The sequence below is a fragment of the Achroia grisella genome, unplaced genomic scaffold (assembly GCF_030625045.1).
Source record: "Achroia grisella isolate CSIRO2021 unplaced genomic scaffold, CSIRO_AGI_Agris_v1 utg660, whole genome shotgun sequence".
NCBI lineage: Eukaryota > Metazoa > Arthropoda > Insecta > Lepidoptera > Pyralidae > Achroia > Achroia grisella.
The window spans coordinates 7,216,922-7,361,100 of NW_026712984.1; the positions used below are offsets into that span (position 1 = coordinate 7,216,922).

Here is a 144,179-nt window from a genome sequence, read left to right on the forward strand (position 1 = left end):
AAACCTTTAACCGTATACTACGTGTCCTTAACATTTCTTAAAAGAATATTATAGAAGCCAACCTTTTTATATTCATTGTTTTACAGTTCACGTGTGTATCGATAGTTTTGATTGAAAGAAACCGTTAGGCCTTTTCGTTTCTCTTCATAATTAACTCGAATTATTTCATGTACATAATTGAAAGGTAAACGTTTAACGAGGGACACGCACACGTATATAATTTTCACCCACACATGCACAGCACCATTGGGAAGTAAATAAATGTGACCGTTACAAGTTATGGTTTAATTGTGTACAGAAAGAGGTAGTGTAGTGGAATAGTCCCTTAAGAATTCTTGATTTTAATAATAATATCATAATAGTCCAGGACACATCACACAGCGCCACTTGGTCCTAACCTAAGCAGAGCTTGTGTTATGTGTACTAGACACCGAAAAATATATTTATTTTGTAAATATATACATAATAGTTGTTCTATTTATTGTTGTTGACTGATTATCATTTACAAATCTTTATGAAGTCGCGGGCTACACTAATACAAATAAATAACAATATAATTACATAACTACCACACTACCTCTCTCTAACATTTCTTACACAATTCTCGTATTTTTCTATTTGCTACTTTAATCACCTCCACCTTTAATATCAAAATTAATTAACATTGTGTCATATCCAATATTTATATGCCAATCGTTTGCGCAGTATTTAATTGACACAAAATGGATTGATAAAGAAAAAAATAACATTATTTTTTAATATAATCTCATTAAAAATACTTTTGGAGAAACTTTAAAGTGTACGATTTTAACCCTTTCAGACCTTGAATAATATGGGCAAAGTTACAACTTAACAACATTTTTAAACCGCGTGCAATCCGTTTTTAAGCACTGAACATAAACAAACGGATACGATATTGAAACCTTCAAGAAAAGAGCTTATCGCTTCTTAAAAGGCTGGAAATGTACTTTCATGTTGTGTTGCGGGTGCGGCGGCGGTAACTTATTATCAGGTGCGCCGCAAGCTTGTCCGTCCCCTATGCATTCAATACAGATGCTACTCTAGCGGTTAGAGCTATAAGAAATTGCCATATGATAATGAGTTCCTAAAACGCTCAATAAACATGCTGCTCTAGTGATTAGACGATAAACTGATAAAGTACCCACGCATAGGCTTGAGTATAAAGAATGAAAAGGTAATTAATATAAAATCAATCTCCGGTCTGAAAGGGGAACACGTTAATTTCATGTCGGGTATCAAACTCGCAACCGTTGGAAGATGAGACAGTATTATTCAGAACCCCGACCTGTCTCATTTGGCTGCCTACGTACGTAGAAATACCACGCGCGAAGTTGATGCCATTTGCAAATTGACAGGACATCAAAAATACTTACATTGAACTAAAAATAATGGCACCAATTGTCTTTTATTTTTAACAAACTTCAGTTATAAATTACAATTACAGTTGCGGAACATTTAAAAAGAATGTGTATCTATTGTATGTGCATTTTAATGTATTCAGAAGGTATCTTATTAAACACTAGCGACCCGCACAGATGCATTACAAACCTATGGATTTCTCGGCTTGTTCTATATTGTAGCACGCATATATTATATATATAAACCTTCCTCTTGGATCACTCTATATATTGCTGAACATTACATTAAAATCCGTTGCGTAATTTAAAAGATATAAGCTAACAGAAAGCATTGATGACTTTGTTTTATATTATTATGAAACATTCTGAATACATTGACATACGCGAGAATTAAGAAATTTAACTGTGGATTAATTTGCAGCATCAAAACATTTAATTACACTATCTGTACTTAAACAAAATTATAAGTATTTTAACAAAATATAAAGTATTTTTTGTTAAAATTTTAAATTATGCAATATCACTGTTATTAAAAATTTAGCGTGCATTGTACATATTTCTTTACAGGACTTCAAAGACAATTTATTAATTAAAACTCTGCGTTTAGAGCATTATATACTGCTTAGGCTGGCTATAAATTTATGTGACTGGCAAGAAGAAAATCAGAACTATTAATGTCAATAAACAAAGTATTTTACACTATTCTTTCATTAATGGAAACATTTCACAGCCAAAATACTCTATAACCCTTAAATTTATACATATTTTAGTAACAAAACGAAAAAAATATATAACGTTTACTTAGTACTAGGTTAATTTTATAATTCTTTGCTCTATACAATGACATAATTGAACTGAAATTAGCGGCCATCCAAAAATTACCGTCACACTTTATCACACTTGTCACATATCAATGTCACACTAGGTCAATCCGCTTACTTTAGGTGTGACACAATTTATCCATGGCCGCTTATGGAATTATCGAAATATTCCAATATATTCTATAAATTATATTTACTATCTTAATGTATAGAATACCAACACCGATTGTAGCTATATATTAATAACATAAACAAGATCCTATTTACCAACAGATATTTATAAAGGAGTGGGAGTTGTATAGACTCTTTAATTGATATCGATTAATTTTTGCTAAACATGCTACAATGAAATGACAACCTTATACCGTTATCATAAGCTTGACAATCGATGCTGGTATCCTAACAGTGTCAAATAAGATTCATATATTGTTCATTCGTTTGCAATAAGTTTGAGAGAGAGCAAAGACAAGGCATTTCGCTTTATGTAAGTAGTGTGAAATTAATAATTAAGTGATAAGTAATATTTTTTGTTAAACATTTTTTTTAAATACAATCCGATTGTTTTAATTGTTAATACATTTTGTATTAGTGTGCATTTATTATTTTATTATAAGCCCAGTATAATTACTAGTATATATACATATATTTTGTACATTCGGTACGTATGTGTCGTACGCTCGTGTATGACTTGTATATACTATGGGGCTATCCATAAATAAGGTCACACTAATTTGTGACTCCACATCCCATTGTTACATCCCATATTTTGTAATTTTATTGAAATTTCATGTTTTATATGAGTTTTTGAAAAAAAAATTATGTTATATTTGTGACCCGTCCCACATCTTGTCACACTACGTCACATTTTGTCAAACCCTCACCGATACAAATATTTTTAAATTTTGCTACTAATTCAAATCTCGTGTTTGACATTAGGTTTTGAAATGTGACGTCAAATTTGTGACCCTTCCCACATCCTGTCACACTATGTCACACTTTGTCAAACCCCCAACGCCCAAGTGTGACGTTATTATGGAAGGCCCCCATTAGCTACGTACACATACACCTAGTACTATTATGTTTATCATTGTAAATTACATATCATAACATGACGAGCAAATTCATGAAATTACTAAAAAAAATCTATTTATAATTATCACATGATTGTTAAAGTAGAAATACAAATTGACAATCCGATTTATATTTTATATACCTAGTACATTTTGTACAACATAAATTATATATTAAACACACAAAATAACAAATCATTTATTATAACGGTAACAAATTCAATAAAAATTTGGGGATTTCTCTCAAATCTCATCACTTATTCTATATGGAATCCATATTTATAGGGTAACTGTACCAATTATCGGTAGCGACTCTGAATGAATTTGTACGAATTACATTATTTATTATTTAGAATCGGCTAACGAACCTTTATTACTAACTCTTATACCTTTACTAGTATATCTGAAGCTAAATTTCTCTTTTTTTTTATTTTATAACACAGGGGACAAACGAGCATGCGGCTCACCTGATGGTAAGTGATTACCGCCGCCCATGAGCACCCGCAACACCAGGGGAATTGCAAGTACGTTGTCGGCCTTTTAAAAAGGAATAAGCTCTTTTCTTGAAGGTTTCAATATCGTATCGGTTCGGAAATACCATTGCTGGAATGTGATTCCACAATGTGGTTGTGCGTGGCAAAAAGTTTCTAGAAAACCGCACTGTGGAAGACCGCCATTCATCTAGATGATCAGGATGGTATTTCAGTTTCTGGCGGGTGGTACGGTGGTGAAACTCAGCAGCTGGTATTAATCCGAACAATTCCTCAGAACACTCTCCATGATATATTTCGAGCTGACATTACAAGAATAGCCTTTAAAGGCCTAAATATAAAGTTACAATTCCTATAAATTGAATAAAGACTCACTTTTTTTTGTACCTATATTGTAAAATATCCAAACCATTGTAGTTGTGTATTTATTTATTTTTTTCTTTACATTATTGTGCAGTACATTTGGCACAGGACAGAGACGTCTGCAGAATTTTAGATGGAAGAAGAATTCCTGGTGGTCACGACCTAATGCCTAAGGCCTTGAGAAATCGACAAAGAAGAGAAAACATACCATGTGTGCCCTTTAACACAAATAAAACATTTTTTTCGAACTATTTTAATGTGGTTAGCCGAGCTGGTCTTTACAACTTCACCGGACGATAGGCGAGTACAAATGGTACTCCAAACTCGAGGAAAGGCTTATGGAGCGGCTGAAGGCCAACTCCCACCTGACGGATACGACTTTAATCTGAGGGCACTTCTAGGGGTCCGAACCTCGCCCAGGCTGTCGTAATTACGATCCCCGTTTGAATTGGACGGGGATCGATCGGTGGGGTACATATAAGTTTTATCTATTAAATATTGATGGTGTCGCGAATTGGTACAATTACCCTACTGTTTAATAAGTAATCTAATGCGGTAATTATATATAAAAGGCTATGGTGTAAACTTCTAGAAGCGGGAAGCGATGATACACAACCTCTAGCACAGCACCTCGCATTGCGGAATACGCTGCAAGGAAAAAAAACTTAATGACGTCACGGAATAACATATTCTTAAAAAAATAACCCTGGACTGTGTTAAATACACTCGCCATCTAGTCCCACGGTAAACAGAGCTTGTGTTATGGGTACTAGACAACTGATGTAAATACATAGATTTTTTTTCTAAATACATACATAATATAACATAGAAAACACCCAGACCGAAACAAACATACTCATGAATACAAATGTTTGCACCGTGCGAGGAACTAAACCCTAAAAATAAATAAAATATAACCATATCCAACAAAATTAGTGATTCAAGTTTAATTTAATACATATATTTTTTTCTTAAAAAAATATATCAATGTATTAAATAATAAAAATATATTTATGTATTGTCTTCTTATCGGTCTGGGTGTTTTCTATATATACTATGTATGTACATTTGTTATGCGAGGAATCGAACCCGCGGCCATTGGAAGTAAGGCGGTGTCCAAAACCAAAATTATAAGTAAGTAACCAAATAGTAAGAAAATTATCGGACCAAGAAATCATCGTTTATCATATCATCATTATCGTACCAAGAATTATATATCGATACTAACTTTATAAGAAAATTATCGGACCGCTGGTACCAAGAATTATATATCGATACTAACTTAAGAAAATTATCGGACCGCTGGTACCAAGAATTATATATCGATACTAACTTAAGAAAATTATCGGACCGCTGGTACCAAGAATTATATATCGATACTAACTTAAGAAAATTATCGGACCGCTGGTATCAAGAATTATATATCGATACTAACTTAAGAAAATTATCGGACCGCTGGTACCAAGAATTATATATCGATACTAACTTAAGAAAATTGTCGGACCGTTGGTACCAAGAGCTACAGATCGAATTGTAAGTATGGAATAGCAACGTACGTGAATTATCAGACATGGTCACCACAACTTGGGCGCGGTGTTGTTCACGAAGCCCGCCTCGCGCGCCTTCCAGTACTCGCCGGTGAATATCCACACCTCTTCACCATCTTCCGTCGCTTTACTGTAAATTGACATAAACATAGTATAAAACAAAGTAGCTGTCGCTGTCTGTCCCTACTCCCTATGTATGATTAAATCTTTAAAACTACGCAACGAATTTTATTTCTTTTTTTTTTATAGATAGATATCTATATATATATAAATGAATTGCTGTTCGTATATCTCGGTACATGTAAACTCGAGAACGGCTGAACCGATTAGGCTAATTTTAGTCTTAAAATATTCGTAGAAGTCCGGGAAGGTTTAAACGGTGATAAAATATCAAGAAATAGCATGTATAATAGTAAAATGCGTGCGTTCAGAAATGTTTATACTAAACTAGAGATAAAAAAAAAATTGACATTTTTATTTTTGGGTGTGACGATGTTCGCTGGGTCAGCTAGTAATAGATAAAAATAGAGTAAGGTAGTATATACAATACATGTACACCCGTACGAAGCCGGGGCGAGTAGCTAGTATAATTATAGACACGAATGTTTGCTACTCTCCCACGCAAAAACTACTGTATGGATTTCGATGATCACTGCGCTCGACCATATTTAGTTTTATACTATGTAGAGATAAAAAGATAAACTTACCGGAACCACGCGGGCGTGTGTTCGTGTTCGTCCCGGCGTCGGTCTCGCTGCGCCTGCTCTAGTTCCAACTTGAATCGCTCGGCCGCCTCCACGTCGCCGTCTTCCAGCGCGCGTTGATCCGGCCTGAACATTATATACATAATAATAATAACTTTATTACAACTAGAAATAATTTTATATACTGTTTTAAATTTGACAAATGTATAAATATATATTTATATAATTAGTAAAGATCATAAATTTGGATCTTTTTTAATTTTTAATTTAATTAATTTAATTTAATTTATTTATATAACAAACCGTCACGTATGAAGGTAGACCAATTGTTACCAGCAGATCCTCGTCACATCACACTTACACCCAGTAACTTTAGCTGAATTTACGTAATATCTTTTTAAATTATAGCTTATGTTATTTTGATGTATAAGCTATATTACTGTAAAGTTTCATTAAAATTTCTCACAAACTTTCGCGTTTATAATATTAGTTATATAGAAATAATCTTTCCTCGAATATTTAAATCAATTTTTAAATTGACTATAATATCTTAGAATGTGACAAACTAATTTATAGACAATTATTTTTGATTTATTTTAACACTAAATATATGTTCGACGTGGACGATGTCGCGGGTAAAAGTTAGTTTAAATAAAACTGTATATCAACAGACCTGAGCCTGGTGTCCGTGTGAGGTAGAATCTCCTTCATGCCCGGCTCCAACTCGTTCAGTTCCATGGCGAACCGGGTGAATCCATAGTATTGCTCTTGGTCGGGCGGCATTGGCCCTGGTAGAGATAACAAGATGTATAGTGACTATAATAAATAGATAAGTAATGCTGGACAATTAACGTAGCGCCATCTAGTCCCATGGTAAGCAGAGCTTGTATCATAAGTAGTGGAACAACTGATAGTTACATTTTTTTGTATTACATTACACTATTAGTAATGTGTATTGATTATCTTATTGCTAGCAATGTACTATGTCAGGTTGACCTCCACGCGGTTCCCCCTTGAAACCATTGTGATAATTTCTGGTATATATGCCACAATAGGCTAACTGACCTGACTTCATGTTCATCTGATCATCCTCCACTGGTACCCCGCCAGCGTAAACCGTTAGCGCAGGCGGGTGCACCATTCCATTATCAATACTAAAAAAAAAAAACCCGGCCACGCGGAGGGGGAGGGGATTGTTAGTAATGTGTATTGATTATCTTATTGCTAGCAATGTACTATGTCAGGTTGACCTCCACGCAGTTCCCCCTGGAAACTATCGTGATAATTTCTGGTATATATGTCACGATAGGCTAACTGACCTGACCTCATGTTCATCTGATCATCCTCCACTGGTACCCCGCCAGCGTATACAATACCATTATCATCACTAAAAAAAAACCCGGCCACGCGTTGCTGTGGCTAAGGTTCTTGAATAAGATAATATTGTGACTATAAATTGAGATGTAATGCACACAATGCAAATCAAATTTGCAATCGGTACTGTAGTTTAGGAGTCCAACGCGGATAAACAACGCGACACGTAATTTTTATATATAAAGATTTATTATTATATTACATACGTATGTTAAATAGAAAACACCCAGACCGATATAAACAATCATACTCGTGAATACAAAATGTTTGCACCCGTGGAATCGATTCCAATCTCTCTAAAAATCATAATTGCTGTGCATGACGCCCCTTTACATATATCTGTTTCCCAATCATTTTGGTGTCTCTCCCTAAAATTTTTATGCCCCTATTTTTTTGAGAAGGTCTGGGGTGGTGTATCGGCTACTGTGGCAGATTGCCAGATACAGACAATTTATATTATCTTTTCATATGTATGTCTATAAGGTATTGCAATATGGGTCATGTAGGCTGAATAACACGTTAATCGCCAGTCATATATGTGTGACATAAAAAGTTGTGTATGTCTAGGTAATTTGGCAAAAAAAAAATCTATGATACATTTTTAACTAAATTATCTAATAAAGTTACATAGCCCGTGTGAAAATATTTCTTATATTATTGTGGCGATTAACGTGTTAAATAATAATAATAATAATCTCAGGACTATTCACACATCTAGACCCAAGTTAAGCTAGCTAAAGCTTGTTTATGGGTACTAACAACAATACATAGATATATTTTTTCGTACACATATACATATTATACATAGAAAACACCCCGACCGATACAATCATACTCATGAATAATCATACAAATGTTTGTGCCGTGATCGCATTGAACTCGCGACCATTGGATGTAAGGTGGAGTGTTAAACCGCTAGACCACCGTGGCCGTCAAAATAAATAATAATAAATACCAGGTCTCCATAAACAGCGTGAGGTGGGTCTCTCCCCTGCATATAATGCTTCTGACCAGCGTCCTTGCAGACGAAGAGAGGGCCCGCCGCCGCTGACTGCGCCTCGTACCTCGTGACGAGTGTTCGTCCACGAACTCGCCTGTAACAACATATAAATTCATCACAATCGATCGATCCCCCGTCTAATTCGAACGGGGATCGAAATTACGACGGCCTGAGCCGAGGATCGAACTCTATACCTACGTATTTTGTAATTTCTTCCCGTATGCCAGCCTTCAAGCAAAACAAATCTTACACAGCTGTTTACCGGCATTTACAAATTGTTTGACGTCTAAAATTATTTCACCTAGGATCGATTCCCCGTTCAATTCAAACGGGGTTCGAAATTACAACGGCTTGAGTCGAGATTAAAACCCCTAGCGGTGCCCTCAGACTAAAGTCGTATCCGTCAGGCGGGAGTTGGCCTTCAGCCGATTCATAAGTCTTCTGCGGGTTTGGAGTGCCATCTGCACTCGCCCCCTATCGTCCGGTGAAGCTGTAACGGCCCGCCAGCGTCCGGAGTTGGCCTTCAATAGGTTTGGAGTGCCATCTGCACTCGCCCCCTATCGTCCGGTGAAGGCCAGCTGCGGCCTATACAGCTTCACCAAACTGGTGAGTTTTCATTACAGTAGTCCGAAAAAAAAAATCAGAATATCACAACTATGGCTTATATGGCACTAGCTACCCGCCCCGGTTTCGCATGGGTGTACTTTTATTTATTTAACTTTAATGCACACAATACAATTATAGTACAGTACATTTGGCGGACTTAACACCATGCGGCATTTTCTACCAGTCAATCAGAGAATGGAGCAGAGAATATATGTTGGCGGTGCAAATATATTTAATGATAAAAAATATATAATTAGATCTATAAATACAATATATACCTAATTACATAAATCAGGGATGTTATGGATATGAAATTTCGGATCATTCGTTAATTTCGGATAAGATTTATTTAAGGAATTTCAAAAGTAAAATACAAATAGCTAATAAAATGGTTACATGACGTATCTCAATTAGGCTCCGCCCCTATCCGATGTTATCCGAAACTTTTATTTCGGATTCGGTTACGGCTACGAATATTTTTTTATATCGGATATCGGATATCCGTCACCCATCACCCGCACCATGCTACAGCGCACATGATATAAAACCATATTTAAAATACATGTTTTAACAATAAAGAAAATGCAGGTGTGCATGTTAGAAATAAAATGTTTCAATGCAATCTTCCACGTGTTAAATGCCAGTCCCTAGAGAAAGAAATTCCGTGGTTATGATGTGTTACCTTGATAAAGTTGAGTTTGCACGATATATTGGTGCCTTTGCAGGCTATATGCATGTCGCCGTATTGATCCACCCATCGCTGTCCACCGAATAGATTGTGCACGCACGTTGTCACCTGATAGACATAATAGGAAATAGAAATAATCTTTATTAAAAAAAAATCCTAGACAATTAATACAGCTCCATCTAGTCCCACGTTAAGTAGAGCTTGTGTTATGGGTACTAGAAAATTGATATAAATACATAAATTTATTATATACTAGCTGTCCCGGCAAACGTTGTTTTGCCTTAAAATAAAAAAAAAATTAGGAGTGGACTACCCCTAACATTTAGGGGGATGAAAAATAGATGTTGGCCGATTCTCAGACCTACTCAATACGATTACAAAATTTCATGAGAATCGGTCAAGCTGTTTCGGAGGAGTATGGGAACGAAAACTGTGACACGAGAATTTTATATATATAAGAAGATGATATAGAAAACACATAGGGACCGTATCTTATGTTATGGGTACTAGACAACTAATATAAATACATAGATTTTTTACATAATATATAGAGAAAACACCCAGGGACCGTACAAGGAATCGAACCCGCAACCATAGAAAAGTGGTGAGCTAAGCCGCTAGATCACCTAGGTTATAAATAATGATTAGTATTTTTGAATAGTCATTCGTTACTCTTTCTTTAAACTACTAAAAGGATTTTCATGAATAATGAAAGCAAAAATTCTTTTTAACATGTGTCTGACGCTAAGAAGTTCTACATGAGGCATGTCAGACATATGTGTGACGTACGCGATTTGGATACAATATTAACAATACAGTGACTTAATAAGCTTAGCAATGCATGTGTCAGGTCAATGAAACTTTACAGGACATCAGAATAAACACGAAGGCTATAACTCGAAAATATATTATGTAAATTGGTCGAAATCTAAGTATATATAACTCTAAGGTGACTGACTGACATAGTGATATATCAACGCACAGCCCAAACCACTGGACGGATCGGGCTGAAAATTGGCATGCAGTTAGATGTTATGACGTAGGCATCCGCTAAGAAAGGATTTTGATTAATTCTATCCTCAAGGGTATAAAATAGGGGATGAAAGTTTGTATGAAACTTTGTCAATTTTAAACCGATCGGGCTGAAACTTTGCTTGCATAAAGCTACTATGACATAGGCATCCTCTAAGAAAGGATTTTGATGAATTCCACCCCTAAGAGGATAAATTAACGCGAGTGAAGCCGCGGGTAAAAGCAAGTAAAATAATAAATGACAAGTAAGTGTGATGCAGACAAAGTTACGCGGGTCATCTAGTATTATATAAACAAGAAAAGATGTTTGAATCATTATCTGACCTTATTCCAATAGTAGTGGTCTCCGGTGGCCGTGAGTCGCACGTGCACGCGACCGGTGGGCTGGAACTCCATCGACTTGCCCCAGAACTTGGTCTTGATCCTCGCCTCCTGCCAGAACGTCCAGCGGGAGGACTCCGCGTGGCAAGCCGAGATCGGCGGGTGATGCGACACCTGGAGGTAATTTTTTTTATGTTCATTTAAATGTTGTAAGTTTGGGCTGAAGCGTTCAGCGCGAAGGTCAACCTGATGTGGTATACCCGCCTATGCTAACGATTTACGCTGGCGGGGCACCAGTGGAGGATGATAAGATGAATATAAGGTCAGATCAATTACACATCGTGGTAAATTTACCAGGAATTTATCACGTTTTGTCTGTTATTTACTCCTTTTCTTAATATCAACTTTGGGACCTCTCAATTATTACATAAGCAGATTTATTACAATTATTTACTCCCCCCCCCCTCTCCATGCCCCTTGTCAGCAAAAGTAAGCAATGCTCTTACCCCCTCCCCCCATGCTTACGTAAATATTATTCAATTAATGTATTGTTTTTTAGAAAAGACAATGTGAGGGTTGCCATTCGTGTAAAAAATAAATAACTGCTGATGACGTAATCATCATCTAGACTCCCCCACCCCTCATGTCATCCTGACTAATATTATAAATGCGAAAGTAACTCTGTCTGTCTGTCTCGCTTTCACGCCAAAACTACTACACCGATTTAAATAAAATTTGGTACATATACCGATAGTCTAGACCCTGAGAAAGGATATAGGCCACTTTTTAATGCGAAAGTAAGCAATGCTCTTACCCCCTCCCCTCATGCTTACGTAAATATTATTCAATTAATGTATTGTTTTTTAGCAAAGACAATGTGAGGGTTGCCATTCGTGTAAAAAATAAATAACTGCTGATGACGTAATCATCATCTAGACTCCCCCACCCCTCATGTCATCCTGACTAATATTATAAATGCGAAAGTAACTCTGTCTGTCTGTCTCGCTGCCACGCCTAAACTACTACACCGATTTAAATAAAATTTGGTATACCGATAGTCTAGACCCTGCGAAAGGACTGCTACTTTTTAATGCGAAGAAAGGGTTGTAAGGGGTTGAAAGAGAAGATGAAACTTTCTATGGAAGTATCGTCATTTTTAAAGCTAGAAGCTTGACTCTTATTTTATGCTGTTGACTATCAAATTTGTACGAACTTTACCCTTAGGGGGGTACAATAAAATAGGGGATGAAATAGAAATTCCTCATTCGTCCTCTATCCCTTGCGTCGCGGGCACAGCTAGTCCAAAATAAGCAAAGCAAAGACCCCCCGTCCCCCCGTAGTGATTACGTAATACTTGAACGGCCCCTTTCACACAGTGCATCCATCTCTCAGCCGCTGAAGACGGATTGCTGCCCGGCACCGAAGCTGTGCAAGTTTCGTCCGCTGCCCCAGAAGGGGGAGAAAGCGACAGAGAGGACAGGAGTAGAAATAATTTGTAGGGGTCAAGAGAATGCGTGCTTTTCAGCGCGCATTCCCGGCAGACTCGGCCAATATAACCGAGAGGTTGGAATGGCCATGGGTTGGTGGAGTCCATCCATCTCTTTCTCGGCCTTTCTTTGCTCTTATAACCATCCACTCACATGTATCACCTTCCTTAAAATATTACATTCCATTATGTGCCATAAACAAAAAAATCCTTAAGACTAGTCTAACCTGCTCAGCAATGAACCGGAAGCCCTTATCATCTCGTATGCACTCGTACGTCTCTGCCAAGAGTGGGTTGAAGGGTTTGGAGGCTGCTCGGTGGGCTGATGAGGAGTAGGAGCTGACGGCGAACGCGGCTACCAACGACATCCGCTCAGAAGCCACCGTGCAATCCGCCGCGGCGTCCAGCAGCTCAGAATACTCCAACTCTTCGCATAGTTTCTGGATGGGATATCATGAGGATGTAGTATGTGAAGATTATATATAAGACTATATTATGCTTCAAAGATTCTAAATAATTATATATATAAATACGTGAAGCAAAAACTCTGTACCTCCTTTTACGAAAAAAGCACGGACTGAGGTATATGAAATTACACACACTTATAATTTATAGAATAGAATAGAATAGAAAATAATTTATTCAAATAAACTTAATTTAAGCACTTTTGAATAGTCATCATTCTTTTAATCTACCACTCGTTCGGAAAGCTGTCTCATCACAAGACGAACGAGCAAGAAACTTGTGTGTTGCTCCTATATAGTCTTATATAGTGCAGCATGCTAACATTTTTTTTTTTATTTCTAACTTAAATTTGCTGCGGAGGCACCAACCTGCAGCATGTTGAGTGGCTCGTTGATGGTGACGGGCATGGAGATCTGACTGAGGTCCTTGCCGATGTTCTTGTAGAGGAGGTTCCAGAGACTGGGCCCGCCGGGCGTAGGCCGCGGGCACGGCAGGCGCGAGCGGCGCGTCACCTGACTGGCCGCCGGGGGGCCCGGGGCCCGCGGGGCCCCTCCTGCGCCGGGCCCCGCCCCCGCCCCCGCCCGGGCCCCCACGCTGGGGCGCGGGGCCGCCGCCGGGGTGGCCCCCGACGTGGGCCCGTTCTGGTTCAGTCGTAGCGTCACCTGCTCCGCTGACATCACTGCTGACAAATCATTAATTATACATTACATTTTGTAATGAACTATTACTCAACACATTGATCGCTTGTGAGTACTTACTTTAACTTGCCATTTCCCACAAAAATGCATCAAAGTAAATTAAATAATCATATCTCTACATAATTTATTAAATATAACGATTAATATAAGATTTTTTTACATTTTATGAAAAAACTGGTAATGAATGTGTTAAGTCACAAACATTATTTGTTAATGTAGATAGATTTTATACAAAGCAAAGTACAGCTTTCTAATCAAAATCAGTGATTAAAAAGTCTTGACATTTAAGCATTTTTTTCATCAATTGATTATGACTCTACTACGGAACCCAAAAGCAGGTGCGATAGAAAATAATTCCGTTAAATTTCGAAGACAAATTGAGAATTTTAGACTATGGTTATGAATATGTAATTTATACTATGACTTTTATTATTTCTATTGCAGAGTAACGTGTTGACACTTACCATCGGAATTGTCAGAACTAGCGGACCCCTCCTCACTACTCAGCGAGCCAGCTTCTGATGATGAGTCACCACCTTCCAACTCAATTACACCACCCTGTAGACAAATTAAAGATATCAACATTTTTACACACACCCCGTTCAATTCAAAAGGGGGTATAAGTTACTACGGCCTGAGCCGAGGTTCGAACCCCTAGAAGTGTCCTCAGACTAAAATCGTATCCATCGGGCGGGAGTTGCCTTCAGCCGCTCCATAAGTCCTTCTGCGGGTTTGAAGTGCCATCTGCAGACCAACTGCAGCCAACAGCATTAGAATAATTCTAGAATTAAGTATATTTCACTAGCAATAAAATCAAATAAAAAGGTTGTACTAATTAACGAAACCTCCCCATTATCAAGAATTATTAATCATCAATCACTCAACCCAAGCTGTTTTATTTAACAAAACCCTCCATATTCAAGCATTATCCATCTATTTTATTTAACGTACTCCCCCTCCCCCCTTCCTTTATCAAGGATTAACAATCAATCATTCAACCCAACCTGTTTTATTTAACGAAACCCCCTCATCATCCAGTATACAAGTCAATCGATCACTCAACTCAAGCTGTTTTATTAAATAAAACCACCTATCATCAAGCTGTTTTATTTAATGAAACCCTCACATCCTCATGGTCAATCAACCACTATAATGGAACTGTGAGCTCACCTCATTGGCGGCTATAATCTCCGAGGACTTCAAACCGCTGTTGTCATGTTCTTCAGCGTCGAAGAACTCCGAAGCGGATACACACGAGGAGCTGTAGCTCAAGGATGTTGCGTGCCGCTTTATCTGGAGAATAAACGTGTTCATATTAGTGTTGGAATTATATATACAGCCATTTAGTTAGAAAAAGGTTATATATAACGAATGTTGTTACTTTATATATATTGTTAACCTACCAGGTTAACAATATAAATAAAGTAAAAATATGAATTATTTTATGGTAAATAAAGGTATTTATTTCTTCGATGTTAGTTTGTGACCACGGCTAGTGCAATCTAGTCGAAATGTTGAGAGAGGTAAACAATTTTATTTACCAAAATCATGTTAAGACCTGGTTAACAATATAAATGATATATATTAAAAATGAAAGTTCATTCATGTGAATGAATGAATAAATAAACTATTATTTGCAGTACAGCAGTATGAAATGAATACTTACAGCATACGAGTTGGGCCCCAATAATTCAAATGAATGAATGATGATTCATTTATTAATTCATTCACGTGAATGAATGAATAAATAAACATTTTCTGTCATTTGCAGTACAGTAGTATGAAATAAATACTTACAGCATCTGAGTTGGGTCCCATCGAGGATATTTCTGCGAGGTCAGACGCGTCGTGTATCCGGGAGAGGCGCGATCGTAACTCTGTGTATAAAACTTTACCAGTCATTATTTACATAAAAAGCCGACAAACGATTGTGAAACGAACTACTTGCCGAGGTTTTCGAAAGACTACAGCATGGGGTTTTCAAGGGTATATTAAAGGTTCTAAAGGGTTGGAAACGCGCACTTGACGCAGATGTATCAGGGGTCCATGGGCTATGGTAACCATTTAACATTGAATTGGGCCGTAAGCTTGTTTGTCAACATCGTAGTATAAAAAACGTTCATTAAAGATGGCCATCGACAGGGAATTCGTTCGTTCGTCGTTAAAATCCTTTCTTAGAGGACGCCTACGTCATAGCTTTATGTATGTAAAGTCTCAGCCCGATCGGTTTAAAATTGACAAAGTTTCATCCCCTTCGTGTTTATATTTTATTATTTTGTTGTATGGAAGATATCTATTTCTTTATTAATCAAAATTAATTCTTATTGGGATGCCTACGTCATAACATCTACCTGCATGCCAAATTTCAGCCCGATCCGTCCAGTGGTTTGGGCTGTGCGTTGATAGATCACTATGTCAGTCACCTTTGAGTTATATATATTTAGATTATTTGAGTAAACCTAGAGATAAAGTGTTTTAATTACGGTTATATGATCTAAATCTCGTGTTAAAGTTTAACAAAGAAAGAAGAGTGATGGAGTCTAACTGATGATGATTGAAGATTTGAAGGTGTCCTACCAGAGTTCTGATGCAGGGCAGAGGTGAGGTTGGTCCTGAGAGCCGCCAGCACGGCCCCGCCTGGGGCAGCCTCCGCGCCCTCCAGGGTCTCTACTGCCGCCCGCAGCCGCCCACGCTCGCATACCTGCAGAGCACGACTTATCTTAATAATAATCTATATATCTATACATATAAATAAAATTGGAGTGTCTGTTTGTAATATTGAAATAATCGTTTTCACTACATACATATGAATATAAATACGGTACATACACCAAAATAACATTTTTTATCATTTTTGTGTGTCTGTTTGTTCCGGCTAATCGCTGAAATGGCTGGACCGGTTTTGAAGGGACTTTTATTGGCAGGTAGCTAATGTAATAAGGAGTAACTTAGGCTACTTTAACTTTAGAAAAATTCGCTAATTTTTTTTTTTTAATTCCACGCGGACGAAGTCGCAGATACAGTCAGTTATTATTATTACATCTCAGGACAATTCTCACAGCGCTATCTAGTGCCAAGATAAGGGGGAAGGGGATTGTTAGTAATGTGGACTAATAACCTATTGGTAGACATATACCACGTCAGGATGACTTCTACGTGGCTTCCCCTGGAAACCATCGTGATAAATTTATGGTGAATTTACCACGGCCTGACCTGACCTCATGCTCATCTTATCATCCGCCACCGGTGCCCCAGCGTACTGACTACTGACCCTTTGCTAGTTATGTACCATGTCAGGTTGACCACCATGCAGTTCCCCTTGGAAGCCATCATGATAAATTGCCATTTGCCAAGATATACTGACTGACCTGACTACATGTTCATCTTATTCTCCACTGGTGCCCCTGATGGAGATATTCAGTGGATTAAACATATATAGCAGTAAATATAATTTGTTCTCGTTCCGATCAGTTGCACGTTACATATCAACTGTTACTTAGCAACATGATTACTTATTTGAAATGTAATGGAATAGACTTTTCTTCTAAAATCAAAGTGCCTAATGGCCAGTGTATACCGTAAGCGCAATCGGGTGCACCATTCCATTATCATCCACAAAAACAACTTACTAAAGTGGACAATATTGTCTTCAAGTTAGTCACCAAATCCTTAGCCAGCACCGAGAAGTCTTCCCTCAATTGGTGGTCTGGTGTTAAGCTGGTCAGCGAGGCGGGACCAGCCACTGTGCCTGTAGCTAGAGACTCCGCTCCGGGTAGAGACTGCGGTCTCGCCGCAGCACATGCTGTAATTCAAATACTGGTTAAAGCCAAAAACTGTATTGATATTAAATAATTAAATGATATAATTACGGAAATGTATCTATTTGTTTTAATATTTTTTTACGGATGTTTACTATTGTATATTTTATTTACTGAGACCACCAACGTTTAGGCATATAAATTGATACGGCTATTAAAAATAGGGGTTGGAGGTAGAAGGGTGAAAAATTAGGGTTGCATGTACTTTTTAATGCCATAACAAAAAACATTGTGTATAAAATGTATACCTAAAATGTTTTGGTATGGTCACCCTTATCATTTAGGGATATAAAAATAACAAAGGTATAAAAACGCCTACTTCCCAGATAGATAATAGATAACAACCTCATTCTCATTCTCAGACCTACAGAGTATACATATAAAATTCTATCAAAATCGGTCAAGCCATTTTGGAGAAGTATGACAACTAACATTGTGACGCGAGAATTTTATATATTAAAAGACGTGAAAATACTACACGTGTTCCCTTAAAAATACACAATCCTAAATTATCACCAACCCCTATTTTTTAATAGCGATATTAATTCATATGACAAAACAACGTTTGCTGGGTCAGCTAGTATTTTTATACAATATATTTGCGGCATCTATCTGTCTCTTTCTGTAGTTTGCTCAGACGCGAGACAGTTGCAAGTGTACTATTTTACACTTGAAAATAAGTGCATTTTCTTCACATAGTATAAAATGAAATCACTTCCGTTGTCTGTACGATTAAGTCTTTCAAATTACTCAACGGATTTTTATACAGTTTTGCCAATAGATAGTGATTCAAGAGGAAGGTTTAAAGTTATATTTAACACTAGCTGTGCCCACGCTTTGACTCGCATGAAATTTATAGCCTACTAGCTACTCGCCCTGGCTTCGCACGCGTGTACATGTATTATATACATAAATCTTCCACTTGAATCACTCTCTATTAAAAAAAACCGCTTCAAAATCCGTTGTGTAGTTTTAAAGATTTAAACATAGGGACGGACAGACAGCGACAGCGACTTTGTTTTATACTATGTAATGATTTAATTTAATTACTGTGAAGTTTGATCATCCGTTCAGTAGTTTTTGCGTTAAAGAGTAACAAACATCCATCCATACTCACAAATATGCGCATTTATAATATTAATAAGATTTTATATTACTTTTGTATTATTATATCGTTCTTTTTTATTGTTATCAATACATCTAAACATATAAATAAAATTGGAGTGTCTGTTTGTATATTAAAATAACCGTCTTTTACTACATTCATATGAATATAAATGCGGTACATACACCAAAATAACATTTTTTACAATTTTTGTCTGTCCGTCTGTTTGTTCCGGCTAATCTCTGAAATGGCTGGGCCGATTTTGACGGGACTTTTATTGGCAGGTAGCTGATGTAATAAGGAGTACCTTTTATTTTAGAAAAATAAAGTTAAATTCCACGCGGACGAATTCGCGGGGCCAGCTAGTTCAATATATATTTAATAATTTTTGTAATATTAAAGTATTTTGTATGCTACTTAGAATCCTTTCTGTCTGTACAACATATCTTTATGTGATCACGCATGTTTAACAAAGAATCTTGGATCTTTCTCAGAAATACAGCACGACAAGTTCATCAACAAATGTCTCACGTCTGCTCCCATCTACAATCACTGGTCAACACAAGTTTTGTTTCCTTCATTTTTTTCCTATTTTTACGGTTCCGAGTATGAAGAAAATACTGGGTGATTGCTAACAACTTAAATTTTTTATATGCAGTTTTTTATATATATATTATATATACATACATATATTATATGCACATTTTGACGTAAAAATATCGACTTCAATATTTCAATTCTTATTGACGAAGCCATATCGAAAACAACAGCAAAATATATTTCAGTGTCCAATAAAAAACGTAATTTGAACTTAGTAAAGTTAGCTGGAACTCAAACACAAAAACAAAAGAAAAAAAATATTGTTATATTTAAGGAATACGCGTTGATTCGAGGTAGAAACGGATAAAAATAGAAGGAAACAATTTTTATATTTTTGCTGGCCAGTGTAATGTATTTAAATATATTTCGCAATTGACATGAAACGCATATAAACATATAAATGACTTACAAGATAATAAAACACGAATAATCATTTGCAAATTTTGATGTTTCTAAATGAATGCTTTATAAATAAAGTAACCAAGAAGGATCAGCTTGCAAATATATACAGTTAATTATGAATACATACAAAACTCATATATACAATATCTGTATGTGATAATAATATATAATATATACAGGAGAATATGAAGATATATGTTGTAAAAATAAATGAAAATGGGCTGGAGAAAGAGCACGTTTGAAATATTATGACGGCCTCGGTGATTTAGTGGTTTAGCGCACCGCTATACTTGCTATGGTCGCGGGTTGGATTCCTCGCATGGTACACACATTTGTATTCATGAGTATGATTGTTTGTATCGATCTGGGTGTTTTCTATGTATATTATGTATATAGACAAGCCGTACAATTTCGAAAGAAAGAAAGAAAGAAAGAAAGAAAGAAAGAAAACTTGCACTCCGTACATATAGTCCTTATACAATAATGACGTCTAAGCTGTACTTTGATTAATTTAATTAATATCTACCAACCAGGGCCGCACTGCCCCTGTGTGCGAAGGCAATAGAGGCGCCGCGCGCCCCCATCAAATTTTATTTTAATTGAAACCAACAAAAGTAGCAAAAACTATTTCATACCTTATGCCATCTATCTAAATATATATAACTCAAAGGTGACTGACATAGGATCGGACTGAAATTTGGCATGCAGGTAGATGTTATGACGTAGGCATCCGCTAAGAAAGGATTTTGATTAATTCTAGCCCCAATGCCATAAAATACGGGATAAAAGTTTGTATGAAACTTGTCTCAGCCCGATCGGTTTAATATTGACAAAGTTTCATACAAACTTACATCTCCTACTTTATCCCCTTGGGGATAGAATTAATCAAAATCCTTTCTTAGCAGATGCCTATATCATAACATCTACCTGCATGCCAAATTTCAGCCCGATCCGTTCAGTGGTTTGGGCTGTGCGTTGATAGATCACTATGTCAGTCACCTTTGAGTTATATATATTTAGATTGTGGAATGAACTACCTGCCGAGGTTTTCTCACGAGACTACAGCATGGGGTTTTCAAGAAGGGTATATTAAGGTTTCTTAAGGGTCGGCAACGCGCACGTGACACCAGGTGTTCCAGGCGTCCATAGGCTATGGTAATCATTTACCATTAGACAGGCCGTATCTTTGTTTGCCACCATAGTATTATAAAAAAAATCTGATATTTGTATGTTTTGTGTAATGATTTTATATGATTTACTATTTTACACTATTATGGGAATGTATTAATAAAATGTAACTTAGAACCAACTCACTTTTGGAATATCTGTCACATTCTCTCAACGTCGTGGAAATGTACTGACACACTATTTTTGCCACTGTCACCACCACACCGCCACTGTCACTTGACATTTTCAGGACAACAATCCAAAAATACTATAAAGTACTCATATTATATCAAAACAATGTTAAACTAAACCTTCATCCAATAATAATAGAAACTAATATCATTAATACAATTAAAATAAAACATATAACCTTCTTCCAATAAAAACTCGTTTCATTATAAATTATTACAATCAAAATAAAACATATACGACTCCACAGTTTCTTTGTTTATAGCAATTTAATTGTAAGCGTTTAGTTTTAATGTAACTTTTCAATGCAATCAGTTACGTAGTGAAGTATGCATGTAAATGTACCGAATAAATTGAGTAACACAATAACTTTTATGTACAAACAAAAATAAACTGTACTAGCAAGTAATTATAACACAAAATTGCAACCACAGTGTTATTAAATGAATGGATTGTTTTAGACTGAGTTCATTTTCTTACTAAATTATATTAAGAACAAAGGATCGGATTGTACCAATTACTTTCGATGGCAAATTGATCTCTATTGCTATGTGTTAAGGTAGGAAGTCCGGCAAGATTATTGTGGTTTAAGATGAAGTTTGCAGACTGTAGTTTATCTTAGATAATGCCGACGTTACAAGGTCATATCGGCCCAAGATTACACTATATATGAAGCTATTTTTTTTCGTTGATTATAATGTTATTCTCTCTAAACACCTTCGAGCTCTACACATGACACACCTTGGTGGTACAGTGGTTAGAAATACTGATTCACCTTCATATGGTTGTAGGTTCGATTCCCAGATAGTGTACTAAGTGTGTTTCTTTTCATTGGTATTTTTCATGTATTACACGACAGCTCGGTGGTATAGCGGTTAAAAATACTTTTTTAAATATTCCTATGATTGTTGGTTCCTATGGTCAAGGGTTCAATTCCCGCATAATGTATACATGCATATGAATATAAATATCGTACATACACCAAAATAACATTTTATTTTAAAATTTGTCTGCCTGTTTGTTCATTCCGGCTAATCTCCGTAAAGGCTGGACTTTTATTGGCAGGCAGCTGATGTAGTAAGGAGTAACTTAGGCTATTTTTATTTTAGAAATTTTCTTTTATTTTATAAAAAGTAAAATTCCACGCGGATGAAGTCGTGGGTACAGCAAGTTATTTATACAAAAAAATATATCTAAATATACCTATCAGTCGTCTGGCACCAATAACAAGAAACGACTAGATGGCGCTGTTTGAATAGTCGTGATTTACCATCAGATAGGCCGTATGCTAGATTGCCAACATCGTGGCATAAAAAATAAGCCGAGTGCACACTGGATTTAAAAAAATATATGAATATTAAATAAATATTACGTATGTATTTACAAAAAAAAATCGAAGTATTTATATCAGTTGTCTAGTACCCATAACACAAGCTCTGCTTATCGTGAGACTAGATGGCGCTGTGTTAATTGTCCAGGGTTATGTATGTATGTATATGCCGTAGAAAAAGCACAGAGATGCAATGTCTTGCAAAGCTCGTATCGTTTCGGAAATACCATTGCTGGAAGGTGATTCCACAATGTGGTTGTGCGTGTATCTTAGCGAGTGAAAATCATTAAACAATGGTAACTACAGAAGTAACAATGATGATGTTTAATATTTATTATTATTTGTGATATCATGATATAGCATCAACATTCGAGCATTGGCTATGTGATGTATATACATAGTGAAAAGTGTACTAGTTGGGAAAACGGGGGAAAAATAAAATAAAATAACAATCTTACGAACTAAAGTAGAGGCCAGAAATGTTGAAAGAAACGCTGGAAGACAAACGAGAAAGTGTTCATTATATACTTTAAAAATGAAATTCAACATTCAACTATATATGTATTGATATAAGACTTATAATTAAACGTCACACTTTTATTATTGATTTTATAAATGGAACAAATATGTATTTGTTCTGTAAATCAGGTCTCGCGTTCTACATTCAACTATATGAGTATTGACATAAGACTTATAATTCAACGCCATATATCTATTATTAGTTAATACACAGAAAGAGTTCATTAAAAATTTAAAAAATGGAACAAATATGTATTTGTTGTATAAATCAGGTCTCGCGTTCTACATTAAACTATATCTGTATTGCCATAAGACTTATAATTGAATGCCATATATCTATTATTAGTTAATATATAGAAAGAGTTCATTGTAGATTTTAAAAATGGAATAAATATGTATTTGATGTATAAATCAGGTCACGCGTTCTACATTCAACTGTATATGTATAAACATAAAACTTATAATTCAATAACGTTATACTTCTATTACAGATTTTATAAATGGAATAAATATGTATTTCTTGAATAAATCAGATCTTGCGTTCTATATTCAACTATATAGGTATTGGCATAAGATTTATAATTAAACGTCATTTTCATCTATTAAAACGAACATATATTTTTTATTTAGGTTGAAAAGAAAGTGTCTGAAGAATCCATTAATTATGAAACTTATAATTTATGGACTAAATATCCACTGAACCTGCTATCTTATTAATTAATATATAAGATCTGTTCTGAGTAAATACCAATATTTTGTAAATAAACATTCTTTTCATTTCATATCCGACTGGACCTATTACGTCGGAACTGTCACTCGAATATAGCTAATATTATAATGAGTAACTTAAACTTAGGTTACTTTTATTTTAGAAAGTTTGCGTGATACAGTCATCCATCCATCCATCCAGACTTAGAAACTGACGCGTTATAATATAAGATTTATAGCAACACTAGCCGTATATAGCCGATTGCTCTACGGATTTTACGATTGTTTAAACGAGTCATGCCCATAAGCTTCATTTATAGGGCAAAGCAACAAATTGTAGCCAGACCGACATGCCTCAGCGATATCTTTGTGCATCGTGTTACGTGAACTAGTCTTGGTAGTTCGCGATCTAACTAGTTCGCAGATCTTTCGCTCTTTAGTTCGTTTCATAAAACAATATAGTTCTTATTTTTCGACGACGACGATGGTACTTAAGTTGTCTGTCCTGTACTAACTTAATAAACATAAAAAATTGACAATAACTTAACAAAATGTCAAACTAATAAAATTCGACAATAACATATATTTTTATTATTAAGTTAGTAGAGGACAGACAATTTAAGTACTATAGTCATCGTCAACCTCATATTGTATTAATCTACACATATAAATAAAATTGGAGTGTCTGTTTGTAATATTGAACTAAACGTTTTTTACTACATGCATATCAATACACCAAAATAACATGGAATATATATATAACTCTGAAATGGCTGTACCAATTTTGACAGGACGGAACAGCAGCTGATGTTGTAAGGAGTTGACCTAGGCTAGTTTTATTTTAAAAAATAATGTTTTTAAAAATAAAATTCCACTAGGACGAAGTCGCGGGAATAGCTAGCTTACTAATAAAGGCTATAACAGAATAGCAGAGTGGGTGGACTCACTGCCGCCTGTCAGTTATAGAATGTTTCGTCTCGATCATTACTTTTCAACATTGTAAACGGCAATTATTTTTATTTCTTTTTAAATTTAGAGACTTTTGTACCATCTAAGTACATGCCAGTCCCATTGTACCCTAAAACTAATCTCTCCATTACCTCACCAGTGAACAAATTGCATTAGCCGCATTGTAATAGTTTATTATTTGAGACAAATAAAGATTACTATAATTATCTCATTAAATAAAATAAGAACAGAAGAGGGAAAACGATAAAACAGAAAGTACTATAATAAAAATATATATATTTTTAACCTTATATGCAGTCATAAAACAAGAATTTTAAGGGCAGAGGTATCCATACTGCTTTCCGCTGATTCGTGAGCGAACGAACTAATACGCAAAAGAGCTGCGAACTAAATAGAGCGCTCAGAGAATCGAACTATTATTGCGCAAGACTAGATGGCATTTTGTTTTACTGTGTTGCCATGCTTACGCGGAAAAATAAAACTTACCAATTTCGTAGAATCCTTGTTTAGACATAATGTTCAAAATTATTCACACCAATTAAAACGCCAATGTATTAAACAAAAAAATATTGAATTTTATAAAAACATAAATAAATTACAAACACGATTTGTGCATATAGGTACAAAAAACAAGGTAACAAATATCTTAGTTTCGCTATTATATCGCCTTGTTTGTGGCAACACTGGACAGTAATTCAGGCAGGAGTCGGGTGTTGGAATTACGTTAATATTACCTAGAAACCAAAGTTAATAATTGCATGGTACAATTTTCTAAGTCTAACAAGTCTAAGTTAATTTTTTATATACAAGAAATATTTTCTTTAGTTATTTGTATTCACGTTTGTTTGAATACAAACTACTAAAATGGATAAATATCTATACATATAAATAAAATTGGAGTGTCTGTTTGTAATACTGAAATAACCGTTTTATAAATACGGTACATACGACAAAATATTTTTTATTATCAACTTTTGTCTGTCTGTCTGTTTGTTCCGGCTAATCTCTGGAATGGCTGGACCGATGTTGTAGCTGATGTAATAAGGAGTAACTTAGGCTACTTTTATTTTAGAAAAATAAAGTTAAATTCCATGGGGATGATGTCGCGGGAACGGCTGGTTAAAGATATAAATTTGAAGTTTGTAGTCTTAGAAAATTGTATCATCATCTATAAAGACAACATGTAAGCGGGTATCTTCTTAGGATTTCGCTACACTAACACCTTCACGTCTAACATGTAGAGGCAAAATGAACTGTATTTGAGGTGTAAATAAGGTCGCTTACCTATGGGCAGGGAAGCCGCCGAGTTTGGTATAGAGGACGCTCCCCCTCCAGGTGAAGGCGGCGCAGTGAGTGCTGATAGTGCCTGCAATTGTATTATTATATCACAATGAGTTATATTAAAATGAGTTATATTAATGAGTTATCTAAAATGACTCATATTTAACTCAATAAATTTATTAATGAACACATTTGTATTGTATTTAAAATATTTATTTACTTTTAAGGATCACCATAGGATATAACATATCGTCGGTTGAATAGAAAAATGGCAGTATTCAAAATGTAATTTTTTTTTACAAAACAAGCACTTAATTTTTTTTTTTATTTATTTAAATTATTTTTTCCTTACAAATTTACAGAGAAGTATTATATATCATTTTAAAAGTATTTAGATAATGATTAAGACGGCGTGGTTAATTTAATTTACTTATATAAAAGGAGGCAATTCTAGCTTCTAATTTTGAAAAATGTCATTTTTCTATTTAATTGACGATGTAATAATACAAATAGAAATGAAATGAAATGTTCAAATAAAAAAATGATAAATTATAAAAACAAACATAATTTAATAAATCTATACATATAAATAAAATTGGTGTGTCTGTTTGTAATATTGAAATAACCGTTTTTTACTACATGCATATGAATATATATACGATACATATACCAAAAATATAATTTTTGTCTGTCTGTCGGTCTGTTTGTTCCGGCTAATCTCTGATATGGCTGGACCGATTTTAACAGAACTTTTTTTGGCAGGTAGCTGATGTAATAAGGAGTAACTTAGGCTACTTATATTTTAGAAAAATAAAGTTAAATTCCACGCGCACGAAGTCGCGGGAACAGCTAGTAGTAAATATATACTGCAATAGTTAAGGTATACAAATTGAAAACTGTCATATATAAATAACGTTATTTGTAAAAAAAAATAATTTTCAGCTAAAATCCATCCACACTATAATAACTTTTTTTCTCTATAGACTACATCATGGGGTTTTTCAAGAAGGGTACATTAAGGTTTCTTAAGGGTCGGCAACGCGCACGTGACGCCCCTGGTGTTTCAGGCGTCCGTAAGCAGCGGTAACTGTTTACCATCAGATGGGCTGTATGCAAAATTTCTCAGCTTGTTCTATACTATAACACGTATGTATTATACATGTAAACCTTCCTTTTGAATTATTCTATCTATTGTTAAAAACTGCATTAAAATTCGTTGTGTAGTTTAAGATATCTATACTAACAGTGGAAGCGTCTTCATTTTATAATACGTAAAGAGGACTATCAAGTATCTATTACCATAGTATGCTGAGCTAATTTACTTTAATTTCTATTATTTGAGGTTGCATATCATAAAGATGTCAATTCATTTTAAATGAAATCAAAAATAATTTATTCATGTACACATTTTCATCGCTTACATCCACATTACATCGTCCAGTTCAATATACAGATTCAATTGAGAAGAACTGGTAAGAAACTCAACTAGAGTTTACTTAACTTTGATGTAACAAACATATTTCACATTTATAAGTTCATTATACAGATTCAATTGACAAGAACTGGCAAGAAACTCAACTGCGGGCTAAAAAGGAGTATCCAGAGCCGTAAAACATTAATAATAATAATAAAAAGGATTTTTTACGTAATTTACTGAACTTTGATGTGACAAACACAGTCATTTCACATTTATATTATTACTAGCTTTTGCCCTTGGCTTCGCTCGTGTTAATTTATGCCCTTAGGGGTGGAATTTATTAAAATCCTTTCTTAGGGGATGCCTACCTCATAATAGATTTATGCATGTAAAGTCTCAGCCCGATCGGTTTAAAATTGACAAAGTTTCATACAAACTTTCATCCACTATTTTATCCCCTTGGGGGTAGAATTAATCAAAATCCTTTCTTAACGGATGCCTACGTCATAACATCTACCTGCATGCCAAATTTCAGCCCGATCCGTTCAGTGGTTTGGGCTGTGCGTTGATAGATCACTATGTCAGTCACCTTTGAGTTATATATATTTAGAAATACGGATGTTGTTCTACATTAGTGTTTTGAAGCGTGGTACATACAACATTACAAATCAAGCGTCAAGCGTAACATATAGAGACGAGAACAAACAAAAGCAATTATTATATTCACTTTTACATCGCACATTTTGTATAGTACAGATGACAGTCCACAATTTGAAACCTTAAAGTTATAACAAAATTGTAAACAATAGCAAGTAGTAAAGTGTATATATTATAACTAGCAGATCCAGCGACACGTTGCAGTGGCTAAGGTTCTTGAATAAGATAATATTGCGACTATAAATTGAGATGTAAGCTATCCTATCTTTCAAGTTGTATCAAATTGCATACAATGTGCAAATCAAATTTGCAATCGGTCCAGTAGTTTAAGAATCTATCGCGGACAAACAACGTGACACGTAATTTTTATATATGAAGATTTACTAACATAGTTTGTAAGCTATTTAGTAACATAATATGGATGTAATCCGAATGAAATAAAATAAATAAATAGAATAAAGGGCTATTATTTTATTGATCCCATTACGTCCTAAATGACCGGAATTTGGCATTCAAGTTTGAAATCCTGCCATACAATGAGTGCGGGTAGCATAAAATCTGGAACCACCGTCCTTTAAGTTTTCGAGGCTATTCTTTCGAATGTTTAAGTTTAGAATTGTCTAGAATAATCTTTAACCTTGAAAAAAATTATAACAAGCCTAAAGATATTTCTCCATTTTTAGATTCAAAATGTTTCTATAACAAACCTATCAGAAAAAGATATAAAAGAAAAATATCTCCATTTTTAGATTCAATAAAGATGTTTACATTCAGCCGCTTCATTACTCGCGCCAAACCGATATGAATGTAAAAAAAGTGCCAGTCCTTAGAAACGCGCACGAAAAACCGACAAAAGCGCCGGGAAAAATAGTGTTTCCTGCGTGTTTAAACTCTCGCGCTTCACTTAACTGCCTACTCAGCTGAGTGTTTTTAACCGTTACTTTTCCTTATTTCTACATTTTTCGATTCATAAACACATTTTTATGAATTTCTATTCGATTCGACCAAACCAATTAAGTGATCCGATACTAAAAGAAAAATATCCTGCTTCAACAAATAAAGCTATCCTGGCCGCACTCATTGTACTGTTACAGAGAGGGTCAATGACAGTTAAAAAAAATACACAGTTAAGCAGAAAAGCGCGAGTTTGGTCTTAACCGAAACTGCGAGTAATTTTAAAGGAATGTATGAATTGGTATTGTCTTATTAATACAGCTAACACGGCGTCTTCAGAACTGTTCTTAGGAAGTGTTTGTAAAACTATAACAGTACGGCAACAGTTCAAACTTGAGTACCAAATTTGGATCGTTTAGTCCGTAATTAGTAAATAAATTAACTAAAAAATCATGGTAAATAAGCCGAACTTAATGCTAGAAACATTTTACCAGTTAATCTTTGGGATGATTGGTAAATAAAGAAGTATCTTAATTAAATAACAAAAGATAATAGTTAAAAACAATAGCTGCCGGTACACGACACGTTCTTTCACGCGCGGGAAAGCCAGCACGCGCATCGTGAGTTTATTTTATTGTGAGTGAGTGAGTGAATGAGTGAGTCACACACTGAATGAGTAAAGTTTATATTTTAGTTTATTATCGTGTTCACTAGCGATTGCGCCTATTTTTCATGTTATTTAAGATTCTTTTATCCATTTCGGTTATCGTACAGTTCTTTTCTCCAAATAACGTTAAAAAATTATGAATTATCAATAACTCTATAATTATCCCTTTGATTCATAGTTAGATGTCCGCCATTTTGTAAAAATAATTGATTATTACAAAAAGGCGCTAAAGCACGCACGTTTTAAGGACGTGGGAATGCGGGAGATGGCTGCCAGCGCGGTGTTTCTCGTTCTCTCTGTCTACATTTACATGGTCATTCATTATTGTGTGAAAGTCGATTCGCGCGTGAAAGAACGTACATGTAAAGACAGCTAATAGATATGGGACACAGTCACCTAGGTACATAACATAATAATTGCATTTAATAATGTCTAGTAAGACAAATTCAATATTGTCTACTAGGCACTGCTGTATCTAAACTGTGTCACCCCACCTTACATTTTCCTATTTTTATTTAGTATACAAGATCATTATTTCTATGTACATATTGTCAGTTTATTATCATCTGTAATATACATCGTCTCGACCAGCAACATCTTATTAATTACCCGCAACAATAGACATATAATTATTATTACAAACATATATATGTATATATATTTGACTCATTAACTATTAAAGGATCAAATTAATTAACTAAAACGATCGTATATAAGTGACATTATATAACGAACTTTAATGATTCATCTTTCGATTTATATCGTTCATTCTCGTAGCGTTGTAGTAAATCAATTGAGATAGGTAGTCGGTTCGATTCTGTGGTATATAAAATGTATATGGTTCAATATTTACCATATGGGAGTTGGACGAGTCTACGTGCGGTGGCGCGAGTTCCACGGACGCGCATTTGCTATTCGATTTCTTTTTGCGCAATCCAAACTTGCGCCGGTCTTTTTTGACATTCGGCGAGGCGCCTTCTAGTGACACCTGCACGGAAATATACACACTACTGCAAATCTAATATTAGTACCACTACTACTAACATCATATAGAGATAACATCACTTTAGTCCTAGTGGTTTAATGTATAAGGGTAGTTGTAATTGGGTAATTTTAGAAAATATTGTAACTGTATAAATTTCTTTTCGTGTAACGCAAACTTGCGTCGATAATTTTTGACATTCGGCGAGGCGCCTTCTAGTGACACCTGCACGGAAATATACACACTACTGCAAATCTAATATTAGTACCACTACTACTAACATCATATAGAGATAACATCATTTTAGTCCTAGTGGTTTAATGTATAGGGGTAGTAATTTTAGAAAATATTGTAACTGTATAAATTTCTTTCCGTGTAACTCAAACTTGCGGCGATCATTTCTGACATTCGACGAGGCACCGTCTAGTGACACCTGTACGAAAATATACACACTACTGCAAATTTAGTATTAGTACTACTACTACTAACATTGTACAAAGACACCCTCAATTTAGTCCGATATTATTTATAGGGGCCAGTACAGAACAAATCCTTATTCTATTTATTTTTGCGCAACACAAATTTGAGCCGGTCTTTGACATTCGGCGAGGAGACATCTAAATGAACATATTCACACTGCCATTAGTACTACTACTACTAACATTATACAAAGAATTTAGTCCTAGTGAATTTATATATACCTAGTAATTTAACAAAATATTGTAACTGCATAAAAATCTGATTAAATTTATTTTTGTGTAACCCAAACTTGCGCCGAATTTTTTTGACATTCGGCGAGGTGCCTTCTAGTGACACCTGCACGGAAATATACACACTACTGCAAATCTAATATTAGTACCACTACTACTAACATTATACAGAGATAACATCATTTTAGTCCTAGTGACTTTATAGGGGGTAGCAGTTTTAGAAAATATTGTAACAGTTGAATGTTTTTAACTATTCTAATGCTGTTGGTCGCAATTGGCCTTTACAGCGCTTTCAAACACTAGGGGGCGAGTGCAGATGGCACTTTAAACAGATCTTATGAACTGGCTGTACAGTGTACACTAAGATAAAATTCAGGACCTACGAACGGTTTCTTAAAAAGAAAACAGAAAGCTACATACTTTTTACATTGTAATTAGTTTTCTGTTTCAGTTTATTATCATGACTGTTATAAATTTCTCGATGTACTTTACAAGGTACCTGTTCCAATATATACTGAATAAAAAGTCCGGACTGTTCGCCATATTGCTGTTAATTAGTAAATTATTTAAAACATATTACATATAGTTTAATCTTGAAGGTTCTATTCCCAATGTTTCTTAGTATCTTGGTATATTTTGGTTACACTAGATGCATTTTACTGTACAGTTTACAATACGTCCACTTCAACTTGAGCTATCAATTGTACCTGGAACGTAACCTACATTAGGTTGGTCCTAATTTTCAAATATCTTTGTATCTATCTATATACAGGTTATCACAAAAGTCTATAGATACTATATAGATAAACCGAAAAAATCGTCGTTATGAAAGTATAGGTCTTTAAAAAAAGGTAAAAAATCAGCACCCTGTAGTGATTTTTGATATTTTAATCTTGTTGCTAGAAATTATAACTTATGCGGCTTTACTTTTGGAAATTACTTCGCCCTGTGGTTAAGAAACTATAGGTGTATAAAAAAATGCTTAAAATCAACAACCTGTATAATTCATTTTAATTTTGTTGCGAGAAATTGAATCTTATGCGGCTTTTTTTTGGTATATAATGAGTTGTACTCTGAGTGTTTTCGGTTTATCGTTTACTTTTGGGACACTTTGTATATATATACACCCAGTATATATTATTGCATTGCTGAGCGTAGTAAACAAAAAGTGAGCTATCGCGGGACGCCTAGTACATGTGAAACATTGAAATAAATAAACTATTCACTTTCTAAAGACAATTGTTAGTTACGGTGTTACATAATTAAGACCTATAACAACCCAGAACCTTTCAATAACGCCATCTAGTTCCAAACCTATGTACTAATGATGTTAAACAACTCACAAACATTTAAATACATACACAATATACATAGAAAACACCCGGAACCAATATAAACGATCATACTTATGAATACAAAATTTTAGTATTACGCGAGAATCGAACTCGCGATTGAAGTAAGACGGTGTTATTACTAGACCATAGAGGCTATTTCTCTCTCGAATATTTACTATGTTTATCTGTTAAGTTGCAATTAGTAATCTCCGTCCCAAATATAAGAAATATTTATTGATACCGACAGAGACAGCTGATAGTGAAAGAGACAGATATACTGCGCCGACGAACAGTGTGACAAAGACAAAGCAATGCAACAGACAGAGACAGATGTACGTACGTCGGTGTCGTGATGCACTTGTTGTTGTAATTCCAGCGCGTCCAGCAGCCGCTGTAACTGCTGAACTGAGAGCTGCGCTTGACCAAGCTCTTTTGACGCGTTCTCAAGAGGACCACCTGACTCTGCAACAGTATAATACGTCGTGTAATTTTTTTAATAATAAAATCGTAAAGAATAATAATATACTTTGTTATTTGCTTATGTAAGTGATTTGTTAAAATCTTATAAATGAAATAACATAAACCGTATTTTTTTTTAAATAACTGCAATGGTAGTTGTTGTTCCATTTGCTGGTATCAATCGTGCCTTTATACATGAACAAAAAAAAACGCAGTAAAAAAAACAATACAAAAAAATATACCCAAGTATCGTGAACTTTATAAATGAACAAAAAAACTAAAAATAATATCAAAAAAACTATGAAAAACCAAAATAAAAAATAACAAAAAAAAAATGTCTTCTTAAGATAGGTTAAGTTATTTTTATTTTATTACTCTTAGCTTTTTATTAAGTATCACGTCCTAAGAGGCTTAAATCCAGTCTTCCGGGGATTGTTGTCCCCGGATGACGGAGCAAAGGGGCCCAGAAAGACCAACCTTTACCTTCCTAAATGGGCCTGGATGATCAGTCCTTCATACATGAACAGTACCGTCGGCCGTGGCACATATGTTTCAGCAATAGGAGGACTATGATATCATGTTTTCATTTAACTAATAATATAAGTCACATCAGGTCAGCTGGTAGAGACCACTTTCAGATCTCTGAATGAGTGTCCAATCCACCTTTACTTACATTATCTTTAATTTCGATGTACCTACTATTTGAAGTTACAATTAAAGCGTAAAAATAGCACTTAAGTTTATTTTTATAACCGCCACATGCATTAAAAATATTTATTACAAACAAAGGTTAAGGTTCCTCGCACAATACAAACATTTGCATTTATGAGTATGATTGTTTGTATTGGTCTGAATGTTTTCTATGTATATTATGTTTTTTATTATTAATAATTATACATATATAATACTTACAAAATAAAAAAAACTTATTAACACGTTAAAGACCGCATGCCCACCGGTGGGTCACTCCGCAACGAAAGTTTTTTTTTATAACACAGGGGACAATGAGCATGCGGCTCACCTGATGGTAAGTGATTACCGCCGCCCATGAGCACCCGCAACACCAGGGGAATTGCAAGTACGTTGTCGGCCTTTTAAAAAGGAATAAGCTCTTTTCTTGAAGGTTTCAATATCGTATCGGTTCGGAAATACCATTGCTGGAAGGTGATTCGACAATGTGGTTGTGTTGTGCAAAAAGTAAAGTTACTCGTAATGACCCGTGGGCACTTTAATTGAAATAAATCTAGGAGTTAAATAATGTCTACCTCAAATGATTGTACACTAAAAACATATTTAAATAATTATATACGTAATCATTACATAGTATAAAATAAACTCGCTGTCGCTGTCTGTCCGTCCCTATGTATGTTTAAATCTTTAAAACTACGCAGCGGATTTTCACGCAGGTTTATTTTATATATAGAGGGATTCAAGAGGAAGGATTATATCTATAATACATGCACACCCGTGCGAAGCCGGGGTGAATAGCTAGTTAACAATAAAAAATGCCGGCCCCTATGTGAGGAATAAGATTTTTCAATGCGATCTTCAAAGTGTTAAAGAATTTGTAACCGTTTGTTTAGTTTCAATTACACAATCTGTTTAGATTGGGAATAAACCGACTCGTGTAGATAGTCCACGGTTATTATTATTTATTTCGGGTTCTATTAACACAGACACACGAAAGCTGAGCTTTTATGTATACAGTTTATTACCATGACAACTAAATTAAACTTAACATGCTTACGATTAAAAAATAAGAAAAAAAAATGCGTGAACTCTTTTATTATTAGGCAGGGTTATATATTTTAATTATATTTTTATTATTTGACCGTAGGAGTGTACAATGGACAAAGTTTGACATGCACTATTGATATATATGTGGAATCTACTTAAATCTCTATTAAGTATTGTTAGTACGAGAAATGATGGTTAATATTATTGACTCAGCATATCAAGGAACTATAAGGGAACATGTGCGAAAAATTCCAGTGATTACTATTATTAGGTGCTTTAGTTTGAAAATATGATTGATAATGCATATCATTACATAGTATATAACAAAATCACTGTCGCTGTCTGTCCGTCCCTATGTATGCTTAAATCTTTAAAACTACGCAACGGATTTTAAGCGGTTTTTTAATAGATAGAGTGATTCAAGAGGAAGGTTTATATGTATAATACATGTACACCTGGGCGAAACCGGGGCGAATAGCTAGTTTTATATATTTTACGATACATACTAGTGCAAATATATACAGTGAATTAATTAGTTGCGTAGCAGCGTTAGACATATAAAATGAGACTTTATCTTCTTGTAGATAGCACACAGAATTGAATCTACAGATACTATTAAGAAGAACGAGTCAGATATCTGACATATCATTACCACAGGCAGCAGACTCAAAGTGTATTCTATGTAATATCTAAAAAGGCTCATTTTACTATGATAAGGTTAATTGTTAAAACGTAAGCACTTGCGAGGCTACAATATCGTCTTCTCTGGTCATTTAACCAGAGTTCGTACCCAAGATCCAGCTGGCCAGTCGACCACCGGGTGTTCCAGAGACGAAGCCAGCTTGTGGCCCGCGCAGCGGCTGGGACGTGGGGCTTATTAGCCCTATGGAAGATGTAAGAAGACTATTACTGATTCTTTAGATAAGTGCAAAATATGTTTTTTAATTCCTGCTTGCCTACTATTTTAATGGATCAATTCTTACTTAATTTATATTTACCAAAGGATATACTGGAATTACCCTTAAATAAATTCAAAACATCTGCTAAATCATATTTACTGAGCAAAGCCTATTAGTCTATTACTTGAACTCATGCATGGCAATAGTTGTTCCTGCACTGGATTTTCATTTAATGTTAGACATAGACACTTAGATAAATATACATTGTAAATAAACTGGCTTAAAAAAAAGTAATTCAATTGAGTTTCTTGCCAGTTCTCCGCAATTGGTTTTATATGCTGAATTGGATGGTATGGAAAAAATTATAATATAAAAAATTTTACGTTCTACATGAATAAATGTTTTTTGAATTGGAATTTATTATTTTACTTAATTCAGCTACCATATGTATGTGTGAGATCACAAATATTAAGCGTGGAAATCTGACCATCGCTACTCGAAGCGTTACCTTCCTTATGAGTGATCAATTTCAAAGCGTTATTAAATCTACACCCATATTGCGATATGGGCTTACAATAGTTGTGAAAAACCTGATTTTTTCTTTCTAAAGCTTAACTAACTACAATGACCTCGACTTCGTATCATCATCATCAACTGCTTCTTCCTTATCCCATTTATTTGTGGTCGGCGTAATATGTTTTTCTCTTCCATTCATCTCTGTTCGTAGTCATCTTATTTACTCCTTTTCTTATCACATCATCTTTCACACAGTCCATCAATCTCTTTTTTGGCCTACCTCTGCCCTTATAACCATCCACGATCATATGTAACACCTTCCTTAAAATATTATCTTCATTCCTACGCATTACATGCCCATACCATGTTAGAGGATTACTCTTCAATCTTTCTATACTTCGTATACTTCGTTAAATTTATAGTAATTTATTTTAAACAGCACTATAATCTGAGAGACCTTTAAATAGAAATAGTGTTGTAGTTTGTTTGCGACATTGATACTAAATTATTTAAATTATACTAACCGGAACAATAAGATGGTTCACTAGTGCATCTATATATAGTCATCAAGTCATCGCTTCTTTCTCGAATATCAGATATAGAATCACACTCTGAGCTAGTTTTGAATATATCTTTTTTTGTTACGGCTAATGGGTAAATTTTGAATCTGTTCTTAACCTTATTTTCTTTATTCAGATGGTACGATTGGTTATCAGTTTGTGATTGAATTGACACTTTCATTGAAGGCGTTAAAAGTATTATTTGCTTGATCAAATCTTGTCCCGCTTTTGGTTTCCTTTCAACTTTTAATTTCTTGCTTACAGAGAGATCTTTGTTTTGTTTATGCTTTCTTAAATATTTTTGTGTCGCTGTACAGATAGTTTGTGATTTTAATCTGTTCAAACTGCGTTTTATTAAAGTACTAGCACACTCTTTGGTAGGTAATTGTTAATATTTGGGTAGATTTACTGGTACATGTTCAGTAGTTTGTAAATCATTTTCACGCAATGCTTCAGTTCGAGGCATTTTAACTTTAACAGAATCTGTTGCAGCAATAATTTTATCTTTTTTATCCAATGATTCAATTTCGAAATCGCTATATGTTTGTACTTCACAGCATTTTTCAATTTTCAACAAATTGATTGCACTAACACATTTATCATGAACAAAATTTTGTTTGTATGGACAATTCGAAGTACTTGTTATTATATCATTGCGAAGTTTACTAAAACAGGCACTTTCATTACATTTTGCATCGTCTTTAGATAATTTAGTGAATTCCTCATCATATATCTTGCCTAAAAGACTCAGACCTTGTAAATTACTTTGATTTCTCAAATCTTTTTCATGTTTTTTTCTCATTTTCATGTACAGATTATTTAAATCTTTATGCAATCCTGGCAAGTTTCTAGCGAGTAAAGTCAAATTCTCTAAAAGCAACAGTATGAATTTCTCATCAATAATCTTTGGGGTTGTGTTGGCAAAGACTGCATATGCGTTCGAATACTTATTAGATTTAATTATAGGTGAAGCATTTGTTTCTGAATTTAAAGTAATAATACCATTGCACTCCTGCGCCCTAACTTTTTTCTTACTTTGAAACTTTGTAGTTACATTATTCTTCTTAAAGGCAGACATTATGTAGCATGATTGGGGATCTTTGTTAGAATGTACACATTTCGATTCAGCGACATCTTTCTTGAAGAATTTACTGCTTTTGAAAGACACGTCAAAAGAATGTCCGCTTTCATGAATGCTCCGACAAAAAGATTTAGAGGTGGCTTCGCTACTACTCGAATAAGGTTTTAAATCATGATTCAGATTATTGGGATCCAAATCAAAGGTAGTTTTGAAACCGTTATGGTTAGGTTCAAATGAGTTATTAAGACTATAAGGAGGAGGAGCATTATGTAACAAACATTCCGTTTTGGCATGCGATCGAAGAGGTTTAATATCATTAGTAATTTTTAAACTTAAATGTTGTCGTTTATATTCACCAATATCAGGAGGTTTTTCTTTAAGTTTGATAGTAATTGACATAATATCCTTTATTGAGGGATCCTTATCCATCGATATATGTTCTAAATCGTATTTAGACAAATCTATTACAACACATTTATCGTCATTTTCATTAATCAAATGTTTTTCTGGATATTCGTTCATTAATCTTCCTAATTCATCTTTTTTTATACCGTCTATATTATTGGTTAATTTTGTATTTTTATTCTTATTCAAATCATTATTAACCTTTGAAAATAGTGTTGTTATTTTTTCAAGTACATCCTTAAGATATTGTTGCCCGGAGTTAACGGGTTGACTTTTGTTTATTTCATTATAATTATTGTCTGTTTCATTATTGGTAGTTATAATACTTTTAGAAAATTTCTTTTGTATGGAATCAACTTGAACATCGCATATAGGATTGTCTAGAATTGACTTAGCCTTAAATTGATCATTAGATTGAGAACTACTGTTAGTTATACTTTTACTACTATCATTACGTAAGACACCTAGATAGGCGTTTAGAAATTCTTTAGCAACATCTGGTTGTATGGACGCTTCACTAATAAGATGATTGATTGTCTCCTGAATTTTACACAATTCTGTTGATGAATTTGAAATTTCGACCGACGATTCTTCATTAGATTTATTTTCGTCCGATTTTTTTGATAATTTCTCCAGATTATTTATAAGTGTTTCAGTAATTTTTATATCTCTTTCTTTACTACGGCTACTGAGTACTGTCTCACAAATATAGACTGTGTTTTTAAGCATTCTTTCTAGCTCTTGTATACGACGATCTCTTTCAAAACTTGCTGTATCCAGTGTAGGACATTGTAAAGGAGGTTTACTAGTTCCATTTCTTTTATTGGGTATTCTTAACGATTTATATGTATTCGTGGATACTTTGTAAGTTCTAAATTTATCAATACCACTAGTACCATGGAATTGCGTAGCTTTAGTAGAATTTCTAATTATTAAACTAGATAAGTTTTTATCATCAGTGAAATAATTATTAGACTGTTTATCAATAGATTTAGCATGTTGTACGGCACTTTTAAAATTGTCTGTAGCAGTATTTTTTAACCAATACTCTAAAAGAGTTCTAAATAAAATTTTAACTGGATGTGTATCGTTTTGATTTAATTTAAGGTCATAAAGTTCTTTGACTACTTTATTCACATAGATTTTAATCATATTATTATCAGTCTTGATATTCTTGTTCTTTTGGAACACTGATAGCATTAGTTGTTCTGTAATTTTATCGTATTCGGACACTGTCATGGTATCTTGCAGCGATTTGTGTTCTTTATGCGGCATAACGACTTCAACGTCGTTAAGATCCTTCGACATAACATCACATTCTTCCTCATTATTGTTATCTCCAATCAATGAGCGAGGATTTTGAATTTTACGTTTACTTAACAACATACATTTACTAAGCGACCGAAAAAGTTTGGGTTCTTCAATAATATTTCTGTATTTGAAAAGATTGGTGCACTTTTTGCTTCTTTTCATTGGTGAATCTACATAACTAGGACAATCCCTTTTTTTACGAGAGAAGAAAAAATATGCAGCTGTAGGATCAACTTTATTTTTCATATAAGGATTACGTTTTGCATATTTATTTTCAGAAATATTTGCATCAATATCTTTAAATCTTTCAGATTGCGCCAATGTATTTATTTGATCTAAGTCCAAATCTGTAGATTGTATTTGTTTTTCATTATTAGTACCACCTCGAGAGAAGATTGGTGAGTTGCAGTCCTTAATATTTTTTATATAACCGTTAACACAATTTATTGAATCCATGCTTTTATAGTTTAGGTTGTATATTTTATCGTCGGAATTTTGAAATGGTTTTACATTAATATAATTTTCTTTACCCTCTTCATGGGGAAATTTTGCTGGTGTTTCATCTATACCGTCATGCCTTGAATAATGAAAATTTATTTCTCGAGTAGGGATATAGGAATAGGATTCAGTTTCTTCAACAGATGTGTGGGATGAGGTTTCTAGGGCCGTATGGGAAGTACCTTTAAACGATTTCGATTTAGTTATTACGTGTGTATGACATTTTGTTTCAAGTCTACAAGGAATAAAAATTCGAATTTATTGTTTGGCTTGTCTTTTACAACATAAGTTTATTATATATATAATTATAAAATAAGAACTAACTAGAGACAAACATACAACACACAAAAGGAAAAGAAGGAAATCTCGAAGAAATACATCATACCATACCTTTTAGTTGTAATAGAAACCTAATTTCCACTTATTATAGCTCAGTTTTATCTGCATTGTAAAATCTCAAAATTTGGAACAACATATACTTATTAAACTATTAACAGTACATGCTAGAGATACTATCCACGGAATATTAAGTGTTATCAACTTACTTGAGCCATCGACTACAGTTAGGTCTTCTAATGGAGCATGGATCTTCGGCAGCGATTCTCTAGCACCAAATGTTAGTAGATGTTGACGATATAATCTGAAATTACGAAATAATTTATTACTAACATATAAGATTTAACAGATATCCTATGTCTATCTGCATGAAATTTCCTTTACTAATTGTGATATTGTACATTGTTTATGATCACGTAGGGATCACTAAAATGTTTGTGTGGCAAATTTCAAAACGTTTACTGTTTCAAAACTGTTTATTTTAATTGGTTATTCAATATATATGGGATACGCACACAACTCGTAGGCTCAACTATTAATTCAATAATTAAAATTTGCACAACTGTGACCATCGGAGAGAAGAACACCGTGTGCCTACACTTGTAATATTTCTGTCAACCCTCAAGATCTTCCCATTAGTTTACTTCTCCTCTCTTCAAATTGAATGTAAAATTAGTCGACGTTCCGACTCTGCGTCGAATGTACGCGTCGCTAATAAGCCAAGTAGCACACTACCAAATAAACTTCTTAATGTACAATAAATAGTACAAATAAATTATACATATATAACGCTACAATGGTGAGGTGACAACCACCACGCTAAAACCCTGCCTGGGTGTTAAATATTACCAAAGTTGGTATCACTGTCAATTAGGGATGGTCCCTAATGAGTATAGTGTAATTATGACACTCACCGGTGCGTCTTCAACACGTTCAGCCATGTCCGGAACACGTCCGGGGTTTTGGCCCGCAGGTGAAGTATAGACTACAGTGTAATAACTACGACACTCACCGGTGCGTCTTCAACACGTTCAGCCATGTCCGGAACACGTCCGGCGTCTTAGCCCGCAGATGAAGTATAGACTACAGTGTAATAACTACGACACTCACCGGTGCGTCTTCAACACGTTCAGCCATGTCCGGAACACGTCCAGCATCTTGGCCCGCAGGTGAAGTATAGACTACAGTGTAATAACTACGACACTCACCGGTGCGTCTTCAACACGTTCAGCCATGTCCGGAACACGTCCGGCGTCTTGGCCCGCAGGTGAAGTATAGACTACAGTGTAATAACTACGACACTCACCGGTGCGTCTTCAACGTATTCAGCCATGTCCGGAACACGTCCGGCGTCTTGGCCCGCAGGTGAAGTATAGACTACAGTGTAATAATTACGACACTCACCGGTGCGTCTTCAACGTATTCAGCCATGTCCGGAACACGTCCGGCGTCTTGGCCCGCAGGTGAAGTATAGACTACAGTGTAATAACTACGACACTCACCGGTGCGTCTTCAACGTATTCAGCCATGTCCGGAACACGTCCGGCGTCTTGGGCCGCAGGTGAAGTATAGACTACAGTGTAATAACTACGACACTCACCGGTGCGTCTTCAACACGTTCAGCCATGTCCGTAACACGTCCAGCGTCTTGGCGCGCAGGTGAAGTATAGACTACAGTGTAATAACTACGACACTCACCGGTGCGTCTTCAACACGTTCAGCCATGTCCGGAACACGTCCGGCGTCTTAGCCCGCAGATGAAGTATAGACTACAGTGTAATAACTACGACACTCACCGGTGCGTCTTCAACACGTTCAGCCATGTCCGGAACACAACCGGCGTCTTGGCCCGCGGGATGAAGTATAGACTACGGTGTAATAACTACGACACTCACCGGTGCGTCTTCAACACGTTCAGTCATGTCCGGAACACGTCCGGCGTCTTGGGCCGCAGGTGAAGTATAGACTACAGTGTAATAACTACGACACTCACCGGTGCGTCTTCAACACGTTCAGCCATGTCCGGAACACGTCCGGGGTCTTCGCCCGCAGGTGGTATATGAATTCGTCCGCGTCTATGTCGATGCGTCGCCGGCCTGCCTTCGCCGATATCACCGACAGGCCGACGTCGACCGAGCCGTGGAGGCGGCCGCGGGAGATGTCTGTTGATGACCGAGCGTACACCAAGATGCCGCCGTCTATCACGAAGTACCTCTGCAAAATACACAATATCTGCCTTTACACGACACATTCTTTCACGTGCCATCTGGGCGCTCCTCAGATCGATCCCCTGTCCAATTCAAACGGGGATCGAAATTACGACGGCCTGAGCCGAGGTTCCAACCCTCAGCGGTGCAATCAGACTAAAGTCGTATCCGTAAGGCGGGAGTTGGCCTTCAGCAGATTCATAAGTCTTCTGCGCGTTTGGAGTGCCATCTGCACTCGCCCCCTATCGTCCGGTGTAGCTGTAAAGGCCAGCTGCGGCCAACAGCATTAGAGTAGTCCGAATAAAATAAAATGAAAGCGCGGTCGCATTTTACTATTTTATGTGTTCACTCTTTTGCGCTACCACGCGTAAAAGAGTGAACTGAGCATATGTTTCAAGTCATTTCACTTTCTTTTAAAATTTTATTTTCTAAAGACGAAATTAAATGTAGAGTTAAAATAAATATATATTCCTAAGATAAAAGTATCTTAAGTAAACCTTAACATTAGCTACCTGCGAGTAAAATTACAGTTAAAATTGGTCCCTACGTTTCAGAGATTAGCAAGTACAAACAAACAGACAGACAAAATTTTCTTAAACTATTTTGTATATGTAAGTATCATATATAGGTAATTTCATATATGTTGAAAATCTGTTAATAATTTTATTTTTTTGTATATATGTAGTACGAACCTTGTGCCACCCTTTGAGAGGCCACTTGCGTTTCTTGTGCAAGTAACCGTTGAACGTGTCAGGCTTCTTATCGAACCGCTGTCCATCCTTCAGACCTTCAAGCACCTCCCATTCGCTGCCGCGTCTACGTCTAATGGTGGAAAAGAGACAGAATATATTCACTACACTGAATTTATAGATTCAACTGGATCGCAGAGAAAAAGGTTAATACAAAAAATTGTGAAAAAGAGACAAAATATATTGAACTGAATTTATATTCTCAACTGGACTGTAGAGTCATAAGCGACTAAAATGTCCTACATGAATTAATTTAGATTTCTTTTGATTAGAGATAAGTGACAATATTTTTTTATATATGAATGTGGATGGTTTAACATTAATAAAAAAAATATGGTTTCAAGGGCAGAGGTATGCCGAGAAAGAAATAGATGAACTGTGTGACAGATGATATGGCAAGAAAGGTAGTGAATAACGAGATGACTGCGAACAGGGATGAATGGACGAGAAAAACACTTTTTTTCCGACTACGCTAATGCTATCTGGCCTTTACAGCTTCACCGGACGATAGGGCAGATGACACTCCAAACCCGCGGAAAGACTTATGGAACGGCAGAAGGCCAACTCCCGTCTGAAGGATACGACTTTATCTGAGGACACCGCTAGGGGTTTGAACTTCAGATCAGGCTGTGATCCCCGTTTGAATTGAACGGGGAAAAGATCGGAGGGGAAAAACACATTTGTCGATCCCTAATGAAAGGAATAAAAAAGCAGATGATGATGAGAATATGATAATATGTTGGTAAACCTTCGTAAGTCTACTTTGTGAAAAAATTAAGGATGCAAATCTAAATATATATAACTCAAAGGTGACTGACTAGTGATCTATCAACGCACAGCCCAAACCACTGGACGGATCGGGCTGAAATTTGGTATGCAGGTAGATGTTATGACGTAGGCATCCGCAAATAAAGGATTTTGATAAATTCCACCTCTAAGGGGATAAATTAACGCGAGCGAAGCCGCTGGCAAAAGCTAGTATCTAATAATTTCGAACATACGTTTTCGTTCGTGATCGAGCCCTATTTCAGAAATTACAAACAAACACACTGTCACTCCCGACAGGGGAGCAAGAAGCAGTGGCTGATGTTGATGTTCTGGTGAACGCAGCGTTTAACATGTATATACATCTTTTAGCAATATTTAAATTGGTAGAATGTAACGCTACCTCGCCACTCCGGCGCTCGTAAGTACACCGTGCTTGCGGTTTATTAGTGGATATAGATCCCACACATACCGCCGTGCTCCCTCCGATTTTTTCACACAATATATAAAAAGGTACTATACCCTCGCGATTTCCCGCTGCGTGCAGGTGGTGGCGCGGACCGGATGGCGCGGTCGCCGCTGTCGGTCGACAGTGCCGTCTCTCCTGAACCGTCCGAGTCTGACGGAGCCCTACGTAGAGCCGTCGGTCTCCCGGCAGCACCGCGTCGACGTTCCCCTGTAAAGTATTTTTTTTAACAATTCATACAGTGACATATAGTCTCAAACTAAGACGAGCATGTACTAAACAACTAATAGATTTACACTTCCATTTTATTTACTTGTATATGTCACTAGCTGTGCCCGCGACTTCGTTCGCGTGGTTAACAGAAGTCCTCAAATATCAATAATTTTCTCCGTTTTTGCAACATTTTTCATTGATGTTTCGCTTCTATTGGTCGTAATGTTAATTGTTAATTTAATGCGTACGCGTAATGTTATATTCCCTAAAGCTTTCCTCGACAAATGGACTATCCAACACAAAAATAACTTTTCAATTCGAACCAGTAGTTCCTGAGATTAGCGCGTTAAAACAAACACTCTTTCAAACGAACCCGCGTCCATTGGAAGCCTTTATTATAATATAGTTAAAAACCGTATGTCTTTGTGTACGTATTCGACACATGCCAAATTTGGCCGAGCGTGCCACACCGGTAGACTAACGTTGGTGTTGCCAATTTTTTTAGCTAATGCACGGGATATTCTTTTAATGTTAGACATAAACAACTACATATGTAAGTAGAGTGTCTTTTTAAAAAAGAAACAGAAATTCAGTTGAGTTTCTTGCCAGTTCTTCTCAATTGAATCTGTACACTGAACTGGACGGTAGTGAAAGAATATTAATACAAAAAATTTGATGTTCATAAATGGCTAAAATGCACTATATGAATAAATGATTTTTTACTTGATTTGATTCAAATAAACTAAATATAAGCTAAAAAATATTTGAATAGTCATATTTTTTATTCTACCACTCATTCTCTCGTTGAGAAGACACTCTCATTCGGAACGTAGACTTGTCTCAAGAAGATTGTTGAGAAACTCTTTTGATATTAATATATTTAAAGTTTTCTTGTATTCTTTAATTAAAATTATAAATTGTCACTTTGTTATTGTTGTTATTGAATTGTGTGTAAGATGATATGGCGAGAAAGCGAGTAAATAACGGGATGACTGCGAACAGGGATGAATGGAAGAGAAAAACATTACGACGACAACAAATAAATGGGATAAGGAATGATGAAGATGATGATGCAGGTGATGATGAAATTTATAAATTGTCACTTCACTCTCTACCATTAAATACATTTTTCCAACCATAAATAGTTTTACTACATATTTCTTCAACAAAGAAAGACCAAGAAACTTGCGTGTTGTTATTTTGAATTAATATTGTTTAAAAAAGAATCAATTTACTGAACTGGATGGTAGTGATACAATATTAAAACAAAGAATTTGAGGTTCATAAATGGTTAAAATCTACAGGAATATATGATTTCCGACTTGATGTGATTTGAATCAAATAAACTTAATATAAGCACTTTTGAATAATTATATTTATTTTTTTCCAAAAATTCATTCGGAACGCAGACTTGTCACAAGAAGAAATACCAAGAAACTTGTGTGTAGTTGTTTTGAATTAATTTTGTTTAAAAAGGTATTAATTTACTGAACTGGACGGTAGTGAAAGAATATTAAAACAAAGAATTTAAAGTTCATAAACGGCTAAAATCTACAGAAATAAATGATTTCTTACTTAATCTAATTTGATTCAACTTAGTATAAGCATATTTGAATAGTCATATTTTTTATTCTACCACTCATTCGGAACGCAGACTCGTCACAAGAAAGACGAAGAAATTTGTTCTGATCGTTTGCTTTCTTTTGATTTATATGAAATCTGATTTTGGATTATATTAAGATAGTATATCATATTTTTGATATAGGTCCATTAGGTGAAATGTATATATGTTGTTATCTGTATTTCTATCACCGGAAATACATTCAGAAATTTAAAGTGACACACAAATAATTATACCTACTGAAAAAACCAAAATGTAACGATATGATGGTGGGAAAAGGGATTGTTAGTAATGTGGACTAATAACCACATTGTTACCTTACTACCTCCACGTGGTTCGCCCTGGAAACTATTGTGATAAATTCCTTGTGAATTTACCACGATGGGCTTACTAACCTGACCTCATGTTCATCTTATCATCCTCCACTGCCCCGCCAGCGTAAACCGTTAGTGCAGGCGGGTAGGTAGGTATGGTATATGATAGGTCTGTATTTCATATTGTAATTTATCCAAAGTTTTTAATATGTATCGCATTTCTGATTTATTTTTTTATCTGTCATAAATACATACAATCCTAAATTTTCACCCTTCTATCATCAACCTCTGTTTTTTTATAGCGTTATTAATTTATATGGCAAAACAACGTTTGCCGGGACAGCTACTATATATATATATAAATTGTAAATAGATATCATCATTGTCTTGCCTTTATCCCATTATTTGGGGTCGGCGCAGTATGTCATTCTCTTCCACTGCTCTCTATCGGTCGTCATATCTAAACATACTCTTCTTTTATTCATACCATCTTTCACACAATCCATCCATAGGTATATTTTTAAAAATAATTGAGTTCTTTTACAATAGAAACTTACGAAAAATCTTATTAATATTATTAACCCGAAAGTTTGTGAGCGTGGATGGATGTTTGTTACTCTTTCACGCAAATGTTGTTGAAACTTTACAGTAATATAACTATATATTTACACATCAGAATAACATATAGGCTACAAGTTTCGAGGTTGACTGGTAGAGAATGCCATCAGGCATTAAGTCCGCCATGTATACAATTTTGTGTGCAAAAGAATAAATAAATAAATAAATTTCATGCGGATGAAACCGCGGTCACAGCTAGTTAATTATAATAGTTAAAATAACGCACTCTATTTTTTTTACATTCATTCTAATTTTATTTTGGGGTCGCTTAGATTTGAACTGTAGTCCGCTTGGATGTAACTCAGGGTAGTAAGCTACTAAGCCAGAACCCTCACAATTTCGGACATATTTAATTTCCTGTACTCTGCATAGAATTTGATACCTATTCAATTATATTCATCTATTGTACATTTGATAGAATTTATCTATGTATCTCTCGGATTAATTAGGATTATGAATAATTGTAATAATACAATAATGTATACAGATAATCAAATTACAATAAAAGTGCATTAAAAGCGTTTTACAAAAGGCGATCTTATCGCATAAGCAATCTCTTACAAGCAACCTTGTGTTGACAAAGACTTTTTACGTAAAGAGAGTAGGTAAGAGACACTGGATACTATATTTATTATACACTTACAGATAAACATATATTTTATGAGCATTGTTAAAACCTACACGAGGATTTCAGAGATGTTTGATACATTTAAAATGATTTTTCATTACATAGTATAAAACAAAGTCGCTGTCGCTGTCTGTCCGTCCCTATGTATGCTTAAATCTTAACTACGCAACGGATTTTGAAGCGGTTTTTTTCAGTAGATAGAGTGCTTCAAGAGGAAGGCTTATATATATAATACAAGTACACCCGTGCGAAACCGGGACGAGTAGCTAGTATTGAATAAAAATGCAATGTTTCGATAATCTCTGTTAATTTGAATTTGTTCTTTTTTTAGGTTTTTTAATAACTAATACATATTATATACTAGTTGAGCCCGCAAACGTTGTTTTGCCATATAAATTAAAATCCCATCAAAAACATAAATGTGAAATGATAGCCGAGTTTAATATTATGATATATGCCTTGATTGTTGACTTCTACGACAAAAGAGGTGAGATCTAAATGGGTGCCAAGTTCAATGGTCTGTCCTGAAATGTATTTATAACAATATATAATATCATTTCTTCTTATAACTTAGGATAATATACTGTAGCCTAATGACGTTAATAACGATATTTGGACATTAATATCTAAATAACCGTTTGAGATATGTTTATGAAATTTGGAACACATATTTATCTCGCAAGTCTCAATATATGAACCAAATTTGACAGGTTTATGTGAAAGAGTTTCTGAGTTATGAGGGGGTCAAAAGTGGCTCCAAATGGTTCGTGTAAATATACACACGGTGCTGCTCGCCAGTTCTCTTACTTGAAACTCGGCTTGACACGCTACCGCGTGTCTAGATCGCTATTAAAAATAGGGGTTGGTGATAAAAGGCTAAGAATTTAGGGTGGTATGTATTATTTAATGACACATTAAAACAAAACTTAAAAAATAAATGTCCCAAAAATCAAAATATATGTTAGGGGTGGATAACCCTTATCTTCTTTCTTTCTTTCATCCATACTCACAAACTTTAGCATTTATAATATTATTAAGATATGTGGCGAGACTTATGGCTTGTTTTTTAAATCCCGGGGACTAAATTGACAATGACCCAACATGGAAGTGCATGAGTACCACTCGGGTCTCGCGATAAAGTGATACCCCCGATGCTGTCCATGTATATAAGTCACGGTTACCACTTACCATCAGGTAGACCGTCAGCTTGTTTGCCATTCCAAGTACATAAAAATTTATGAGTAATGAGCATAATGAAGTCGGAATTTGTGTGGCTCAAAATTGTTCCTTCAGCAGTTAATTGGTGGAGGATGATTGCCATAAAATGGGATGATAATGGAATAGTCCACCCGCCTGCACTCACAGTTTACACAATTTCAGATGATAAGATAAGCATGATCGTCACTTTATAGCTGAATATCTCCCCCTCCCTTAAAACTGTCTTTATAGCAGTTTTGAGGGGATGGATCAGTTGGGCCGTTAACTTGATAGATCAATACTTTATTTGCAACATACAGTAACGAAGAGACAACCAATATATCAAAGGACATGTATCGTTACAATAAGGCGGTCTTATTGCTGAAAGCAATCTTTTCAAAACAACCTTAGGACGCAAACGGATTGAAATATCGAACAGGTAGGTAACATGCAAGCAGAAGAAATCTTTAGACGACCACAGTGGAGTCTGAATCCGAATGGCTAGAATGTCTTTTTTTTGAGGACTACTCTAATGCTGTTGGCCGTAGCTGGCCTTTACAGCTTCACCGGACGTTAGGGGCGAGACCAATATATCAAAGGCTGAAGGACTTATGGAGCGGCTAAGAACCAATCTTTTCAAAACCGCCTGACGGATACGACTTGAAATATCGAGGGCACCACTAGGGGTTTGAACCTCGGCTCAGCAGTAATTTCAATCGTTTGAATTGGACGGGGGATCGATCGGAGGGGTGGCTAGAATGACAGTTTATGGGTATATTTAAGAGAGGGGTCGGGGGGACAGGTGGGGGATATTCAGCTATAAGCAACTAAGGGGTAAACTGATAAAAAACCCCAAGTGATCATTGGCCAGAGTTCCGGTCCGTAGTCTTCCGGTCTTTTCAATCCAAAGGTCGAGGGAAAGGTATGTTTGGCATTTTATATCGGATTTATAATTATCGTAGATAATTGGCAGAGTTGATTGATTGCTATACATATCTATATCGATAGTAGATTTGGACGCGTCGTCTTTTATACCGTTCCTTCTACATCTACAATACTATTTTTCAGGATTGTTAGGGACTATTTCTTTTTAATCTAAATATATATAACTCAAAGGTGACTGACGTAGTGATCTATCAACGCACAGCCCAAACCACTGGACGGATCGGGCTGAAATATGACATGCAGGTAGATGTTATGACGTAGGCATCCGCTAAAACTGTCAATTTTAAACCGATCGGGCTGAGACTTTACATGTATAAAGCTACTATGACGTAGGCATCCCCTAAGAAAGGATTTTGATAAATTCCACACCTAAGGGGATAAATTAACGCGAGCGAAGCCGCAGGCAAAAGCTAGTTGAATATATATAATAAAATAAAATAGAAAATCGTTTATTCAAATAAATTTAATTTAAGCACTTTTAAATAGTCATAACAAAGTTTTCTTTTTAATCTACCGCTCATTCAGAAAGCTGTTTCATCACAAGAAGAACGAGCAAGAAACTTGTGTGTTGCTCTTTTAAATAATCTTTGTAAGTTCACATTAAACAATTCGAAACGTGTGAATACAAACTACCAACCAAAACTAATTAGGGTTAAATATAAATACACAATAAGATTAAATCAGTCGTATGATAAGAGCAGTCCAGTCGCTACAAGCAGCACCCGTCCACGAGTATGACGGATGATCCAGCCATCATTGCACTCAACCATATTAGAGGGAGCACATTGACCGCCGCTTGGTTATATATAATATTACAAATGTGAAAGTAAGGATGTTTGTTACGCTTTCACGCATAAACTCCTAAACCGATTATCATGAAATTTTGGACACCTGTTCTTGGAGGTATTAGAATGTACATAGGATTTTTTGAGATGAGAACTTTTTATAAAAAAAAAACAAATATTTTTTATTTAATCCGAGCGAAGTTGCGGGGAAAAGCTAGTATATAATAATCAGGGATGTTAGAGACATCCGCAACCGTAACCGAAACTATCGGATATCCGATATAGAAAAATATTCGTCACCGTAACCGAATCCAAAATAAAAGTTTCGGATAATATCGGATAGGGACGGAGCCTAATAGAGACACGTCATGTAACCATTTTATTAGCTATTTGTAATTTACATTTGATATTCCTTAAAAAAATAATCGAAATTATCCGAAACTAACGGATAATCCAAAATAATTTCATATCCGGTATAATAATCATTCCTATATCCGAAACCTATCCGTATCCGAAATTTCATATCCACAACATCCCTGGTAGTAATGATATACTCACGTTTGCTGTCGAGGCGTGATTCGGTGGCTGCATTCTTCAACCCGCCGTGGTTCATATCGTCGTTACGTGAGCCTATAATCCATGTTATATCACCTGCAAATAGCAAAAACAAACTTTATTTATGATGGTAACAGGGTCTTAAGATGACCCAGAACCGAGTTCTCTGGTACAAATATACAGCGACATCCGACCCCAGATATACGGTATACTAAATAATCCTGGACAATTAACACCGCGCCATCTAGTCCCACTGTAAGCAGAGCTTGTGTTGTGTACTAGACAACTGATATAAATACTTAGACATTTTTTTCTGAATACATACATAATACACATAAAATACAGAGCCGATACAAACAATGATACTCATGAATATAAATATTTTGCAACGTGTGAGGAATCGAACCCGCGACCATCGAAAGTAAACCTTATTTATAGCTATAATAGCTTTATTTATACTGTTAACAGAGTCTTACGACGACCCAGAACAGAGTTCTCTGGCACAAATATACTGAGACCCGACCCCAGATAAACTGTAACATGGGCTGGACAAAACTTAATTACTGATAAAATGTGGTTATTAACGGTTAGTTATCCGACTACGACAAGAAAGAGTAAAATGCAATAATTTTATTGCGTAGCTTTTTTTTTCCATATAGGAATATATTTCTCTGGATGATGAAACAGCTACATCCTCTGGAATTCTATAATATTTTTCGTACGTATCCATTAAAATATTCATTCAGGTGTGATAATTAGAATTGAGGGCTTGTTTTTGTAGTTCCTAGTCGAGCCTTCTTTTATAAAGTCAATTTGCCTTTTGTTAGTGGTAAATTTTTTCGGGCTCACCTACTGAAAGTACCAAGCATGCGGTTAATTAACCGTTAATAACGAAAAATGCATTTTTAACCGCTTGGTTATAATCGTTAACAACCGGCTGCGCATCTATAGTCTTAACACGATTAATTTTATGGTTTACCTCTCGAATTTTCGACTAGGTCGCATTAGCCGTGGTCACGTGCTGACTCTCTCGACGTTTCCCCCGAGAGAGATAAAAACTACCTTTGTCTTATTAATATTGTAAACGCCAAAGTTTGTGAGTATACATGTGTAGTAAGTTATTCTTTCACTCAAAAACTACTAAACGGATTTTCACGATAAACTTTACAGTAATATTATACATCAAAATAACACATCATTACATAGTATAAAACAAAGTCGCTGTCGCTGTCTGTCCGTCCCTATGTATGCTTAAATCTTTAAAACTACGCAACGGATTATGAAGCGGTTTTTTTAATAGATAGAGTGATTTTTTTTTGGACTTTTCTAATGCTGTTGGCTGCAGCTGGCCTTTACAGCTTCACCGGACGATAGGGGGCGAGTGCAGATGGAACGCCAAACCTGCGGAAGGACTTACGGAGCGACTGAAGGCCAACTCCCGACTTTAGTCTGAGGCCACCACTAGGGGATCGAACCTCGGCTCAGGCCGTCGTAACTTCGGTCCCCGTTTGAATTGGACGGGGAATCGATCGGAGGGGAGATAGTGATTCAAGAGGAAGGTTTATATATATAATACATGTACATCTGTGCGAAGCCGGGGCGAGTAGCTGGTAATGTTAAACGCGAAAGTTTGTGAGTATAAATATTTCAGTTAGTTACTCTTTCACTCAAAAACTACTGAAATGATTTTGACGGGAAACTTTAGCGTGATCATATCGATCGAAACAACACATGGGCTATAATTTAAAAATGTAATATATAAATTGGGCGAAATATAATGATAAATGTCAAGGAACTGTAATGCAGACCAAGTTGCATGGGTCAGCTATTTTACCATAAAATTATTCGTGTTAAGACCCGGTAATAAATAACGTGGACTAATCACGAAAGTTTAAAAATGGTAAAGCTTCAGATACTGCCCGAGGTATACTGCCGTATACCAGTACCTATTTTAGCAGCCAAGCAGCTTGCTTTGTAGGTTGTCACGGTTGTAGGATGAAATATATACTAATATTAGCTGTACATGCGATTTCGTCCGCGTGGAATTTAACGTTATTTGTATAAAATAAAAGTAGCCTAAGATACTCCTTATTACATCAGCTACCTGACAAAAAAAGTCCCGTCAAAATCGAACCAGCCATTTCAGAGATCAGCCGGAACAAGCAGGCCGACAGATAGATTTTGGTGTATGTACCGTATATTCATATGCATGTAGTAAAAAACTCTTATTTCAATATTACAAACAGTCTAATTTTATTTATATGTATAGATTCCAGAAACCTCTCATCATGGTAGCATCTTCCATTAGTGTCCTGCCATTTGATATATAGATAGAAAAATGCTATATTCAACAATTACAAACACATAGCATAGATGAGATACATTTTATAAATATAAATAAAGTTCACAAATTAAAAATGTAGGACTATAAATATTACGAATTAAAAAATGGAGGTGGCTTTATGTGTCGCAATGATGAAGAGGCAACCGACTCAGCATGAAGCTACAGATAAGTCTGCAGCGCTGATATACTGTTGGCTCCTATAATTAAATACATACTTACATACATATATATATACGTGAATGTTTATTTGAAACGAAAGGAGAGCGCTGGCGGTGAGGGCGAATATGATAGTGCACAGATTTGCGCGGTGCTCTAAGGATGTCAACAGCGGGCTTCGCGTTCAGTATAACAACGCATTCAGGGTTTTGATGGGGCTGTCGCGATTCTGTAGTGTATCAGGGATGTTCGCGGAGTACCGTGTCGATTGTTTTTATGCTACAATGCGGAAAATGCGCATCTCTGGTGCGGAGAGTACGTGCCAGTACCGACAGCATCCTGAGCATGATTGCGGGCAGGCTGGACTGTGCGTATGTTAATCAACCAATGGAATGGTACAGCGGTGATTTTCATATTTATATATGTGAATGTATTTTAATTTAATTTAATATTAATTATTGATATTATTTGTATTTTATTTTTGTGTGTGTATTTTGTGTCTGTACGTACTAACATTAATTATAAGAAATTATGCATATGCCTGTGTGTGAATGTTGCACCAGCTACCCTAACGATTTGTGATGAAGGGGTACCAGTGGAGGATGATAAGATGAGCATGAAGTCAGGTTAGTCATCCCATCAAGACGAATTCAGCAGTAATATCACAATGATTTCCAGGAGGAACCATGTGGATACCAACTTGACATTTTTTTTTATTTATGTGGTTATATATTGGATCTCCTTTCAATACAGCGGCTGCGCTATCGGTGTACGCTCGCTAGTATATGGAGTGAAACGCAAATTAATAATTTTGTTACATTTTTTCTGGGAAGACGACATGCAGCGCAATTATACTTAGTAAAGTATATAGGACTACCAACCACTGACCATCAGTTACTCAAACTTGGTTTATGTCTGATTAATTTTTTTTAATTCGCTAATGATATATTGTATATCTGCTATAAACGTGTTTGTTTTGGTTTCGTTACTTTTAATTTCTTCTAGGCTATAGAGGTCTTTTATATTTAACATTCGGATCAACCTGACATATTGTGCATTAGGATTATAATAGCTATGGGGTTATAAGTCACATTACTGACAAATAAGGAGATTAGTTAGTAATGGGACTTATATATAAGGTTACATTTAAACCCATAATTAATTATAATAATAATTTCAGGACAATTCACACAGCGCCATCTAGACCCAAGTTAAGCTAGCTAAAGCTTGTGTAATGGGTTAACTAGATAACTGATACAAATACATAGACATATATTTTTTCGTAAACAACAACACCAATACAAACAATCATTCTCATGAATACAAATGTTTGTGCCGTGCGAGGAATCGAAACCGCGACCATCGGAAGTAAGGCTGTGCTAAACCGCTAGACCACCGAGGCCGTCAAGAACCGTCAATTAAGATGGTTCTTAGCTAAAATTTTTTTGAGCTTCTTTTTGATTCGGTTGTTATATGAAACATCTATATCCAAATATATATAACTCAAAGGTGACTGACATAGTGATCTATCAACGCACAGCTCAAAACAATGGACGGATCGTGCTGAAATGTGGCATGCAGATAGATGTTTATGACGTAGGCATCCGCTAAGAAACGATTTTGATTAGAATTAATCAAACCCCCAAGGGGATAAAATAAGGGATGAAAGTTTGTATTTGTCAATTTTAAACCGATCGGGCTGAGACTGCATGCATAAAGCTACTATGACATAGGCACCCCCTAAGAAAAGATTTTGATAAATTCTACCCCAAAGGGGATAAATTAACGCGAGCGAAGCCGCGGGCAAAAGCTAGTAAGAAAATACAATTGAAAGGGTTTACTCATATATAATAACTGGCAACAATCATTTACATATTAATGATATAACAAAATTCCAGCGCTACATTATCAATTACTGATTAATAATAATTGATTAGAATAAAATAAATAATAATAACATGCCCAATGTACTGATTACCGCATGTTTGATTGTACGATGTCTTTACGGGAGGTACTATGATTGTCGCGTACAAGCAGTAACTAAACGCAACACAAAAGGAGCGTTCTGATTGGAGCGCACACCCATCCAATTTGAATTCGCTACATAACGAAACAGACTTAAAATATCAACCGATCGATCTAACGTACTTTTGTTCACTCCACCAAAATTGTAATTAATAGTATATTTACCATTAAATTTAAGATAGTAAGCAAATTATATCATTTTCAACAACCCTGTACCAGAGTCTAGAGTAGTAGAGTCTACCAGAGACTGTTATAAATCTGCCAGAAAAAAGATTTAAATGTCAAATAAAACAGTTCCTTTGCAAAAAAAGCTTACTATAAAATTTAAGAATTCGTTAACGATAATAATGATTACACTAATAATGAGTGCGTAGCGACTTCCATGTTGATTATCGCATGTCTCTTACTTGTTATACTGTAATTATTTATATAAAAAAACATCTATTAAAAAGAGCAACACACAAATTTCTTGCTCATTCTTCTTGTGATGAATCTGCATTCCGAATGAGTGGTAGAATCAAAATATGACTATTCAAAAGTGCTTGTAATGAGTTTATTTGAATAAAGATTATTTCTATTTCTATTTCCTGTAATCTGCTGTAGCCATCAACACCTACCATCTATCATTCGAGCCGCAACATCATCTACCATCTGAGCATTCCAGCCGCATCATCACGTATCAATGATTAATACATTTTTTTTTAAACTACATACATAATATATACCTACATACATAGTAGACACCCAAATCGATACAAACAACAGAGAAATTCAACCCCAATTTAGTTATTTTATGACTTAGCCTTTTATTATTTTATTTATAAATTAAGATAGAAATTCAAATTCAAAATCATTATTCATGTAGGACATTTTAGCCGCTTATGAACGTCAAATTTTTACACTATAATTTTAATTTTTTCCCTACCGTCCAGTTCGGTATATAGATCCAATTGAGAAGAACTGGCAAGAAACTCAATTGAATTACTTTTCTTTTCAAAAGCCAGTTTATTTACAATGTATATTTATATATGTGTCTATGTCTAACATTAAATAAAAATCCTGTGCAGGAACAACTATTGCCATGCACGCTCGTCATTCAACTAATCGTTTAGTGAGTAATAGGCTTTGCTCAGTAGATATGATTTAACAGATTTAACAGAGAAACAATCACATATCAGTTAATTTCCTGAGTCAAGGACTCTTGATTGTATTTACCAGTGGGTTGGACCCTACGTTGATACATCAATCAATGAGAATAACAGATCTCTCTGTCATTCAGAAATTGTAAACAATAATCTTTATATATAAAAATTACGTATCACGTTGTTTGTCCGCGATGAACTCCTAAACTACTGAACCGATTGCAAATTGGATTTGCACATTGCGTGCAATTTGATCCAAGTTGAAAGGTAGGATAGCTTACATCTCAATTTATAGTCGCAATATTATTTTATTTCAAATTATTTTTATATATAAAGAAACTGTTAGCCACAGCAACGCGTGGTCGATCCGTCCCTATGTAAGTTTTTTTCTAAAATAAAAGTAGTCTAAGTTACTCCGTATTACATCAGCTACCTGCCAATAAAAGTCCCGTCAAAATCGGTCCAGCCAATTCAGAGATTAGCCGGAACAAACAGACAAACAGACAAAAATTGTAAAAAATGTTATTTTTGGTGTACCTATATACCGTATTTATATTTATATGCATGTAGTAAAAATCAGTTATTTCAATATTACAAACAGACCCACCAATTTAATTTATATGTTTAGATGTTTAGATGGATCAGAATTTTTCTTCTAAAATCAATGTGTCTAATAAATAAATCGTTGGAATAAAAATAATAATAGATTTTAAGTAAATCTTATCACAATACACTAGGGAAAACCATATTCAAAAAGGTCGCTATTTCCGAGATTGACGCATACAAACAGCAGACAAACTGACAAAAAATATAACTACAAACTGACCAAAACTCTACCAATCACTATTTTGGTTTCTATTACATCGAATAAGTCGTCTAATAATAGTTTTTCAAATATACCTTTTACGTACAGACAACCATCAGTTCATTTCTACATATAAATAATATTGGAGTGTCTGTTTGTAATATTGAAATAACCGTTTTTTACTACATGCATATGAATATAAATACGGTACATACACCAAAATAACATTATTACAATTTTTGTCTGTCTGTTTGTTCCGGCTAATCTCTGAAATGGCTAGACCGATTTTGATAGGACTTTTTTTGGCATGTAGCTGATGTAATAAGGTGTAACTTAGGCTACTTATAGTTTAGAAATTTAAAGTAAAATTCCACGTGGACGAAATTGCGAGTACAGCTAGTTATATATATATATATACTTTACATTTGTAGTACATACAGCACATACAGATATAACAAAGTATTTTTTATATATTTATCTGCTTTGAAGACGTTACATTATTCTTAGAAGTAAAAACATAGGAAATGCAGCTACATTTTATATGTAAATTAAAATTATTGTTAACACGCCCCGGCTTCTCACGGGTGTCCATGTATTATATATATAAACCTTCCTCTTGAATCACTCTATCTATTAAAAAAACCGCAAACTCCATTGCGTAGTTTTAAAGATTTAAGCATACATAGGGACGGACAGACAGCGACAGCGACTTTGTTTTATACTATGTAATGATACTTATGGTGCATCAGCGCAAATTAAGGTACACCATTTTAAGCGAGAATTTATTTAGAAGAGCAATGTATAAAATCAATAATAGCGTATAGATTTTTTAGAGATTTAAGCATACATAGGGACGGACAGACAGCGACTTCGTTATATACTATGTAATGATATGTTATTCTGTTGTATAAGATATATTACTGTGAAGTTTGATCATCCGTTCAGTAGTTTTAATGATTTAAGCATACATAGGGACGGACAGACAGCGACAGCGACATCGTTATATACTATGTAATGATATGTTATTCTGATGTATAAGATATATTACTGTGAAGTTTGATCATCCGTTCAGTAGTTTTAATGATTTAAGCATACACAGGGACGGACAGACAGCGACAGCGACTTTGTTTTATACTATGTAGTGATATTAAATTTTCTATAATATTTACATACCTAGATTCGGCATGGACTTTGCATTCTTGTTCCTTGCCTTCAACATTTTGAAATTTCTCTATATATATATTATATGAAACACTTCAAAACACATTCCCCACTAAACTAACAATAAACAAATTGTTTAACAAACACATTATACACTGTCAGTCTTGAGCAGCGACGTTGGAACCAACGAATTTGACATGAATGTAAAATCCATATAAATATACGTCCAACACATCAACCAGTGACGGAACTGACTTAATTAACCTGAGGATAATTTCGTGTAACAATGAAATAACACTGATATTTAACAACAGTATCGAATACAAAACAATTTAATATTCAATAAATAGAACGAAATTGTTACATGTTTTGTTAACAACGCCCCACACACTGAAGTGTCCGGGATATGATAATGTTATCAATATATCTATCACATAATTGATTGTCGATATTGTTTGTTATTGTTATCAAATAACAACAGTATCGATGTGTGGTTCCGCAGTGGGAGTTCATTATTTTTTTTCAAGAACAATTGTAACATACATCGTCCTTATACCATTTATTTGTGGTCGACGTAATATGTTTTTCTCTTCCATTCATCCCTGTTCGCAGTCATCTCGTTATTTACTCCCTTTCTTACCATATCATCTTTCACACAGTCCATCCATCTTTTTCGGCATTCCTGTATGACGAGATGACGGCCTCGATAGTCGAGCGGTTTAACACACCGCTTTACTTCCGATGGTCGCGGGTTCGATTCCTCGCACGGTGCACACATTTGTATTCATGTGAATTGTTTGTATCGGCCTGGGTGTTTTCTATTTATATTATTTATATATTTACAAAAAAATCTATGTATTTATATCAGTTGTCTAGTACCCATAACACAAGCTCTGCTTAGCTAGGGACTAGATGACGCTGTGTAAATTGTCTAAGTTTAAAAAGAACTTATAATCATCCACATTCATACGTAGAAGGTTAATAAGAACAAATCTAATAATCTGCAAATAAATTTGCCTAATGCATAAAGTTGAAGAGTTGAAACATGGTATGTTAGGAACTACTGATTGGAACAAATAATGTTTATTATCCCATTTATTCAGGAAGAAGATAGGCTATATAACATCACGCTACGACCAATAGGAGCGGAGTAGTAAGGAAAAGTGCTGCTAAAACGGCAACCTCATCTTCATCTTGTCATTCTACCCTGGTGCCCCGCCAGCGTATCATTCAATTACATTAATTACATACATTCACACAGCCCCATCTAGTCTCAAGTTAAGCAAAGCTTTTTTTAATTGATAATGGAATGGTGCACCCGTTTGCGCTAACGATTTAAGCTGGCGGGCCACCAGTGGAGGATGTTAAGAGCATGAGGTCAGGTCTGTTAGCCCATCGTGACAAATTCACCAGGAACTTATCACGACGGTGTCCAGGGAGAACCGCGTGGTCAACCTGACATGGTACATGTTAGCAATGAGTTCTTTAGTCCACATTACTAACAATTTCATTGCTCCCAGCGTATACAGTTAGTTCAGGCGGGTGCACCACTCCATTATCAACGATTACAATAAAAATGTTACGAGGTTGGGTGCCGTGAAAAAAGGGGAAGGATGTTGACCTTTCTTTAAATTAAACTACGGCTGAAACACTGAAAATTTACATCATACTGACCAACGATTGACCTAATATGTTAAACTAGCATGCAACTGCTTAAGTAGAACCACTATATAACTCGACGGCCTCGGTAGTCTAGCCGTTTAGCACATCACTTTACTTCCGATGGTCGCGGGTTCTATCCCTCGCACGGCACAAACTTTTATTTACAATATTGAGTATAATTGCTTGTATCGGTCCGGGTATTTACTATATATAATATGTATGTATTTACGAAAAAAATTATGTTAAAAAACGTATTACGCCAACCCCAAATAAATGGGATAAGGTAGAAGTAGATGATGGTGATTTATGAAACAAAAAATTGTGTATTTGTATTAGTTATCTAGTACCCATAACACAAGCTTTAGCTAGCTTAACTTAGGACTAGATGGCGCTGCGTGAATTGTCCTGAGATTATTATTTTTAAATTACAACTACAGCTGTATACCTGCAGCGTGTGACTAGTGGCGTAGCTACCTAGAGGCTAGGCAAGGCAGTGCCCCGGGGCCCTCAAGGGAGCTCGAACCCTTACCAGAAAATCTTGATCGAACTGAACTTTTCAAAATTTCTGTAATTTTCAAAATAAATATGACAACCCGACTTTTATCACTTCAGAGAAATTTGAAATTGGACCTTCGGAATTCCCCTAAATTCTTTCTGTGGGTTGGCAGTGTTGTCAATTTGACGGATCAATATGTGCGTTTTAATAAAACTGTAATGTAGGACCCAACTGCTGAGCAGAGGGGCTCCATTTTTTGATTTGCCCCAGGGCCCTTGGTTACCTAACTCCACCACTACGTGTGACCTAAAAAGTTAAGCTAGCTTCCAACCGCTTAAGTAGAGCGACGATATAACTAAATGTAAATACATAAAGACCTTGTTAGCGCTGTATTGCGAACCTGTTTTAAATTACACGCTGTTATCAACAGAGTCACGAGATACCGAGTGATTACAATGTAATCAACAAATCACAATTCCGCAATGCGTAATCTTGCATATGATAGCCCTTTCCCATTTTTGAGGATCGTCCTAATAATAAATAACCCTGAACAATTAACAGATAAAGTGTTGGTGAGAAAGAGAGTAAATAAAGGGATGACTGCGAACAGAGATGAATGGAAGAGAAAAACATATTACGCCGACCACAAATAAATGGGATAAGGAAGAAGCAGATGATGATGAATTAACAGGTAAAGTGTTGCTAAAACTGGAAACTCATCCCCATCTTATCCTCCCCTGGAGCCCCGCCAGCGTATACCGTTAGGAGGCGAGTGCATCATTGAATTATCATACATTAAAAGAAACAAAATATTTGCATATAGATTAATAATAAGAATAATCCATTGTTTAGCGTCTGTAAAAAATTAGGGCCTACAAAACTTCTTTGTACACAATATTCTTAACTAATCTGTCATTAGGCGCTAAAATATAAATCTAAATAACTCAAAGGTGACTGACATAGTGATCTATCAACGTACAGCCCAAACCACTGGACGGATCGGGCTGAAATTTGGCATGCAGGTAGATGTTATGACGTAGGCATCCGCTAAGAAAGGATTTTGATTAATTCTACTCCCAAGGGGATGAAAGTTTGTATGAAACTTTGTCAATTTCAAACTGATCGGGCTGAGACTTTGCATGCATAAAGCTACTAGGACGTAGGCATCCCCCTAAGAAAGGATTTTGATGAATTCCACCCCTAAGAGGATAAATTAACGCGAGCGAAGCTGCGGGCAAAAGCTAGTTTTATATATAAAATTCTCATGTCACAATGTTATACACCATAGGCTTGATTCAATTTTATATATAAAATCTATGTATTATTTTATATATATAAGATATATGTATTTGTGTGTGTTTAGATGGATTTTCCTTTTTATATATGTTTTTTATGACACTGTTTTTATCATTCATTATGTTTGCACCGCCTACTATTTTTTTCTCCGTAACTTATGATTGCCTGGTAGAAAATGCTGTAAGATGTCAAGTCTTATATGTGCCTTGGTATTATATACATTGGAGTTATGGTTATATTAATATACTAGCTGTACCAAAAATAACAAAATAGAGAATATTTCTAAAATAAAAGTAGCCTAAGTTACTCCTTATTACATTAGCTACCTACCAAAAAAAGTCCCGTCAAAATCGGTCCAGCCATTTCAGAGATTCGCCGGAACAAACAGACAGACAGACAAAAATTGTAAAAATATTATTTTGATCTAAGTACCGTATTTATATTTTTTTATTATTATTACATGTTTTTTATTACATGGATATGGCATGTAATAAAAAACGGTTTTTTCAATATTACAAACAGACATACAATTTTATTTATATGTATAGATATAAATGGTACCTACATGACCACATCACAGACATTACGTCATGTGATTCCATTGGTAATAAAAAGGTAAAGAAAATAAAGAATTCTTACGACTGTAATATCGGAAGATTTTCTCTGAGACATTCTGTGGAGAAGTTCCGTTCTGTTTAATGTAACACTCGATCGCCCACATTTCACAATGTTTGCTCAAATCCACGGAGACGCACTACTATTAGGTTTGTTAACGATGTTCCCCATCAGCGGGAAGATTTATAAAATCACTACACAAATTGGTTCAACGTATCCAACTTATCGTATTATCTGTTAAACGTAACTTAATAAGAAACTTCCATAGGACGTATATTCATTCGGATACGGATATATAGATATATTAATTATCCCCATCACCGGAGAATTATATAAAATTGTTACACGAAATGGTTCGCCTTAAAATAAATTAAGGTAAATAAAAATTAATTAATAAATTAAACTTATCACTTTTGGACAATTCACACAGCGCCATCTAGACCCAAATTAAACTTAGCCGCTTGTTTTTTTGGATAACTGATACAATTACATAGATATATATATATATTTCGCAAATACATATTATACATAGAAAACACCCAGACCGATACGAACAATACTCATGAAAACAAATGTTTGTGCCATGCGAGAATCGAACCCGCGACCATCGGAAGTAAGGCGGTGTGAACCGCTAGACCACCGAGGCCACCGTATACTGTTGGTCTATACATTTAGTAGTTATTAACTACTAAACCTATAGGCTAACAAAATAACTAACAACGCGACTAATTCCAAAACGATGTCACTGTCCTATTACTAATCCAGGATATGTATTGAACTAAAATAATTATAAGGAAGTTACTGAATATGCATATAAAATTTCATAAAAATCGATCAAGCCGTTTGGGAGGAGTATGGTAATTAACATTGTGACACGAGAATTTTATATATAAAATATATTAAGATGATGTATACTTATTTATTTTATTTATTTATTTATTCTTTTGCACACAAAATTGTATACATGGCGGACTTAATGCCTGATGGCATTCTCTACCAGTCAACCGACGCGTTGATCAGAGACAGTATAGCGGTGCAATTTTACAAGTATTAAATAGATTATATATAAGTAAGTTATAGTAAGTATATATAAGTTATATTCGTTCCATAGTTTTTGCGGATTCACGCAAAAACTATGGAATGAATTTACGAATTATGTTGTGTATTGAACTAAAATGGAGGAAATATAAGGAAGTTGACAATAACTGCAACAATTATGTCAAATAGTTAAGTATTACTTATAGTAAACAGCAAGGTCATGTCAATTAACATCTTATTAATATTATAAACGCCAAAGTTTGTGAGTATGGATGTTTGTTACACTTTCGCGCAAAAACTACTCAATGGATTTTGATGAAACTTTACAGTAATATAGCTTATACATGAGAAAAATATATAGACTGTAATTTAAAAATATATTATGTGAATTGGGTGAAATAAATGTCAAATGTGATGCAGACGAAGTTGCCCGGGTCTGCTAGTCTATACTCAATACAAATAAATAAAATTGGAGTGTCTGTTTGTAATATTGAAATAACCGTTTTTTACTACATGCATATGAATATAAATATATTCATATGCATGCAGTATGCATATGCATATTGTCTGTCTGTTTATTCCGGCTAATCTCTGGAATGGCTGGACCGACTTTTCTATTTGAGTATTTAATTGAATTAGTGCTAATTGGTAGTTTGTATCCACACACTTAAACTTAAAAATGTAATTTGAAGGGACTTTTATTGGCAGGTAGCTGATGTAATAAGGAGTAACTTAGGCTGATGCAATAAGAAGTAATTTCCGCACAGACGAAGTCGCGTGTACAACTAGTATTAAATATAATTAATTTATTATCTACATTTTCACAAAAAAAAATCGCTATTTTAATTTATTGTAAATTCAGAACACTATCCTGAGGAGATAAAAACCATCGCTCCTAAGAATATCCTTCAATTCTTGTCCCTGACGGGTTTTTTTTATAAATAACAATAGATTGGTGCAGTTGCCTGCGCTAACGATTTACGCTAACAGGCCACCAGTGGAGGAGGATAGGATGAGCATGAGGTTTGGTCAGTTAGCCCATCGTGGTAAATTGACCATGAATTTATCAGTATAGCTGGTACATTGCTAGCAATGGAGTTATTAGTCCACATTACTAACATCCCCCTTCCGGGGGTGAAAGGGGGTTGTTTAGTAATATGGACTGATGATCTTATTGCTAGCATTAAGTGATCCTATTTTTTTTTTGTCGCAATATGGGTGTAGATCCAAAAACCGTTGGTATTTCATCAGTAGTGGTGAAGGTCGTAATGCTTCTGGTAGCGGTTGTCAGGTTTCCGCAGGATAATCTAATAGGATAGGATAATATCTTACAAATCTTACAGTGTAATTTTTCTTATTGATGATAATGGAATGGCGCGTCCGCCTGCGCTAACGGTTTACGCTGGCGAAGCACCAGTGGAGTATGATAAGATGAGCATGAGGTCAGGTCAGTTAGCCCATCGTGACAAATTCACCAGGAATTTGTCACGATGGTTTCCAGGGGGAACCGCGTGGAGGTCAAACTGACAGGGTGCATTGCTAGTAATGGTATTATGAGTCCTCATTACTAACAATCCCCTCCCCCCAAGTGATCCTATTGCTAGTACCATGTCCGGTTGACCGCCATGCGGTTCCCCTGAAAACCATCGTGATAAATTCTTGGTGAATTTGTCACGATGGCTAACTGACCTGATCTCATGCTCGTCTTATCATCCTCCACTGGTACTTCGCCAGCGTAAACCGTTAGCGCAGGCGGGTGCACCATTCTATTATCAATTAAAAAAAGCTTTGCTTAGCTAGGGACTAGATGGGGCTGTGTGATCTGTCCTGGATTATTATTAATATTTATCTATATGCAACATTTTATTTCTGTTAATGGATGATAAAATAATAAACACAATCCCCTATTAATAAGATTAATTAGGGTCGAATTACGATCACTGAGTTATGACTAGTTTTTACAAATTGAAAATGAACTTTCCTTGGGACTGGAGTAGCCCATCTGAGGGTGAATAGGCGCAGCTGTATGAGCAGCATCATGGGTATTTAGAAGTATATTATAATAATAATCTCAGGACAATTCACACAGCGCCATCTAGACCTAAGTTAAGCTAGCTAAAGCTTGTATTATGGGTACTAGACAACTGACACAAATACATACATAATTTTTTTTTCGTACGTAGAAAACACCCAGACATATACAAACAACTCAGGAATGTTTGTGCCGTGCGAGGAATCGAACCCGCGACCATCGGACGTAAAGCGTTGTGCTTAACCGCTAGACTACCGAGGTCATAAAATACGCGAATATTCTAGAACTTTAACTGGTGTTTGCGAAAGGTTTTCCAGTCGTTAGATCAGAGCCATATTCATCGATGAAACGATACAAACTCAATGACTTAAGTATGATGTCATCTATGCTTAATAGCCGCAATCGCCTTGAGACTGGGAATAAAACAAATTACACGCTATCTCACTAATACTGTATTACATTACGCATGGTAATTTTTTATTATACTTCTATAGTAATAAACAAGCATACGGCCCATCTGATGGTAAACGGTAACTGTAGGCTATGAACGCCTAAAACACCATTGATGTTACGTGCGCGTTGCCGACCCTTAAGAAACCCTAATATACCCTTCTTGAAAAACCCCATGCTGTAGTATCGTGAGAAAACCTCGGCAGGTAGTTCATTCCACAATCTAAGTCTACGCGGGAGGAAGCTCCTCTGAAACCGCACTGTCCGCGACCACTTAGGTTCTAACGTGGATGAATTCCGTATCGATGGCGAGCAGTGCGATAGATACACCATATAGTGAAATAAAATGACGATACGATAGATGAAGATACGGTAGATACACCATAAAGTGAACTAAAATGAAGAAATTCTTTATTGTTCTTCTCACAGAAAAAAAATACCAATTACATAAATTAATAAAAAAACTAGTGGGGCACTAAGAAAGCGGAACTAGCGGATCCGCTTCACATATTAATACTAGCTGTACTCGCAACTTGGTCCACATGGAATTTTAATAACTTTATTTTTCTAAAATAAAAGTAGCCGTAACTTACTTACTTACTACATCAGTAACCTACCAAAAGTTCCGTCAAAATCGGTTCAGCCATTTCAGAGATTAGCCGGAACAAACAGACAGACAGACAAAAATTGTAAAGAATGTTAATTTGATGTATGTATCGCATTTATATTCATATGCAACAAATGTTAATTTTTTACAATTTTTGTCTGTCTGTCTGTTGTAAAAAACTGTTATTTCAATATTAGAAATAGAAATATGTTATCTTTTTCAATATTACAAACTTTTGAATAGTCATATTTTGACACTCGGAATGCAGATTCATCACAAGAAGAATGAGCAAGAAACTTGTGTGTTGCTCTTTTTAATAGATTTTTTTTTTTACAAACAGACACTCCAATTTTATTTATATGTATGTATGTATAGATGTATAGACTAGCTGGTTCCGCAACTTCGTCCACGTGGATTTTAACTTTATTTTTCTAAAATAAAAGTAGCCTAAGTTACTACTCACTACATCAGTAACCTACCAAAAGTTCCGTCAAAATCGGTCCAGCCATTTCAGAGATTAGCCGGAACAAACAGACAGACAGACAAAAATTGTAAAAAATGTTATTTTGGTGTATGTACCATATTTATATTCATATGTACTCATAGTAAATATGGTTATTTCAATATTACAAACAGACACTCCAATTTTATTTATATGTATATTGATGTATGTACAAAAATTATATATTTATGTATTATATCTATCATATATATTGTTAACTGGGTCTTAACATGAATAATTTTATAGTGAATACTGTTGTATTTACCTCTCTTGATGTTTCGACTTTGCACTAGTTGTGGTCACCAGCTGATTGGATTTACAGCAATGTCAGTTACACATTTTAAAACACAGTTAACAATATAAATAATGTATATTAAACAGGAAAGTTTAAAAATAACTATGTATTTATGTCAGTTGTCTAGTACCAACAGAGCAATCTCTACTTTGCTTGGGTTTAGATGGCCCTGTCTAATTGCCCTGTTTTTATTATTATTAAAAAACTGGCAGATTAATTGTTGTAGCCAATGAGCTATCTAATAGATGAGTCAATAACAATCAGAGCTGGCATTTATGCATAAGTTAAATTATAAAAATTAATAAAGCAATATTTACGTGTAAGAATAGAAGCTAGTAGAACTTTGCTCTACCTATATCATAAGGTACTTAGTGTTATAGATAGATAAATGTTGTTATATAATTATTTATCAGCGATGCAGTAAATTAGATTCTAGGTAGGATTCATATTAGGGGACGTTCATAACATGTGAGGTGTTTTTTTAATTTTTTATCCTCCACTGGTGATCTGTCAGCATGAACCATTAGTGCAGGCAGGCGCATCTATCCATTATCATTCTCTAAACAAAACCTTCCAAATCCTAACAGTTATTTAACTCTTATAATAGTACTGTAATTGATTTCATCCTCCCAGTTTCAGTTATATTCATTAGAAATCAAACTAACAGCAGGCCTACTGGAGAAGAGCAGCCCAAAATAGAGTACACTGGAAGGAATTAGAGGAGGCCTTTGCCATAAGGCACTCTGTACTGTGGGATATAATATAGATAATGAAATTAATAATTAAAAATAAAAAATTAACTACTTAACAAATGTGCAAATAATAATAGTAAAAATATATATATAATAATAATAAATTTATAGTATAATATAATAATATGAATGAACATGAATATAACAAAAAAAATAATAATAATGTATAATAGTACTGTAATTGGCCTTTACGGCTTCAATGCATGTGAATGGAGACAAGAGTAGATGACAGTCTAAACCTGCAGAACTTATGGTAGAAACAGAGAAAGTGCATAGCGGTTTCTATGTTGATTGTCGCATGCCTAGTCCTTGTTGTTAATTAAATATAAGTAAATCAATATTTATTTAAAAGAGCAACACACAAGTTTCTTGCTTATACTTCTGCGTGATGAATCTGCATTCTGAATAAGCAGTAGAATAAAAAAACTTGACTATTCAAAAGTGCTTATATTAAGTTTATATGTATAAAGATTATTTCTATTTCTATGGTGCGACTGAAGGTCATCTGCTGCCTGACAAATACAACTTCACTTTGAGGAGATTAATCGAAAATAATGGAATGGTGCACCCATCTGCGCTAACAGTATAAACTAGGCACCAGTGGACGATGATAGGATGAGCATGATGTCAGATCAGTTTAATTATAGTGGCAAATTTACCAGACATTAACTACAATGGTTTCTAGACGAGACCGGAAAGAGGTCATCCTGACATAGTAGATATCTAGCAATGAGACTACTATCCATATTACTAACAATCTTCTAGCCCCCACTGTGAGGGTACATCTAAGAGGTTTAAACCTCGGCTAAGTCATGCACATACTATAATTTCCAGCTGAAGCCCTGCTTACACAACACAGGCAGTGCTCCATTCTATCTTCAACCATAAAAATACTGAAGTTGAAAGACGCTACTAATATAATCTACAACAAATACATTCAAATATTATTGAGTTTACTAACAAAACATTACGAATGCCAAGAAATAAATATACACAGTAATGTGCTTATATTTATATCTTTAAAGGTGTTAATTGACAAGATACAATTTAAAAATTGGCAAGTATATTTCAATAGATAATTGCAAATAGTGAGCTGCTAAGCTAATAAGGATGAACTAGCATATATAGTAAACATTACATATGCACAGAAATATAGGTTTAAAGGACGTACTAGTTTTTAAATAAACAAGCAAGGCTGTCGTTGTACAAAGTATTAAACACAAACAACCGTAATATATAATATGTTTCACAACGTAATAATTGCGTATACTTACGTAAAATAATTTAAATAACAGCCAGATCACAAACATCACAGATTTAATTGGTATTGCTGCTATGCGCACTAATATTCTTTAGAGTATTTATAACTAATGGAATTTTTGAAGAACTGTATTTTTGCTTGCATGTAATATATATAAGTATGTTCAGGTGTCAAATACGTTTTGTCAAGTTCATTTTAAATATAATTTGTTACATTTAGAAGGTAAAGCGCGAGAACGAAACACCATTTTGAAAGATTGAATTATAAAAAAACTGAATTTTTCTTCTAGTTTCTCATGTCAGTCAAAAGGTTGTGTGATGGCGCGTCATTGTGACATTGACAATACAAGCGACAATCTATAACGTGCTAGTTTTTTTAAAGATTTTTACGTATCTAGAAACTAGCTTTAGCTAGACAACTAGTGTTCACATGCACAGTGACGATATGGCAACGTGGTTTGTCGTTGTAAAAACGCCACGTAGTCTGGATCGAAGTTTTGCTTAGCAAGACTTTGACTGAGGCAGTACATGTTCAGTATCCGTAGGGATTAGAAAAAAGCAGGACTTATTGATTCTTTAGAAGTATGGTGTATTGGAGCCAAATTTTGTGATATTGCTTTTGAATATGAGATGACATTAAAACCTTTAAATTATAATCGGTAAATATAAACCAACTAGGTGAGCCCGCGACTTCATCCACGTGGAATAGTTACCTAGACCTAATAAAAAAAATTAGTAATATCACAGATAACATAATATTACATAGTCAAGCAAAAACTTACATTCCCCATTTTATTTTAACCCCTTAAGGTAAAATTTGTATGAAAGAAAGGGTGTAAATAATAAGATGACAGGGATGAATGGAATAGAAAAACATATTTCGCAGACCCTAAATGAATGGGATAAGGAGGAAGGAGATGATGATGGTTAATTTCTGCTGAATTTGTCACCATGAGCTCACCTGAATTTTTATTATTAGTGCAGTCTAATAGACCGTTCTATATTCATTCGCCGGCCTCGGTGGTTTTGCGGTTTGGCACACAGTTTTAATTCCGGATCGCGGTATCGATTTACATTGTACTTATGAGTATGTTACATATGCAGTACACAGCCCTAACGACTAAAGAGAACTTACACGTCGCCTAGAAATAAACTAGGCCGCAATGTCAATGACGAGCGTGCATGGCAATCGATGTTCATACATTGGATTTTCATTTAATGTTAGATAGACACTTTTATGTATAATGAAGTAATTTATTTTGATAAGGGTTTATTTATTCTAGCGGCGGCATTTCAATTAAATTTATAAATTACAAGAATACTTATTGTGACATAACTATAGTAGTTGGACACATGCCGTCGCGACACTCTTTGTAGATAATGATGTGTTCTTTATAAATTAAATCATCAATACTTATTGTAACATTTTATGTAATATTTTTACACCTCGGGTTACATTATAAGAGTTTTAGTAAGGATCCCTAATTTTTTTGGATCTATAATATAGCCTATGTCATTCAGAAATAGTGTAGCTTCCTAATGGTGAAAGAATTTTTCAAATCGGTCCAGTAGTTTCTGAGCCTATTTAGTACAAACATACACACAAAAATACAAATCTTTCCTCTTTATAATTAGTATTAGCACAGATAACATAATATTACATAATTAGTATAGATATAGATGTAGATATAGATAGATAGATATAGATGTATATATACACTTTTATGTATATTTCATACACAAACTTGTATGTATTTACAAAAAAAATATCTAGGTATTTGTATCAATTATCTAGTAATAAGACAAGCTTAGCTTGGGACTAGATGGCGTCGTTGTCCTGTCCTGAGATATTATCATATTCATATATTACTATATTCTAAAGTTCTTAAACGAAGTTGGTTTGACTATTTTAATTTTATTCATAAAATTATTCGTAATCAGACACAAGTGCAGTTTTATGAAAACACAAAACTACAAAGCGAAGTAACTGTAAAAATAGTAATATTAGTGTAAATAATAGTAGTATTAGTAGTAATAAGTAATATAAATATAAGTAGTAATGAGTATAATAGCATAGAATTTGTTCAAGAATATGTATAGCTTCATGAGTTTCTCATCTGGTTTTTGAAGGTCGCTAGCGAATGTATTCATAAACCAGTTGACTCAAATTATTACATGCGTAAAGCTGCATATATTACATAATATAAGGAATTTACTACAGTTTTCCTTAAAAGTATTTCAGTTGATAGCATTCGGTGTTGTTTAAGGCTTTCGTCAGTGTAAGTTATTTAGTCCCGATAATAAAATGTGAGTAACCTAATATAAAGTTATATATTTTTTTATTATTTATTACAGCATATATATACAGCATATAGCACAGCACAAATCGAGGAGCGTTATTAGAGATGAGATTTGCACTCTTTGTAACGATAACGAAACAATTATAATGTAAAAACTTGACGTTCATAAGCGGATAAAATGTCCTACATTAATAAATGATTTTTGAATTTGAATTTGAATTTGAATTTGATACTCCTCCGAAACGGCTTGACTGGTCAAGACCAAACTTCATCGAAGGTCCACCTTCGGGTCTCCATCGCACCACTCACAAAAATTCGCTCGAGGTCGAGTTTTTAAGAAAAAACGCTCCGCTCATCATGTTACCTGGTGCGTAAACCAGTGTAACATTCACATTCACTGGTAACAACGCTAGCAAATACTTTATAGACTATAACATAGATATGTATTAATATTATAATACTAATTTTAATTTGTCTCTGAACTTACTTTTTTTTTTTATTGGATTGTTTGGGCTATTGTCAGATGTGTAGCACCTGTAGCACTGCGACCTACATACATCTATTGTGCTCGCCCTTTTCAGAGTTCACTACCTAGACCCGTCAGGGACAAGAATTGAACTTACTTACTTAATATCTGAATTTTGAAAATTTGTATTCGCACATTTCGGAAGTGTAAAATTACAGTGATTATTTCAAAGAGCAACACGCAAGTTTCTTGCTCGTTCTTCTTGTGATGAGACAGCTTTCCGAATGAGTGGTAGATTAAAAGAATGATAACTATGACTGTTTAAAAATGCTTAAATTAAGTTTATTTGAATAAATGATTTTCTATTCTTGTACAAGTTGAAATGTAAATCTACCCATGTAATTGCAACATTTTAATTTTTACCTATTTATCGCTGGAAGAAGGTAGTATCTATGATACAGGCTCGGCCTAGTATAGATGCCACTGGTAAATTATATGTATGATGTGTATTTAACAAAAATGTAATAGTTTATAAGGAGACTAACTGTAACTACTTAAATTGGTATCAATAAAAAAATTATTATTATTATTATTCTGTGGTCACGGTCCGTCGTTAGTGATGGCGATCTGCCAGGGTAGCGGCGATACACCACCCCTTCGGGCAGTAGTCGTCTTTCAAGAAGTTCAGTTTTTGTAGAAAAATCTTAAAATTCAGATCGTTGACTATACTATCTGATTGTACATTTTTTATTTTTACACTACGACGTAGGCAAGCATACAGCCCATCTGTTAGTAAATACCGTAGGATATGAACTCGTGAACCCCAAATGTCGTGCCGATGTAATACAGAACGTTGTGTGTTGCAGACTGCAGCGACTGTTGCAATTCAACTGGTGGACGATAGAGATGCCGCACACGTGTTACCATGTCTCAGTTGTTAGTATTAGGTAAGTAAATCTTTACAGATTTAGCAGCTACGTTGGGGCTATTATTTGCTTTTATTGTGTGTTCTTTTGATACAAGCAGCAACAGGAAAGGAGGAGGTGAAATGATGAGTCCAATGATGTCTATTTACATATTTATAATAATGAAATATTTTCAATCTAAATATATATGACTCAAAGGTGACTGACATAGTGATCTATCAACGCACAGCCCAAAGCACTGGGCGGATCGGACTGAAATTTGGCATGCAGGTAGATGTTATGACGTAAGCATCCGCTAAGAAAGGATTTTGATTAATTCTACCCCCAAAGGAATAAAATAGGGGATGTTTGTATGAAACTTTGTCAATTTTAAACCGATCGGGCTGTGACTTTGAATGCATAAAGCTATTATAACGTAGGCATCCCCTACGAAAGGATTTTGATAAATCCACCCCTAAGGAGATAAATTTAGTGAATATATATACAAGAAAGCGATTCGGTTTCGAATGACAGGCCGGTTATTTTTCCTCTCAACGTCGTAACTGGACATCGGTGTTACCGCTCGATAATAGTTAATTCGCCACACATAGTATAAAATGAAGTGGTTTGAGCTATCTGTTCGCCTAGATCTTTTAAACTACGGAACGAATTCTAACGTAGTTTCTAACAATGGATAGAGTGAGTCAAGAGGAAAGTTTATGTGTGTATTACATGTAGCTAGTAATTATAAAATTATCATATATAATTTTTATAAAGTTATTCTTATGTATAAGCTATATTATTGTCAAGTTTCATTAAAATTCATTCTATAGTGTTTCCGTGAAAGAGTAACAAATATCCATCCATATTCACAAACTGCCGCGTTTATAATATTAGTAAGATTCTTTTCGAACTATCCTAATACTGTTCTTAACTGCTGTAGTTGACCCATAGCTTCACCGGAAAAAATGGGGAACGAGTGCAGCATTGCAAACTCGCTGAAAAGCGTTCGCAGCGGCTGAAGGCTAACTCCTTCCTGGATACTATAATCCTTAAAAAATATAATATAATAACTAAAATATATTATTAAAAGGAGTCATTTTAGGCAAGGTTCCAAAGATACTGGCAACGTTCGCCCCTTTGAATGGCTAGACTAATCTTTGTCCGAGATAGTTGCGGCTTTAGGGCGGTATTATGTAATGTAATGTTACACAAACTCTGAGCCCATATGTAATGTAGCATTAAGAATTGAAGATTAATATATATTTTTTTAAGTATAGCCAATGTAATATTACCGCTACAGGTTTATTTGTAGTTACTTTGCTTAGTATTCGACGTATAAGCTATTTCTTCTATTCGTACCTATATTTATGTTTAATTTGGCTGTACCTATATTTGGTGAATAAAGAAGTTATGTCTCTATACACAGTGCTAGCATTGTGGCTGCTTGAGGTGTGGTGTGCTGATAAACCAGAGCCAGGGACCCCCGTGTCCCCTTCTAGCCGGCCGGTCTGTCCGCCGCCGCCTGCAAATTGTACCCTAGTTGCGGTTCATAAAAATAATTATGATTTTAAAGTAGATGGTAATGTTATTTACTTAAGTAACTTAAGCTATGATTCTATACTATTCTTTCTATGAGTTTTTTATGCATGTAACTCATAAAATACTTGACCAATTTAAAAAGTAGTTTCATCTTTATGCAGTTGTATAATGTATGTATAATAATTTTATTTATATATTCTTAGTCTAGTATAACACGATTTATTCCTAAACGTCAATACTCAAATGTATTTATAAACTTTCATATACAATTTTAAATGCATTATTAAAAAAAATATGAATAAAAAGAACAAACAAAATCTGTAAGTTCATATACCTTAATATTATTTTTTTGTTGATGTTTTTTAATATTTTTTTTTTGAGTTAATTTGTAATAATTGTTTATCAATTTATAAACAATAATACTTATTTAGAGAATGCCATCTTCATATATAAGAATTACGTGTCACGTTGTTTGTCCGCGATGGACTCCTACTGAATCGATTGCAAATTGATTTGCACATTGTATGCAATTTCATCCAATTAAAAAGATAGGATAGCTTACATCTCAATTTATAGTCGCAATATTATTTTATTTAAGAATCTTAGTCACAGCAACGCGTGGCGGGTCTGCCAGTAAAGATATAAATTGACATTTTCAGGTAAACCAATCCAGATAACTCATATAACAGAATTGAAAGAGTTGGAAATAGTTTGTAACGACCAACCGATCCTGGAAAGCGAATCGCTGCCTAGCTTCTTAGACCCCATCACTGTGTCCACGCTAGCGTTGTACAAGTGTTATGGACCAAGAACCTCCTATGTGAACCTACTTTCACAACTAAACATATTGACTCTTGCCTCATTAAAATTAACATTAGGTCGAAAAAGAGAACTATCCTCAACTATACTGCCGCCACTTTTTGTCGAACTCAACATCAGCAAATTGGTGATTTCTGGCGCAATACGACACCCCATATACCCTGATGACGATTTTTTCGAGACAATAGAAGGGTTGCAGCATATAGAACTTCGTGGCATCTCATTACCACCGCTGCCGTTGTCGAATCAGTTGAAATCTGTGTCAGGAACTTGGGGAGAATCTAGTGGCGAGTGGGGCGGTTGCGAGCACCTCGAAGAAATTGGGCTTTCCCATTGGAAATGGAAGGAACATGCTGCTCCATTGCGGTGGCTTGCAGGCTGCTCGCGATTGCAGAAATTAGATCTGATGAATGTCGACATTCAGAAAATACTGGACAACGGGTTCAAGTTACCGTCCGCAGTACGAACTGTTGAAATCAGCAGATGCAATTACAAGACTCTTTTGATTCCATCAGACTTCTTCATCGACGCTTCAAATTTAAGTCATGTTGACTTGACTGCGAATAACATGTCCAGTTTACCCAGGTGAGTTGAGCTGATTTAATTATTTGACTTAAAAATATATTTTAATATATACTTCAACATGGGCGTAGGAAAGGCCCCTTTGGGAGATGCTGTAGCTTCTCTTCTGAAAATTGTATCCGTTATATCTTCTTCTTCTTTGTCCAACCCATATTCCCAGTTTATCTGGGGTTGGGTCTCCCTGTACAACTGCGCCAGAGAACTTTTATGGGTCTGTATATGAAGGTTGTCCTGGTCCATCTGCTTCTTAATATTATTGTGAAGTGGCGCATGGCCTTCCCATACCTCTGGTAATGTTTGGTATCTTGAGCACTTTTTTTACCACGTAGTCGTCTTCGCGTTTATAAATGTGGTCATACCGGCATAAGCGACTTTCTCTCATTTTTTCCACGATACGAGCTACTCTGAAGGAACCTCTAATGTTCTTGTTGCGGACTTTATCCAAGCATGTCACACCACCAGACCATCTCAGCATTTTCATCTCATTCATGTGCAGTTGTGTATGTTCCTATATACCTCATTATCTAAATATATATAACTCAAAGGTGACTGACGTAATGATCTATCAACGCACAGCCCAAACCACTGGACGGATCGGACTGAAATTTGGCATGCAGGTAGATGTTATGACGTAGGCATCCGCTAAGAAAGGATTTTGATTAATTCTACCCACAAAGGGGTAAAATAGAGGATGAAACTTTGTTTGTATGAAAGAGTAACAAACATCCATCCATACTCACAAACTTTCGCGTTTATAATAATAATAAGATTTGTTTTTATGTACCTCAAATATGTTACCAGCTACTCGCCTCGGCTTCGCTCGGGTGTACATGTATTATACATATAAACCTTCCTCTTGAATCACTCCATTTATTAAAAAAAACCGCTTCAAAATCCGTTGCGTAGTTTTAAAGATTTAACCATACATAGGGACGGACAGACAGCGACAGCGAGTTTGTTGTATACTATGTAATGATGTGTTTGTAATCGATGAATAAAGAATTTATTTGTCTATCTTTTCTTCGCATCTTACATTTATAATTGTAATTATAATTATATTTTGCAGCAATATATTTACATCTGTAGCAGCGACGTTACAATATCTGGCGCTAGATGCAAACCCGCTGGGAGATCTGTGTGAAGTAAACACGAGTGTGCTTGATGACAATGGCAATTCAACCGGGAGGGGTTTGTTATCTCTGTCAATAGATTCTTCCAGAATTTATCAAGGCTACGCGACGGCCTCGGTAGTTTAGAGGTTCAGCACCCCGCTTTATTTCCGATGGTCGCGGGTTCAAAATATACTAACTTGCTCAATGCAACACTGGGCATTCAAACTCTATTCATTGCTTGATGGTGACTTGTTTAGAGGCGAAACACGTGTCGCAATATGGGTGTAGATCCAAAAACCGTTGGTATTTCATCAGTAGTGCTGAAGGTCGTAATGCTTCTGGTAGCAGTTGTCAGGTTTCCGCAGGATAATCTAATAGGATAGGATAATATCTTACAAATCTTACAGTGTAATTTTTCTTATTGATGATAATGGAATGGTGCTTCCGCCTGCGCTAACGGTTTACACTGGCAGGGCACCAGTGGAGGATGATAAGATGAGCATAAGGTCACGTTAGCCCAACGAGGTAAATTCACCAAGAACTTATCACGATGGTTTCGAGGGGGTACCAAGTGTAGATCAACCTGATGGTACATCACTACCCGTAGCTATGGTTATTAGTCCACATTGCTAACAATACCCTTCCTTCGAATTACGTTATAGTCATATTTCTGAATATCCCTCTAAGAGGTGTTCATGTACATGTTGTTATGCTCGCAGTGGTACTGGATCTACATTTACCAGCACTACAACGGTTGTCACTGTTGGGTACCGGCGCTATGAAGATCTGCGCAAACTGGCCTGTCATATTACCCTCCCTGACATACCTCGATCTCTCCTATAACTCTATCAGTGTTTTACAAGTAAGTATATTTTTTTCTTATTTTTATTTCTCTATCCACCCAAGGGTAGTCTGGAAAAGGTTGTTTAACGATAAGATCGCCTTCTGTGTAAATTAATGTATATTTTCTGTTTAAATTGTTTTTTATTCTGTAATTGGTGCAATAAAGCGTATAAATAAAATAAATATAATAACATTTTGCCATTACTAGTGATAGTATAATAAGTCGTTAGCGAAAAAGTAATTTTATAGACTAACTGCGGTATCCCAGTAGCTAAGGCCTGTGTTATGGGTACTAGATAACTGATATAAATACATAGATTTTTCATAAATACATACATAGAAAACACCCAGACCGTTAAAAACAATCATACTGATGCATACAAATGTTTATGGCGTCCGAGAAATCGAACCCGCGACCATCGGACGTAAAGCGGTGGAAATGTAAAATACACAACAATGAGCAAGAGAAAGACGCCAATGGGCGGCCAATCGTAATTATTATATGACGTATTACAGTATGAAGTTATACAGTGGATGGGCTCCCGGCATTCTGAACTGCTCTTAAAGAACAACAAAGTGAAAACAATCATGTACAGTAGATCTAACTATGAACATCTACTTAAAGACAACTGTACGCAGGTAACGTTCAAACATAATTTTTTAAAATACAAATTACATTTTACACTAGCAGACTTGGTCCGTGGGAATTTTTATTAGTGAATTTACTTGAATTTCTATTAATTTTACAGCCATATTTGAAATGAATACGAGCTGAGTTTCTTGTCAGTTCTTCTCATCTCGAAAGCATTCCGAACTGACGGTAGATTTGACAGCATAAGAGTCTGTGACAGACCTACATGTATAAAGATATTTTGATTTGATAATTTACAGATAATTCAGTTTTATTTATTTGTATAGATTGATTATAGATTATTTGTCCGTCATTCTCGTGAACGAGTGCTGCTTGTGGGGACAGGTCTGTTCAGGTTACGAGCACTGTTTAGACTTTTTGCTTTTGCATTGCATATGCTGGTGGTCACTCTGTTCTGCCAAATTTGAATTTAAAATTGAATATGTATTATTGTAAACATGTATAACATTTATACGAAAAGAATACGAACTGAGTTTCTTGTTAGTTCTTCTCATTTCGAAATCATTCCGAACTGACTGATTTGACATACCATAAGAGTCTGTAATAGACCTACATGAATAAAGATATTTTGAATTGGAATTTGTTTTTAGAACAATGTTACAGTAAGTATCAGTGAACGACTCATTTGCGACTGCCGTACATACTGGTTTGCGAAGTCCCAGACCGCCTGTCCCAACCACGTACTATGGCGGGACACACCTAAATGTACTTCTGAAAAACGAGTATCAGAAACTCCACCCGAGGGGATGATATGCGAACGGTACGGTGCGAACTGTTCAGCCGGCTGCGAGTGCTTCTCTAGGGAGGATGTTGAAGCCACTATAGCTAACTGCACAGACTCCACCTTAGATCGGATACCTAAAATCCCGCGGATGAGCCATCTATATGCAGCATCAAACCGTATTAATGAGATCAATAGCACGGATATACCTGATTCACTCATTGTAAGTTGATATATTTTTAGTTTAAGAATCTGGCCTATATATTTTATTTATTACAATAGTTGCAAACAAGAATGCGGCTCATCTAATGGTAAATGTTTACCGAAGCCTATAACCGCCTAGAAACACCGGGGTGTTTCAGCGTCCATAGGGTTAAGAACCCTTCTTGAAGAACCCCATGCTGTCTCATTCATTCGTGTTTTAATAACTAAAAGACACTCTTCAGAGTGTCTTTTAGTTGTGTAGGTGTATATTTAGACGAAATGCGTAATAATGTAATTAACATTTTCCACTTTTAACGATAGATGATCATTTTAAAAGGATTTTCTGATATTTGGTCAAACGGAATGTTTGTTTTGTTGTTCTGTACTGTACTGTTGATCTGTCCTGATCTGTCTTGTCCTGTCCTGTAATGTCCTGTACTGATCCATTCAATTCTGAAAAGAATACTCAAACCATCAGTACTGTATATGTAAATATTGTTTTATTTATTGAACCAATTATTGTGATCACGTAGCTGTTTAGTAGTTTAAATATACTGCTATTATGCCTTTAGAATCTTTCTCGGATTGATTTGCGTGTTCGTCTTGTAGATGAGGTATTGGAACCTCATCTTCGCCAATTCAAATCAAACCCACACCGTAAAGAATCTTGAGGCCAACATACTTTAATTCTTTCTCATAAGCAGTGAAGTTACATTGTTATGAGGTATCTAAGGTTACCTATATTGTATTGTATTTTGTTAACTGACCAATGTATATATTTACTCTTTTCATTATATTACTCTGCTTTGCGTGTGTCCTTTATTGTATTTTTTTCTTTCTTTTGTTCCTCCTTTAATGCAAATTAAAGTTATATCTGTCTATATTATGACAGTTTGCAGATCTGAAGTACAACAGCATCTCGCACATATCTGCGGAGGCGGCACGCGTGCTGTTCTCCGTTAGCGAACGGCGGGTGATGTTCGCCGGTAACTTACTGCTCTGTGACTGCGACAACAGACCACTTCTTGATGCTTTAAATGAGCATCAAAACCAGGTACATCACGATGACAATGTTATTCTTTTTCCTGTATTCTATTTCCGTACTTGACTAACCGAAATTATTTAAGAAGTCGTGATGCTAAATCTGGTTGTCACCAAAAATGTGTGCGGTAACTGAAATTGATGATTGACACTCCGGTCAAGGAAACTCCGGATTATATGGCTCCAAAAATTTGAGAGACGACGGTGGGCTCGTCCCCTGCCAGGTTGGATTAAAATACTTTGAAAGCAACACTTAATTGCTTTCAGAACAACATCGATATTTAATACGCTTTATATTAAGGAGATAACTACTAACGGTCTTAAAAATAGCCTTCAATGCTTGTCCCTGAGGGGCCTAGGTGGCGAACTCTAAAAAAGAGTAATAACAATAAGTCTATCCAGGCTGCTGTCCTATAAGTCTTTTTAGCACCGAATAATAACCTCCTTTAAACAAACTCCTTTAAAAATACTTCATCTGGGATAACAGGATTGATTATATATTTGTTAACGCTATTAAAACAAATAACTACTGTAATATTAACAAAATTCACAGGTACTAGTCCTGGCTGACTGTATTTCAATGATTACTTATACATACATATCACATTTATTATTGACATAGGTTTTGGACTACAATTTGACGACTTGCCTTGACGAGACCCCGCTGACATCCGTCAATATAGAAGATCTGTGCGCGTTGCCTCCACCTGCACTCCTGCTGTACAGCCTTGCCCCAGTAGTGGTGTTTCTTATAGCATTGTTAGTGACGTCCGGCCTTTGTTACTATTACCGACATGAATTAAAGGTACAGCTGTACGCACGTGGCGTCTGCATGTGTTGGGTGCGGGAAGATGAATTGGACCGTGACAAGGTGTTTGACGCGTTCGTTTCGTTCTCACACGACGACAAACAGTTCGTTCACCAGATCCTGGCTGTGGAGCTTGAACGAGAACCGTACGGCTTCAAGCTGTGCATCCACTCCCGCGACTGGGTGCTCGGTGAGTGGATTCCGACGCAGATCGCAGCTTCGGTGGAGCAATCGCGGCGAACTATTATAGTGCTGTCCCGCAGCTTTCTTAGCTCAGTATGGGGCCGGCTAGAGTTCCGAACGGCACACATAAACGCCATGCAGGAGGGACGGGCCCGGGTTATCATAATTTTGCTAGAGGAGGTACAAGATCACGAAGAATTGGATGGAGAGTTAAAAGCGTATCTCGCCTCGAATACATATGTGAAGTGGGGTGATCCATACTTTTGGGATAAGCTGAGGTACGCTCTGCCTCACCGACGTGGTGAGATGAGGGCTCGTAGAGCTGGTGAAGAGGTGGCACGGGACCTGTTTCACATAATGTCGCAAACGGCTATCAGGAATGAGGACCCTGGGCGGACCGTGGTTCCAACCGCTGCACTGCCGGCCCCGCAGATGTTATGCATCGAAGCTGCACCGGCGATAGTTGCAGAAGAAATTTCGAACTGATTTTTTTGATAACTTTAATTGATTTAGCATTAATAATGTACTAGTTAATAAGACATGTCTTCCCCACCGTAAAATTGATTAATTTTGTAACGTAATGTATATTTTTCATTATATCTTAGCCAGATAAAAATGCTCAGTTGATAAAATAACAATTACATTTTTAGAAAAATGACTGTATATGCTTGCGGTAGGAAATAAAGTGTTTTATAATATTTTCTGATTGTGTGTTTGCCTATGTCACTGTGCATAGAAGCGTTTTACTACTTAATTAAACAACAATGTATTTGACAGCATACAAAAAGTAAAATAATTATACTACCAAAGAGGTAAATGTAATTTTTAGTCTCTTCAAATTCCCACATTAAGGTTAGCATTATTTTTGCCACGCACAACCACATTGTGGAATCACCTTCCAATGGTATTTCCGAACCGATACGATTAAACCTTCAAGACAAAGCTTATTTCTTTTTAAAAATTCCGTTGTCCGCCGACAACGTACTTGAAATTTCCCTTTCAATTGTTTATAAAACAACGTCTCCTGTGTTATAAAAAATGTCTTTATTTTCTTTATTATGAATTAAAATAATCAGAAGTAATTTAAATACAAATGCTTCTTACACTTATTAGAGTTATTCGATCACTTATTAGAATAAATACTAACTAGTACTAGATTTATCAGTCATTCATAATATAGATTATGTAAAATATTTTACGTAAACATATACATAGACATAAGGGAAAGTACTCGCAGAATGGATTACCCTAACATTATAAAACCAAACCTTAATATTGTGAAGCATGGTGGGGGTTTCCAAGCAGTAAGTCTTTATAATTCTTTGGCCAATAGTTTAAAGAAAATAGATAATTGAAAGCTTTTTAGGAGGAGGTTGCGTTGTTTTCTGTTGGAGCAATCATTTTACAGTGTTGATGAATTTCTTAGCAGCAAAAATTTTATAATTTCAAACACACTATAAATTGTTACTGAATAAATAAATATTAAACAGACTCGTATTTCTGTTTCACCGCTTTTCATTTTAATCAAATAATTTAACTATTTCTTAAGACGTACTATTACTGTACTTAGATCTGATTTTGCTTAGTTCATTAAGTATTAGACGAAGCAGGAGGAGCACATATAGCTGGAGGGCGTCGCTCTTCCATCCGCAGCAGCTCAAGGGCGACCTCCTCGCCGGCACGACGTGCTTCACGCTCATTTCTTCGCTGAGGAAGTGCACTTCGCAACTTCTCCCAGAAATGAGGATCTCCCCACTTAACGTAAGTATTCGTGGTGAGATATGCTTTCAGCTCCTTGTCCAAATTGGGATGATCACCGACATCTTCGAGCAAAACGACTATAACACGGGATAGACCCTCACTCATCGCCCTTTTATGTGCGGTGCGAAACTCGAGACGGCCCCATACAGATTCCAAGAAGTTTTGCGATAGCAGAATAATAGTTCGACGAGACTCGTCGACCGAGTGGGCTATCTGTACGGGTATCCACTCGCCTATCACCCAGTCTCTAGTGTGGACGCACAATCTGAAGCAGTGTGGTTCGCCTTCAAGCTGCGGAATTAGATGTTCGTAGACGAACTGCTCGTCGGCGTGCGAGTATGACACGAATGCGTCATACTCCTTATGTTGGTCGATATGATGTTCTCGAATACAGCACAGACACCAACGGCGTGCGTAAAGGTATATCTTTACAGTCTCTTGGTGTCGCGAAAACACCCCAAACACGAGCAATATGAACAATAGCAGCACGACCACCGGAGTTAGGCCATACACCAAGATAAGAGTCGAACTCAGCGCGCACAACTCTTCGATCACTATGCTGTCTATTATTCTGTCATCTATGCACGTCAACTCATCATAATCCAGCACCTGTAATACAATAATATAATGTAAGTTTCGTAACGGTCTGCAACGCCCAGATACCCTATACCTGATACCACTGATGTTTCAGGCGTCCATAGGCTACGGTAACCATCAGCTATACCATATACTCGTTTGCCACCATCGTAGTATAAAAAACGACCTTTACGCCTCTTGTGCACGTCAGATTTTTCCTCACCATCGTATTGATAGTGATCAAATTTGAAGTGTCCCATCATTATACCCCTGGTGTTTCAGGCGTCCATAGGCTACGGTAACCATCAGCTATACTTTATACTTGTTTACCACCGTCGTAGTATAAAAAACGATCTTTACGCTTCTTATGCATGTCAGATTTTTGATCACCATCGTAGGGATGGTGATTCATCATCGTCAGAGTTCATCATCAGCTGGTTTACCATTCCAATTAAAAAAATAGAGGTACCGAGTTAGACTTTGTAAAATCAAATGCGTAGACTTCGAATGCATGGTACACGGATGTCGTGAAGTCTCTGAAGCTGTTCATGTATATAGGCTACGTTTCCGCGTACCATCCTGTTTGTATTGTACCAAATACAAAAAAAAATCACCTGATTTCGATGCTGTTGCAGTGCTTCTATAAAAGGGCTATTACCGCAGTCGCAGACTATTGGGTTACCAGCGAAACGTAGTCTTCTTTCCGGCACCGAGAACAATTCCTCGGCGGCCTCCTCAGACATGCGGGGCAACTGGTTGTATCGCAGATCTGCGTACTGCCGATGAAATGCCTATATAGTTACTAGGCTCTACTTCCAAATACAATATTAAAGCTTCTGTTATGGATACTAGATAAGTGATAGAAGAAGAATAAGGTGAACAATTAAAAGAATGAATTCCCCATTTTAATTATTCATAGAGATTAAGATATACGGGTAAGGAATATACATCTACTTAGGTATTCTCATTGATTAGTTGTTAAACATATAAATGAAATTGGAGTGTCTGTTTGTAACATTAAAATAACGGTTTTTTACTACATGCATATAAATACACCAAAATAACATTTATTACAATTTTTGTCTGTTTATTTCGTCTAATCTCTGAAATAGCTGAACCGATTTTGACGGAACTTTTATTGGCAGGTTATAAGGAGGTAATAAGGAGAACTTAGGCTACTGTTATTTTAGAAAAAATCTTTTTTTTTAGAAAATAAAGTTACTTTTCATGCGGACGAAGTCGCAGGTACGAGTACAGCTAGTTCAAAATAAATCAAACTATTATTATATATATTAAAAAGTTCACTACATACAATCAATGTGCTGGGCAATTTGCTAAGGTCATCGATTCTACTGGAAGATGCGTTCAGCTCGTACAAGTGCGGGATGAGTGGTATCCGACCGTCGACGACGCTGGAGCAATTGGCGATGGTGGCGTTCCGGCGCTCCCTCCAGTAGCACTCGCAGTCGGGCGCGCACTCGTCCGCGTGCCGCGAGCACAGCATCGATTTCAGTGACACGTCGGCCACGTGCTCGCCCGTGCTACAACGCAGCGCTATCATCCACGTCACGTGCTCGGGGCACTCAGCCAGGGTCCGCGCGAACCAGTACGAGTGACAGTCACATATGATCTGCTTGCTGATCCCAATTGACACGTTGAACTGCGGATAAGATTTGTTGGTTATGTCAGAAGCGCTAATTAAGATGACTAGGCTTTGAAGTCGGCTACCGGAAGGGAAACCCCAAATAGCGCCCGTGACTTGTGACACGGGTGTAGGTTTAAAGGGCCCTTTTAGAATGAATTAACATTCACCTTCACTACTTGCAGCTTCCCCCCAGGCCCAACTAAGACCGGGATAAACCCATTCCTACTCTCGCGCTCGTCGACTGAATGCCGTGCCTCACCCAACGAAAGAGGATTATTCAATTACTTTTTTTTCCGAACTACTCTAATGCTGTTGTCCGCAGCTGGCCTTTACAGCTTCACCGGACGATAGGAGGCGAGTGCAGATGGCACTCCAAACCAAAGGAAGGACTTATGGAGCGGCTGAAGGCCAACTCCTACCTGATGGATACGACTTTAGTCTGAGGGCACCACTAGGGGTTCGAAACACGGCTCGATCCCCGTTTGAATTGTACGGGGGATCTATCGGAATGGCGCTAACTTATTATTTACAATATTTGTAATAATCTTTACAAACTACATTCATATCATATTAAAATATCGAATTTTTCTACAATATTGATGTGAACTCTAACAGATACAATGGCGAAACGAAATTGGCTAATCTCAGAAATATTAGAGATCAAGAATTCTTAATTCTCATGTCATAGCGTTTGTTGCCTACTTTCCTGAAACGGGTTAACACATTTTGATGAAATTCTATACTAGATAGGTCCGAGAATAAGTTGTTATCTATTTTTTATAGCCTTACGTGGTAAGACCATTATGACTTAGGGGCATAAAATTGATGAGAACCTATTATAGCACCCAATTTTTTATTGAACATATTTTATATTTTTAAAGATTTTTTAAAGTTATTTGGTATATTTTCAGCCATCTATCACCAACCCCTATTTTTAATAGCGTTATTAATTTATATGGCAAAACAGCATTTATGGAGTTAGCTAGTTGAAAAATCGTTATATTAATACGTGAAACAAAATTTTATACCCATTTTTAAGAAAATTCCGCGGACGTAGGAGTATGAGAAATTCGCACACTTACAGTTCATATACAACAGCAGAATAGTACTTTTTTTAATTATGCATAAAAAATACATTAAATAAAAATACATTACATACCATGTATTTGAAAGACACACACATATAATAATAATCTCAGGACAATTCACACAGCGCCATCTAGTCCCAAGTTAAGCTAGCTAAAGCTTGTGTTACGGGTACTAGATAACTGATAATTTTTTTTCGCAAATACATACATATTATACATAGAAAACACACAGACCGATACAAACAATCATACTCATGAATACAAAAATTTGTGCCGTGCGAGGAATCGAACCCGCGACCATCGGACGTAAAGCGCTGTGCTAGACCGCTAGACCACCGAGGTCGTCAAATATATAACAATAGAACCTTAATGTTCATATTTCTTATTACTATTATAAACGCGAAAGTTTGTGAGTATGGATGTTTGGTACTCTTTCACGCAAAAACTACTCAACGGATTTTGATAAAACTTTACAGTAATATAGCTTATGCATCAGAATAACACATAGGCTATATTTTTGAAACTACGAGCACCGTTAGTATAATATAAATTAATTATGGTCGAATTTTGACTATTTTTTCACATTCAAAATTCAAATTTCAAATTCAAAATATCTTTATTCATGTAGGTCTATTACAGACTCTTATGATATGTCAAATCTACCGTCAGTTCGGAATGATATCGAGATGAGAAAAACTGAAAAGAAACTCAGCTCGTATTTTTTCAAATAATAGTGGAACATGTTTATAATAATATACAGTCATTAAAATTCAAATTTGGGAGAATAGAGTGACCATATTGGGCGACCACTAGTAAAAATTGGAAAACTTGAGCTCATGAGAAGTGAATCTACCTTTGTGCAGTTATCACGTGTCACCTCCAAGTAATCATTCATGGTGTACATGATACTGTCTACTCTATTGGCCCACATCTCGAGCGCGGAGGTCCGAGCACCCAGCCACTTGATATCGCGGAACTGAAACAAGAAGAGACATCAGACTGTATATGTATAGAAAATTGTTTATTTGGTATACTGAAAATAATTTTTAAAATTTAATTTACATTTTTACATTTTTATATGTATAGTATCTTACAATTTAACGGCCACGGTGATCTAGCAACTTACGAGAACACATGGTACTAACATTTTTGCTGGTTGCGGTTTTTTATGTATATTATGTATGTACTAGCTTTTGCCCGCGGCTTCGCTCGCGTTAGTTTATCCCCTTAGGGGTGGAATTTATCAAAATACTTTCTACTTTCTTAAGGGATGCTTACGTCATAGAAGCTTTATGCATGCAAAGTCTCAGCGTGATCGGTTTAAAATTGACAAAGTTTCATACAAACTTTCATCCCCTATTTTATCCCCTTGAGGGTAGAATTAATCAAAATTCTTTTTTAGCGGATGCCTACGTCATAACATCTACCTGCATACCTAATTTCAGTCCGATCCGTCCAGTAGTTTGGGCTGTGCGTTGATAGATCACTATGTCAGTCACCTTTGAGTTATATATATTTAGATTTACAAAAAGTTTATTTTAAATCAGCCGTCATGCAGTTGTCTTCCTGACCATCTAAGTTGTCAGGAATGGTAAATTAAGAAGGGTGACAAATGACTTCGTCATCTCCGTGTAGGTTCACTAGGTAACAATTGCGATTTTTCCAGTTACGTACAGGTATTTAAGAAAAACAGCAACAATCTATACATATAAATAAAATTGGAGTGTCTATTTGTAATATTGAAATAACTGTTTTGTACTACTACATATTACACCAAACTACATTACTACAACATACACCAAAATTAAAATTTTTATCTGTCTGTCTGTTTCTTCCGGCTAATCTCTGAAAAGGCTGGACCGATTTTGATGGGACTTTTTTTGGCAGGTAGCTGAAATAATAAGGAGTAACTTAGGCTACTTTTATTTTAGAAAAATAAAGTTATATTCCAGGAGGACGAAGTCGCGGATACAGCTAGTTATAAATATTAACACACACACATACACACATACACCTTTCATAATTGATGTTCTAGTTGAGGTTAAATTTTAACCGAAATACAATTGTGTATTTTACCTGTAGTAGTCATCAAAATTTGAATTCTTGATGAGTGTGAGGCTAATTGCACTAAGAACCTAAAATGAAAAGTTTAAAAAAAAATAATAATATGATGGCAGGTGGCGCGACCAGCTCGGGCAGATGCGCCTAACGCCGGTGTGCCCCAGCGACAGCTCCCGTAGAGAATGCAGTGAGAGCAACCCTGACGCTACACATTGAAATTTTTGGTTGCTTTTTAATGGTATAATGAATTGGTGTAGGGGAAAGGGGATTGTTAGGAATGTGGACTGATAATCTTATTGCTAGCAATGTACCATGTCAGGCTCTACGCGATTACCCCTGGAAACAATCGTGATAAATTCCTGGTAGATTTGTCACGATGGGCTAACTGACCTGACCTCATGCTCATCTAGTTATCTTCCACTGGTGCATTGCCAGCGTAAACCGTTAGCGCAGGTGGATGCACCATTCCATTCTCATCCATATAAAAAATAAGGGAATGGTGTACCGGTCTGCACCACTCATGATGTGCGCAAGAGGCTGAAAGTTCTTCTGAATAATGAATATGAGTGAATAATGATTTTGAGTTCACTAGTGTGTATACTGAGCGAAACTATGTACAAATTTATTTGAATGGACAAGTCTCCTGTTACATTCGCCAAGCAACGTGCTTTGTAAAATGTCGTGTCGTCTGTATCGAGACATGACATCTTAACACATCGGAACGGCACAGCATGAGTGTACCATGGGCGTTGCATGATGACACGAGGTCCTTGCTGCTATACATATATATTGGCGACGGTTGCCAGTTACCATCTGGTAGGTCATCAGAACCTTTGCTATTTTTCAACAAAGTAGAACGACGCAAATTTCAATGACATAAAAAAATTAAAAAAACGTACTCACTGTCGTCGGCAGCATCATCATAGTCATCATCATCACTATCATAATCATCATCATTGCTACAGAAACCAGAGAGACTGGGGTTGTCTTGCAGCATCAATGTATGTAGAGTCGACGCAACTGGCAGTAACGCACCACTGAAATATCAGTTATATGTTATTTTCAGTTAATTTTACCCATCAACGCTAGAACGTTAGAGCAGGCGTTATCCTTACTAGATCATAACCCATAAATTATACTCTTGCTCTCATATAGTCTGTCTTAGTCCCTAATTTTAAACAGTAAAAGATGCACCAGTTGTTAAAAATTCTTCTGCATGGGTACCCCAGTCTCACCTATTTCTGTCGCCAAAGAGATTATTGTCACGGCAGTGACGACGGCAATCTGCCCCGGTAGCGCGGATACACCACCCCCTTCGGTTAGTAGTCCTTCTTCATGAAGGTGGGCAGTTGGGCAGCATATTAGTTGGGACCCAGGACGCTAACGCATTGAAAATCGCGTTACGACTCGCCTCTAGCTGCGTCACCCTCCATGTCAGGTTCTGGTCCGTATGTAGTCGACAATGCCCTGCTCCTTGGTGGCGTAATGTAGATAGGACAGGTACATTGCTGTGGTCGGTGTTAGTTGCGATTAGGCAGTGGAATTATAGGATAAGAAGCAATTTATTGGTTCTCTGGAATGACAAACGATGAGTGGAATCACGGGTGTAGTGTAGTGATATCTGTCTCTTTATATATTAAGACGACAGTTAACGCTTACCAACTAGTGAGTCGTCTACAATTAAAACCCAGCTTACAAAACTTAACGTAACTGACTGAAAGAGGTGAGACTGAGCCGGAGGTGACTTTTGACAAGGTGTACACCATAACTCAGCCTGAGCCTGAGAGAGTATCAGGTATTCTAGTAAAGATACGAACAATCTATCTTCTATCACTGTGGTATATAATATTAAAACTAAGGTGCAATTAAAACTATATGTATGTACCTGGGTAATTTTAGCAACTCATTCTTAGAGAGATCCAAGCTGACCAAATTGATTGCGTCGTCAAGAAAACCTGGAGATATACTTTTCAGGTTACAATTGGAGATTGTAAGCGTCCGCAGCGCGGTCAGACCGGCGAGGGTCGTACTGACCCCATCTTGTGGCCATAAATCCATCATTATGTTAATAAGTACCAGAGACTGTAACTTGTGACAGCCGGCGAGCCAGCGTGGTGGTGGAGTTTTCGATGTCGTACTCCACGTCCATACACTCACAGTCAACTCCAACAAGTGAGAGCACTCACCTAATTCCCCGCGGCTCTGTCCATGTCTAATAAATACTTTTTGGATTTGATTCTCCGGAGGAAGTATCGGCAGCGATACATTACCATCTATATATAACACATCCAATTTTGTGAGCGGTGTTAAACAGCCGTCAGAGAAATAGGTCAACGCGGTCGGAGAAGATTTTATTATTTTAAGAGAAGTAATGTTGACCAGGCCTACGAAATGGTTACGAGTGAAAGATGACGCTGTTTCGGGCAGGTCTAACATCAGCGATTGGATGCCGCTAATGTTAAATTGCTCGAAGACATTCCAGTACGAGTCATGCGGTGGTTCACAGAATGATATCTTTACAATCATAACGTTCGTTTTTCTTCTTATACCCGGTAAGTTGTGACTAGATAGAATATCCTGACTCAATGCAGAGGTACAACGGAAGTTGAAGGTATCTGTGTTTTCATACAAAATTGTAACATTTTTACCTGCAATAATCAGACAAGAGATTTTAACGCTATATCATATTTTTAAAGATTGTAACTGATTAGACAAAAGTAAAATGTATCCCTATTTCCCTTGGTTCTGGTATCGCATGAACGGCTGGACCTCTTTTGGAAATTCTTTTATTGTTTTGTGTTTGTTTGTTTGTCATTAACAGGAGAGGATTCTTATGAAATCTTAAAATGTCAAGAACGATTCAAACTAAATTTAAATTTGGGTGTAGATTTCACTAATGTATATTGGTAAGCCTAACTTAAAAATAAATAATCCAATACATAACTTACCGTCAATATCATATGTAATGGAGTAGATACCATCCCAGTATGTGGCGGTGCAGTTAGTGGCATGCTGGGGGCACTGTGTCCAGCTATCGGACAGCACGTGGGTAAAGTTATGATGGGCCAACTTCGGTAACTTGCTCTGTGCGTCACACAGTATGTGGAGCAAGTAAACCGCTGAAGCATAGCATATAATCAATATTACCTAACTAAAGTAGACTATCTAAATAGTTTTGCATGAGTTCCTCAAATTAAGGCGCCCAGCAGATTGCTTTGTAAGCTGTGTTTCGGCTGAAAAAAAGATACGGCTATGAAATTACAGGATACAATGCAGGCATCTTAGATAAAACATTTATTGCCAACATTACTAAGTTACAAAGAATACACTTAATAAGAAAAAAACATACAAATTTGGCAATAGGAGCTATTTCAGCTGTTGCTGATATAAGCCCAACCTCAATGAGCTGCACCTATACAGCGCAGGTTTTCGGACAGTCCTCATTGTTCATTAAGAAGAAGACTATTATAGACGTGCGTGTTTATCTAATTCATAGTTATTATACACACACATATACATTTATGATATATAAGACATTATCTTAGTCCATCATATTGACGTAAAAAGAGAGAGCCTACGAAGAGAAGAGAAGAATGCCACCGAAATCCTTAAAGTCCTCGCAAATTTCTGGGGTAAAAACATTTACTTGCCATTGAATCGAAGAATAAGACAAAACCGTAATTGTGGAAATCTTTGTCCTCACAATTTCTGCCGCAAGCAACTATAATGGAGTTACAGTTTAAAAGAATTAAGGGACCTAGTTTCGTCGGAATGGTAACGCATCAGAAGTTACACAATCGTCACGTGATGACGTGATATCCGTGGTTTGCAAAATCTTTATATATTTACATTAGCCGCTGTACAACAGAAATGCGATTTCAACATAGATTCCAAGGTATTTACTTAATTCCAAATAGCCTTGTACCATATTCTAACGCGATACTAGCACCTTGGAAAACTAGTTTACTGTGTTATACCTAAAAAATATATTAGTTAAGGTTGTTTTTCCATCAATAGCATTTGTTTCGCAAAAAATATATCATTTTCTAGCAATTAGTCATATGAGGATAGGAACTCACCGCACACGGCCGGGATCCACATGAGGTAAAGTTATGTCCAACTTATGCTCAACCCATGATAAGACCGTCCTGTATTTACAAGAGCAGGTCAGAATACGACGACGCTAAAAATCACAATAGTAGTGATTAAGACCATTTGTAGTTGATGATTTTGTCTAGAAAAACATTATTGAATTTGGTTACTATTTTTCTTTGCTAATAAAATTTCCTATTACTGCCAAAATAAATATATTTCTATATTAACCAGCAAAATAAAGTTGAATATCTGCAAACAATGATGATGATGATTGGAATCGCCTCTTATAGACACGAATAGTGTTATGGACATTAATATACATATATTTGCGACGCTCGTTGCGATGTTCCACATACATTTTTATTTCGAAGGACTTCAGTATCCTACCTTTATAGTGTATACTCTGTAATTTCAATGCTTACAATTCAAGTCAGATGATGGCTATAATACGCGACATAGGGTTCATTAGAGTTCAGAGACACCGGTGACTTGGTACGACGCTCATGATAATAGGTGCAATACTACTGTATTCCAAAACAAATAATGAATAAAAACTATATATATATATAATTCTTAATATCATAATAATGACATACCTGGTATTCACTGAAGCGTGTCGCGTTATAACCACATAATTACGCAACAACCACTCTGATAATAAATCAGTTAAAACACCTTCAATAGAGATGCCTAATTTTAACGGGCGAACGATGTGATGGTATGTTTTATTAAGTACAGGTAATTCTTACTTTTATAATTTTATCCAATATTCTGACCAATGCACCTTGTATAAGGAAAACTGGCTTTGTGGCTACGTACCACACTAATTATATTTTTTTATGTCTTATCGTCCCAACAGTGTAATTGTGTGTTATAATACACTAAAATAAAGTCATTACACAACGTACCAGCATCACATGCGAATTGCGAACGTCGTATTATGATGCAAACAAGTTTTTAAACATCGGTTTCTGACAGATAACCTGCTATATTATGCATAAATTATTTGCACGTACAATATTCTTGTTCATCTATGATATATAATATCTGGTAAAGGATATGAATTAGAATATAAAATTAACAGTTCGATTGATTTGTCTGATTATGATAAATTTTAAAGACACTACACGTATTATTTGTATATTCTATAGTCTTTTAATACTCAATATTATATATTAGCTATTACGAAAAATGTTGAAATATAAAACCGGGGTAAAATGTAAACAGTTCTTTAGTGGCGTGTCAGCGAGTCACCAAAAGAAATTTTTTTTTTTTACAATTTTTGTCTCTCTCTCTGATGGTTATCCACGTCACCAGCAAACTGTGAAGATATTTCTGTACGCACATGGATGTCTATTTTGGGTCCGTGAATACAATCTAGATCGCGACAAGAAGTATGATGCCTTCGTATCATACTCTCAGGCCGATGAGTATTTTGTCCATGAACACCTGGTACCCAAACTAGAGAGTCAGGAGTATGGATTTAAACTATGCATTCACACCCAAGAATGGGTGATCGGGGAGTGGATACCAGTTCAGGTGGCGCTCTCCGTCGAAGAATCACGACGGACTATCTTTCTCCTGTCTTGTAATTTCCTGGAATCAGTTTGGGGTCGTTTGGATTTCCGAACAGCACATAAGAGAGCAAAGCGAGAAAGTCGCTCACGTGTCATTATAGTGCTGCTAGAAGATGTTGGGGATCATCAGAACTTGGATAAGGAAATTAAGGCTTACTTAACGACCAACACTTACGTAAAATGGGGAAACTCTTACTTCTGGGAGAAGCTGCGTAATGCTCTTCCTGAGAGGAGAAACGAATCTGAGGCTCGCCGCGCTGGCGAACAAGTTGCTATTGAACTACAGCGCATGGCATAGCGACGACTACCTGCCATAACTGGTCCAAGTGTTTCAGTGGCTTCTTAAGGTTCGAATCCTTGAAATGCGAGCGCTTGATAGGACAGAAGTAAATCTAAATTCCTGATTCAACTAGCTGTATATATATGAAAAACTATTATTGATGGACTGTATCAAAGTAATAGAACCCAAGACAATATTCTTATAATTTTTGATTGTTTGTCTGTACGTTTGTCCGAGTTAATCTCAGAAACGCCTTTACCGATTTGGGTGCGGTTTTCATTAATAGATGTGTTTTTTTTTAATAATTATAATTTCGAGGGAAGTCGTCTATATGGGTACTAAATATAATTTAATAGCAATATTTCGTCCAAATAAATTGAATTACAAGTAAGGGAGCAAACAGGATAAAAACAAATCCTTAAAATCTAACTGTGGAATAAAAAATACCCAAATAAAAAAAAACATACTTTTATTTATCCAATTGGTAACAGAGCCGGCAAAGGTAATCTATGAACGTTTTCATATCACACTCATATTATATTTGAATATTTTTTACATTATTTCTATAAATCACTCTTGTACATTTTATGAGTATAAATGACTATAGTTAATTTCCTATAATAACATTAACATTAACCTATGAATTAACAAGGTGTAATGACCATGACACACTTAAATGTTTTTTGTACGGAAGGCAAACGTCGAGATTAATAAAATAGTGCTGCGGATTTTATAGAAACCGTTGCAGGAAATTGGATGAGGTCTTTTCTCAAAAAGGAGTCCTTAGTAAACAAATGAGGAATTGGAGGCTGTAATAATAATAAGAGATGCAAACGACCTAATGATTCTCAGAAATTGCAGTGGCTGTTGCTGCATTTTTCCAAGACTTAATATTCATTAAAGAAAGACTATTCTAATGTCTTTGCTCTATAGTCATGTCTCCATTTTGCAATGATAATTATTCTTATAAAAAACAAAAACAAGAACACACGCAGGATTCAAGAACGCGGGAATACACGACGTAACAGCGCGCCAGCTGTATTTTTTAAATGCGTTTCGATCTTATTTCGTTTTAAATAAGGACTAAATTGGTTAAAAAGAAGTCATGGTTTTGTGGGCACATATCTGTGACAGGTTTAAGAGGGGTGCACAGATCTGTGTTAATACGTTCGAGGTGTTAAAAGAACACCTGTAAAGGCAGTTATTAATAAGGTAGCTTGAGGGGAAAGGGGATTGGTAGTAATGTGGACTGATGATCTTATTGCTAGCAACGTACTATGTCAGGTTGACCACGCGGTTACCCCTGGAAACCATCATAATAAATTCTTAGAGAATTTGTTACGATAGGCTAACTGACTTGACCCATCTTATCATCCTCCACTGGTGCCCCGCCTGCGTAACAGGAGGGTGCACCACCATTATGATCCATAAAAAAAGGTAGCTTTAATTAACAACCTGTTTAATTTAAAACCTACTTACATATTCTATCTATAAAGACTAAAATCGTGTAACCACTACATACAAACATAATAAATGCATTATAAAATCATCTCGTTTTGACGCCGCCTCCCACCTCATCCTGATAAGGATCGTCGACATCTGATTCAGGGATTCGTCTCACATCCTCGCTCCGCAGAACTGGATACGACGGTCTGGTGAGTACACCGGCCGTATTAGAAGTGCCGTGGACACGTATGTACCCGTTTTCCCCGAAACTGGTGCCCCAGGAGTTCTTGAGAGTGAAGTAGATACCATTCACGCCGTTTGGACCGTATCCTACAGCTGTCACAGCATGATTCTCGGCTGTTCTGGAACTGAAACAGACATTTTTATTTATTTAGTTGGTCGTTGTTTTTTTAAAGTGTAGGTCTTAAATACTTAATTTTGCCCGCTGCTTCGCTCGCGTTAATTTATCCCCTTAGGGGTGGAATTTACCAAAATCCTTTCTTAGGAGATGCCTACGTCATTGTAGCTTTATGCATGCAAAATCTCAGCCCGATTGGTTTAAAATTGACAAAGTTTCATACAAACTTTCACCCCCTATTTTATCCCCTTGGGGGTAGAATTAATCAAAATCCTTTATTAGCGGATGCCTACGTCATAACATCTACCTGCATGCCAAATTTCAGTCCGATCCGTCCAGTGGTTTGGGCTGTGTGTTGATAGATCACTATGTTTTGGGTATTTTTTATGTATAATATGTATTTATTTACAAACAAATATATATATCTATGTACATGTCTAACTTGGGTCTAGATGGCGCTGTGTGAATTGTCCTGAGATTATTATTATTATAATCGTCTCAATCTCTCAGCTTTTGCTGGTTTATTATTATTATTATTATCTTATTAATATTATAAACGCGAAAGTTTGTGCGTATGGACGGATGTTTGTTACTCTTTCACGCAAAAACTACTCAATGGATTTTGTTGAAGCTTTATAATGATAGAGCTTATATATCAGAATAACACATAGGCTATAAATTTCGCGCGAGTGAAACCACGGGCACAGCTAGTATTACACATTTGTAAGGAACTGATTGGAGTTTTATGTAACGTCAAATTTTTATTCTTTTCCTTCAACTTTTACAATTTACCTCAATATGTTTAACCTAAAAAACCAAGATCAAACAACTGCAGCCTTACCATCTCTCATCTTGTAGTACCCCGCTGGTGTACCGGAGGAAGCTGTAACAGAGCCCGTCTACTGTCACCACGGTGGGGGAATGTTTAGCAATCGCCACCTGAAAAAACAAGAATAGAATAGAATAGAAAAGCATTTATTCAAATAAACTTACATTGAAGCACCTTTGAATAGTCATCACATTTTTCAATCTACCGGAAAGCTCATCACAAGAAGAATGAGCAAGAAACTTGCGTGTTGCTCTTTTAAATAATCCTTGTAAGTTCACATTTTACAATTCGAAACGTACAAAACAAACTACCAACCAGCACTAATTTATTACGGTTAAATAAAAATACACAATAAGATTAAATCAGTCGTAGTGATAAGAGCAGACCAGCAGCTCCCTACAAGCAGCACTCGTTCACGAGTATGACGGATGAGCCAGCCATCACTGCGCTCGACCATATTTTAGGGAGCCCTTTAGAAGCACTTTTGAATATCATCATAGGCATCATTATCATATTTACAAAAAAAAATCTATGTATTTGTATCAGTTATCTAGTACCCATAACACAAGCTTTAGCTAGCTTAACTTGGGTCTAGATGGCGCTGTGTGAATTGTCCTGAGATTATTATTATTCTTATTATTATATATTTAAAACATGTGTCTATGTATTTGCGTCAGTTCCCACTCAGCTACCGTCTGTTCGAAATGATTTCGAGATGAGAAGAATTGACAAGAAGTTGTTGTTGTTGACTAGTTGTTGAAGAAGAATTTGAAACTAACCTTAAGTGCGGCGATATTGTTTCGAGTGACATTCACGTGACTGCTGATGAAGGTCACCGGAGTCACACGCTCGTCTTCACACGTGTCCACCTGCCAAGATCACCTTCTATTAGTTTACCACATATTAAACATGTTTATCTATATCAATATATATAACTCAAAGGTGACTGACATAGTAATCTATCAACGCACAGCCCAAACCAGTGGACGGATCGGGCTGAAATTTGGCATGCACGTAGATGTTATGACGTCATCCGCTAAGAAAGGATTTTGATTAATTCTACCTCCAAGGGGATAAAATAGGGGATGAAAGTTTGTATGCAACTTTGTCAATTTTAAACCGATTGGGCTGAGACTTTGCATGCATAAAGCTACTATGACGTAGGCATCCCCTAAGAAAGGATTTTGATAAATTCCACCCCTAAGGGGATAAATTAACGCGAGCGAAACCGCGGGCAAAACTAGTTTTACCACAAGCTTCTTCCGCGTTCAAGACTTCGTCCGCGTGGAATTTAACTTTATTTCTCTAAAATAAAACTAGTCTAAGTTACTCCTTATTACATCAGCTACCTGCCAAAAAAAGTCCCGTCAAAGTCGGTCCAGCCATTTCAGAGATTAGCCGGAACAATCAGACAGACAGACAAAAATTGGAAAAATGTTATTTCGGTGTATGTACCGTATTTATATTCATATGCATGAAGTAAAAACGGTTGTTTCAGTATTACAAACAGACACTCCAATTTTATTTACATGTATAGATTGGTTTGCCTAAAGGAATCTTCATGATTCAGTTGCTTATGTTCAGAGCCGCATATCCAAAAAGCATAAAGAAACCTTAAAATCATACAGAATTGTATAAAAAAGCTTTTTCATTTCTGTTCTGTTTGGGTGCTTGGTAATTTGTCAATTTTTAAACAATACTCCAATGTAACGTGTTCTTTTATTTGGATCTTCTTTCTCAAGTGATGATGCAGAGTCCTATGAATCAACTCTTAGAGATTGTTGCAAATCTTTCTGCTATGCCCTACATGTACATACACCAGTAAAACCACTTTTTAAAATTTCTGTCTGTCTGTCTGTCAGTCTGTTTGTTCCGACTAATCTCTGAAATGACTGGACCGATTTTAACGGGACTTTTTTTGGCAGGTAGCTGATGTAATAAGGAGTAACTTAGGCTACTTTTATTTTAGAAAAAAATATTTATTTTAGAAAAATAAAATTAAATTCCACGCGGACGAACGGAACAGCTAGTAAGTAATACGAGCGTTATAATAGGTTGTAATATCCGTAGTGCTGATCTAATATATATGCAACGGTTTTCTTGACATTCTAGTAGGGATGTTAGGGTGCTCCATAACCGTAACCGAAACTATCGGATATCCGATATAAAAATATATTCAGATAATATCGGATAGGAGCGGAGCGTAATAGAGACATGTTATGTAACCATTTTATTATCTATTTGTATTTTACTTTTGAAATTCCTTAAAAAATTTATATCCGCAACTAACGGATAATTCGAAATATTTTAATATCCGCATCTGTATCCGTATCCGATATAATAATCATTCCTATATCCGTATCCGATATTTCATATCCGTAAAATCCCTGCATTCTAGTTAGCTACATAAAATTCTTTTTATAAAAACATAATAATATACCTTTGGTTCGTATTTTCTGTACTGCCCAAGGGAGGGTAGGCCCCGATCTTTGACGTAGTCGTAAGCCCGACTCGGCCAGGTGCCCCCGCACCCGTTGCCTCCAGTTTTGTGTGCGCAGTCCACCAGGGCCTTCTCACTGAGAGGCACCAGTTTGCCAGACTGAATCTTCAAGGCACCTTCTATAGCCGCGGTCACAGCAAACGCCCAGCATGCTTTACAAGCGTTTTGGTCTGCGAAGATATTGTAATGAAATAAATTCCTTCTCTAACCCTCTCTTGGAGGGGGAAGGGGATTGTTAGTAATGTGGATTGATAACCCCATTGCTAGCAATATACTTTGTCAGGTCGACCTCCACACGGTTCCCCCTGGAAACCATCGTGTTAAATTTATCACGATGGGCTAACTGACCTGACCTCGTGCTCATCTTATTATCCTCCACTGGTGCCCCGCCAGCGTAAACCGTTAGCGCAGGCGGGTGTACTATTCCATTATCATCCACAAAAAAAAACCCTCTCTTGGAGCATTCTAGAAAAGTGATTTCTATTATCCCAATTATATAATAATAATCTCAGGACAATTCACACAGCGCCATCTAATCCCAAGTTAAGCTAGCTAAAGCTTGTGTTACGGGTACTAGATAACTGATACAAATACATAGATATTTTTTTTCGTAAATACACCCAGACCGATACAAACAATCATACTCATGAATACAAATGTTTGTGCCGTGCGAGGAATCGAACCCGCGACCATCGGACGTACGTGTGCTGGACCGCTAGACCACCGAGGTCGTCAATATAGTTTGATTACTTAAGTTACTATTTGTTATTTATATGTACTAAGTGATGTTTTGACATATACTTAACACCTTCAGCGCCAGACCCTAAGTAATATTATATAATTTTTATAAAGTTACTGATTCCCAGACCATTTTCATCAAAAATGCGACAGGCCCGTGCTTTCATTAGTGTAATAGTCATAATATGTACAGAGAACGTGTTCCTAAAGGATACACAGCGCGATTACTAAGTAGAAAGATATTGTATTGTGTATACTTTTGAATACACAGTGTTCCAGACACTGTGTGACAAAAAGATGCACATGACGCCTAAGGTGTTAAGTTGTAGTTTTTGTGTTATTATTATTATTATTATTTCATTTATTTCGGATATTTATCCATCCATATTATGTTAATAAACAACTTATAAACTATGTTAGTAAATTACAATTTTATACTGTCTTTGTCCACGTCCAGAAGCCCTGGGTCCGCAGCAATGCAGCGATATCCAGTGCCCCTGAAGTGGACAATCCGACATACTGGATATGGTGTTTAGGAGGCTGTTTGCGCTCCCCTGAATTCTACACATCAGTGATGCAGTTCTATTTCACATTATGGCTTCAAAACCATCTATTTGTCTGTTCATCTGTTATAATGACGTCATTCTTTTTTTATTATTGTTTGACATTTAAATTTAATATATTTTTGTAGCATTTAAGTATATTGTATACCATCTAGGCTAAATGTCGGACAAAATCCTTATATATGTATATCATCTCCTTATATAATCACGCATATTTTACAAATAAAGAATCTTGAATCTTGAAATTATATATTCGACGGCCTCGGTGTCTAGCGGTTTAGCACATCGGTTTACTATTGATGGTCATGAGTTCGATTCCTTGCATTGTGCAAACATTATTATATTTATGAGTATGATTGTATCGTTTTCGGTGTTTTCTATGTATATTATGTATGTATTTAAAAAAAAAAATATCTATGTATATCTATCAGTTGTCTAGAACCTACAACGTAATCTCTGCTTAGCTTAATGATGCTGTGTGATTATCAAGAATTGTTATTATTATTCGATTAGATCAGAATCCAATTTGAAATAGATCTGTCCAAAATGTATTAATTTTTATCGACAAAAATTGTAATAAGTTGAAACTGTGTACTTACAACGCACGTGTGTTACAGCATCCTTCGACCGCCAATCGAATCTGTCAAGCAACTTGTCAGCAATGTCACGCAACTGATTACGCAGGTAGGGGAACGGGTCTGAATGCCTCAAATCCTTGCTAACCACCACTCCAGTCAAGTATTCCACCTCTGAAAGCAGTCGATCAGCCAGGAAGTTCAAGCCCATCTTAGCGGTACCAGCCTGACGGTTGGCGGACTCCACAAACCGAGTAGTCTGCATTAGTAAGTTCTTCCTCACCGCTTCTTCTCCGCTGTCTATAAACTTGCGCGCGAATTTTGAGGCATAGCTGAACAGAAAATATGGAAGTTAATAATAGTATTAATAATAATAATCTCAGGACAATTAACACAGCGCCATCTAGACCCAAGTTAAGCTAGCTAAAGCTTGTGTTATGAATACTGGATAACTAATACATATACATAGATATTTTTTTTTTTAAATACATACATATTATACATAGAAAACAACCAGATCGATACAAACAATTATACTTATGAATACAAATGTTTGTGCCGTGCGAGGAATCGAACCGGCGACCATCGGTCGTAAAGCGGTGTGCTAGACCGCTAGACCACCGAGGTCGAAGTTATTTAACAAACTAACAAAACTGAAAGAAATGTGATAGATATATATCGTTTATATGTTTGCTAATCACACAGAACATGTTCATAACAATAGACAATACATAATACGATATAAGATTTATAAAATTGTGTTATTATGTGTGATCTGTAGCATTACAAAAAGCTCGAAGCTCAGCGTGGAACATTGTTCAGGGAACAAAACACTGATATTCAACTTCAACCCATTTGAGGGTACGTGAAAGTAATAATTAAAATAAACAGAGCAATACTATTAGTGACTGTCTGTGCGGTGTGTGTATAATAAAAATAATGTAAATAGTTCAGAGTATAATTTAATATAATTTTAACTAAGTGGTAATGATTAAACGAGAAAATAAAATATTAATAAGAAAAACATACAATAATAAAATAAAAATCATTACGTGAGATTACAACATTATAGAAAATGTTTAATAATTATAATGGTGTTAGATCAAGCACTTTCATATTTCCCGCTCCTTCCTATACAATACTCTTGACTGACCAATCACAAGCAAAAGTCAAAAAGCATAAGAACGAAAATTTTAATGGCGGTAACGAAGTGCGTACTCCAACAAAATCTCGTAATGATTTAATATATAAACTTATCAGAAAGTCAATCAATCAAATGGCGGGTTTGTAACAAGAATGGTGTAACATATATAGACTGCATCCAGTGAAAATCAAGCGCAGACTCCAGCAATCCCGTAAGTCCACTCAGTATTCCTTTTTGTCCATGCTTGAACAATAATCATTATCAATACAGTCCACTAAGTTATCAACAAATGGTATATCTAAAAAACTGGGCGGGCCTTAGTACTATGTACGTCATCGTCATCTGCTTCTTCCTTATCCCATTTATTTGTGGTCGGCGTAATATGTTTTTCTCTTCCATTCATCCCTGTTCGCAGTCATCGCGTTATTTACTTCCTTTCTTACCATATCATCTTTCACACAGTCCATCCATCTCTTTTTCGGCCTTCCTCTGCCCTTATAACCATCCACATTCATAGAATAGAATAGAATAGAATAGAAAATCATTTATTCAAATAAACTTACATTGAAGCACTTTTGAATAGTCATAACATTTTTTTTTTTTTAATCTACCGCTCATTCGGAATGCTGTCTCATCACAAGAAGAACAAGCAAGAAACTTGTGTGTTGCTCTTTTAAATAATTTATTCTTACTTACAATTTAAGTTTAAGTGTGTGAATACAAACCACCGATTAGCACTAATTCAATTAAATACTCAAAAAGAAAAAAAAAATATTGAATACATAACCAACTAGTTAAACAATTAATAAGAGGAAATCAGTCATAGTGATTAGAGCAGACCAGTCCCTACAAGCAGCACCCGTTCACGAGTATGACGGATGAGCCAGCCATCACTGCGCTCGACCATATTTTAGGGAGCCTAATGACCCGGCCCACCACGCCGCCACAAGTCTGGACATTTTAGTGAGCATGACTACTCAAAACACCAGACCACGTCATAGCTACTCACAATTGCCATCTGATGTTTATAGTATTCACATTTCACATAAGAATACATGCGGCAATTAATACAAAACCCGCTACGCTTTCATATTTCTAAAATAATTGAATCAAGAAAGCATATGTAACACCTTTCCCCCTTAGTACGTATGTACGTATTACCTTATAGGTACGTATTACCATTCAGGTAGTGATATGGTAAAATTTAGCAACGCTTACCTTAGGAGGCCCTCATTGTGACGTTTGTCTACTTCTGGCATCGTGTACTCTCTCAACGGGTCAACCTTCGCCATATCTTGCGTTTCCTCAACTTCGTCGCACTCACGATCTATCACAACATCAATTTTACGATAATATATGCATTTTTATTTAACTGTAAAACAAGAGAACAACTTCCAACAGAATCGAAAACGGCAATCATAGCTGATTAACAGCACTAGTTCATTTAAATCTAAATATATATAACTCAAAGGTGACTGACATAATGATCTATCAACGCACAGCCTAAACCACTGGACGGATCGGGCTGAAATTTGGCATGCAGGTAGATGTTATGACGTAGGCATCCGCTAAGAAAAGATTTTGATTAATTCTACCGTCAAGGGGATAAAATAGGGGATGAAAGTTTGTATAAAACTTTGTCACTGTTGTTTGTTTTGAACCGATCGGGCTGAGACTTTGCTTGCATAAAGCTACTATGACGTAGGCTAAGAAAGGATTTTGATAAATTCCACCCCTAAAGGGATAAATTAACGCGAGCTAAAGCTAGTCATGAATATAGAACGTGGAGAATGATAGGCTGAGCATGAAGTTAGTTAGCCCATCTTGATAAATTCATTAGGAATCAACAACTTATCCTGGTAAGGCCACATGGAGGTTGACCTAACAATTCTTATTACTAGCAATAGGAAGGCTATTAACAATGATTCCCTCTCTCCAACTGTACATAGATAAACCTGTTTGGTGATGCGTAGTCGAGGAGGGGCTAATTGCCCTGACTCCTCCACACGTATATCTTTGGTAGACATTTTTTTCAAACAGAGGTACAGATGACAGCTCTAATTTCGTTTTTCTCCATTTTGATGTTACCCCTGCGACGGTTCGTATTCAAATGAATGTACCTCCCGGAAATCGTGGGCTATTTATACGTTTTTTATACTAACCTAGTGGGTATATAAGCAAGCCAAAAATTTATATTTTTTAATTTTATGGAAGTGAACGATTATCAATATTTGTTGAATTTTAAATGTTTTTTTTCTCAAATTTAGGACATTCAAACATAATATTGTTAATTGCACCACTCACTAATAGCTATGCCTCACTGTTGGGTTGACTGGTAGAGATCTCTTTTGAGATAAGTCCACCTTTGCTCACTCTGTATACATTTAAGTTTATGACGGTATTTAAAAGTACAATAAAGAATATATATTATTTCAGGACCGCCCCTCGTATATCTCGAAGGCTCGAGTACATCATTTAATATTTGTCTATTAAGAAAATAATATACATATACATATATAGTACCCATATCAATACGAAGATCATCTAACTGTGGCGTCATGTGCTCAGTGTGTGTGTATTGATGCTCGTAGCTGTCGCTGTTGGGTCCCAGAGTCGAGCTGTCCACATTTACAGCGTAGCTAAAAAAGAGAAATGCAACTGCATTAATTATTGTTCGTCGACGACTTCTACCAAAGGTTTTCACCATTCCATCCCCCTCCGATCGATTCCTTGTCCAATTCAAAGGGGATCTAAATTACGACGATCAGAGCCGAGATCCAAGCCCCTAACGGTCCCCTCAGACTAAAATCGTGTCTGTCAGGTAAGAGTTGGCCTTTCGCTCAATAATTTCTACGCGGATTTGGAGTGCCATCTGCACTCGCCCCCTATCATATAGTGAAGCTGTAAAGGCCAACTGCGGCGAAGAGCATTAGGATAGTTCGAAAATAATGCCTCTCCTACAACAGCTGACTGGAGCTTACCTGAGTGGTATATTGTTGCCGTCCTTGTCGCGCATGACGTGCATTTCGTGTCGGTAAGTGAGCGCCTCATCTTGAGCGCCTCCCATCTCACCCGGTCGTCCTGACATATTGTATACCCATTTTTCTGCTTTACGACCGTCCTCCATGTCGACGTAACCTATGAATGAGTAATATCAAAGTTAGAATAATTTGAATTCACACAGCACCAACTTGTATTATGCGAACTAGGTAAATAACATGAATACATATATAATAAACATAGAAAACACCCAGACCAAAACAAACACTCATACTTATGAATACAATTATTTGAACCGTGCAAGGAATCGAACCTGCAAAAATTGGTGCTTAACCAGAAACGGAAATGAAGTCATAAAAGTTCTTGGTATAAGTCCGATTCGAACTTATAACCTTCTGATATATTTAAGTCACCAATAGGCAACAAAGTTCTATAAGTAGTTCAGCTTCTTTAACGATTCTTGACTTTCGGTTTAATAGACCCATTAAGACTAACACTATTAAGGATATACTTGGAAATGTCTCATGAAACCAAATCTCACGTATAAGAGAAAACGTTCCAAATATCACACTCACCCTCGAATTTAAACGGTTCAGTATCAGGCAGCACAGGCGGCGCCCGGTCGAATTGTTCCGATGTTGATCTCATCGTTACACATCTAGTCATCTCCTTATCACCTGTGCGGTCCACAGTTTTCTGAAAAAGACTTCAGGTTTTAAAGATTTTCCATATGATTTTTTCAAAAACAATTATTTAAAAGCAGTCTGTCTTATTACACTAACCAAGTACCTGATAGATCCCCCGTCCAATTCAAACGGGCATCGAAATTACGATTGCCTGAGCCTAGGTTTGAACCCCTAGCAGTGTATTTTTGTACTCATGTCCAAATTTATATGTATAATTAGGACAAATCACGGGATCTTACCAAGTTTTATTTTGATTGAGTTCCCAATATTTCGGCAGTATTTCAACCGCCATCATCATCTGCTTCTTCCTTATCCCATTTATTTGGGGTCGACTTAATATGTTTTTCGCTTCCATTCATCCCTGTTCGCAGTCATCGCGTTATTTACTTCCTTTCTTACCATATCATCTTTCACACAGTCCACCCATCTCTTTTTCGGCCTTCCTCTGCCCTTATAACCATCCACATTCATATGTAACACCTTTCTTAAAATATTATCCTCGTTTAAATATTTCAACCGCCATGATCACAGGTAAACTGTTTACCTGTTTGGTAAGATCCTCTGATTTTTCCTAATTATACATATAAATAATTACCGCGGCAAATTTAAAACGTGTACAAATTTTGAAAAGCTGAATATCTTGTCAGTTCTTCTTAGCATGAAAGCAATAGATTTAACATATCATAAGAGTCTGTAATAGACCTAAATGAATAAAGATATTTTGATTGATTTTGAATAGATGGCGTCTCCAAAAGTAATCTTCGACCAAAACTCATCACAAACTTAGAATGAAAAATCCTTGGCGCGTCTTACCATGACTCTGAGTGTGGTACCATCTGGAACTTGGGCTCTGTAAGAACTGGAAGTCCCTCCATGCATGTCCACGCGGTTCATGCCGCTGTCTGCATCGTATCTGCATAGTAGATACATAATAATATTGTGATTACAACTTTATATTACAGTTATACTTAATCTTATACTCATAGGGCCTTTCCCTTTGAGTAAAATGTTAAAAACGTGGTAAAAGAAAACCATCGCTTTAAATTTCGTAATCTATAGGTTTCGCACTTATTGATTTGTTTGGTCGCATCTTCGATTCCCCGTACGATACTAACATTTGTATTGAATATAATCTATACATATAAATAAAAAAGGAGTGTCTGTTTGTAATATTGAAAAAATCGTTTTTTACTACATGTAGTACATAGACAAAAATAACATTTTTTACAATTTTTGTTTGTCTGTTTGTTTCTTCCGGCTAATCTCTGAAATGGCTGGGCCGGTTTTGACGGGACTTTTTTTGGCAGGTAGCTGATGTAATAAGGAGTAACGAAGGCTACTTTTAATTTAGAAAAAAACTTTTTATTTTAGAAATATAAAGTTAAATTACACTCTGACAAAGTCACGGGAACAGCTAGTATGGAATATGATTTGTATTGGTCTGGTTGTTGTCTACGTATGTTATATATGTATTTACAACAAAAGTATTTCTAACACTTGTCTAGTACGCATAACACAAGCTCTGCTTAGCTTCGGACTAGATGGCGCTGTGTGAATTGTCAGATGAAATATCACTTTGTTTATTCCTATAAACTAAAATTCGATGCAGTAAGAAAGAATATCTTATATATAAAATTCTCGTGTCACAATGTTAGTTACCATACTCCTCTGAAACGGCTTGACCGATTTTTATGAAATTTTAAAGCATATTCAGTAGGTCTGAGAATCGGCTACTATCTATTTTTCATACCCCTAAGTGATAAGAGTTATCCACATCTAACATTTTTTTATTTTCTGGGCAAAATTTTGTTATTAAAATTTTTATTTTGTGTCATTAAAAAATACATACAACCCTAAATTTTCACCCTTCTATCACCAACCCCTATTTTTTTAGCGTTATTAATTTATATGGCAAAACAACGTTTGCCAGTACAGCCAGTTAACTATAATTATATAATTACAATGCCGTGTAGGGCTCTGTATAATCCGCTCGTGGAATGGTGAGATGTCCCTTCAGCATCATGGAACGGTCGAACGACAGCTTCGGTGGTACAACCGCGTTCAAAACCTGCTTGCCCAGGTCGAAAAGACCGCGAGTGACCACGATTTTTGGCGAGTGTGGCAGCAACAGTGGAGGCAGCTCCGGAGACCGCGGCTGTTGAGCTCTGAATGCCTCTATTAACTGCTGGGATGACACTGGAAGGGATACAAGAATAATCTATACATATAAATAAAACTAGGAATGTCTATTTGTAATATTAAAATACCGATTTTTACTACATGCATATGAATATAAATACGGTACATACACTTAAATAACATTCTTTACAATTTTTGGCTGTTTATCCATTTCTTCCGGCTAATCTCTGAAATGGCTTGACCGACTTTGACGGGACTTTTTTTGGTAGGTAACTAATGTAATAAGGAGTTACTTAAGCTACTTTTATTTTAGAAAAACTCTTTTAAATACACAATAAGATTAAATTTATCGTAGTGATTAGAGCAGACCAGTCCCTACAAGCAGCACTAGTCATGAACTGGTCTGCTCTGTATGGCGGATGAGCCAGCCATCACTGCGCTAGACACGACATTCGGTCTTCGAGCAAACCCTGTGCTCTAAGACCGAATGTCAAGTCTTTGTTTTTTTTTTTGGACTGCTCTAATGCTGTTGGCCGCAGCTAGCCTTTACTGCTTCACAGAACGATAGGGGGCGAGTGCAGATGGCACTCCAAACCAAAGGAAAGACTTATGGAGCGGCTGAAGGCCAACTCCCGCCAGACGGATACGCCTTTAGTCTGAGGGCATCACTAGGGGTTCGAACCTCGGCTCAGGCCGTCGTAACATCGGCCCCCGTGTGAATTGGACGGGGGATCGATCGGAGGGGTAATGCCGTGGCTTACAAAAACCCTCCTTTTATACAGAGAAGGTATGAGTGGGGGTTATAAGCAACTAGTTTAACGATACCGAGTAATAATGAAACTACCTACTTTTAATATTTTTAAAATATTAGATTTTTCGATAATATCGATGTGAACCCAGTTAGGGTTAGTAAATTCAAAAAAATAGAATAAGAAATTCTTTCACTAACCTACAGACACTATCTCTGGAGTGGGATGTCTTTCATTGGTGTAATAATTAGTCTCGGGTTGCGATGTCTCTGAAAGTCGGTTCGGGAAGGCGATGTTGAACGGTACTGGCGGTGGGGCCACCTGGTTGCCCACCACGATCGGCTGGTGTCCTTCTAGTTTCAACGGTTGAGTAAGCGGTTGCTCATTGTAGTTTGACGAACATTCTGTAAAGGTAAAATCTATATATATATGAATGAATTACAGTTAGTCTCGCTAAAACTTGAGAACGGCTGAACAGTTTTTTTATTAATTTTTAGTATTCTCCCTTTAATCATTCTAGCACCCCATATGTTAGAGTTGTCTTTGCTGATGAAAATCATCAAACAATGACATCTATAAAAGAAATAATAATATCATCGTCATCATCGCAGCCTGGAAGACGTCCACTGCTGGACATAGGCCTCCCCCAAAGATCTCCACGACGATCGGTCCTGCGCTGCTCGCATCCAATGCCTTCCAACGATCTTGACCAGATCGTCGGTCCGCCTTGCTGGAAGGTCTTCCCACGCTGCGTCTTCCTGTCCATGGTTCATCATTTTTTTTATTAATTTTATTTGTTCCTCTGTTGTGTTTAATTTCTCTTTTTTTTTTGGATGAGGATAATAACTACTTCAGCCGCGATTTGATACGGCTACAATTTTAATTGTTTGATTATGTCTACCGAAAGTATGTCTAATGAAAGTCATATTTTTGTTGTTATATATACTCACGCTGCACTGGAATGGGTATGGGCAGTACCAACACTGGCAAGGTTTCTGGCGCTCTGCCGTTACCACCACCTGAAAAATTACCTGATGGTAACTCTCTATACGTAGGAACAATATCACAAACATCTCAACTAACATCGTAGTAGTAATCCTACAACTAATTTTATAGATATATTAGCTGACCCCGCAAACGTGTTGCCATATAAATTAAAATCGCTATTAAAATAGGGGTTGATGGTAGAAGGGTGAAAATTTAGGGTTGTATTTTTTAATGGCGCATAAAAATGAATATTAGGACTGGACAACCCTTATTATAACCCTTAGGGGTATGAAAAATAGGTAGTAGCTGATTCTCAGACCTACTGAATATGCATATAAAATTTCATAAAAATCGGTCAAGCCGTTTTGGAGGAGTACGGTAACTAACATTGTGACACGATAATTTTTTATATAAGAAGATATTACAGTGCATATATATATAGCAATAAAATTTATTGTAGAAAAATAATATATTTATAGAAAAAACTTAACGTACATAAGCGGCTAAAATATCCTACATGAATAAAAAGTACTATTAATATAGTTAAATGGGTGTTAATGCGAATAATTTTAAGGTAAATAAAGGTATTTACCTCACTCGATACGATTAAGTTGCATTAGCCGTGGTCACGAGTTGAGTCTGAGTGTATTTACCATAAAATTAATAATTTACCATAAAGTTATAACCCGTTTAACTATATTAATAATCACTACTAAAGGTGAAAGTGTAAATATAAGCATGAACAAAAGATTTTTGATTTGATTTGATTTGATTTGATTCGATTTGATTTGATTTGATTGAATACTCACCGACTGGTAAGTCGACCGTGACAGGACTCTGAGGAAACTGTCCGATCAGTCCGGACATCGCAGCCGTCTCCCCAGTCCGCATGTATTCTAAAAAGACAGTACATTTATTACACACTAGCTGTTAGCCGCGACTTCGTTCTCATGAATATGAACAGGTACCTTGTATAATATTTGACCAACGGTTATCAACACCGATAGCACTTCGAGATAAAATCGCATTGCCGGACTGGAGGGAGAACGGCGCAGGTGCAGCTGAACCGGGCGGTGCTCGAGATCGCCTGCCGAAGCTGACCTTCTGACCTTCAGGGCCTGCTTGCCATTGTCTGCGCACGCGGCCTGAAGTCTGATCACCCTGGTGAGATGCCTGAGACTCGACCTGAGTAACGGATCCTTGTTTTTGATCGTTGAGCGAGTGTTTTGGGATTTCGGCGCTCGTTACCACTGTAAGGGAATAAATTGCAATGTTTAATCTATACATATAAATAAAAGTGGAGTGTCTGTTTGTAATATTGAAATAACCGTTTTTCATTAGATGCATATATGAATATAAATACGATACATACAAAATGATTTTTTTTTTATTTTATCTGTCTGTTTGTTTGTTCCGACGAATCTCTGAAATAGCTGGACCGATTTTGACGGGACTTTTCTTGGCAGGTAGCTGATGTAATAAGGAGTAATATAACCTACTTTTATTTTAGAAATATAACGTTATATTTCTCGTGGACGATGTCGTATAACTATATAATATTAAAATAGAATAGAATAGAAATAATTTATTCAAATAAACTTAATTTAAGCACTTTTTAAGAGTCATAACAATTTTTTTTAATCTACCACTCGGAGTCTGTCTCATAGCAAGAAGAACGAGCAAGAACTTGTGTGTTGCTCTTTTAAATAATCCTTGTAAGTTCACATTTTACAAGTCGAAACGTGGGAATACAAACTACCAACCAGCACTAACTTATTAGGGACAATCTTCTAAATATACATATACAACTCAAAGGTGACTGACATAGTGATCTATCAACGCACAGCCCAAACCACTGGACGGATCGGACTGAAATTTGGCATGCAGGTAGATGTTATGACGTAGGCATCCGCTAAGAAAGCATTTTGAATAATTCAACCCCCAAGGGAATAAAATAGGGGATGAAAGTTTGTATGAAACTTTGTCAATTTTAAACCAATCACGCTGAGATTTTGCATGCATAAAGTTACTATGACGTAGGCATTCCCTGAGAAATAATTTTGATAAATTCTACCCTTAAGGGGATAAATTAACGCAAGCGAAGCCGCGGACAAAAGCTAGTTAATAAATATATGTTGTTTCTTATAATGTAATAGCAATCATTATAATCATCATCATTTATCAATGACGGATTCCTAATTACGATTTTCTCTTTTCTAATTGAATGATACGTGCATCCATCGATGCTTCAGCACTTTGGTAACCCATTGACCTTTATGGCCTTACCACGCGCGGGAGTTTAAAAGTTTATATAATCACATACATCAATTAGTTCCGGTTATGTTGACATAATAAGATTTTCTCCCATTTGCTAGATCTTGCTTCAAGTCACGATTGTAGATTTTTTGTGGGAGACGTTTCTTAATAATCGGAGCTTATGATATGGTTTTTTTCGGACTACTCTAATGCTGTCGGCCGCAGCTGGCCTTTACAGCTTCAACGGACGATAGGGGGCGAGTGCAGATGACACTACAAACCAAAGTAAGGACTTATGGAGCAGCTGAGCTGTGGTGCTTGTGTTTTTTTCGGACTACTTTAATGCTGTCGGCCGCAGCTGGCCTTTACAGCTTCACCGGACGATAGGAGGCGAGTGCAGATGGCACTACAAACCAAAGGAAGGACTTATGGAGCGGCTGAAGGACAACTCCCGCCTGAGGGATACGAGTTCAGTTCGAAGGCACCGCTAGGGTTTCGAACCTCAGTTCAGGCCGAGGTATTCGATCCTCTTTTGAATTCGACTGGAGATCCATCGGAGGTGGTTATGTTATGAGTGCTAGATATATATATATAATCCTGCGCAAACGTAGACCTGCGCAGAGCACAGAGTAAGTAACTATTTTATTTTCTTCTGAATGAAAAAAAGGCTCTTAATAGTTTGTTGTTATCATAATCATTACATAGTATAAAACAAAGTCGCTGTCGCTGTCTGTCCGTCCCTATGTATGATTAAATCTTTAAAATTGCGCAACGTATTTTGAAGCAGTTTTATTTAATAGATAGAGTAATTCAAAACGAAGGTTTATATGTATAATATATGTACACCCGTGCGAAGCCGGGGTGGGTGGCTAGTATATATATGAATATCTGATAAATAATAATAAATAACCTCTGGACAATTAACACAGCGCCATCTAGTCCCACTTTAAGTAGAGCTTGTGTTATGGGTACTAGACAACTGATATAAATACTTAGATACTTTTTTTTTGTAAATACATACATATGTATTAATATATATAGAATACACCCAGACCGATACAAACAATCATACTCATGAATACAAATGTTTGCACCATGCAAGGAATCAAACCCGCGACCTTCGGATAGTAAAGCGACATGCTATACGACTAGACCACCGAGGCTGTCGAATGGTGGACCCGTCTGTGCTAACATTTGTTGATATTTTTTGTAAATATATACACAACATTCATAGAAATACCCAGACCGATACAAACAATCATACTCATGAGTATAAATGTTTGCATCGTGCAAGGAATCGAAACCGCGACCTTTGGAAATAAAGCAGTATGCTAAACTGCTAAACCATTAAGTATTTATATTAGTTGTTTAGTACCCATAACACAAGCTCTGCTTACCGTGGGATTAGATGGCGCTGTGTTAATTGTCCAGAGGTAATTTATTTATCGAATGTTATAACTCTAAGTTTATCATTTAATAATCATTAACAAGTAACCATGAAATGGTTCTCAAGTGTCTACATACATATTTAAATGTTGCATGCAATTAGATATAAGTGTTTACGTACTCACTAGTTGATTACTGAGCATATACTGTCAATATGAATTTGTCAATGTTTGGGCAAACCCACAAGATGGAGTACTGTATGGATGGAGTGTTGTATAATACGACAGTAATGGAATCACTAGTATATGTATGTATATTTTAAAAATCTCTTGTAGAAACCTTCTGTAAAGCTGTAAAACTAAAATGTTGAAATAAAATTTTACTATTAAAAAAATTGGTATCGCAGGTACATCACTACCCCGCTGTAAGTGGTTACATTATTTGAAAGTTTTACATTTACACCTGTAATTTTTGTCTCAGAGTTAAAAAACAGATTATATTATATAATAATACTAATATCTAAAATGTTACAACATATTTTTATCAGGTTTGTATTTAGTTATTTGTATTTTTACATATAATTAAAATTATTATTATTATTTACATAACCTAATTGTACAACTAAGAACCTAAAATTAAAAAGCTTAAAAAAATATAATATGGTGACTAAAATATATTATAAGGTATACCATAAACTACCATATTACCATGCCACAGACTATATAAGTTCCTTATATATTCTTCTTAAATAAATATCGTTAAATGTTGGAGTTGCGGTATATGTTTTAAATTTATAACATAATTTTATCAGGTATACCATAAACTACCATGTCACAGACTATATATGTTCTTTATATATTCTTATCAAATAAATATATCTAAATATTGGAGTTGCGATATTAAATTATATAATCATTTACGAATTTAAATATTATAACATATAAGTCTGTTGAATAATAACATTTATTTAAATTTTATTATTAATTTATGCTAATGCTCACATATATATTTTTTATAGCTTTCCATATAATAATCACTCAGGATAATTCACACGGGGCCATCTAGTACCATTCTAAGCAGAGCTTGTGTTTTGGGTACTAGACAACTGATACAAATACTTAAATACTTTTGTTTAGTTTTTAAAATTAAGTAAATTGATGTAATTTCATTCGATTGAGTGTTTTCTGCGTATATAATTTACTAACATATATAACTAGCTGTATTCGTGACTTCGTCCGAGTGGAAATAACATTATTTTTTATAAAATTAAAGATTTTTTCTAAAATAAAAGTAGCTTAAGTTATTTCTTATTATATCAGCTACCTGCCAAAAAAAGTCCCGTCAAAATCGGTCCAACTATTTCAGAGATTAGCCGGAACAAACAAACAGATAGACCGTATTTATATTCATATGCATGTAGTAAAAACGGTTATTTCAATATTACAAACAGACACTCCAATTTTATTTATATGTATAGATGTATAGATAATTGTTATAACTTCAAATTTTTAAGTTGAAATGTGTGAATACAAAGTACTTACTAACACTAAGAGTCAAAAATTAATACATAATGAGATTAAATGCAGACCAGACACTCCAAGTAGCACTCGTTCACGAGTATGACGGATAAAAAAATATTTCAAAAATTATTATAATTAAGTTTATTTTAATAAATATTATTTCTATATCTATATACATTTGTATAAACATCTTTAAACTAGTTACAGATGAGATGAGTTGAGATGTTAACCTTGAAAGTGTTCTCGTATGATCACACGATCAAATCTATATTACTCTCGTATGTAGGGTTGCCAATCTATAAACTCTTATAAAGCTATACATAATATGGTAAAATCGTAAATCGTAAATTAGCTGTTATTTAATTTTGTGCTCTATCCCTGTACTATAAAATTCTTTGTGCTATGACAAGTATATTTTCTACTTATTCTTTTTTTTTTAATATAGTAATTAGAAGAAAAGTAGATTGTTAGTAATGTGAATTGTTGACCCCATTGCTAGCAAAATACCATCAGGTTGACCTCCATGCGGTTGCGCCTACAAACCATCTTGATAAATTCCTGGTGAATTTACCACAATAGACTAACTGACCTGACCTCATGTTCATCTTATCATCCTCCAATAGTGCCCCGCCAGCGCGGCCCCGGATCGAGGGGGGTGCCAACACGGGGCCCATGCCCCGAGCAGTAAGTAAGTATGGGGGGCGTTAATCAATATTAATGCATCATGAAAAAAAATTCTGAAAGCTGTCTCATCACAAGAAGAACGAGCAAGAAACTTGTGTTGCTCTTTTAAATAATCATTGTAAGTTTACATTTTTAAGTCGAAACATCTGAATACGAACTACCAACTAGCGCTAACTAGAAAGGGCGAGGGACTCCTAGGGGGGGCAGCATTATTTAGTTTTTGTCCCGCCTCGAAAGAAATGAAGATTCGGGGCTCAACAAACGGGTGCACCATTCCATATTCATATTTGAAAGATATATATATATATAATATATACATAGTAAAAAAATCGATTTTCGTATGTCAAAATGTTATACAAACTTGTAAAAGAATAAAAATTCTCGTTCTGACACGAGAATTTTCGTCCTTAAAAATTCGGCCCAAAATCTCATATTCTCGTTATCATCCCTGCTTGTATGTATGTAATGTTACACAACCTGAGAATGCTTAAGGTGAATGCGATTAACAGCTTAATGTTATGATTATGACATAACTTTAATTAGAGGTCAATAGTAAGTGAAATAAGTTCAAAAATGTAAGTTTAATTAATCGAAATTGAAGAATAGAATAGAATAGAAAATCATTTATTCAAATAAACTTACATTGAAGCACTTTTGAATAGTCATTACATTTTTTTTAATCTACCGCTCGTTCGGAAAGCTGTCTCATCACAAGAAGAACGAGCAAGAAACTTGCGTGTTGCTCTTTTAAATAATTTTATTATTACTTTACATTTTTAAGTTTAAGTGTGTGAATACAAACCACCAATTAGCACTAATTCAATTAAATACTCAAAAAGAAAAAATATTGAATACATAACCAACTAACCAATCGTGAAGTAATCGTTAGCGGTCCGAACACGACAAGTATCTGCAGATTCTGTCAAACTGAAGAGGAAACGCCGCTTCTTTTTTTTTTTTTTATATCATAATTTGAGCGCGTTTGACCGCAATCTCACCTGATGTTAAGTGATGATGTGGTCTAAGCTGTTACACGCAAGCTCAAATAATACCTATTCACTCTTGACTTAAAAGACCCAATATTGTAAGAGGCAGGAAAATCACATCCTATGTGGTTGTAGCCCACTCATGCATAAACGAAATATCTCCTTTGGAAAGTTTACACTCTTTCCCGAGGAGATAAAAACGATCGCTCCTAAGAATATCCTTCAATTCTTGTCCCTGACGGGTCTAGGTAGCGAACTCTGAAAAGGGCGAGCACAATAGATGTATGTAGGTCGCAGTGCTACAGGTGCTACACATCTGACAATAGCCCAAACAATCCAATAAAAAAAAAATAGCGGTCCGAAGGTCCAGGAAATATTAATGGAAACCTGCCCGCCCGCGACTTCGTCTACACCACACTTACTAGACATTTAACATAATACTTGCTACCTGCCACGGCTTCGCACAGGTGCATATATATTATACACTAGCTGACCCCGCGAACTCCGTTTCGCCTCAGAATTAAAGGAATTTTGAATTTTAAGTTACGCAATAAATATCTGAACGCCTGTTTGACAGTTTGTATGGAAGAATAAAATTGTTGTTTTTACTATTTCTCCATGCAATTTCTTCATAATTTATCAGCGTTTAAACCTTCCCTGGACTCCCACGAATATTTCAAGACTAAAATTAGCCAAATCGGTTCAGCCGTTCTCGAGTTTTAGCGAGACTAACGAACAGCAATTCATTTTTATATATATAGATATAAACCTTCCTCTGTATCTGTCGTAGTTTAAAAGATCTAAGCGAATAGACAGCGCAAGCGCAGCAGTAATTTCGGTTATGTAAAAATTTCGCATCAATTTACATAATATATTTTTTAATTATATCCTATGTCATATAATAATAATAATAATCTTAGGACAATTCACGCAGTGCCATCTAGTCCCAAGTTAAGCTAGCTAAAGCTTATGTTATAGGTACTAGACAACTGATACAAATATATAGATATATATTTTATTTTCGTAAATACATACATATTATACATAGAAAACACCCAGACCGATACAAACAATCATACTCATGAATCGAACCCGCGACCATCGGACGGTGTGCTAAACCACTAGACCACCGAGGTCGTAAATTCTGATCTATATGCTATATTAATGTAATATTTCTATTTTGCTGCGCTCAAAATCTGTTGAGTAGTTTTTTGCGTGAATGGGTAACAAACATTCCTACTCGCAAACTTTGGCATTTAAAATATTAGTAAAATATAACCTACGTCAAGGAGTTAATCCCGAAGTAAAAATGTAAATTCGATAAAGATATTACATATAGACAATTACCGGTTTATGACAAGTTTCCTCAACTTTAGCATTCAACGGCCGTTATAAAAGAATTATTTGACGGAGATCAAAGTCGAGCTCTAACTACCTTGTAGTTCGGTACATAATAGATACGTTTGTAATTAGTATTTCACTAATAAATTTGGAAAATATACAAAACGAACTTGTCTGTCTCCACTGGTGACCCGCCAGCATAAACCGTTAGCGCAGGCGGGTGCACCATTCCATTATCATCCAAAAAAAAAATATACCCATGAACTATTAATTACTAACTAATTCGTCCATATCCTGACTACTATAAACTAGACTACGACTTCGTCCGCGTGAAAATTAACTTATTTTTCTAAAATAAAAGTAGTCTAAGTTACTCCTTACTACATCAGCTACTGCCAATAAAAGTCCCGTCAAAATCGGTCCAGCCATTTCAGAGATTAGCCGAAACAAACAGATAGATAGACAAAAATGTAAAAATGTTATTGTGGTATATGTACCGTGTTTATATTCATATGCATGTAGTAAAAAATAGTTATTTCAATATTACAGTTTCCAATTTTATTTATATGTATAGATGTGAAAGTTGGTATGTTTGTTACGTTTTACGCAAAAACTACTGAACCGATCATCATGAAATTTAGTACACATGTTCTTGGAGGTATCAGAATGAATATAGGATACTTTTTACCTATTAATATTGGAGTGTCTGTTTGTAATATTGAAATAACCGTTTTTTACTGCATGCATATGAATATAAATACGGAACATACACCAAAACACCACTTTTTAAAATTTTTGTCTGTCTGTCTGTCGGTCTGTTTGTTCCGGCTAATCTCTGAAACGGCTGAGCCGATTTTAACGAGACTTTTTTTTGCAGGTAGCTGATGTAATAGGGAGTAACTTGGGCTACTTTTATTTTAGAAACATTATTTTATTGTAGAAAAATGAAGTATAATTCCACGCGGACGAAGTCGCGGGTACATCTAGTTTTAAATAAATATCTATTTATTATAAAAAACAAAAAATAAGATATCAACATATTGCTACTTCAGCGCCATCCAGCAGCCAGTAATGAAGTTATGCGAGCGAAGCCGCGGGCAAAAGCTAGTGCTATATAAAACCCACAATGCTGATCACTGCTTGGTAATATCTAAAAATAATTAAAAAAAGTATCAACAGTTTCCAAGTAGTTATTGAATATGTAACCAAACAATAGGGACTTTTTGTTAGATCACGTAATATCGATGATGTATGGAGTTACGCAATACATTTTGGGCACCGGAATTACCATAAATTATAATAGAAAAGTAATAACGATATATAAGGAAAACGGTAAACACCATACTCATTGATTATAATTAATTCAATTTAGGATTTCTCTGTCTTAAAAAAGTTAGCAACGTTGCTAGAAAAACCACAGATCTAAACATCTATATAAATAAAATTGGAGTGTCTGTTTGTAATATTGAAATAACCGTTTTTTACTACATGCATATGAATATAAATACGGTACATACACCAAATTTTTACAATTTTTGTCTGTCTGTCTCTTTGTTCCGGCTAATCTCTGAAACGATTTTGACGGGACTTTTTTTGGCAGGTAGCTGATGTAATAAGAAGTAACTTAGGCTACTTTTATTTAAAAAAAATAAAGTCAAAATCCGCGCGGACGAAGTCGCGGGAACAGCTAGTATATGTATAAAATTCGGATTTAGCTGGCATACTTCTCCGAAACGGCTTGTCTTTGTTGGGATTAAATTTTTATGTATTTTTACTCGGTAGATTTGAGAATAATTGTTACCTATTTTTTATATCCCTAAATAGTATACCCCCAAAATGTGTTTTTACTTATTAAGCATTTCTTCTATTTTTTTTTCTTTTATAATTCGGCATTACAAATACATATAACCCTATATTTTCACCATTCTACCATCAACCCCTATTGTTTAGCGATATTCATTTATACGTCAAAACAAGGTTTGCCGTTTCGGTTATAAATACATTTCGGTCCTGTTACATGAGTCCTCACGTATGTCCCTGGGCAATATCTGAAACTCAGTGGTTTGCTGCTGCAGCAAACAATACACTGAGGTGCTGCCTTTATTCCGAATAGGCGATGTTAAATTGGACTAATTCTTTTTAATTGAACTAATATCGCGCGAAATTAAGTAATTTTAAGTAGCTGTGACGTGGAAGTCTGTCGAGTGGAATGAGTAGTCATGCTCACTAAAATGTCCAGACATGTGGCGGCGTGGTGGGCCGGGTCATTGGGCTCCCTAAAATATGGTCGAGCGCAGTGATGCTGAGTGCTGCTTGTAAGAACTGGTCTGCTCTTATCATTACGACTGTTTAATCTTATTGTACATTTATATTTAATCCAAATAAATTAGTTCTGGTTGGTAGTTTGTATTCACACGATTCAACTTGTAAATGTAAACTTACAAGGATTATTTAAAAGAGCAACACACAAGTTTCTTGCTCGTTCTTCTTGTGATGAGACAACTTTCCGAACGAGCGTTAGATAAAAAAAATTGTTATGACTATTCAAAAGTGCTTAAATTAAGTTTATTTGTTTAAATGATTTTCTATTCTATTGTTTCGGTGAAGTATGACAAAGAACACTTAGTGACACGAGAATTTTACATATAACTAGCTACTCACTCCGGCTTCGCCCGAGGTACATGCACCCCCGTAGTAGTGCCCCGTGTAGTGCCCCGTGTAGTGACACTACTCTTAAAAGCTTATAACAGGATAGGCGACCCTTTATGAATCAAAGTGCCATTTTTTCCAAAAAATTTTTAATGGGGTCATTGACGTGCCGTCAAATAATTTGGACTTTGGATTTATTATTATTTGGAAAATAATAATAATAAATACTATCAAAACTCTCTATGAAATAAAGTAAACAAAAGAGGTACATTTTGGATTGTTTTCATTACACGCATAAATTAAATTACTGTAAAATTAGTGTGACTTCTGTTGCTGCAGGTAAGATGACAAATAATTTATGTCAGGCTTGTACGATGTTACTTTTAGCAAAATGCATGCTGAACTGGATTCATCTGTCAAACGGTTTCTAACCGAGTTTTTAATGTTATTCATCTCTGAACATGTTATTATTGACTCGCAGGCATAGGTAGGTGAAAATATTGTTAAAATAGCATGAGCCAGTTTCTTCAAACAGTTTTATGATCGATGACGTGCCCAAAATATTGTGTCGCGTGCCGTCAATGGCACGTGTGCCATTAGTTCTCCTACCCTGGGCTTAATAACTATTACTTATATTACGAGATCACTGTATATTCCAAAGCAACTAGTACACAATAATTGCATCTTAATTAATTTATGTAATAACTATTGTTTTATTTCATTTCAAAATTGTTAACTTGATTTCCCATAACTACATTCTACTTACATGGGAAATAAATTAGACAATACATATGTAGGTGTGGCTGTTTGAGCTATGTACTTGTTAAGCCCATTGCAACTACTTGTTGAAATCGTAATCGTAATATGCTATCTGAAAGACAGAATTGTGTAATTATATACAGAAGCATAACTAATATAAAATTTTGCATGTCTTCATATAAGACGGATTGTATGGAACCATATGTACTTTATAACATCTGTGCACAAAAACCCGCTTCAAAATCCGTTACGTAGTTTAAAGGTTTTTTTTTTATGGATGATAATGGAATGGTACACCCGCCTGCGCTAACGGTTTACGCTGGCGGACATTTCTCGCAAAATAAAATCATTTCATTTCATTTCGTATTTAGATGAGATGATTTTAGCTGGATAGAATTTGCTGTTCTTGTGAGCTTTGTGAATTGTGTATAACTAGCCGTGCTCTCGGTTTCACTCGCGGGAAATTAATAGCCTATATGTTATTCAAATTTCAAATTCAAATTCAAAATATCTTTATTCATGTAGGTCTATTACAGACTCTTATGATATGTCAAATCTACCGTCAGTTCGGAATGATATCGATATTATTCTCATGTATAAGCTGTATTACTGTACAGTTTGTAATATTTGTAGTATCCATCCATACTCACATGCTTTCGTGTTTATAATATTAGATATTAAGATATGTTTTGTTACTCAAGTTACTATTATATTTATTTACTACTAGCTTCTGCCCGCGGCCTCGCTTAATTTATCCCGTTAGGGGTGGATCAAAATCCTTTCTTAGAGGATGCCTTCGTCATAGTAGCTTTATGCATGCAAAGTTTCAGCCCGATCGGTTTAAAATTGACAAAGTTTCATATGAACTTTCATCCCCTATTTTATTCCTTTGGGGGTAGAATTAATCAAAATCCTTTCTTAGCGGATGCCTACGTCATAACATCTACCTGCATGCCAAATTTCAGCCTGATCCGTCCAGTGGTTTGGGCTGTTCGTTGATCACTATGTCAGTCACCTTTGAGTTATATATATTTAGATTTTTTATTTTCTATATTGCGTTTGTCTTAAGTTTAAGTTAAGTTTGTATTCTCTCAAATCTATATATATAAATAAAATTGGAGTGTTTGTTTGTAATATTGAAATAACCGTTTTTTACTACACGCATATGAATATAAATACGGTATATACACCGAAATAACATCTTTTACCATTTTTGTCTGTCTGTCTGTTTTTTCCGGCTAATCTCTGAAATGACTGAACCGATTTTGACGGGACTTTTTTTGGCAGGTAGCAGATGTAATAAGGAGTAACTTAGGCTACTTTTATTTTAGAAAAATAAGTTAAATTCCACGCGGACGAAGTCGCGGGTACAGTTAGTCTTAAATACGTAATGCTAACAACATTTATTTAAAAGAGTTTGTCGCTCGTTCTTCTTGTATGAGTCTGCCTTCCGAATGAGCGGTAGAATAAATTATATGTATTATTCAAAAGTTCAAAGAAACGCAGAAGCCTGGTATCTAGACAGGCTTCACGGAGCCACCTCACCGTTCCGAGGACTTGTTTTCATTATATGGCCACTACGCACTCCAGGATTACGTGAGCGGCCGTTTCTTCGGCTTCAAAGCAGCCCCGGCAAAGGGTACTGTCTGTAGCACCTATTGTGTACAAGTGTTTGACCCTTGTTGTCCATTATTTTAATGTTTTCATTTACTAGAACCACTTGCGTATTCCATCAAAATGAACTGTTATCGTTCTACTTTGAAGGTTGAAGTTTGTTAATATTATATTTTATGTTGAGGTAAATTATCAAATGCATATAATGTCTTTATCGCCCACGGACTCTTGCAACATCGTTGGTCATCTTAATTCATTGCCGACCTTTTGCATTTTTTAAGACCCATTCTTTCTTGTTTTAAATATTACTGTTTTCTACAAAATTGGCATAGTCTTAATTTAATATAAATAACCAGCGGTGCTCCAAATTCGACCATAATTAATTTAAATTATAAGTTTGAACACGGCTAAGTTTAACATTCAGTAAGACTATAGACAAATTCAATATTATAAAGTTTTGCTTCACGGAATCTTATATATAAAATTCTCGTGTCACAGTTTTCGTCCCATACTCCTGCGAAACGGTTTGACCGATTCTCATGAAATTTTGTGAGCGTATTGAGTAGGTCTGAGAATCGGCCAACATCTATTTTTCATCCCCCTAAATGTTAGGGGTAGTCCACCCCTAAATTTTATTTTTTTATTTTTTAGACAACATTTTTAGTTTCTATTTTTTTATGATACAACATACAAAAATACATACAATCCTAAATTTTCACCCTTCTATCATCAACCCCTATTTTTTTATAGCGTTATTAATTTATAGGGCAAAACAACGTTTGCCTGGACAGCTAGTATATATATAAAAATGAATTGCTGATCGTTAGTCTCGCTAAAACTCGAGAACGGCTGAACCGATTTGGTTAATTTTAGTCTTGAAATATTCGTGGAAGTCCATGGAAGGCTTAAACGGTGATAAAATATGACGAAATTGCATGTAAAATAGTAAAAACAACAATTTTAATTTCCCATACAAACTGCTGATACCTGTCAAACAGGGTGCGTTCAGAAATTTATAGCGTAACTAAACTTCAAAAAACCTTTTAACATATTTAATTTTGAGGTGGAACAGAGTTCGCGGGGTCAGCTAGTATATTAGATATATATTGTGATTATTTCAATTAATTTTTATGTTATTGTTACAAATATTCAATGCCAGTGAAGTACAAATAGTTAAAAAAACTATAATTAGCGCTCTGCGATATAATATGTTTATTAGTTTTGTTTATTTCCTATTGAAGGTAAACATGGTTATTTAAGAACCGTTTAGAATGTAAAATTACTGTTAAATTGCTATTATATAATATTTTGAGGTTTCGAAGTCAATATTCCATGCTGTTTTCGGTCTCGAAATAAATAATTATGTAAAAAAATAATTTAAATAATCTTTACATACCTATAAAAATTACGTGTCACGTTGTTTGTCCGCGATGGACTCTTAAACTACTGAACCTATTTTGAATTTGAATAGGGTAGCTTACATGTCAATTTATAGTCGCAATACTATTTTATTGCCTTAGTTACTAGAAAACTGCTTAGAAATATATTTCTATTTGCTAGAAATGTACTTATATTTTCTATTAGCTGTTCCCGCGACTTCGTCAGCAAGGAATTTGACATTATTTTTCTAAAATAAAAGTAGCCTAAGTTATATGTAATAAGGAGTTATTACATCAATCGGTCCAGCCATTTCAAAGATTATCCGGAACAAACAGACAGACAAAATTGTAAAAAATGTTATTTTGGTGTATGTACCGTATTATATATTATATATATATTCATATGCATGTAGTAAAAAACGGTTATTTCAATATTACAAACAGACACTCTAATTTTATTTATATATATAGATAATATGCCTATTACTATGAAATATTATGTTATCTGTGCTATTACTAAAAAAATTGCTGTTGGCCGCAGCTGGCCTTTACAGCTTCACCGAACTATAGAGGACGAGTGCAGATGGCACTCCAAACCCACGGAAGGCCAACTACCGCCTTTTGGACAAATCTTTAAACTGAGGGCAACGTAGGCGTTCGAACCTCAATTCAGGCGGTCATGATTTCGATTCCAGTTTGAATTGGTTGGAGTCTATTATAGACTCTTATGATATGTCAAATCTACCGTCAGTTCGGAATGATTTCGAGATGAGAAGAACTGAAAAGAAACTTAGCTCGTATTCTTTTCAAATAAATGTTATACATGTTTATAATAATACAGATTCATTTTTTAAATTCAAATTTGTGAGAATAGAGCGACCACCAGCATATGCTATTACAAAAGCAAATAATCTAATCAGTATTCGCAACCCGAACAGACCAGTCCGTTAGAGCCGAGTGCACCATTCCATTATCATCCATAAAAAATCTTATACTCAATTCTCAGTACAGAGATATCGAGGTAGACTCAATAAAAAGTTAAGTCCCTAATCATCCATTAAAAAAACTATTGACACAGGATACACCATAAAAAAACAAGCAATTCAAAAAATCTCATACTCAATTCTCAGTATAGAGATACCGAGGTACACTTTAAAAAAGTAAAGTCCCTAATCATCCATTAAAAAAAACTATTAACACAGGGTACACCATAAAAGAAAACAAGCAATTCAAAAAATCTCATACTCAATTCTCAGTACAGAGGTACCGAAGTACACTTTATAAAATGTTAAGTCCATTAGCATCCATTAAAAAAAATCTCCTACTCAATTCTCAGTACAGAGATACCGAGGTAGCCTTTATAAAAAGTAAAGTGCCTAATCATCCATTAAAAAGAACTTAATAGTTCTTTTAAAGGTTTTGTAAATTCTGTTTTTTTAAAGGTACCCTGTATTAATAATACAGGGTACCTTTAAAAAAACACAAGTCATTAAAAAAATCTCATACTCAATTCTCAGTACAGAGATCTCTTTATAAAAAGTAAAGTCAATTAGAGATCCATTAAAAAAACTATTAGCACATGATACTCCTTTCCCTTAGGTAGATCTTACAGAGACACCGAGGTAGATTTAGTAAAAAGTTAAGTCCACTATCATCCAATAATAAACTACTAGCACAGGGTACACCATTAAAAACAAGTCATTCAAAAAATCTCATACTCAATTCTCAGTACAGAGATACCGAGGTAGACTTTATAAAAAGTAAAGTCAATTAGCATCCATTAAAAAAACTATTAGCACATGATACTCCTTTCCCTTAGCAGCCATTAAAAAAATCTCATACTCAATTCTCAGTACAGAGACACCGAGGTAGATTTAGTAAAAAGTTAAGTCCACTATCATCCAATAATAAACTACTAGCACAGGGTACACCATTAAAAACAAGTCATTCAAAAAATCTCATACTCAATTCTCAGTACAGAGATACCGAGGTAGACTTTATAAAAAGTAAAGTCAATTAGCATCCATTAAAAAAACTATTAGCACATGATACTCCTTTCCCTTAGCAGCCATTAAAAAAATCTCATACTCAATTCTCAGTACAGAGACACCGAGGTAGATTTAGTAAAAAGTTAAGTCCACTATCATCCAATAATAAACTACTAGCACAGGGTACACCATTAAAAACAAGTCATTCAAAAAATCTCATACTCAATTCTCAGTACAGAGATGGCGAGGTAGACTTTATAAAAAGTTAAGTCCATTAGGATCTAAAAAAACTATATCACAAACATAAACACTCACAGTAAATACAAAGCGGCAACAGTAGCACACTGACCACCTTCATCTTGACTCTCGCAACACGTAACACAAACAATCCCGTACACACACGTCCTCGCCGTTGTATCTATAATCAATGTTACAATATTTCCACAACTATACCATTTATGAGATGATCTTCTCAGCACCTTTCCCCCTGCCCCCCTCCACGTCCCCTCACCTTCACCGTCCAATTCGGCCAGGCCGCCCAAATCTCGGCGATAAATTATTTAGTTACACACGCTACTTCGTCCGCATGGAATTTAACATTATTTTTCTAAAATATAAGTAGTCTAAGTTACTCTTTATTACAATAGCTACCTGCCAAAAAAAATCCCATCAAAATCGGTCCAGCCATTTCAGTTATTAGCCGGAACAAACAGACAGACAGACAAAAATTGTAAAAAATGTTATTCTGGTGTATGTACCTAATTTATATTCATATGCATGTAGTAAAAAACGGTTATTTCAATATTACAAACAGACACTCCAATTTTATTTATATATATAGATGTATAGATAAAATTTATGTAATAAAGAGTCACTTAAGCCACTTTAAATTCAAGAAAAATCTTTTAATTTAAAAAAATAAAGTTAAATTCCACGCGGACGAAGTCGTGGGAACAGCTAGTTAATAATAAGAAAGAAATTCAGTTGAGTTTCTTCTCAATTGAATGTGTACTGATCTGGACCGCAGGGGAAAAATATTAATACAAAAAACTTAACAATCATAAGCAGCTAAAATGACCTACATGAATAAATTGTTTTTTAATTTTGTATCTATTATATATATCCAAATTTATATATATTTAAATAAGATGGCAAACAAACACACGGCCCATCTGATGGTAAATGGTTACCGTAGCCTATGGACGCCTGAAACACCAGGGGCGTCACATGCGCGTTGCCGACCCTCGAGAAACCTTAATATACCCTTCTTGAAAAACCTCATGCTGTAGTCTCGTGAGAATACCTCGGCAGAAAGGTCATTCTTTATATTATGTGATTCGATTATATATAACATTTTTATGCATTAATTAATTAACTACGAATAATTACTGTTTTAGCGGTCATCCGGATTTCAAGAAGAAAAACAAATACATACATAAATTATCTTTGACTACGCTACGAAAACATGGCGTACGGTATTTCCTTCCACCGGATATCCGGATGTTATCATTACGTATTATTATGCAATTACAATGACTCGATTTTAATTACTATCGTAAAGTAGCTATTACTTATTATTTCATAATAATAAATAACCCTGGACAATTAACACAGCGCCATCTAGTCCTACGGTAAACAGAGCTTGTGTTATGGGTACTAGACAACTATATATTTGCAAATACGTACATAATATACATAGAAAACACCCAGACCGATACAAACTTTCATACTCATAAATACAAATGATTGTGCCATGCGAGGAATCTCTAAAGATTTCCATTCTGTTCTGTCCTTTGCTTTACGAGTCCATATTGGACCGGCTGTTTTTCTCATATCATCTTCCCATCTTACTTTCTGTCTACCTCTATTTCTTTTACCGTCTCGTGGATACCATTCTGCTATTATTCTTGTCCATTTCTCTTCCTTTTCTTTTATCATGTGACCTATCCATCTCGACTTTAGCTGTTTATAAATATTATTAATTATACACGATTGTAAATGTACACTACTTGATTTTCCAGTAGATTTTAGAATTAAAGAGGTTCCTAAACACTCCTATAGATTATTTATAATAAAATTATTAAAATTTAATTTTATGATCATATTATTAAACCAAAATCTCCACCGGTTTATTCCATCTGTACATCTTATTAACAGAAATAAAACAAACTAGTTGAAACAAACGTCATCTTAGCATATTAATATATAATCAAATGAGATGGTGGACTATTGACTAAGATCAGGTATTCGAGGGTCAAAATAACAATTTAATATTCAATGCCATGTTTTCCATACAGAGCCTAATAAGATAATAATTACTAATATTATAAATGCGAAAGTAACTCTGTCTGTCTGTCTAGCTTTCACGCAAAAACTACTGAACCGATTTAAATGAAATTTGGTATATAGTCTAGAATCTGAGAGAGGACATAGGCTACTTTTTAATCCGAAAAAAAGGGTTGTAAAGGGTGATGAAAGTTTATATGGAAGTATCGACAATTTACGCACACGAAGTCGCGGGCACATCTACTATAGTTACATATAAAAATAATACTGAAAAATGAAAATCTTATAAAATGACGGATACGGTAAAACCGATACAAACATTCATATTCATGAATACAAATCTTTGTATCGTGCGATGAATAAAAACCACGCAAATTTGTATAAATAAAAAAATTTTACGCTTGAAAAAAAATGAAATAGCGAATGAAAGTTTGTACGGAAATCCGTCAGTTTTGAAACTAGAACTGTGAAACTTTGTTTTTTGGCATCTGACCCGCAAACGTTGTTTTGTCATATAAATTAAAATCTCTATTAAAAATTGAGGTAAAGGTAGGAAGGGTCAAATTTTAGGGTTGTATGTATTTTTAATGTTCACATTATAAAAAAAAATTGGCCAAAAATTTTAAAAATGTTAGGAGTGGACAGCCGTTATCACTTAGGGGTATGAAAAATTAATAGTAGCCGATGGTTGAACCCACTGAATATGCATAAAAAATTTCATAATAAATCTATCAAGCCGTTTCGAAGGAGTATGGCGACTAACATTGTGACACGAGAATTTTATATATAACATTTAAATAAGTTCTTTGATTAAAGTATTTCTACGTAAGTGTCTTATTTGTAAAATAATTAGCTTAAATTATAAAAAAAATCTATACAAGATTCCACGTGGACGAAGTTAAGGACACAGCTAAAAGCTGTTTAAACTAAAATAAAAAAAATTACAGATCAAAATTAACTGCTAGAATTTTTTTTATGTACTTATTGCCTTGTTTATGATCATCATGGTAGTAGTAGTGGTATATTTTATCCACAAGTGGATAGGCAAAGGTACGAGACCATACAGCCTAATCTTCAGAATGATCATCGTGGTATAAAAAAATAGCCTTTTTTTTCTCATATTCGTCCATTTCCTTTTCAATGATGAAACAGGCAAAGATCCTTAGGCCGTACAGCCTAGTGTACTTTTAAAAGTAATAATCATTCAGATATTGCGAGATTGCGAATATTGCCAGTAAACGTTCTTAAACTTTAACCTTTTCAATTTATATGTTTTGGTTTCTTATACTTTGTCTTTGGCTTATTGCCTTAAGTAAGTAATTCATAAAACATAGTGATTAACTACTGTCTGGTGTTATATTTAGCAAATGACTTACCACTACCTGCACTCAAAACCCGGAACTTTACGTACCTGGAAGGTGCATTGACGTCGGTTCTTATGATTTTTTATATTACTTTTTGAATATAAGTAGCAAGTACATTGACGTGTGTTTATTTGTTTTTTTTTTTTGTATATATTTGGAACGGCAAATCAACTGACGATATGCCTAATAGAAAGTGGTAAATATCGTATATATAATAATACTAACTCAGGACAATTCACACAGCGCCATCTAGTACCAAGCTAAGCAGAGTTTGAGTTATGGGTACTAAACCACTAATGCAAATACAAAAGTTTTCTGGAGAGACTACAGCATGGGGTTTTTCAAGAAAGGTTTTTAAGCGTCGGCAACGCGCACGTGACATCTCTAGGGCGTCCATAAGCTACATAGCTGGGTCGAATGTGCTGTATGCTTGTTTGTAGCTCGAAGTATATATTAAATTTTCACCCTTTCACCATTAACCCCTATTATTTAATACCATTATCGATAAAACATATCCATGTAAACCCAAGTAAATAATTTTTTTTATTAAAATTAATATTGGTTATATGAGAGCATACATATAGATAAATGTACTTAGTATAAAGTTAAGGAAAACAATCAGTATATTGCCTACGACCGTTGATAAGTTGTGACATTTCAAAAGGTCGCTTGTGTAATTATAAATGTATAGGAAAGACTTTTAGTACGTATATTGTTTGTTTTTTTAGTCCAAATCCACGTGTTCAAACCTCGCCAGAAAGTTACCTACCGTAAAGGTCAAATGGTATCGAACTTATTTAAAACTTCATAAAATTGTATCTTAGTTATTCACACACAAACCAATGGGGATTGTAGGATGTAAATGTTGGAATTCTACCGAAGTAGGACCGAAATGTGGGCGATAGAATGAATGGACTGTATGTGTGATGTAAATCAAACAATGGGTAGAAAATGGTAAATACTTATAATGAAGATACGTGTACAAACGGTTGTAAGACAAAAAGTGACAGTAAAAATATATGACAATTCTAAAAGAAAATACTAAATGTATTTTCTTTTAGAATTGGTAGAAAAATAAATATATAAAAATGTGCAAAGAGTTTGCAACAGGGATTGTTACTGATGGGACGAGGGATCCTGTTGTAACAATGTACCATGTCAGGTTGACTTTCACGCGGTCCATCAACCAAATGAGTGACACCGTTGTCCACACATTGTTGAAAACGAGGTCACTCATTTGGTTGATGACACAGTCCCCATGGAAACCATTTCGGTTATTTACTGGCGCTTTTAATGGCGGACCAAATTACCTAACTACATTCTTATCCAACCATGCTTCACAGTCCTTCCCTCCAATCGATTCCGCGTCCAATTCAATCGAGAATCGAAATTACCACGGCCTGAGCAACAATACTTATATTAAATGTGATGGATAGTCCGAAAAAACACCACAGTTCCTACAGTACCATATTTTTCCATACAAATACATATATATATATGTATATATATCTAGCAAGTATTTTCCTTCGTTAATTCGTTTAATTGGTACCTTTTATTGCTCAAAGGCCAAATTGACATTGAGACTGTATTTAGCTGTCAATTTGTTTACTTTAAATGTTCAACTCGTTAAGTGCTCGCTAGGGAATGTAAGAGTTTAGAGTCTCTCGCCCGCGGGCTATGGACGACCGACATACTCATCAATTTCATCATTGTAAACGGTATATGGTATAATATAACCAAAGATAAAAGAATTACATAATACAATTTTTATTAAAGAATTTATAGAAACATAGCGATATATGACGAAATAGTACTTGCGACTTCCTTTGTGCGGAATTAAACTTTGTTTTTTATTAATATAAATATTATTTTAAAAATATAAGTAAGCCTAAGTTTAAGGCTGTATACGAATAAACATATCGTCGACTATTTTTTTTTTCCCTAATTCGTCCATCTCCTTTTCAACGATGGAACAGGCAAAGATCCTTAGACCGTACCGCCTTATCGTCGATTAAATAGAAAATGTCATTTTTCAAAATTAGAAACTAAAATTGCCTCCTTTTATATAAGTCAATTAAATTAACCACGCCGTCTTAGTCATTATCTAAATACTTTTAAAATGATATATAACACTTCAGTGTAAATATAAAACTTTAAAGAAAATATAATATAAATAAATTTTAAAACTTTAAATGCTTGTCTACAAGATAAGACAAAAATGTACATTTTGAATACAGCCATTTTTCTATTTAACCGACGATATGTCAATTGGCTGTCTGCTAGAAAAATTATTAGATAAACTGTGATGGATAATATTGTATGTATTATGTTTGTATGTCGGTTCTTTATGTGCAGAAGGCTATTGCATCTACTCTATGACTATGTAAAATGAATCTATGCAAAAAAGAGTAAAATAAAATCTTATATTTTTCTTGTCACAAAATTAACAAATCGAATTTCTATATATTATTTTTAAAGTAAAAAAGTGGCTTTTATGCCGCCAATAATAAACCATGAAGTCCACAACATAAACGTTTGCTCTGCAATTTTATTTAAATACACATAATATAATCCTGATAAAGTTACTCTTTAAAACATTTGCTACCTGCGAGTGAAATTCCCGCCAAAATCGATCCAACCGTTACGGAGATTAGCAAGAACAAAAAGACATTTTGTAAATTCCGTCTAATCTTATGCAGTTTGCGAAAAGATTTTAAAATTACCTTAGAATTTGTTAATTGACATAGCATTTAATTTAATTATATGGATAACGTAACACGCCGATTATTGAACTATGTATTATCTGTGGTAATGTTATGATCTGTGACTGGACTAAGAAAGACGGCCTTGGTGGTCTGGTCTAGCGGTTTAACACGCCTTACTTCTGATGGCCGACTTCGATTCCTCGCACGATACAAAGATTCGTATTTTTGATTATGATTATATGCATTCGTCTCGATTTTTTTTATGGAAGTGTGCACCCGCCTGCGCTAACGGTTTACTCTGACGACACCAGTGGAAGATGATAAGGTAAGTATGAGGTCAGGCCAGTTAGCTCATCGTGACAAATTCACGAAGAATTTATCACGATGGTTTCCAGTGGGAACCGCGTGGAGGTCAAGCTGGCGTGGTATATTGCTAGCAATGAGATCATTCCACATTACTAACAATTCCCTTTCCGCCCCTAGATATTTATAATATGTATTTACAAAAATGTGTATTAAAGTATTTTTATCAGTTCCCAAGCTCTGCTGGGCTAAGACTAGACGGAGTGAATGGGAGTGAATTGTCCAGGGTATTATATAATAAAATAACTACTCGCCCCGGCTACGCACGTGTTATATATATCTACTAGATAATAGATTCCTATTTACTTATATATTCGTATTTTAGTAGTCTTTTAGAATTTCATTAAAAGTCCTGTTTTATGTTTTTTAAGTTCTTTATCACTACATAGTATAAAACGAAGTCGTTGTCGTCGTCTGTCCGTCCCTATATATTTCGAAGCTGTTTTTTTTAACAGATAGAGTGAGTCAAGAGGAAGGTTTATATGTATAATAAATACATGTACATCAGGGCGAAGGCGGGACGAGTAGCTAGTATAATATAAATACAGTCTATGATTGTAAACTCCGATCGATTCCCCGTCCAATTCAAACGGGGACCGATGTTACGACGGACTGAGTCGAGGTTCGAATCCCTAGCGGTGCCCTCAGACTATAGTATTCGTCAGGCGGGAGTTGGCCTTCAGCCGCTCCACAAGTCCTTCCGCGCGTTTGGAGTGCCATCTGCACTCGCCCCCTATCGTCCGGTGAATCTATAAAGGCCAGCTGCGGCCAACAGCATTAGAGTAGTCCGAAAAAAAATTGTAACGTACTCTGTGCAATTGAGTCTGTATTGAAAAATGGCGGGAATCGCCAAATTAAATGTGAAACGCAAATTACCTTCTTATTTCAATACAGTACAATAAAAGAACAAGACGTTAAGCGTTATGCCTGAGTCTGGAGTAGTCAGGACCCTAGAAACAATAAGTGAATTTAGGGGGATAGTTAGTAATATGAACTAATAGTACCTATTTTATAATACATCATCATTTCCTCTGCAGTTTTTGGCAAACTGAAGACGAAACGCCACTACACATCCTATGTGGTTGTAGCCCACTCATGCATAAACGAAATATCTCCTTTGGAAAGTGTACACTCTTTCCCGAGATAAAAACCATCGCTTCTAAGAATATCAATTCTTGTCACCGACGGGTCTAGGTAGCGAACTCTGAAAAAGGGCGAGCACAATAGATCTATGTAGGTCGCAGTGCTACAGGTGCTACAGGCACCAGACAATAGCCCAATAACCCAATAAACAAAAAATGAAAAAGAATCATTATTTCCGCCCGGAAATGATGATCGTAACATTTAGATCTAAATGAATTGAAACAAGATTAGTGTTTTATAAAAAAATTGTATAATACACAAAGATCCCACATACATAGTATATTATAACAAATAAGTAATTCGCAGGTACACATACAAACATGGTAGGTTTTAATTAAGCACTTAAAATACAATTAGTGGCGTAGTTAGGTAACCAAAGGCCCTGGGGCAAATCAAAAATAGGGCCCCACTACTCAGCAGCGGGGCCCTACATTAGTTTTATTAAAACGCACATATCGCTATCACTCAAGTCGGGTTGCAATCTGTCATATTTATTTTGAAAATGGGAGAAATTTCAGTACGATCGAGATTTTCTGGTAAGGGTTCATGGGCCCCTGAGCTTGAGGGCCCCGGGGCACTACCCCGCCTAGGCCCTAGGTAGCTACGCCACTGAATACAATATGTTAATACTTAGGACTAAAAATCTGATAATGTACAATATTTATATGAGCAGTAAATTACTTCACGTTGTACAAAACAAATTGTTAAAAATTATTATGATATAATACTTATATGTTACACAAATATTCCAAACTATAAAGTAGCTTCGGTTGTCTAGGTGTTTAGCACACCGCTTGACTGCCCCTTCAATCGATCCCCGTCGAATTCAAACGGAGATCGAAATTACGACGGCCTGAGTGGCGGTTCGCACTCCTAGCGGTGCACTCAGACTAGTCATATCCGTCAGGCGGGCGAACCCCTAGCGGTGCCCTCAGACGGGATCTGGCTTTCAGTCGCTGCATAAGTCGTTAAGCGGGTTTGAAGTGCCATCTGCACTTACCCCCTATCTGTTAAGACTAGCAGCAGTCAACAGCATTAGTCCGAAAAAAAACCACTTTATTACCCATCGGTAATCTGCTAGTCTTGACAGATAGGGGGTAAGTGCAGATGGTCGCGGGTTAGATTCCTCGCATGGCATTTGTATTCATAAGTATGCAGTCTTACAGTCCTAATCAAAAGCAAGGTCTTCATTCTTGAGTGTGAATTCCGAATGAGTGCTAAAATAAAAAAGAATATCAAATGTTCAAACATTATTTTTTAAAAAGCTTACCAGCCGATATTATGGTTACTGCACAAAAAAGCAGAAACAAAAATGATAATAAATCCTTATTTTGGGATAAAGTTAGTATTATGTATTATGGTCATATATCAAGTACATACAGCAATCAGTTTGTTCATGATATGTATATATATATATATATATATACATTAGTCATTACATGTGAATAATCATTATTCTTTATACATTTGATGAGTGTTGATGTCATACACATACATACACTTACATGCAATGATATAAGTGTATATATGTGTATGACATCGACACTCTATATCTACAAAAGATAGCAAAGTAAAAAATAAATCATAAAAGATAAGCAAATTTGAATTAATAATAAGTTATCAAAAGTTTATACTCAGTAACTATTACTGTATAAAATAGTTTTTTTTTATAAATTAGAATTAACCTTTGTACCAAATATGATTAAGTCTTCTAACAAAGAATAACTTGGAACTGCTCAGACACCCTCATATAATAGACCCGACTTTTGTATGGTAAATCCATGGAGTACGAAGAAGTTGGGTTATGGTTATGCATTGAGTAGTGTCAAGATTTGACTGATGGAAAAGGGAATGATGGAGAACCATATTAAGTGGCAAGACCTCCACTAGCAAGGCTCTTGGTAACTCTCTCTTATTACACATTAAAGAATGCCTGTCACTGTGTTAAGGTGCACAACGACCCAAATGAAGAAGCTAAATGCAGAGTATACAGTCCATATTAGGGTTAAGTATGCTTAATAGCCACTGCTTTCCATCCGGTGGCTATCACTCGCTTGTCAATCCAAGTATACAAAAAAGCACCTAAATATTTACATCAATAAACACAATACTAACAAATTCAGTCTCTAAAATACTCCTGGCTATCTTCTATTGTTCCCACGCTGGTGTCCCCGACCCCGCACATAAGTCTTGTGTGCATGCTTGTTGTGGTCCTGGGAATTAGGGGGGAAACGGTCAGACTTGGGCGGATGCTGCACGCCGCTAGAGGGAGGCCCGGACGGCTGATTCTGGGGCTGGTGGACGCGCGGCGCGGTGTGCGCGCCATTGGTGCGATCCGACGCTGGCGCGGTCATACCAGCCGCTGCAGACGGCGGCGGCGTCGGCTGCGGCTCGCTCATATTCACCTGTTCATTGAACAACATGCAGAATTCTCCAACCTTCTGAATGTCACCGGATTTACCAGAATAAAGCGTCAGCGCGGCACGCCAGAGTGAGGCGTAGCCGCGCGTGAGCCGTACGATATCACCAGGCTGCAGCAGCGCACCAGGCTCGTCCCAGACTGACAGATTCACAGAGGCAGTGGCGTCTGCGACACGTAGCGTGCGAACCTCGCGCGCTTCCTTCGTCAACGTTGGCGGGCCCACTTCTAGTACTATAAACACGGCGTTGATGTTCTTCATACCAGGCTTCAGTTCTTTAATTTGCACATACTCCATAGTACTCATGTTGAGACTAGTATTTCTTACCAAGTCTATCATTAAATTTTATACAGTGTCAGTAGTGACACCGGCACCGAAGGTTATTGATTTTTATTTCATCTCTAATATATCAATTACATCGAAAATATTATCTTTTGAGAATAAAATAACTCAGTTATAAACTATAAAATTAAAATTTCATTTAAAAATAAATTAACAGTGATTATGGACATATTTTGAAATAGACAAATGCGATTCTATGTACACATCTGACATTGACGTTGCTCTGGACATTGCGGTTTTGATTGACATTGTGACAACTCGTATTTCACAGTTCGTTATTAACAATAAACAAATCATTACGATTATTCTGTGCTCCGTAGCGTGCGGTCTGACAAATGTGACAATTCATTTTGAATTTGATTTGAAATAAAATTTAAGTAATTATTGAACCCGACAGTGGTAGATGAAAAATTAAAAATACAAATAAAATATCATAAACTTATCGAACTATTTGTTCTAATATATTTTAAAATACATAAAACTAAAGTGTTCTTAGTGTAAAAATAATTGCTTTGATTTTTATCATAAACTACAAAATTGAACATTGTTATCTCTTGTTATTGGTGATAATTATTAAAACAGCATCATGTTTAATCAACTGGGAGGAGCTACGGGCAATCCCAATCCGAACAACGATCTAGAAGTCAGTTCACCCCCAGAAGACACGGTTTCAGCCCTGGAATTCTCGCCAGCGTCCGTTCCCCAGACGTTTCTCATCGCAGGCAGTTGGGACTGTCGGGTATTGTTACTTTTTAATAAAATGTTTTAGGTGAATAGTAGCGTTATTGAAGATAAAGTGCGTCAAGTCGACCTCCACGCGGTTTCCCCCGGAAACTGCCGGCATTAGTTCTTGCTTGATTCGCCTCTGCAGACTAACTGACGTAACTTCATGTTCATCTTAACCTCCACTAGTACCCGCCAGCACTACCGTTAGCATAGGGGGGTGCACTATTTGATTATCATTCATACAAGAATATATAACCTCTTAAAATCTGATATAAAATCTTTAAAACCAGAATAATTAATTGCAGGGAGACAAAGTGAAGGATGACTAGTAGTCCCCATTACTAAAATCCCTCCCCCTTCATAATAATATTGCAGTCTTTCTTTCCCAAATTTAGGGAACATTATATGATCTATAAAAGTGCCCACAACTCAGTGCCCGTTTTGCATAAGCTTTCAAATCCTCGGAACTGTGAGGTCGCTCCGTGAAGCCTGTGAAGACACCAGGAGACTTCTGCGCTTCTGGGAGGAGCTTGGCTGGCTACTTTAGCCTGGCTCTACACGCACAACAACCCAAATGAGAGGCCAATTGCGGACTCCATTCTCCGCAATTCTCTCCATTGAACTCTGTCTTCCGCAACCCTATTCCAGAACAGTCCCAGAGTCCAGTTGTTGTTGTTCTAACATGTTCTATGGGTGGGAACGGGATTGTTAGTAATGTGGATTGATAACCCACATTTCTGTCAACATACCATGTCAGATTGACCTCCAAGTTGTTCCCCCTGGAAACCATCATGTTAAATTCCTGGTGAATTTGTCACGATGGGCTAACTGACCTGACCTCATAGTCATCTTATCATCCTCTACTGGTGCCCTGCCAGCATATACCGTTAGCGCAGATGATGGCACCATTCCAACCATTTCCATTCAACCCTAAAAAAACATTCTTTGGTGACCCTGTCTTCTAGTCTTGTCTCTTGGGTACCAAAGAGTTACTTGCTTCCCATTTATTTATTTTGCATTGTAACATGTGCCCAGTCCAAATAGTGTCTATTCTTGAGAGTACATCTGTTATATTAGTTCTCCTATTTTGAATCCGAACATATGCCCAGTCCAACTCTATTTTAAATAGTCTATTCTTAAGAGTACAAATGTACTCAAATTCGAAAGTGCTTACATAGAAGCTTGTGCTTAAATAGAGTTGGACTGGGCATATGTTAAGATTCAAAATAGGAAGTTTATTTGAATAAATGATTTTCTATTCTATTCTATACTATACTCTAAAGAATAGACGATTCATAGGTACATTTGTCCTTCTGATATATCAGTTTGTGATTAATCAAATCTTGCATGTCAAGAGTAACTTTATACAATTATAGGTAGTTCTGGTGGTGTGGTGTAAAATTAGACTGCATATTTCAATTGATAAAAAGTATATTTATATTATTATTTACATATAATACTATTTATATATATTATAATTTCCGATAATTGTGTTAATAAAAGGAAAGAACTAATACCTAGAATTTGTGGACGGACAGGCAGCGATTTATTTTATACTATGTAATGGTTATAATGGCTCTTGCATACATTGGACTGTTGTATAACATTGCAGGCAAGATGCTGGGAGGTGGAAAGTTCCGGAAAAACAGTACCCAAAGCTGCACAGAGCATGGATGGACCTATACTCGATGTGGCATGGCACGATGTAAGGCATACTATACAATACAACTTTAGTTTTACTTAATGCTAGCACTTTTGCCTCTGCTAGACCACGACGGCCAGGTGGTCTACCGGTTTAGCCGTCGCCCTACTTCCGATTGTCACGAGTTCGATTCCTCGCACGGTACAAACATTTGTATTCATGAATATGATTGTTTGTGTCTGGGTGTTTTCTATGTATAATATGTATGTATTTACGAAACAAAATATATATTATTTGTATCAGTTACTTGGGGTACTAAGTAACTGATACACCACATATAACAAGCCTTAGCTAGCTTAACTTGGGTCTAGATCAGGGTAGGCGAACCTTTATGCATCAACATGGCATTTTTTCCAAACAATGTTTAATGGGGTCATTGACGTGCCATCAAATAATTTGGACTTTGGATTTATTATTACTTGGAAAATAATAATAATAAATACTATCAAAACTCTCTATGAAATAAAGTAAACAAAAGAGGTACATTTTGTATTGCTTTCATTACACGCATAAATTAAATTACTGTAAAATTAGTGTGACTTCTGTAGCTGCAGGTTAGATGACAAATAATGTATGTCAGGCTTGTACGGTGTTAATTTTAGCAAAATGCATGCTGAACTGGATTCATCTGTCAATCGGTTTCTAACCGAGTTTTTAATGTTATTTATCTCTGAAAATGTTATTAATGACTCGCAAGCATAGTTAGATGAAAATAGCATGAGCCAGTTTCTTCAAACAGTTTTATGATCGACGACGTGCCCAAAATATTGTGTCGCGTGCCATTGGTTCGTCTAGATGATGCTGTGTGAATTGTCCTGAGATAATTATTATTGTTATTACAGGATGGTAGTAAAGTATTCATGGCATCCACTGACAAAAGTGTGAAATGCTGGGATCTGGCCGCGAATCAGACTATGCAGGTATGGATATATCATCTAGACTAATTTATCTAATATTAATTTTATTAACCGTTTGAGTGCCATGAGTTATTACTCGTGTATACCTAAAAATGCTAAAAAAAATCGTTGATTATGTTTTTCTTTCTTACAAAAATCTTTAAAAAATCTCTTCAAAAAAATTATATCTAAAGCCCAATTTATACTCGACCCGAATGGGCACATAAGTGAGCACGGAATTGAGCAGCGCGAGAGTGTATACACGATACTTACCTTGCTACTGGCGCTGTCCCTTCGATTGTCGGTTTTCGTGCGCGAGTCAAAGGACTGGCAGCGTGTGTTTACTTCAGCCCTCTCGCTCAGTTGTCGCCCGGCAATATTTCCGGCAGCGCGAGTGGCAGGGGAAGCGGATGAATGTAAACGTACCAACTAATTTTATTAATCGTGTCGGCGCCATGGGTTTTCTTCTCTTGAAAAAATTCTCTTCACTAAAGCCCAATTTACACTCCCGAGTGGGCAGGGGAGTGAGCAGCGCGAGAGTGTAAACACCCATGCCATTGGCGCTGCCGCTCAGTTGTCGCCCGGCAATATTTCCGGCAGCGCGAGTGGCAGGGGAAGCGGCTGAATGTAAACGTAGCATAAATACTAATGTTATTAATCGTGTCAGTGCCATGGGTTTTTACTCGTGTATGCCTAAAAATGGTAAGAAAAATCGTTGATTATGATGACATATACAAAACTCTGTATCTCGTGAAAAATCTTCCCTTTACGTCCATCCACATTCATATTATACACTTTCCATAAGTCATGATCCTCGTTCCTCCGAATAACATGCCCATACCAGCCTGTTTGCCGCACTAAACTAGAAAAAAATAAAATCATTTGTTCCGTATAGCATAATACAGAGTAATACAGAGTATAGAAAAACTTAAAAGCTAATATCCCGCTATGAGCTGAAAGAGCCTCCACTCGGATGATGTCAGTGTAGATTTTCAGTGTATATAGTGTGTGTGTATGCAATATAATGTTTTTTATAATCCAACAGGTGGCGGCACATGACGCTCCAGTAAAGACATGCCACTGGATCAAAGCTCCGAACTACACCTGCCTGATGACCGCCTCCTGGGACAAGACACTGAAGGTAAGAGTTTTTATATCATAGTGACATATATATTGACTATTGTTGTTATCCATAGGCAACAATAATATTGTCTATTGTTGTTATCCATTGGTAACAACAATATTGAGTATTGTTTTTGTCTATGGATGTATGAAAATGGCGAACATCTGAGTATACACCAAAGACAATTATAGAGTTACTAGCTGACCAAATAAACATTGATTTGCCATATAAATTAAAGTCTCTTTTAAAAAATATGTGTTGATCATAGAAGAGTGAAAATTTAAGGATGTACGTATTTTTTAATGCCACATTATTAAATAAAATAAAAATATTTTTTGTCGAAAAATGAAAAAAATATTTTTGGGTTGAGCCACCCTAACAGTTAGGGGTATAAAAATTAGTTATAAACCTATTGTCAGACCTACCTATGTATATAAAATTTCATGAAAATATGTCAAGCCGTCGGAGGATTATTATATAGAGCATACTTAGGGACGGACAGACAGCGACAGCGACTTTGTTTTATACTATGTAGTGATTAATTTATAAATCATATATAAGGATTTATATAATTATTTCTAATGATATTTGGTCATTCCCTAGCACTCTAGAACGTGTCTTATATAAGCAGCCAATGAGTATTTACTATTCGTTACTAAACAACATTCATACGTGTTGTTTATTCGTTTCAGTTCTGGGATACGAGAAGCAGCCAGCCCATAATGGCGATGAACCTCTCGGAGAGATGCTACTGCGCTGATGTTGTGAGTATTTACCGTTTATCTTCACCACTCCAAGTTCTCAATCATCTTCACACCAAGTTCTCGATCATCTTCACACCAAGTTCTCCATCATCTTCACACCAACTTCTCCATCATCTTCACACCAAGTTCTCGATCATCTTCACACCAACTTCTCGATAATCTTCACACTAAGTTCTCCATCATCTTCACACCAAGTTCTCAATCATCTTCACACCAAGTTCTCCATCATCTTCACACCAAGTTCTCAATCATCTTCACACCAAGTTCTCGATCATCTTCACACCAACTTCTCCATCATCTTTATACCAAGTTCTCGATCATCTTCACACCAAGTTCTCAATCATCTTCACACCAAGTTCTCGATCATCTTCACACCAACTTCTCCATCATATTTACACCAAGTTCTCGATCATCTTCACACCAAGTTGTAATCCTTGAGACTCAATATTGGAGCTATGAGGGTCTCGGTGGTCTAGCGGTTTAGCACACCGCTTTCTGATGGGTGCGGGTT

The 144,179-nt window shown here is 35.8% G+C and overlaps 6 protein-coding genes across 6 annotated transcripts in view; 2 read left to right on the forward strand and 4 right to left on the reverse strand.

Annotated features, from left to right (window-relative positions):
* Window positions 1-4,419: 4,419 nt before the first annotated feature.
* On the reverse strand, window positions 4,420-70,587 carry LOC131849754 (oxysterol-binding protein-related protein 3-like). The gene is made up of 25 exons (XM_059199870.1): window positions 70,312-70,587; window positions 51,663-51,755; window positions 44,840-44,993; window positions 43,496-43,625; window positions 42,590-42,810; window positions 40,806-40,900; window positions 35,781-35,873; window positions 33,135-33,256; window positions 30,622-30,756; window positions 26,137-26,218; window positions 17,675-17,847; window positions 16,623-16,746; window positions 15,843-15,934; window positions 15,216-15,338; window positions 14,504-14,603; window positions 13,978-14,017; window positions 13,716-13,863; window positions 13,110-13,322; window positions 11,400-11,570; window positions 10,038-10,151; window positions 8,705-8,843; window positions 7,049-7,163; window positions 6,379-6,501; window positions 5,681-5,801; window positions 4,420-4,772 (listed from the first exon to the last, which is right to left on the reverse strand). The coding sequence occupies exons 2-24, from the start codon at window positions 51,715-51,717 to the stop codon at window positions 5,699-5,701; spliced, it is 2,865 nt and encodes a 954-aa protein (XP_059055853.1). The 5' UTR covers window positions 51,718-51,755; window positions 70,312-70,587; the 3' UTR covers window positions 4,420-4,772; window positions 5,681-5,698.
* LOC131849706 (protein toll-like) lies at window positions 54,288-82,976 on the forward strand. The gene is made up of 10 exons (XM_059199818.1): window positions 54,288-54,530; window positions 73,930-73,999; window positions 75,398-75,550; window positions 76,170-76,914; window positions 77,978-78,099; window positions 78,743-78,885; window positions 79,383-79,505; window positions 80,109-80,462; window positions 81,336-81,497; window positions 82,107-82,976. Exons 1-10 carry the CDS (start codon window positions 54,288-54,290, stop codon window positions 82,959-82,961), a joined length of 2,970 nt encoding a protein of 989 aa, XP_059055801.1. The 3' UTR covers window positions 82,962-82,976.
* A 1,089-nt stretch (window positions 82,977-84,065) lies between these two features.
* On the reverse strand, window positions 84,066-92,355 carry LOC131849710 (protein toll-like). The gene is made up of 8 exons (XM_059199824.1): window positions 91,492-92,355; window positions 90,510-90,643; window positions 89,721-89,811; window positions 89,558-89,576; window positions 88,399-88,521; window positions 86,125-86,472; window positions 85,427-85,588; window positions 84,066-84,845 (listed from the first exon to the last, which is right to left on the reverse strand). Exons 1-8 carry the CDS (start codon window positions 92,130-92,132, stop codon window positions 84,066-84,068), a joined length of 2,298 nt encoding a protein of 765 aa, XP_059055807.1. The 5' UTR covers window positions 92,133-92,355.
* Window positions 92,356-97,090: 4,735 nt separating this feature from the next.
* LOC131849712 (counting factor associated protein D-like) lies at window positions 97,091-112,445 on the reverse strand (the record flags this gene model as incomplete). Its single annotated transcript, XM_059199826.1, has 15 exons — window positions 97,091-97,372; window positions 98,204-98,301; window positions 98,971-99,060; window positions 100,632-100,861; window positions 102,592-102,899; window positions 104,930-105,038; window positions 106,235-106,350; window positions 106,693-106,849; window positions 107,287-107,407; window positions 108,211-108,310; window positions 109,359-109,593; window positions 110,486-110,689; window positions 111,236-111,304; window positions 112,082-112,168; window positions 112,241-112,445. Coding segments are annotated over 15 exons (2,397 nt in total), but the record flags the coding sequence as incomplete, so codon positions are not given.
* Window positions 112,446-137,642: 25,197 nt separating this feature from the next.
* LOC131849779 (SOSS complex subunit B homolog) lies at window positions 137,643-138,663 on the reverse strand. Its single transcript, XM_059199897.1, has one exon. The coding sequence runs from the start codon at window positions 138,452-138,454 to the stop codon at window positions 137,837-137,839; it is 618 nt and encodes a 205-aa protein (XP_059055880.1). The 5' UTR covers window positions 138,455-138,663; the 3' UTR covers window positions 137,643-137,836.
* Window positions 138,664-138,884: 221 nt separating this feature from the next.
* LOC131849628 (protein Rae1) overlaps window positions 138,885-144,179 on the forward strand; it is a 10,487-nt gene continuing 5,192 nt past the window's right edge. The window contains exons 1-5 of the mRNA XM_059199738.1: window positions 138,885-139,196; window positions 140,796-140,888; window positions 141,728-141,805; window positions 142,827-142,922; window positions 143,597-143,668. Of these exons, the coding sequence (XP_059055721.1) occupies window positions 139,044-139,196; window positions 140,796-140,888; window positions 141,728-141,805; window positions 142,827-142,922; window positions 143,597-143,668 (492 nt within the window). The 5' untranslated portion in view covers window positions 138,885-139,043. The remainder of the gene's footprint in view (window positions 139,197-140,795; window positions 140,889-141,727; window positions 141,806-142,826; window positions 142,923-143,596; window positions 143,669-144,179) is intronic.

Excerpts from the sequence above, each read along its gene's own strand:
- LOC131849754 (XM_059199870.1), bottom strand. The coding sequence starts at position 51,717 with ATGAACCACGGCGGGTTGAAGAATGCAGCCACCGAATCACGCCTCGAC. Across the intron at positions 13,323-13,715 it reads AGCCACTCAACATGCTGCAG|AAACTATGCGAAGAGTTGGA; the intron begins GTTGGTGCCTCC and ends TATCCCATCCAG. Across the intron at positions 8,844-10,037 it reads GCAAACTCAACTTTATCAAG|GCGAGTTCGTGGACGAACAC; the intron begins GTAACACATCAT and ends ATGTTGTTACAG.
- LOC131849706 (XM_059199818.1), top strand. The coding sequence starts at position 54,288 with ATGATAGTGCACAGATTTGCGCGGTGCTCTAAGGATGTCAACAGCGGG. Across the intron at positions 54,531-73,929 it reads GCGGGCAGGCTGGACTGTGC|ACTGCAGCGACTGTTGCAAT; the intron begins GTATGTTAATCA and ends TGTGTGTTGCAG. Across the intron at positions 74,000-75,397 it reads CGTGTTACCATGTCTCAGTT|TGCTAGCATTGTGGCTGCTT; the intron begins GTTAGTATTAGG and ends CTCTATACACAG.
- LOC131849710 (XM_059199824.1), bottom strand. The coding sequence starts at position 92,132 with ATGATTGTAAAGATATCATTCTGTGAACCACCGCATGACTCGTACTGG. Across the intron at positions 86,473-88,398 it reads CACGTGATAACTGCACAAAG|TTCAACGTGTCAATTGGGAT; the intron begins GTAGATTCACTT and ends TCTTATCCGCAG. Across the intron at positions 84,846-85,426 it reads TGCAACAGCATCGAAATCAG|GTGCTGGATTATGATGAGTT; the intron begins GTGATTTTTTTT and ends ATTGTATTACAG.
- LOC131849779 (XM_059199897.1), bottom strand. The coding sequence starts at position 138,454 with ATGATAGACTTGGTAAGAAATACTAGTCTCAACATGAGTACTATGGAG.